The sequence below is a fragment of the Halichoerus grypus genome, chromosome 3, assembly GCF_964656455.1.
Source record: "Halichoerus grypus chromosome 3, mHalGry1.hap1.1, whole genome shotgun sequence".
Classification (NCBI taxonomy): domain Eukaryota; kingdom Metazoa; phylum Chordata; class Mammalia; order Carnivora; family Phocidae; genus Halichoerus; species Halichoerus grypus.
The window spans coordinates 159,833,715-159,940,897 of record NC_135714.1 but is presented as its reverse complement, the minus strand read 5'-3'; the positions used below and the strand labels follow the sequence as shown (position 1 = coordinate 159,940,897).

General features: G+C 47.2%; 1 protein-coding gene, 2 long non-coding RNA genes and 1 other non-coding gene across 10 annotated transcripts; 2 read left to right on the top strand and 2 right to left on the bottom strand.

Annotated features, from left to right (window-relative positions):
* Positions 1–12,993: 12,993 nt before the first annotated feature.
* On the top strand, positions 12,994–14,227 carry LOC118524786 (uncharacterized). 2 transcript variants are annotated; one of them, XR_004911832.2, is made up of 3 exons: positions 12,994–13,153; positions 13,306–13,429; positions 13,862–14,227. It is a non-coding gene; the product is annotated as an uncharacterized LOC118524786 (long non-coding RNA). The 2 variants fall into 2 exon arrangements; XR_013446195.1 differs by lacking the exon at positions 12,994–13,153 and having other exon boundaries at positions 13,162–13,429.
* Positions 14,228–26,856: 12,629 nt separating this feature from the next.
* On the bottom strand, positions 26,857–57,493 carry LOC118524785 (uncharacterized). 2 transcript variants are annotated; one of them, XR_013446595.1, is made up of 6 exons: positions 57,050–57,493; positions 53,986–54,445; positions 52,924–53,029; positions 48,049–48,143; positions 33,360–33,491; positions 26,857–26,954 (listed from the first exon to the last, which is right to left on the bottom strand). It is a non-coding gene; the product is annotated as an uncharacterized LOC118524785 (long non-coding RNA). The 2 variants fall into 2 exon arrangements; XR_004911831.2 differs by lacking the exon at positions 48,049–48,143.
* On the top strand, positions 56,340–96,312 carry SLC25A37 (solute carrier family 25 member 37). Of its 5 annotated transcripts, none has more exons than XM_036075087.2 (4): positions 56,340–56,665; positions 88,489–88,717; positions 90,710–90,766; positions 92,611–96,312. In XM_036075087.2, exons 1-4 carry the CDS (start codon positions 56,456–56,458, stop codon positions 93,129–93,131), a joined length of 1,017 nt encoding a protein of 338 aa, XP_035930980.1. In that variant the 5' UTR covers positions 56,340–56,455; the 3' UTR covers positions 93,132–96,312. The 5 variants fall into 5 exon arrangements, with proteins under 5 accessions (XP_035930980.1, XP_077925629.1, XP_035930981.1 ...); XM_078069503.1 differs by lacking the exon at positions 56,340–56,665 and adding an exon at positions 57,585–57,674; XM_036075088.2 differs by lacking the exon at positions 56,340–56,665 and adding an exon at positions 77,484–77,629.
* Positions 82,131–82,203, bottom strand: TRNAR-CCU (transfer RNA arginine (anticodon CCU)). Its single transcript has one exon. It is a non-coding gene; the product is annotated as a tRNA-Arg (tRNA).
* Positions 96,313–107,183: the final 10,871 nt, after the last annotated feature.

The following is a 107,183-nucleotide window of genomic DNA, read 5'->3' as shown; positions in this document are numbered from 1 at the left end:
CTATCCCTGTTTTTTTTTTTTTAAGGCTTTATTTAAATTCTAGTTAACATACAGTGTGGTATTAGTTTCAGATGTACAATTTAGTGATTGAACCATTAAAATCCCAGAAGAGGACACAGGCAGTAACGTCTTTGACGTCAGCCATAGCAACTTGTTACTAGATACGTCTCCTGAGACAAGGGAAACAAAAGCAAAAATGAACTATTTGGATTTCATCAAGATGAAAAGCTTCTGCACAGTGAGGAAACAATCAACAAAACTAAAAGGCAACCTATGGAATGGGAGAAGATATTTGCAATGGCATATCTGATAAAGGGCCAGTATCCAAAATATGTAAAGAACTTATAAAGCTCAACATCCAAAAACCGAATAATCCAATTAAGAAGGGGCAGAAGAAATGGATAGACATTCTTCCGGAGAAGACATACAGATGGCTAACAGACACGTGACAAGATGTTCAACATCACTCATCATCAGGGAAATACAAATCAAAACTACAATGAGATAGCACCTCACACCTGTCAGAATGACTAAAATCAACAATAGAAAAAACAACAGGTGTTGGCAAGGATGTAGGGAAAGGGGAACCCTCATGCACTGTTGGTGTGAATGCAAAGTGGTGCAACCACTCTGGAAAACAGTAAGGAGGTTTCTTAAAAACTTAAAAATAGAACTACCCTGATCCAGCAATTACACTACTACGTATTTACCCAAAGAATAAAAAAATATTAATTCGGAGGGATACACCCACCCCAATGTTTATAGCAACAATGTTTACAATAGCCAAACTATGGAAATAGCCCAAGTGAGTGGATAAAGAAGATGTGGTATATATATATGTATATATATATATACATATATATATATACATATATATATACGTATATATATATGTGTGTGTATATATATATATATATATATATATGATGGAATATTACTCAGCCATAAAAAAGAACAAAATCTTGCCACTTGCAACAAAGTGGATGGAGCTAGATAGTATTATGCTAAGCGAAATAAGTAGCTATCCCTGTTTTATAGATGGGGAAGCTTAGGCTCAAACCATCCAGTGACTCTATCAAGGTCCACATAATTAGTAAGAGCTAAGATTTCATCCTTGCCAAAAGCATGTTCTGGGGGAGACAGACTGCCCCCACACAATGGTTCTGAGAAGAAATAGTAGGGTGAACACCAGTTCCTGAGATTGACCTGATGACCTGGTACTTAGTTCAAGGCCACTCTCTCTCTAGCTTGACAAAAAACTGCCTTGAAGTCACAGCACTGGAAGAGACATTGAGAATCACAGCTTCCATCTCCTTTACCTCTTTTTCTACAGGTGAATACATTGTTATCCAAAGATAGGAAGTGACCAGCTAGCCTAGCCACTTTAATTTTTTTTTTTTTAAAATGAGAGCCCTGGAAATATCTACATTGTTACTTCCGTCAAGTAAAACAAACGTGGACAGAACTAGTAGTTACATATTTCAAGCAGAATCCTTCTTGGTCCAGCACCAGCCTGGATCATCTCCTTGGAGTAATGTTTCATCCCTGGATTCTGACACTGTTCGTGGAAGCAGGCTAGTAGTGAACAGAGAGCCTGGTAAATACCGTCTTGGGGCACCTGGGTGGCTCAGTCAGCTGAGCAGCTGACTCTTGATTTCAGCTCAGGTCATGATCTCAGGGTCTTGGGATTGAGCCCTGAGTCAGGCTCTGTGCTCAGCAGGGATTCTGCTTGGGATTCTCTCTCTCCTTCTCCCTCTGCCCCTCCTCCTGCTCTCTCTCTCTCTCAAATAAATAAATAAATCTTAAAAAATAAAGAAGTAAATACTATCCTTTTACTATTGCTCCACATTAGAATCATAAAGCCACAGAATGTTCAAGCCAGAGGGACTGTGGAAACTGTCTGGTCCAAACTACCTCCTTTTGCTGTTGAGGAACCTGGACCCAGAGAGGTTGAGTGACTTGCCCAAGATCCCTGGACACAAAGGGGAGAAGCTATACCAATGATTCTGACTCCTACGTCAGTGCCCTTTGGTGGCAATCTGTTTCTATTTTAAAAATGTCCAGTTTGGATAGCTTACATTAAGCACCTCTGTGATACTTAAGTCTAGTTTTTAGAAGCTGAAGTAGTTAGCTACCAACATGTTGTGATTTTAGGGCCAGTCTCCCTCAAAATGATGTGCCTTTCAAAGCCCTTACCATCTGAGATATTGGTTTGGACTATGGTGGTCTCTCTTAAGGAGGCCCCCACTAAAATGACAGACTAGTGTTATTATTCCATCAGCTTTCTTGGTAATTCATATGTAACAATTATCTGATAAAAGCTAGGAAAGAAAAGTATAAAGAAAGTATGAAAACAAATAACATGGTGTATTCATTTCCTAGAATTGCCCTAACAAATTACCCCAAACTAGGTGCTTAAAATGACAGCAATTTCTTCTTCCACAATTCGAGAGGCCAGAGGTCTGAAATCAAGGTGTTGGCAGGGCCATGATCTCTCTGAAGACTCTAGGGGAGGATCTTTCCCTGCCTCTTCTTAGTTCCTAGTAGTTCCCAGCATTTGGCATTTGGCATTTCTCAATTTGTAGATGCATCTCTCCAGTCTCTGTCTCTGTTGTTACGTGCTGTTCTCCTGTGTGTCTCTCTGTTTTCAGATTTCCCTCTTCTTATAAGGACACCAGTCATAATGGATTTAGGGCCCAACATAATCCCATATAATTTCTTAATGTAATTATGTCTGCAGAGACTTTATTCCCAAATAAGGTCACATTCACAGGTTCTGGGTGGATATGAACTTTTGAGGGACACTATTCAGCCAGCACATGAGAGGACCATCCCAGTCTAAGCTGTCAGGGAAGACCTCCTTGAGGAAGTGGTGTTTGAGGTCACACCCTCCAGATGAACTGGAATTAACTAGAAGAAGGGGGAAATCTGGGTCTATTTGAAGATGTAGTGTAGTAGAAACAGCAAAGATGCTCTGAAGGGGGAAGGAGCACAACCGTCAGAGTGATCCATCAATTTATTCTCACTTATTAACAAAAGAAACAAAAAACTAAGCTAACTGGAGATAACATTTACTGAGTATTTTATTTTAGGCAGTTCTAGAGCATTAGAAAACATTACAAATAGAATGATAACGAAAATGCATCAAAATTCATGGAATGCAGCTGAAGCAGCAGCCTGGGAGAAACGTATAGCTTGAAAAGCTTATTTTAGTAATGAAAAAATATTTTAAATCAATGATCTACGTTTCCATCTTAAGAAGTTAGGATAAGAGGGGTGCCTGGGTGGCTCAGTCAGTTAAGTGTCTGACTCTTGGTTTCGGCTCAGGTCATGATCTCAGGGTTGTGGGATCAGGCCCTGCAATGGGCTCCACGCTCAGTGGGGAGTCTGCCTGAGATTCTTTTCCACTCCCCCTTGCTCCTCCCCCAGTTCATACGTGCTCTCTCTTTCTCTCTAAAATAAATAAATAAATAAAATCTTAACAAAAGAGAGAAGTTAGGATAAGAAAAGCAAATTTATCAACCTTTTAAGAAAAGAATTATGCCAATCTTATATAAATTCAGAGAAATAGAAGAGGAGGGAATACTTCCTAACTCATAATATAAGGTCAAAATGATCCTGATACCAAGAAACAAAAAGGAAAGAAAATTATATATCAATATCCTTTATGAACACAGATGCAAAAATTCTAATAAAATATTGGCAAATCAAATTCAGCAATATCTAGAAAGAGTAAGATAGCTTAACCAAGTGGAATTTCTTCAGGAAATGCAAGGCTGGTTCAACCTTTTAAAACCAATCAATGTCATTCATTTCATAAACAGTGTAAAGTAGACAATTCATATGATTCACATGATCTCAGTCAATGTAGAAAAAACATTTGACAAAACTCAACACTCATTCATGATTTAAACCAAAAAGCTCTCATCAACTCTAAAGGGAATGATCTTCCTCAGTTTGATGGGAAGATCTACAGAACTATACATCTACAGAACTATAGCTAACATGGCTGCAAGAACAAAGTACCTCATTACCTGTTTGGTATTTTAAAAGTATTAAATAAAAGTCTGAAAAAGAATGTGACATCTGGATTGCAGAAGCCATCTTGCAACCATGAGGCAACAGTAATGTGGATAAGAAGGCAATACTAAATATGATGAAATAGAAAGGAAGAGTTGCTTGGGTCCATCATGGCATCATGAAACTACTGGACTAATGCTAGCTATTGGGTCTACCTCCTGACTTCCTATAATGGGAGGAAAATAAAGCCTTTATTTATATAAATTAATTTAAATTAGTTTTGGCTGGATAATCCATTACTTGCTGTTAGGTATTTAAAAATATTTGTGGACTGGTTGATTGGAAACTAGAAGGTCCCTCAAGAGGTCTTATTTCCCAGCTGCCTTTTTCTTTAGTTAGTGTACAGTCTATTTACATTTTATAGATGAGACAGCTGGGCTCTCAGAGGCAAAGCAGTTTGCACAAGCTCCTAAGACTAAGGGACGGGATCATTGAATGTAAAGAATACCAAACTGGGAGGTGGACACCTGAGCCCTAGCCCCTGCTGTGCTGTCAATTGATCATGTAAGCTCAGAAAATTTAGTTTACCTCATTGGTCCTCACCATCAATATGTTATTTTATAAAAGGGAAGGGGGGGGTGGCTAGGCTGACCTCTAAGGTTCTTTTCATATCTCAAATCCATAATTTCTAAGAGGCAAAAGAGAAGACTGGGAACAAGGTCTTCTTCTTCCTCCTCCTCCTCCTTATGTAATCAAACATAAGCTCTTTCCTTTTCTCATCAAACTCTGGATTGCTCTCGATTTATGTATATGGGAACATTGATGAATGGCTCAGTATTTAACCATCAGTATTTCAAACCCAAACAGGATTTCTTTTAAATTATCTTCTTGAAAAAAACCCCTCAACATGCCAATTGCTTGGCATCCCTCTGGCTTTGCTCTTTAAATGTTTTAACCCATCATTCCAGCGAGCCTAAGTTGGCTAAACTGTTCCTCCTGGCAGTGTGCATGTTCAGAGGAGGTAACCATAAGGCGTTGGATGTCACAGAAACAAAGGAATCAAGTGGCCCTTGGAAATGCTGAGTCATGTTGTTCTCCCTTGGTCTTGTTTGCCTTCTGATGCACTCATGCACAGACTAGTTTTTGAGCAACTTGGCTAATAATCCTATATACTTGTACAGAATTTGTCTTCAGGAGATCATAGCACTTGACAGACATGACCTCATTTATAAGCTCGGCATTCCTAAGGCAGGGAATGGGCCAAGAAAATTCTTATTTTATGGTGTTTTATTGTGGAGAGAAAGCGCTTGAGATCCAGAAAGAGCAAGTGACTTGTTTAAAGCAACATCAAAATTCAGGGTTTCCTTCAACTTTTTCTCATCACAGCATCATGATCAACTGTGTGTAAAGGGATCATGTGGGATATGGGTCATTACACACACACACACACAAACACACACACACAAGTAGGGAGTGAGTGGACATGGTTGCTGCTCAGGACCCACCCTTCTGTTTTTGGTAACAGTACCTCAAATTTCTGAAAGAATACACCTGTCTCATACTTGGTCCATTTGGGTCAGAACACATGACCGTGGCCTGATTAAGCAGAGTAATTTCGTCCCCAAACCGCTGTGATTGGCACATGCATCATGCTACTCTGATCAGTATAAGCCCCCTTCTTCGATATCAGCTTCATCTGCAGAAAGGATGAGATTTTGGTTTTCATATGGTTTTTGTTCCATTTCACAAACCAGTCAGACTTGGGCAGGAAACAGCTGGGTATTTATTGGATCCCTTGAACCTCACCACTTCTGTGTTCCTTCCTCATTCCAGCTAACATACCACTCCACATCCTTCATTCGTTCCCTATCACCTTGAGGTTAGAGTTGTGATTCGTAGCAAATCAGCTCTGGGAATCAGTGGGTGATTTGATGTTATTGGCAGGTTGGCCTCAGGCCTACCTCCTGAGCATGACACCCCAAGGTCATGACTGAGGCCCCTCCAACTTTTAAGCCCCAAGTCCTAACACTTCTCTCCATATCCCCTGGTTCTAACATGCTTAACTGCTTGCTTGCTCCCAGAGTGTTCCTTATTTCCATGCCTCTGTATCTTTACACATTTCCTATGACTGGAATAATTTCCTCTTTCTTGATTGCCTAGAAAAAAAAAATCTATTCATCCTTCAGCTTGCCCCTCTGCAGCTGTGTTATTGTCGAGCTGTTCTTAACCTCCCAGGCCAGAAAGTCTCTCTCTTTTATCGCTCAGCACCATCATTTGATATAACTGCTGTTGGTCTTTGCTACTATCTTATTCCTCTGTGTATCCCTAGCCCGGAGCAAATATGAATTCAATTCAACAAATGCATCTTGTGTGTCCATGATGTGTTCCTCCCATGCCCTGCGGAACTAAGGCTCTAGCTACCCTGCCTTCTGCAGCAGAAATAGATTTCACCCATCTCCTGCTGCAATGATCCTACTCTTGCCTGATCTCCAAATTCAGCCCTGTTTCAGATCCATGCCTTATATTTTAGGGTAGCTGCCCAATAATGTCTACTCGAACTGAGGTGGATATTTCACCTTGTTCAAGTCAAGCCAACTTCCATCTGTCAGAATCTTTGGAATTCATACATTGTTATCCTAATTGCTCCTTATCCTTCTTAGCTTGGAATCATACTTATTTGCATACATGTCTTAGTCCTCATATCCTCTCCCACTAGACTGTAACCCCTTGGAAGGCAGGTACTGCGTCTTCTACTTCATACCCTCCAGAGTGTTTCGTAGAGTGCCAGGCAGATAGGAAGTGCTCAAAACACGTTTGCTAAGTGATGAATGAATGAATGTATATATGGAAGAATGAATGAATGAATGATATTACTTTCCTTATAGACAGAGCTTGGCAAAACAGGTCACTTCTCTGCTTACCACCCTTCAAAGTCCCTGAGGTGAGGGGACAGAAAAGGGAGAGAAAGTAGTGGGTGATCCAGAGATAAGCTGGATTTCTTTCTTTTTCTTTCTTCCTTCCTTCCTTTCTTTCTTTCTTTCTCTTTCTTTCTTTTTCTCTTTCTCTCTCTTTCTTTCTTTCTTTCCTTCTTTCTTTGACAGAGAGAGAGAGAGAGAGACACAGAGAGAGAGGGAACACAAGCAGGGGGAGTGGGAGAGGGAGAAGCAGGCTTCCCACCGAGCAGGGAGCCCGATGCAGGACTCGATCCCAGGACCCCGGGATCATGACCTAAGCCGAAGGCAGACGCTTAACAACTGAGACACCCAGGCGCCCCAAGCTGGATATCTTTCTTCACCACATTCTGATCCTACTTGCCTTGTGTGCCTCGCACAAAATTCCTTCGAGTTTTTGGACTTGGATAGAAAATTTTCCACTTGAATGATGCAGGTTCAACCTTATTTTTATGCTGTCTCATCTTTTCAGCTGGAATGGGGGCCGAAGAGTTGGTTGTGTATTCTCACTGCAGCATCTTTCTGAGGCCTTCTCTGCCCTCCAGGTAAAATTGCAAGCTGTCACCCTTCGACCCCACACTCTTTGCCCATCCCTGCTTTCCTCTTTCTCTGTAGCCCATATCACCGTCTATTTTCTTATTTGTCCTACAAAACTGAAACTCTACACCCATTAAATAACAACTACCCCTCTACTTCCTGGTAACTTGCCCCAGCCCCTGTCAGCTACCCCTCTACTTCCTGGTTCTGTGAATTTGACTATACCAGAGACCTCATGTCAGTGGAATCGTATGGTATTTTTCTTTTGTGAGTGGTTTATTTCACTTAGCGTAATGTCCTCAGAGTTCATCCATGTTGTAGCCCGTGTCAGAATGTCCTTCCTTTTTCAGGCTGAGTAATAGCCCTTATATGGATGGACCACATTTTGTTTACCCATTCATCCGTCAATGGACACTTGGGATGCTACCACATTTTAGCTGTTGTGAATAATGTACAGATAATCGCTTTGAGACTCTGCTTTCAGTTCTTTTGGATATACACTCAGAAGTTGGATTGCTGGATCGTACGGCAATTCTACTGTTAATTTTTTGAGGACCCTCCCTACTGTTTTCCATAAGGGCTGCAGCAGTTTGCATTCCCACCAGCAGTGCACAAGCGTCCCATTTTCTCCACTTCCTCGCCAACACTTGTCATTCTCACTTTACTTAAAAGCACCTTCAGGCTCGATAGGAGAAGGTAAGTCAAAAGAGAAGCTGAGACCTCTATGAATGCCTTTCCTAACCACACCCTACCCTACACATCCCTGTTGTGCAATTAACATTCATCGCTAACAAGTCTCTCTTTCACTTTTGTCATGAGCTCTGCACTTGTTCAGTCATCTAAGTGGTCTTCCAACCTGCACCATCAGAAAAGCGTCTTCAGATTGTAAGCTCATGGTCAGGGCTGTGCCTACTTAGGATCCATCTTGTTTGGCCTAGAGCCCTGCACAGCTCCCACAGCTACAGCCTTTAGAAGGCACTTTAGAAATGAACAAGCCCTGACTTTCCTTGTTCACCCCGGGAAACTGAGGCAGGCCCAAGGTGGGTGGCCTACCATATACAGACAGTGGCATAGAAACGATGGGTATTGCAGCATCTGCTTTCACAGTTAACATCTCAGCCGCTGGGGAGACAGGTAGAGACAGGTGGTGACCCTCAGGGCCGTGCCTATTGTAGCGGAAGTTTCCCAAATCCATAGAACTGAGGGCGTCAGGTCAGACTCAGATGCAGCCTCCCAGAGCTGATCCCATTGGGAAGGACCTGTGTGTACAGCTAGATTCCTGCTCCCCTGGTGGGAAAGAGCCTGGCCTCCTGACCTGCCAGGTTGTTGTTTGTTGTTGTTGTTGTTGTTGTTGTTTTAAGATTTTGTTTATTTATTTGAGAGAGAGAGGAAGAGAGCACAAGCAGGGGGAGGGGCAGAGGGAGAGGGAGAAGCAGGCTCCCCTCTGAGCAGGAAGCCCGATGCGGGGCTCGATCCCAGGACCCTGGGGTCATGACCTGAGCTGAAGGCAGACGCTTACCCGACTGAGCCACTCAGGTGCCCCCGTTTGTTGTATTTTTAAACAGTGGATCAAGACCCCGCTTCATCCGTGAGGAGCCTGGTGCCACTCCTGCGGGACTTACGTCCAGTGGTTTACGTTTCTTCTGTCCTATCCTTTAATACAATGACTGTAACTGGAAAGATAACGAGAAGGTTAAGGAGGATTTTTACCATGCCCTAGCATAACACTTTGCTTCATTTTTTGGCACGTCTCCTTCCATGTGTATTCATCATTTTACATTTTTGCAATCATGGCATACCTCAGTGCACAAGGGCTGTGAGTATTATCTACTTTGATTCCACTTAATTGCTTGGCGCTTGGTACAATCCCTGATATATAGCGTGTGGCCAATAAGGGGTTATTGAATGAATACTATTTTATAAGATGTTGCTTCCATTTAACGTCATAAGAACGTTCCCTTGTGTTTCCATAGCATGACTAATTGCAATCTTTAATGCTTCCAAAATAGCATGGGATAGTAATTTGTTAAGGGTTTCCTTATGTTGGAATTTTGATGTTTCCTCTGTTGTCGTTGCTTTTACTCTTATAGATAATCTTATCATAAATTTTTAATGCACATTTTATTTAGCTTTTTTTGGAATCAGTTTTAAGTCAAAAAATTCCCAAGAATGGAATTACTGTGTGTTCAGGAGCCTTGGCCAACTTTATGATTCAATAAAGATTTCTTAAGCAGCCAGGGCTTTCTGGTAGAGACAATCCATTTATGCCTGCTCTCCAGTATATATTCACGTATCTATTTCTCGAGTGTGTCCAAGTCAATGATGAGGGGCGCAGAAGCTATCCCCAAGAGCCCCCTAATTCAGAGCTCTTTGACGAGTCTGAAGACATTTATTGGAGGCCCAGTAGGTGGGGCTGAGTAGATCTTTTGGTTTCTGAATAGCAAAATAGATTATTAACAGAAATGATCCCTTTCCCTCAGGTCCTGAAATAAAATCCCCAAACCATGGCCCCTATCAGAGCAAAGTCTCCAAGACACAGCATAGCTTCAGGCGGCTCTTGCTTTGATGCTGGATGAGACTCTGTGATCTCAAATCCCAAGGAGACCTGTGTTAGTTTGGCTCCTCTAACAAGTTACCACAAACGTAGCGTCTAACAACAATGCAAATTATCTTCCAGTTCTGCTGAAGTCTGACACGGTCTTGCTGGGCTAAGAGCAAGACGCCCACAGGGCTGCATTCCTTTCTGGAGGCTCTAGGGAAGGATCCATGTCCTTGCCTTTTCCAGGTTCTAGAGGCCGCCCACAATCTGTAGTTCATATATGGCCCTCTTTCTCTGCCTTCAAACACTGTGTGTCAAATCTCTCAGACTTATCTCCTGTTGTTCTCTTTCTCTCTGACCATAGTCAGAAAGGCTTTCTGCTTTTAAAGGGCTGATGTGATTAGATTGGACCCACCACGATAATCCAAGATAATCTCCCCATCTCAGGTCCTTAACCTTAATTACATATGCAAAGTCTCATTCGCCATGCAAAGTAATGTATTCGTATGGCCTGGGAATGAAGGTGTGAACATTTTTGGAGGGAGGGTTATTCTGCCTACCAGAAGACCTCAAACAGAAATATATTTTTAAATTAAAATATACGCATATCACATTATACATGAATGATTAAACTGGGTGAATCAGGTACAAAAGTCAGTATGAGCAGGAAGAACTCTTCCTAACCCAGGTGTATTCAAGAAAATCCTCTAGGATGCCATGTAGATTCTCCAGCACCTCTTACACCAAGGTCAAACCCACGGCTCTGGGCCATTGAAACCACCAGTCTCCCCTCCTGTCCAGGTCCAGGCTCTGCACGACGGCCTGCCCCGTGGACGGTGGGGCCAGAGCTGAAATGTGGCATACCAGGCAGAGAGAGAGGACAGGAGAATTGGAGGGAGGACCTGAGGTAGCCAGGAGCCAGGCCCTTAGAGCTGAGGAGGTTCCTGTTCGCTAGGTTCTGTTTATGGGGGTTCCTTTTGCAAGAACAGCATTTTCTTCTTTGGTGGTCTTCATCTATGGCCTTCCCATGCTGCTGATTTTTTCCCACCTGGATCTCCTGTTTAGGAAAAGTTCCCTTGGAGAGGCTTTCTGATGAATGACCCTGGGTGTGTGTGTGTGTGTGTGTGTGTGTGTGTGTAGCTGCAAGACGAGATTAACTGAGTCCTGTTTTTTCTCACCTGTCACTGACATGAATGGAAGTACAAAAGAGAGTATAGAAGGGCATTCAGGTTTCTTTCTGGAAAGACTGGAAGGTGAAGGTGTGGGCTGAGAGAGGCCACTGGGTGCAAGGATATAGATCTGATGGCAACATGGGCAGCCGATGAATTTCTTTGGGGATGCTATGATGGGCTCTGGGCCTGGGATTCAGGACTCAGCCAGTACAGCTGACTGAGTCCTAGCTCTTTGCCTATCCTGAAGGCATGTTGGCACCAGATCCTTTCTCAAGCCTGCAACGAGGTTCAGGCTCACCACTAGATGGCACCCGAGCCGCCGCTCTCCGCCCGCAGCGCTGCAAGGCAACCAGAAACTTGTTGGTGGCACCTCTGCGGAGCCGGGCCCATCACAGGACTGCACAGGGTCACTCACTGAGTTCTACTTGGTAAGACACACCCAAACCTGTCCCTGGTTTTGCTGAATTCCATTTGGTATCCACCAGGACCGAATGAGGCAGTTTTTGCTTCATTCTCGGGATCCAATCATAAGCTTAAAAAAAAAAAATCCTTTCATTCCTGGGGCTGCCAAAAGAAAGTGTGAAAACCGATGAAAACCGATTTGTTTTGTAACTGTATTTTGTTTTTTTGCTTATAGGCAACACGGAGCCAGACTGACTCGGGTTTGAACTTCGGCTCTCATTTTCTGGGCAGTCCTTTCTGGGCCTCAGTTTTCTTCTCAAAATGAATCATCCCTGCCTGATGGGGTTGGCAAAGAGGAAAATGCAAGAATGATGCAAGGTGTCCAGCTGGGTGCCTGGTGCTTGGTGGGTGCTTTTCTGTCTCACTTCTTCCCCAGAGGGAGCAGGGGCTCTGTCCCACTCACCCACATACCCTCTCAGCTATCCTGGTGCCTGGCACCTGATGAGGAACAAGAGGACTAATTTTGCAGCAGGGACGCTGTGTCTACAAGGCCGACCTGGGTGGGAATCCAGTAGACAGCATGAGAGCGTCAAGCTTCTAGGGATGGGATGAAGGTGCCTGGAGACAGAAAACAAGGAATAAAAAATAAATAAAAGGGAAGTGAGAGGATATTGAAGACAACATTTAGCCAAAGCACCATTTGGCTGATGATTTCTTCCTCTTTCTTAGAGTGAGTAAAGTCATAGAATTTAAATCTGGAAGCTACTTTAAAAGTGTTCTGGTTTGATCTCTTACCCAAAATAGAAGCCTTTACATAATATCTCTGACTAGAGGCATTCAAATCACTGCTTAAACACATTTAGGGACAGGGAACTCACCACCTCAGGAGAAAGCCCTCTTCTTTGTTAAACAGTTCTAATTGTAATTATTAGATCAAAACTTGCCCCTCACTTGTACACATTGGTGCCGATTCTAATTTGAGCCACTTATACTAAGTTTCCTCCCTCTTCCAGAGGTCAGTTCTTCAGATTGACAAGAGCTGCTGTAGATCACATCTTTCTCAACTTTTTCTCCCCCAACTTCCCCACTACTTTCAGACTTTTTCAAAGGACTCCTTGCTTCTGCTAGACCACAAACTATCTGGAGCAGAGCACGTGAACAATCACCGGGAGGCCATCTTGTGCCTTGGCTTCCCGGCTATGCCGTGTCGCACGGCTAGATGGCGCTATGGCCAAGGCCCCATTCTGGTGCTCTAGGACTACTATGAAGATTGCCCTCTTCCCCTAAAAGGTTATCAGTGCGGACCCCATCTTGCCTCACATCCGTTTTCCTCGGTGACCACCAGAGGTCCAAATCCCAGCCTCTGCAGTGATTCAGTATCACCCTGACTTTCATCCCCATCCTGCTCTGTATGTACCTGACATGGACATTCCATGTTCTGCCTGTCCAGTACCTGGCCCTCCTTCTCTTGATGACAGCATTGCTGTTTTCCTTTGAAGAACCATTTCCTTACTTACCAACATGTGGTTCTGGTGAGTGCTATCCACCATAAGTGGGCAGGGGATGCAGGTCTGGCCAATCAGAGATGCCTCCCCACTAACCCCAGTGGTTGGTTGGGTTGGGATTTCACTCGTGTGATAAGGGAAAAGGCAGTGGCTGAAGACCATGTCTACCTGTTGGGCAGCCATCCACTGCTCTGTGGGGAGAAGCTGCCTGAGAATGTAGCCAACGCAGAGGAAGCACCCCGAGCACATGTTTGGGTCCCTGATGCATCTGAGACTAAAGCTAGCTGTCCCACTGGACTTCAGGTTTGTGAGCAATTAACTTCTCTTTTCTTTTGCTTAACTAAGTTTGAGTTGAATCTCTGACATTTGAAACTAAAAAGTCCTAATATAATTCCTAACCTGACTCACCCTCCCACCCCTCCGCTTGGGGGGGACATTTCACTGCGCCCTCTTGGAAGACACGTTGAGAGCTTGCCAAGTGCCCCTGTATATTCTCACTTATTCCCTGAATGCGCCTCCCACCTCCGTTCAGTAAGTGAAATCTGGCGCCCCCTTCAGGACACTCGTTCCCCTGCAGCACTCTCAGAAGCCGGGGGTGGGGGGCGGGGGGGGGGGGCGGATTTTTCCCCCTTCAGCTTCAGGTACCTCGGGGCAGGAAGTGGGTAGGAGCTTTTCTTGTTCTCTATCGCCGCCGTTTAAAAACCAGTTCTTTTCCTTCTCCTCCAAACTCTCCAGCTTCATTCAAGCTCGGTGTCCACCTGTCCTTACTGCTCACTGAGGACTTCAGCTCTTGTCTCATTGACCTTCCCTCTGGCCCTCTCCCAGCCATTCTCAGCAACTTCAACAGACACGTGAATGATTCTTCCAACATGTGGGCCTTCATCACCTCCGCCACCCTAGACCTCCTTATCCGCATAACCACAACACGTCCAAAATCTCAAATTCATATCCCACTTCCTATCATCTTTTATCCTTACAGCTCACCTAACCAGCAGACCCCGGTGTAAAACTCTTTGACCTTAGGACTGCCAATTCACATGACCCCCATATTCTGGATCCTACAGTCCATCATTATAATCACTCCCCTGAAAAAATCCTAAATTGCTTGTCTATCTTTTCTTCGATTACACTCACCATGTTGTATTTTTTAATTAATGACTTATTTACACTGGGAGATGTTTCCCGGAATCCCTTTTGCTGAATGGTTCAGGGTTAGAGTTGGTCAAAAGTGAGGTTGTGCAAGATTTGGGAGGCAAGGTGAAATAGCAGCCGCCACGCACTGAAGGTTGTTGTTGGTAAGAGGTAGACACAGGAGTCCCAGAGTTCAGGTTGCACTTACTCTTCCCCGGTCTGGGTCTCTTTTCCCACCTGCTGGCATTGCTGACCAGGTGAAACGAGGCCCACTCCAGACACTTTGGTGTGAACTCACAGACACAGTAGCAGAGGAGAACCAACAATCATCCCTGGACTTCTCCACCAGCCCTCTTTGTGGTCCTCCTGCAGCAGCTAGATATGGCTAGCTTCCAGAATTCCTACAGATGCCCACTCATTCCCCAGTGTCAGGGCTGGTTCATGGCTTTTCTCAGATTCTTCAGCTCCAGATTTGGACTTTTACTTCCCTAGCTCTTCCCACGACTTTGTAAGGTCTAATTACTATAATAAGCTCCTTATTCCAGAAAGCTTACTTAGTTCAATCCCAATGACACATTTTCTTTGAGCTTGCCCCAGAGAAAAGTATTGCTGGAGAAATCACACAATCCTACTAACTAGTCATCGTTTAATTCATGACTACGTAGGAGTCATCTGATTTTGTCTGTCCAGAATCCTTTCCCTCTTCTTCAGGTAATAACTCCACAGTTTTGCTGGATGCAGTATCCCCCTCCCACTGAACAGAGTCTTGGTGAGACTTACAATAAAATCATTGTCCTTTGCCTCAATCTGGCCAATCAGATGCTCTCTCCTTGGAATCTGAATGTGGGGGGATGGAACCCCACTCATCCCAACAGCTGCTGTCCATGAGTTTTTGCTATGGAGTCCCTGGTACTCTGGTCCTTCAGCTTTTCCTATGACAACGTGAACTCTCTCCATTCTTCCAGTTGATTTGTTGCTTAACTTACCCAGAGTCAATATCCGAGGCTTGCATGAAACCTCACATGGGCGCTCCGTTCCTCCCAGCTCCTGCTATGCCTACCCCATCAGCTGCAAGGCACTCATTTCGTAACTTTCCCTACTTCTTATACCTGCATTCTGCTCCACCCAACTTCAGGCTCATTCTTCATTAAGAAAATGGAAGCGTTTAACATCTTCCTACCACTGAGCCTACAAACCTACTGGCAGCTGACTTTATATTTTCCATTTTGTTTCCAGTTACAGTGCTTCCCCTGTAAGCATTCTATCTCCCTGCTCCTATCAAAGGCTGACTCCTCCTCCTGTGTTCGGGACCCATCTCCACTTGCCATCTCAAAGACCACGTGCCTCTCCTCCCTCTCTCCTGACCGTCACTTGCCCTTCCTCTACTAGATCCTTCCCATCTGCACACAATTGTGTCCTCATACTTTCCATCTTTTCAAGTACATCCTTCCTTGACTCTACATCCCCCCAGTGGCTACATCCCATTCTCTGCTTCCCATCACAGCAAAACTTCTAGAAAATGTGGTTTCTACTTTCTCACTTCCCATTCTCTCTTCAACCCACTCCATCCGGGCTTCCATTCTCAATATCCCAGCCAAAGCTGCTCTGGGATTATGGCCACAAATGACTTCCATGTTGCCAAATTCTGTGGCTACTTCTCTGTTCTGCTCTTGTGTGCTCCCAGCAGCACTCAACCAATCAGCCCCTCCTTCATTTTCTGAGAGTCCTCCATCTCTCTGACACCCCAAACTCCATTGTCCTCTGCCTCACTAATTGCTCTAGAGATGATATCCAACTCCACCATTTTCCCTCCTTTATTTTTCTTTCATAGTATTTCTCATATTGTAATTATCTTGCTTATTGTTTTCATATACTAACTTATTTTTAGTCTCTCCCTATATTCACACCAGAATGTAAAATTTTGGGGGACAGGAATTTAGTTTGTTGTCTGTACTGGTCAACTGGCACATAGTAGGTACTCAATCAATGTCTTTTGAAAGATAAGCATGACATGTTTCTTAGACCTTTTATCATCAACTCTGAACTCCCTTCTCAATGAGGCCCTGACTCTTGGGCTCCTGTGTTTGTCTCTGCTTAGTCAAGTTTTAGCAAGAATTCTGGGTCAGTTGAGCAAAACTCCTACCCTTGATTTCTGGGCAAATTCCTTACCCCCCTTCTCCCTGCCCCCAATATCTTACCACTCTGGCCTGCCTTCAGCAATAATCCTGGCAAGTTGGTTTAGCCAGAATCCCCTCTATCCCTCATGTTTCATCTTAGTAACTTTCCATCCACTGCCTCTGCTCCTTGTCTATAAATCTTCACTTGTCCTTGTTGTATTTGGAGTTGAGCCCAAGCTCTCTCCCCTACTACAAAACTCCATTGTAGAAGTCCCCACTGAATAAAGTCTGACCTTATAGTCTTTAATAAGTATCATGAAAATTTCTTTAACAGCCCTGTAGTTCTGTTAAGACAGCCTAAATCCATTGCTGCTTTTTGGCAACCATATCCAAGGCCGCCTTGCTGAAGTACATGTAAATGGGGCCCCTTGGAGTTGTGCAACATGGTGGCTCCCCCAGTCCCTTGTTGGCCAGCACTAAGTGGGGGGAGTTAAATGCATTTTCAAACATTTTTTTTTTTTAAGAATTTATTTATTTATTTGACAATGAGAGGCACAGTGAGAGAGGGAACAGAAGCAGAGGGAGCGGGAGAGGGAGAAGCAGGCTTCCCGCTGAGCAGGGAGCCCGATGCGGGGCTCGATCCCAGGACCCTGGGATCATGACCTGATCCGAAGGCAGACGCTTAACGATGAGCCACCCAGGTGCCCCCATTTTCAAACATTTTTAATTTTTTTTTTTTTTAGATTTTATTTATTTATTTGAGAGAGAGAGAATGAGAGAGAGCACATGAGAGGGGGGAGGGTCAGAGGGAGAAGCAGACTCCCTGCCGAGCAGGGAGCCCGATGCGGGACTCGATCCCGGGACTCCAGGATCATGACCTGAGCCGAAGGCAGTCGCTTAACCAACTGAGCCACCCAGGCGCCCACCCATTTTCAAACATTTTTAATAGACATGCTATTAAGTTAGTTTTCCTCCTTTCCCTGTGTAGTTTCCTCTTCTCCATCCCCGCCCCCCTTGGATGGAAAAGAAATCTTTATACTTCTTCCTCATAGGAAGAGTTTGGGTCCATCCTTTGGGTCCACTGAGTTTGGAATCCTGCTCTTGTCGCTCAGCATCTTAGTTATAGGTTACCCAAAATTTGGATAAGTCTGCTTTCTCCATTTTCATTAAAATACTGAACAGGATAGGGCACCTGGGTGGCTCAGTCGGTTAAGCGTCTGCCTTCGGCTCAGGTCGTGATCCTGGAGTCCCGGGATCGAGCCCCACATCGGGCTCCCTGCTCAGTGGGGAGTCTGCTTCTCCCTCTCCTTCTGCCCCTCCACCTGCTTGTGCTCTGTCTCTCTCTCAAATAAATAAAATCTTTAAAAAATTGCTGAACAGGGTAAAGTCAAGGCTAGAGATCTGTGACACACCAGTAGAGACCTTCCCTCAGGCTGGTGTGAATAAAAGTCAATCCTCTTTAGACTTCCCTTAGCACGTTATCATCTTATGCACACCTTGCTCTCAAATTGCTCAAAAAACAAGAATGTTTCAGAATAATGAAAATAATCAAATTGATTCGTATATAGAAGGAGCACTGGAGCCAAAACATTAGGTTTCAATTCTCAACTCTGATGCTTCCCAGGTCTATGAACTTGTGCAGGCCACTCCAGTGCTCTGTGTGCAGTATCCTTCATCTGTCAAACGAGGATATCATGGTCTTGAATCCAGTTGCAGGGCGCTGGATGAGTGAATCTCTTGAAGTACATGAGTGCTTGAGATTGTAATTCTGTGACTCTCACCAGATAGGGTCCTTCTCATGAATGTAGTGGTCTTTTATCATCCACTTGAGTGTTACTTATAATAGTTAGACATTGGGAAGAAATCCTGTTAACCACCAATAGGATATAAATTATGATGTACATACATAAAGGGCCATTTTGTAGTAATTAAAAATTCATGAGGTAGACAGATTCTTAATGTGTCTCCCCAGATGATGTGGAGAAATAAATGAAAATAATTATTTTAGTTAAACAATGATCCCCGAGCAATGTGGAAGGAAGTATATGAAAGTGTCAAAAGTGGTTATTTTGGGGCAGTAGGATTATTTAGAAATTTTTCCATTTATTTTATTTAGCTCTATGTTTTAACATTTTTACACAAGTATATATAACATATACAGTTTTAAAAAACCGGAAAACATTTGGAGATACCTAAAACATTAAAAGCTTTATAAATGTTTATGCCTTTTAACTATATGAATGCTATTTTGAGGACTTAATCTAAGGGAATAATTCAAGTTACAGAATATGCTGCCTACAAAGATGTGAATGTGATGTTATTTATAAAAGTATAACATTGGAAACAGTCTAACAATGCAGGAGTGATTAGATAAAAACACATCATCTACTTAAAACCAAAGCAGACTTTTGAAATTGTGTATGGAAAATCTGTAATAACAAAAGCTTACGAAGTAATGTTAAGTGAGAAAGTAGAATAGAATTGTATTCTGAGGTGTTTTTTTAAACTCTTGTTTTTTTAAAAAGGCAAAAAATAAAGCACTAAATTGGGTGGCAAGGGTCAGGATCATTGTAAAATGTTACTTTTATTTTTCTACACTTTCCAAATACAAGCATTTGTGTAAATAGAAAAGAAATGTACAATTATTTAAAACTAAAAATTACCTGCTCTCTGGGAGGGAGACTGGTGGGTTTGAGCTTATCTCTTTCTGAGGAGCCTCCTTGTGGGGTTGTGCGGGCGACAGGACTAATAACTGCTGTCCTTGAATATTCAAGGGCCCCAGGGCTCCACCCCAGAGTGGGGGCTCCGGGGCCCCAGCCACTCACTCGTTGTCAGATGCAGCCTTCTCTGTCCCAGCCCCACATAGCCTGGGCCCCCAAGGTCCTGTGCACGATGTGGGTCTCTCCCACAGGTGCTTGAAACCCCCAGAGAGATAGGGAGGGGGCCTTCTATCCTCTCAGGCCTGCCCTGACCAGAAAAATCCCCTTGTTCGCTCACTGTCACCTTCTCGTAACTCCTTCCCCATGGGACACTTTTGATATCGAGGCTGATGAATGACAGTAGCTTACTGAGTTCCTAGAACATGCCGGTGATATTTAAGCGAATCGTCACCGTGAAGTCTGTATACCTTGAGAGAGATGCAGACTTATCTTCCTTTTACAGATCAGAAAGCTGAGATTTCCTCAAGATCCCACAGCTAGTAAGTGGTGGGTCTAATTGACTATCCCTGGTCCGCGCTCTGCACCATCTTGGTGCAGGGTGAATCCCCAGCCCAGGCTCTAAGCTATATTCTCTCCCACTCCTCCTGAAGGTACCACCCCATCACTTAAACTGGCTAGGGCTGTCTTTTCCCACATCATTCTCCAGTCATCCTTCTCCCCCCAACTCCTTGAGATCTGAGGCAGCAATTTCAGTGGCCTTTGTGTGTCCCCAGACACACACACACACACACACACACACACACACATACACACACACATACACACACATACACACCCCTATGGCATTTTCCCATTACCCCTCTGAATGGCATTTATGTGATAAAACTGAAGCTACACAGATAAATTCACACGGTTCCAGTGCGTCACCAAAATACAAACTCCAGAGTGTTCCATTTATTTGTCACTGTCTGTGTAGGTGTCCCGTCATGGGGCAGAATGTGCCTGACTTCTCTGTATCAGCCTACAGCACTTAGCACAGGGCCTGACACCTCATGTGGACTTAATACAAGATTTCTGTATATGAATGAGAGAAAGAACACAGGAATGTCTTAATGCTGTCACATATAGTCTCAGTTTCTTCATCTGTAAAATAGATATGATGTCAGCTGTCCTTCGAGTTGGGAGCTGCCGGAGGGCAGGGAACGGATTGCATTCATTGTGTATCTCTAGCACTCAGTGCATTGTCCGGAGACAGGATGGACCGTCAATAACCCTCAGTGGGCTAGAGTGAATTCCCCTGGGCTCCTGGTAGGGGTCTGAGAATGGGCGAAGCAAGGCCCGATGCGTGCCCTGCCTTGCACAGGTCTCAGAGAAGGACGTTCTGCTGTTAAGTTCCCGAAATGGATTGTGCTGTCTGCCTCCTTTGGGCAGAGGCCACGTGCAAAGTGTGTTCCTGAATCTCCAGGAGCGGTTCCCACCGAGAGTTGGTCCCAGGCTTCTGCATGGGGCTTCAAGGTTCTAAAACTTGCTCAGTCCCAGACCCAGCTTCCTTTGGAGAATTGAGGCAGGGAACCACCGTGGCCTTCCATCAGTGTTTGCTGAGCACCTACTAAGCGTCAGGCACCGGAATGGGCTGTAGCTGTTTTTCAGCAAGAGCCCTTTTAATTGCTTTGTACACAGGTTGGTGGTTAGGGAAACCCAGGAGGGTAAGATGACCCCACAGGAGAGGTTTCCCATGCAGGCCCTGACAGGATTTCTCTGGGGGAAGCCTCTCCTGCCTACCCACCTGCCCGGGAATGTACAGCTAAGAATATTCTAGCAAACAGCCTCCTTTTGGGCTCATTTTCCTTTCCCCCATTCTCATGTTCCCTGCCTCTCTTCCTGTCTTCCTTATCCACCACAGAACCTACATACAGTCAACTCTCAAACAGCATTTTTGAGTGGAGGACTGAATGAGCCTCGTCCTCCCGTTGCTTCGCTTGCCTGCCCTCTCTCGTGTCACCTGCCAGCACAGGACCCAACCATCAGAGGTGTCACCTCCCTGCCTTCTGAAAGGGGCCATTTTTAGCAGGCCTGCTCTGACTCAATGGAAAGGCTTCATTTCCATCAGGTTGGAGGATTTTAGATTTCAACCAAGCATATGACTGTTCAGTTAAGAAGGAGGGCACACCTACCTTCCAAAAGCAGCATGGCGGGTATGGGGGTGTCCCAAGCTCTATCATCTGAGGTACAGCTGAGAATCCCCTTCCCACCTTTAAAACTCCTTGAAACAAGCCGCAAGAGGGACGGTTGGCAGTCACACTCTACCACGAGTCGAGAGCCTTTAGAGTTTACCAAGTACCTTTACAGGCAGACATCGCACTTGAGCCTCACCACGACCATCGCGAACAAGAAAGATCGTTATTTCCATTTCACAGATGAGAAAACTGAGTCCCGGCAAAGAAGCACAGTTTGTACAAGGTACAGCTGGAACTCAAACCCAAGTCTTGTGGATTCCAGAGCCAATCTCCTTAGTCTTACTGGTTTCCCTTTCACTCTGCCCCCATTAAGATGGCAGATCCCTCTGGTTTGGCAATTATCTCAGTGCTGAATGAGCAGCTAACACGTCTGCAGTGATAAGCAGAGGTTCGATGAGGACATGACCACATTGTGATCGCCCACAGGATTGACATCTGGGAGAGGGTGTTGGAAGAACCCCACACATGCCAAACCCCTCTTGTCAGCCAGGGCCACTGCCAGAAATGAGCCAGCCTAGGCATGAGTACCTATGTTTTGCAGCGCCCCCCCAGGTGAGATTTCCTTAATTCCTTAGCAAGCCGTCTGTCTCTCTGCCACCATTTCTTCCAGGGTGACTGGGCAATTCTGCCCCCACAGAAGCCACGGCTTCCACGTGGCTGAGTGGCCCACCCAGCTGGAGCTTGGCCCGTCTTACTGCCACGTGCCCCGCACCGTCCCAAGCACTTTGCTGGAGGTGGCCGCGCATCCCACGCTGGCGAGCCCGAGGAGCCAGCTGCCAGGGGAGCATCCACGTCGCGGAGGAGAAGTCACATCAAGGGTGGGCCCTGCCCTGGATTATGCCCCTCTGTTCCCAGGTGAAGCCAGGTCCGCAGCAGCACTGGGCCCTGCATCAGAATTGTCTCAAAGGGGCCCCTACCACTGAGGCCCGAGCGCAAACAGGGAGGGGTGGCCCCACCCATTGTGGGGACCAGGTGCGGCTGGCTCCGGGCTGCTGACAGGAGCCGCAGGGCTACTGCTCACCAGGAACGAGAGTAGCTCCCTCTCCCGCCACTCCCCTCACCTCCAGCAGACTCAGCAGAACCTCTGGCAGCCCTGCAATGCTTCCCCACCTCAGGAGCAGAGGCAAGGGACTGCTTGCCTTGTGCTTTCCCGCATCTTGTCGTGACATTTTCACTGTTTCTCCACCTCCCCTAGGGACCCTGCCCTTGCTCCTGTGGTAATCACACAATAATGGGAACTCCGACAAAAACAAGCCAGCATCTACCGAGCCTAACAGGCTTAGGAAATCTTCGTAAATCTTCAAACCATGCGGAGTAGGTACTGCCGTCCCCAACTTACAGTTGAAGAAACGGAGACTTAGAGAAGTCAAGAACCTTGACCCAGGTCACCCAGCTGGTAAGTGGCTGCCGGAGCGCCCTACCCCCACCCCCTGCACTTGCCCACGTGGGCCTGCTCCACAGTCTGGATCACTCTTGACAGTTTCTCCCCAACCCGAATCCACCAATCCTGTGTTCCATCAACGAGGCCCCTCAATCAGTACATGTCTACTACACCCCCCACGCCGCCAACTATGGGCCTGGGCACCTGGAGGGATTCAAAAGGCAGGAAGCCATAGCCCCTGCCCCTGAGTTGCTGAGGAGTTGGCTAAGGAGACGTGACAAAGACCAGAAATTCACACCCAACTTCTTTGCCACCTCTGTCAAGTCACTTGCCCTCTCTGGGCCTCAGTTTCCTGATCTGCACAATGAGTGGGCTATCCTAGGAGATCGCAAGTACAGAATCCTACTTATCTGTGATCAACTGAGCACGACCCACCTGATGAGAAGGTGGGGATCCTGGGGCCCGGAGATTAGGACTGTCCCCGGACATAGCTGGAACCAAGCCAGAAAAGAAAACCACGAGATTTGACCCTTAGAAGAAAACTTGTTACTAAGAAGAGGACTAACACCTAAGAATGAACCCAGTGAGGCCCAGTGAGTGGGGAGGGGGCTCACTGCTTCCTCGTCCTTCTGTGGCCCACAAAGCCCAGAGAGCCTCCTGGTGTGGGCTTCCCCAGACTTCCTGGGAGCTGAGGGAAAAGTAAGCTGCTTGCTTCTGATCCTTTCCCTTCCAGCGTACAGCAGGGTGCCCTGAGAGCAGTAAGGCTCCAGAGGTGTCATTTCAAAGCCGTTTTGCTTCGAAATAAGACACGGGATTTGAGTTTAGAGGAGTAGGTACAGTGAGGCACCTGGAGGTCTAGAAATGAGGGATGGCCCCAGCTGACAGGCTGCCTTCCCTGCAAGGCATCTGGGCACAAATGCTCACAGCTCACTGCATGTCCTCAAGAAGACTGAGTGTTAGAGAAGGGAGGGGGTAGGGGGATGGGGTAACTGGTGACGGGTATTAAGGCGGGCACGTGTCGTGATGAGCACTGGGTGTTATATGCAACTAATGAACACTACATCAAAAACTAATAATGTACTATATGTTGGCTAACTGAACATAATACAAAAAAAGAAGGAAGTGTGGGCGTTGGTTCTGGAGGAAGGGAATGAGTGGCTTGTTGATGTATTTTGTTGCAAAGTTTTTTCTTAGGGCTGTTGCCTGTTTTGCCCATGCTGACACGGAAGGCACATGTTGAAATTGGGTGACAGTCATTGCCCCTCCTGACCCTGTCTTGTAACAATGGGCTATGAGGACGCCTCAGATTTGTGGAGCAAAATACCGTTTACACGACACTGCAGACACATTCTCTTGATTTGTATGTAAATTATTATTTGTATATAATTAGAGCGAGGTGGGATAGTCTTCATAACGTCCATTTTACAAGTGGCGACACAGAAATTCAAGGAGCTGATTAGTTTAAATCATCCAGCATGATATCCAGGGTGAGGTGAGCTCAAATGGTCCTTCTAATCTTCTAAAAGCCTGTGAGCTCACGTTCTCTCATATTTCTTTTCTTTCCTTCTTGTTCATCCTTTTGCTCCCTTTATTTTTTAAAAAGATTTTATTTATTTATTTGAGAGAGAGAGAGAGGAGAGAGAGCGTGCATGCAAGAGGAGGGTCAGAAGGAGAGGGGGAGAGAATCTTCAGGTGACTCTGCGTGGAGCGTTGAGCCCTGACGCGGGGCTCGATCCCACGACCCTGAGATCATGACCTGAGCCAGAATCAAGAGTCAGACATGTAACTGACTCGGCCTCCCCCATACCCCATCTTTGCTCCAAAGCTCTTTTGTATGTGGACTTCACCTACCCCTCCAGCGGATGCCATGGAGAACCACTGCTTTCTCTGCCCTCACCTGGGCTCTCAGTTGAGGAGAAAAATGACACGAGGGTGGGCCTAACTCACTTTGCCATTATAGTCATATGAATCTGTATTTGTGAGATGTTTTTAATTTTTAGAAATTAAAAAAAATCATAGGTATCTTTTCATCCCAGGGGTGGGGTGGGTAGGAAGGGCAAATGAGTTTAAAATTATTTCCTAAACACCTGCTCCGCCGGGTACCTTATATACAGTTACTCATTTCTTCCGGAGACAGCCCTGCCTGGGAGCCGTGGTTCCTCCCCAGATGGGTTACACAACTTGCCCAAGGTCACTCGGTTAATAAGTCAGATCCCGGATTTCCAAGCAGATCTGTCTGATCCCCAGCCACCCTTCTGTGGTGGTGGCAGAGTGATACTGAAACTCAGGTCTCCTCACTGACCATCCAGCACCGTCTTCCATTCCAGGGCGTGGGACTCAGATGTCATTATGGCTCGACGCTCTGAAGTTTATCCTTGGTCCATCTCACCGTAAATGCAGTGTACACAAGCCTCCCCCCCAACCCCCAAACTATCCAGGTCCTAATCTCTGGGACTTTATAAGGTGACAGGGACTGGTAGGTGTGATGAATGAAGGAAGCTGAGGTGGGGAGATTCGCCTGGGTTCTCCACATGGGCCCTTGTAATCACAAGGTCCTTAAAGGGGGAGGCAAGAAGGTAGAGGAGGAAGGAGGAGAGGTGAGGATGGAGGCAAGAGGGTGGAGTGGGAGGAAGGGGTCAGGAGACCAAGGAATGTGGGTCACCTGCAGAAGCTAGAAGAAGCAAGGACGCACCTCCCCGAAAGCCTCCAGAAGGACCCCTCCAGGGTGACACCTTGTCCAGTGAAATTGATTTCAGACTTCTGACCTCCAGGACTCCAGGAAGACAATAAGTGTTTGTTGTTTTAAGCTGCCAATTTGTGGTCATTTGTTAGAGCAGCCAGAGGAAACCGATACAAGTACTATTTACCTACTTAAGAGAAATCAATTAAAGCCTTTAAAAGGTGTCTTTTTATATGCAAGTGATCTACAGTGATTCGTTGTATGCAGAAGCCATGATTGCGTCTCTTGGTTGGCTCTTGGATATTTGAATTAAACATCATTTTAAATTAGCGGTTAAAAGACGAATCGTGAGAGACTATGGACTCTGAGAAACAAACTGAGGGTTCTAGGCGGAGGGGGTGGGAGGATGGGTTAGCCTGGTGATGGGTATTAAAGAGGGCACGTTCTGCATGGAGCACTGGGTGTTATACGCAAACAATGAATCATGGAACACTACATCAAAAACTAATGATGTAATGTATGGTGATTAACATAACATAATAAAATAAAATAAATAAATAAATTAGTGGTTAAAGCCAAAACTGTACTGGACCAGGCTTGACAAGGCCTGATTTTATAGTGGTGGTATGGAGCTTTCGTTTATGTATTTGAAAGTAAGTTTTCAGATCTCTGTATCAGACTTCTAATTCAGACTGACCTCCCCTCAGTGTATCCAGGAAGGAAGTATACTAAGTACACAGGACACAGAGACTGATATACTTGGCCAGGAGGAAAGAAGTAGCAAGTTAATTGCCCTTGCCTTTGTGTTCACTTTCATGTGGTGAAGAATTTTTTGTTCAGTTATATATTTCTGTCTGAAATAGAGGTGTCTACATAGATGCATCTTTTTGGCGGATGATGTAATTTATCAACGTCATATGCATAATATAAATAGTTTAGCATTCTAAATCTTGTAACAAGGCAAACATATTAACCATTAGCTTTGGAACCAGTGTGTAAATATAAAGAGAATTCACAGTTTGCTTATTACTCTCCTCCTAGAAGGAGCTAGCCTGCGGATCTCAGCCTTACATTTGTGGATGTGCTTGTGTTTTTGTGTAATTGTTATTCACCAAGATGATGTTTATCACACAGGTCTTGTGGAATTACCACCGACTATACAAATGACTATTTGTAATAATGACTGTTTTGATTGTAACCCTTTGGCTGATGAACTTGGGTTTGAAAAACATAACTCAAAAATCTAATTGGCATGGCTATGGTGTGAGTCCTGGTTATCCTTAGGTATCGATCCACCTGCTTTCCGAAGCAGCTAGGCAGATGTACACTGGGGTTCACTTGTAGTGGGTTAAACAGCAGAACAAGGACAAACACTAGATACTTAGAATGGTGTCTGCCATGATTTTCCTGGTGACAGAATTGTCGGCTTTGTGTAAGCACCACGGTGGGGCTCACAGAAGTGTTACCTGCTACCCCCTCTGGAACTGCAATAGAAACATAAATATGAAATACAGAATATAAATCATTCATGAACTAGTTTTATTTGAATAACGCTGACTTGGAATTGCAAGAGCAGCCGAAGACGTCATTGAGGAGGAGAAGATGTGAGGCTCAAACCGTACCTTTAAAAGAGAGAAATAGGAGTCAATTAAGAGATACACCCAGCCAGTGAAAGGTGGACCCGTGGGGTTTATCTAAGGCCTGCAGGTGGACCCTGCCATGAGCAGCTTGCGTGCTATTGAAGTCAATTTTGGGTCCCAGTAAATATCTTCTCTCCTCTATGTTATCCTCGGGGTAGGACAAACATGAACACTGTCGGATACATTTCTTAACAGCCTAGTTACTGTTGCGTGTAGATGGACATTCATGTACACTTGAAATGTCCACACATGGTGCTGAGTGGCCATCCGATAGCTCCTGCCTCCTAAGGCAGAGGACTACCCCTATAGCACCTTCACTGACAGCACGGGCTGGGAATAGCAGGGATACATTTTATGATTCTGTCTATATGTTTTGTTTGGGGTTAGTGTTAATTCAGAATGAGTGTGCTCATGGACCGTATCAATGTAATTCAGTTCGGAAACTGTTGTCTGATCCGCTCTAGTCAATAGCTTCCGGTGTGGCTTTTGTCACCCCCTCTGGAATGAAGTCACCAGGACCAAGTCTCATTCTTCTGTTATAGCCCCCTCCACTTCTCACTCAGGGCTAGAACCTGAGTCAAGCTGCAAAGCCATACACATGCCTGGGAGAGGGTTTGGTGGGATTTTAAGGGAAAACTTAGGATGCTAGGGAGTAAGGAAGAATGATTCTTTCCTACTATCCAAATTTCCAGTGTTGCTCTCTTCCATATATTCTTGCCTTGAAATCACCGCTAGAGTCTCCCCTTGTCCAAAGACAGGTAAGTAACTGGGGGCATTGCTAGAACTGCCAGAAACATACATGTCATTTTAATGATAATAGACTTGCTACTTTTTTTGCTTCCATTCCATCCAGGGGAAAAAAAAGTCCCCAAAGACTACTTTACTTTGAGGCCAATGGACAGAGAGGTGAATGTCCTCCTGGGCAGCGTGGGCCTGCTGGAGGGCCGCCATGGGCCACCGAGCCACTCAGAGCCGACTGCCCCCAAGACGGTCCAGGCCTGCTGCTGTCTCATACACCAGGCGAGGGGCTGCCAGCCCAAGCCCGAGCCTCCCAGTGTGGTATCGCCGAGATGGGGCTATTTCTTCACCTGCAGATCTGGAAGCCCGAGTCTGACAATGTCAGCAAGCTGCCCTGCCTATCAACTCCAAACAGGCATGTGCAGGAAGGCTGTGAACCAACCACCCTTCCTGTGGGTATTGGCGCAAACGTGCACTTGCAGCAACCCTTCCAGAAGCCAGGAACGTGTCTTACCCTTTAGTGACATTTGCCTCTTGCAGAAGAGGCACTGCCCCAGCGAGGAGACATGCTTTGGATCATATAGTTGTGGGAAGTGGGCACAAAAGAGCCCCCTGGTCTGTGACTTCTAGCCCACAGCTTTGCCCTTTGGGCCACCCCACCCTCCCTTCTCCCTGCTTCCCAGGTTACTAACAGATCCAACTGCTTTATCAGGAAAATACTTGTCTCTTGTCCTCCCATTCCGTCTTCTTTCCCCACCTTTACTTGTTTTTATTCCCATTTTATTTTGTCCTAGACACACACCCACAGTGGTTGGCCTGGGTGCGCAGCTATCAGGGACGAACACACCCGCTGGCAGGGCTCACTCCTCCCTGACACCTGGCGTCTGGAGCAGGGAGATGGCTGCTGCCGGAATCTGGAGGGGCACAGCTGCGGGCTGGCTTGCTGCCCCTACAGAGGGTCAGGCTGATGCCTCTGGGGTGCTGAGCACCCCCAGCCTCACCCCAAACACACACACGGCCCTGCAGCCCGTTTCTGCTGAGACGAGAGGCTTAAAGTCAGTCGTTCCGTGACCACCATAGCCTCGACCTTAAGTCACACGTCAGGAATGGACCCAAAAGGGGGACCTGCTCCAGTTCGGAGCCAGAGAGCCTTCCTGCCCACCTACGGTGCCTCAGTTTCCCTATCTGAACCACCAACCTAAAAACAACATCGTGCTCTCAGAATAAAAACTTTGGAAAAACCTGAAAAAGATAAAGAAAAAATTACCCACAAGTCTCCCATTAACATCTTGCCGTTTTTATATATCTTTTATGTAACTGAACCACTTTGCATATACAACGTATATGCAAGATACAACGTATCTTGTTTTTAAACAGTAACCTTTCCTTATTGTAAATGTAATAGGTGTTCATTATGTCACATTCAGAAATTTCAAACACAACCTATTATTATAAATCTATGCCATGAAGCAATGTGAATGCTACCAATATAATAAACAATGTTAATCTGTTTATTAGGGGTGCCTGGGTGGCTCAGGTCATGATCCCGTAGTCCTGGGATTGAGCCCCATGTCGGGCTCCCTGCTCAGCTGGGGAGCCTGCTTCTCCCTCTCTCTCTGCTCCTCCCCCTGCTCATTCTCTCTCTCTCTCACTCTCTCAAATAAAATAAATATTTTTTAAAAATCTGTTTATTAGAAAAAAGAAATTTCAAACACAAGAAAAGTGACTTTTTGTTGCTCCATTGAGAAATAATGTTAATATGTTGATGTGTATCTTTTCAGTCTTTTTAACAAGCATAACATACCAAAAGGGAAAAAAAAGCATAGTAGATTCATACTTTATATGCTTTTTTGTAACTTTCCTTTTCCACTTTATTCAGCATGAATCATTTTTATGTTATTAAATGCTCTTTTTCATTTATGATGATAGAACATAACAAATAGGCTCTATTTTATTTAACCAATTTTCTATTGTTAGCCCTTTGTTTTGGTTCTAATTTCTCCTCATCATGAACGGGGCAAATTGTAGCTGAATTTTTGCACTCCCCTGTTCTGCATTAACCCCTCCGAATTCCCAGCCCCATCAAAGATTATGGCAAGATTGTACCTGATAAAATGTATGAAAATGCTTTGAGAAATACGTATGTCGCTGTGCAGATGTGAAGGGTTATTGCTGTCATCAGTGAATTCAGGGAGTCGGTGGTGTTGGTGAAAATAGTGCATGTCTTAAACAAAGAATAAATAGTAAGAGCAAATACATGGTACTTTCTATGTGGGAGGTACTGTTCCAAGAGCTTCACAGTATTTATTTATTTATTTATTTATTTATTTATTTATTTTAAGATTTTATTTATTTGACAGAGAGAGAAAGAGAGCACAAGTAGGCAGAGCTGCAGGCAGAGGGAGAAGGAGACGCAGGCTCTCCGCTGCGCAGGGAGCCTGATGCGGGGCTCGATCCCAGGACCCCGGGATCATGACCCGAGCCGAAGGCAGCCGTTTAACCGACTGAGCCACCCAGGTGCCCCTTTTTTTATTTTTTAAAGATTTTATTTATTTATTTGAGAGAGAGGGAGGGAGAGAGAGAGAGAGAGAGGGAGCATGATCGGTGGGGCAAAGGGAGAGGGAGAAGCAGACTCCCTGCTGTGCAGGGAGCCCGATGCAGGGCTGATCCCAGGACTCTGTGATCATGACCTGAGCCGAAGGCAGATGCTTAACTAACTGAGCTACCCAGGTGCCCCAGCTTCACATTATTTTTAATATATTTAATCTTTACGGCTCTATGAGGTAGGTACTATTAATTGACTTAGCTTTTAGATGAGGAAGTTGAGGCACAGAAAGGTTAAGTATTTTGTCAAAGGTCACAGAGCTAGGAAATCGTGGAGCTGGGATTCTAAACCAGATTTGCTTCCAAGGCTACACATGTAAACCTCTCCTAAGAAGCCAGTCCTCCTGACAGCAGATGACTGGGGAAAGGGGGTGTGTGGCAGCGTGGACATAAAGGAAGATTTCCGTGTGCCTGTGGCATCCCACATGATAATAATAGAGGCCTGACAGAGGCTTATCATAAGGGGCTCATCAGCCTTCAGTCTCTGCCTCAAAGACCAGGGCACTTTGATGATAACACCAAAATGATTATTTAAAACAAAAGTTATCTTTTAGAGATATGCACTGTATACTTAGGAACAGAAGGACATGATGTGTTTTGTTTGTTTGATGTGTTTTGTTTATAATCCTGATTGGGGAGGGTACGTAATGAATGGACAGAATATAAGTGATATGAACTCAGTCATGAGTTGTATTTGTTAAGGCTGAGTGGTGGACTACGAGAACTCTCTTGTATTTGCTTGCAGTTTGCCATGAGATAACATTTTTTTTTAATCTTGTATCATTGGACCATTCATGAATGACCTTTGCAGGGATATTCCAACCCAGAGTGTAAAGATTCGGAGTAGAACATAAAAGATAAACTCAACTCTTTATTGCAGCTTTCTGAAAAGCTTCCCCAGTGTTGACCAGTCTGCGGAAACATCCCCTGAGGGCCCACTCCCCCTTGTGAACCAGGGGAGCGAGCAGTACAGGTTTCCTCATTCATTCAAGAGATGTTATTTTTCATCTCACTCCCAGAGATGAGCTGCGAGGGGCACAGCTGAGTTTGGGAGACATGACATATAAATGAAAAGCTCACAACACAAGCGAACAGTTCAGCAAATACCCCGAAAACCTTATAGGAGGCTAAATGGGTACAGGAGGAGGACATGCGTGGTATCCTTCTGCCCAGGGCTTAGAGTTCCCCAGGGAGGGAGGAAGGGGGTGCATGGAATGGGGAGCATGGAGGGGGCTCTTCGTCCCCAGTCACTCTCTTCAAGTCTAAGAGGCCCGGGGCTCAGGGCCGAGCCTGGGGCAGAGGGGGCATGCAGGATGCTGCCACCTTTTCTCTTTCCCCTCTATTTTATAACCACTGGCCCCGGGCTCCGCTGTACGCTTTGCAAAGCAAGACCTGCTTTCCAGCTGGCTGAACCCAAGAGAGAGAAAATACCTCTCCTTTAACACCTTCTCTCTGCCTTTTATGGTGGCAGAAGTTAAGACACACCAAGCTGCTTTGTACTTCCTCAGTGACTTAATTTGCCAGGAAGAATAGCAGTGTAAGGGGATATACGTACTCTACCCCCGAATGGATTTTACATTGTAAGAGACAGATTAATAAGCAAACAAAGACCCAGAAAGGTGAGGTAGCCCAGGCCCACTGACAATGAACTAGTTGAAGAAACTTCTGTGTGCTCGGAAAGATCCTGGTGCTCCTCAGATCACATGATCCTCTCCTACCAATGGAAGCGAAGTGAGCTTCCTCCCTCCCCCACCGTCCCCGTCCGGCCTCCTCCCTCCCTTGAAAGCCAGTGTTTAGTTCCTGACTTACTCACTAGGGTCTGTGCCAGGATTTAGGGTAACAGAAAACACAGATCCGTAGCTCTGTAATTAGACCTCCTCCTGGATTTCAGGCAGGGCCCATTTGTGAATATTTGATTTTTCCCATCTGGAGGCAACGGCAGAGGGACCGTCTGCGAAGCTAGAGTGGCTCCCAGTTTCCTGATCCGCCCCCCGCCCCGGGCACAGCTCAGTGGCAGAGTCACCGGCCTCCTGCCCACGCCCGCGAGCCCGCCCAGCGTGCTGATGGCATGGCCTGGAAAGGCCAGCGGGAGGTAGAGTGGTGAGAAGCTGCCAGGAGACCCGACAGGAGCTCGCCAGGACCCCGAGGGGACTAGATGCCCTAACTGGGGTCCTGAGTATTCGTTTCCATTTCGCACGGTCGGGCGCACACCCTGGCACAGACGAGATGGAAATGTAAGCCCTCACTGCTCCCAAGAGATCCTGAGAAACAGGGAGCCAGACCGAGACGTGGCGAATGCTCACTCATCTAATCCTCTGGCTGCCTGTGCAGAGGCGGGGGCCTGGAACAAGGCCCCCTACAGGTGACTCACCCGGGGGTGTCTTCACTGGCGGGCAGGCTCCCATCTCCCCTGGGCTCGGAAGCGTTCGCAGCACCCATAATTCTCCCACCTGGACTTCTCGGTTTTTCCATGGCAAGGCCTTTCCTTGCCTTATTCTTGGCTTTCTCACATTTCACTGAAGTCTGTTGGAGGTAATCTTCCCCCGTGAAATTGGTTCCCTTGCTGATGTGAAAAGGGCCCAAGCTATTTTCTTGATGACAAGGCCAAATAGCTAAAACTGGAGTCTGTTATCTTAGGCATGAATGTAACCTCAGGTGCATTCATTTAAAGAAAAAAAGCCAAGTAAGGAATGAGCTTCTCCCAATTTACTGCCCAAGTCAGATGAAATGTGCAGAATGTTGGTAGCTTCTACATTTCACCTTTGAAAGAAATGGTGGCTATTTTACATTTCCAGAGGAGAGACAAAGATTGAGAGATCTAGAACTATGTCCTAAAAGCACTAGTTGGAGTAATCAGGAAAGACCAGGCTGGGAAAGAGAAAACAGAAGGAGACACAAGAATCACCATCAAAGCAGCGAGGCCTCTGTCGACTCGAAAAGGCAGAACCAGGGGCCAAGGGGGAGGGAGAACCGGGAGGCAGGCTTGGACTTCATAGCAGCAAGAACCTTCTAATATTAGGCTTTTTAAACATGGGAAGAGCTCACCGAGGCACTGAGTCAGGGCCTGGTCAGGTGGTAGCCAAGCGGCGGCTGGACGGCCACTCCTGGCAGGTGCTGCAGGAGGATGCTGGCATTGGGCAGGACGTTCACTCAAAGATGCTGCAATTCCGTAGCTGTCTGAAATGCAAGTTCTAGGCCTCATAAATTCGATAAGGGGATATAGGAAACATTTTCTGTAGCTTCTTAGAAACATCTAGACGTTTTTTTCCTTTTCCCGAAATGAAAAATGAATGAAGCGGACAAATGGAAACCATGGATCATTTTTTTTTAGGTTGCTTTCAGCATTTTGGTTTCATGGGCCTTTGTGTTCTTCTTAATTTCAGATCCTGTTTCCTTTCTTTTACTTCTACCCCTATGTCATCATCACTTCTCTTTGGCTCCCTTTTACACAGAAGGTTTTCATTTATGCCATAAGTGGTAGGGCTCTGGGATGTGCTGGAGGAGTTTAAGGTCTGGTTCTTGTGAAATGATCAGGGCAAAAAATCTTTCATGTCTCACCTAGACTCGTGTCTAGGTGTTCCCTCTCTTTTCCAACCACATCTTCTGGTTATGACCTTGATTGAGTTTAAGAAAAATCAGTAACACTCTTCATACTACAAGTAAAGGGGAAAAGAAGTAGAATGGCTTTCTGGAGGAATATACACGCAAGTACAACCAAACGAATGTTGAAACAAAGAAAAGAAAGGAATGAGGAGTTTCCCTAATACTAGAAATGACATACACCATAATTACAATAATTAACATAATGCTGGCAAAAGCATACACATCAATTAAAACAGAAGAAAGTCCAGAAACAGACTCAATTCAGTATATAATTAAAATCCCATTTAAAATCAGGAAGAAAAAGATAACTTATTAATGAAATGATTAACTCTTTGGGGTAAAAAGGGAGTCCCATTTCAGTCTTCAGACTAGAAAAAAATTCCAAAAATAAAGCCAGGGAAGGATTGGGGGAAAATATAGGTGAATATTTACATAATTTGGGGGGAAAGATAAAAAAAAAAACAAACCCAAAGAATCTGAAGTAAAACATTAGTATATTTAACTAACAAGTATCTGTCAAAAAACACAAAAAATAAAATATAAAGGCAAATGACAGAGCAAAAAGGAAAGTGTTAACAACGTACATGAAAAGGAGTTAATATCATAAGAAAGAAGTTCTCAGTAACCAGTAAGGCAAAGGGGAATGTCTCGACGAGGACAGAGCAAGGCACATGAATAGTAAATCGACCCAGAAGAAACATAGTGTCTGACAGCCAAAAGGCAATTGAGCCTTGTGACCTATGACAAATTAAAGCTATAAGACCCCATTTCTTGTCTGCCCAATCAACAATTTTTTTAACGTAAATAGTGTTGGTTTCAGTTGGCGAAGGAGACTCTCCTATACTGATGTGTGGGTGAATCGATCGATGCAAGCTTTTTGGTGGTCTATTTGGCAATATATCTCAAAAGCCTTGAAAATAATCAGACTCTTTGGCCAAGGGAGTCGACTTATGGGATTTTTTTCCTAAAGACATAATTAAGGCCGTAGGCCAGGGGTGAGCTGTAAGAATGTGTGTTCTGGCATTGAGCAGAACTGGAAGCAATCTAAACATCTGACAATAGGTGATGGGTTAAGTCAATTTTGACATTTCCTACATAGCCACAAAAGATGTTATAGAAGAATATTTCCCCACATGGAAAATGTTCATAGGGTGGATTTCCATTGGTGAAAGAACTCCTGTTTATTCTGTTCCAGTTGGTTTGTTTTCTAAAATGGTATGAACTTTGAGAAAAAGAAGCAAGATTGAGCCTGGAAGCTTAAAGGACTAGAGCAGAACTGCAGCTCTAGGGTGCTTTGGTGTCTCAGACCGTCCTTCTGGACAAAACCCCAAAGCACTCAGCCTCTGGCCTGGAGAACCTGTCCCTGGAAAAATGGACTGATCCCTGCTGTGAGCAGCGGGCAGTGCTCCCGGGAACTCCTTGCTGTCGGGGTGGCTGCCGCGAGGTCTCCTCCCAGCCTGGAGCCCTGCAAGGCGTTGAACCACAGATCAAGTCCAATCCAGATGCCTCCTCAGCCAGGCCCGAGTGCCCCAAAGCCAGCCAGTGCAGGCACTGAAGAGCCAGAGGTCTTTTGGGAGAGACCCTTTGTTTCCTCTTCCCTCCCCTGCCCTTCCTTCCCCCTCTCCCTTCCCTACCCTACTCCATGGATAGGCTTAAAGCTAATACAATCTGGGAAAGGACAGCCTCTTTAGGAAAAAGAAAAGTACAAAATGATGAAACAGAATTTCAGTGTAGGATCTCACGAGGGTTCCATGTGAGTGAGGGGCTTAAGCTTCATAAGCTTGATGGTAGACCCACCTTTAATCTTGATTTTGGTTGCTATCATTCCCATGAATTTCCTTTTTGCTACATATGTATTCCTAAACGATATTAAGTGTTGTTTTACCTATTTTTAAGCTTTCTGTAAATGATATTCTCCGTGATATTTGTATGCAAATTTTTTTTTTAAAGATTTTATTTATTTATTTGAGAGAGAGAGAACACAAGCAGGGGGAGTGGCAGGCAGAGGGAGAAGCAGGCTCCCTGCGGAGCAAGGAGCCCGATGTGGGGCTCGATCCCAGGACCCTGGGATCATGACCTGAGCTGAAGGCAAACGCTGAACTGACTGAGCCACCCAGGCGTCCCTGTATTGAAACTTTATTTTTTTATTCAACATCACATTGGGGTAATGTATCCATGTTGATATGTATGGCTTTAGTTTCTATTAATTGCTATATAGTATTCCACTGTGTGATTATTAAAACTTACCCATTCTCTTGTTACAAATTTTTCAGCAAAAACAGCAGGTTGTAAAACAAAAGTAGATTGTGGAAAAAAAAAAAAGCAGGGTAAAACAAATACACACACACACTGCAGAGCAAGTAGATCGGTGTCATTTTTTTGTAAGACTAGAATAGAACAAGGTCAATAAAACATGATTTCGAGAGGAATCCAGAAACAATACTAGGAAACTGATATATGGTACATTTCAAATCAGTGGGGGAAAGTGGACTATTTAATAAATGGTATTGAGAGAATCAGTATTTTTTTTTTTCAGATTTTATTCATTCATTCATTTATTTATTTGAGAGAGAGAGCACTCACGAGCAGGGGGAGGAGCAGAGGGAGAGGGATAAGCAGGCTCCTCCTCACTCGGAGGCTCGATCCCACGACCGGAGATCATGACCTGAGCCAAAATCAGGTTAACAAACTGAGCCACCCAGGCACCCTGAGAGAATCAGTATTTATATATAGACAAAATAAATGAAAGCAAGTCTCTATCTTACGTGATACACAAAGTTATACTCTAGATGAATTAAAAACCTAAACCCTCAAAACAAAAATTTTTAAGTATTAGGGGGAAAAAAGTGTGGGGAAATATTATGATTCCAGGAAAAAGGAGACATTGAGTACATCATGGAATGCAAAACTCGAACAGTAAAAGTCCAAACAATTAAGTTCATGAATAAATGTTTTCTAAATTGTAAATAAGAAAAAGAGCTGTACAGTTGGCCCTTGAATAACATGGGTGTGAACTGCATGGGTCCCCTTATATGTGGATGTCTTACGGTACAGTGTAAGTGTATTTTCTTTTTCTTGTGATTTTCTTAACCTTTTCTTTCTTTTCTCTAGTTTCCTTTATTGTAAGAATATAGTATGTAACAATGTAACACATAAAATATGTGTTAATTGACCATTTATGTTATAGGTAAGACTTCTGGTCAACCACAGGCTATTAGTAGTTAGGTTTTGGGGAATTAAGATTATATGCAGATTTCCCACTGGGGATGGGGGAAGGCCATGCTCCTAAGCCCTGAGTCATTCAAAGCTCAACTACATAGCAAAATATACCCCAAACAATATTAAAGGCAAGCCAGAGACTGAAAAAATTTTGCAACACATGTAACAAAGAATGAGTGTAACAGATACATAAGGGAAAAAAAGTCCACCATTTACAAAAATGAGCAAAGGATATGAATACACAATTCACAGAAAGGGAAATACGAATGGCCACAAACCTATAAGAAGACAAACAGTTTTTATCAGGCAAATACTAATGAAAAGAATGAGGAGATAGCAGTTTACACCCACTACACTGGCCACATTGAAAGGTCTGGAAGGTACAGGGTCGTGGCAAGTGCCGGGAAGCAAGAAGGTTTGGCACAGCAACTTTAGAGGCACCTGGGGCACAGACTGGGACCCACAGTTTCCTCTTGTAGGAATTTAAAATAGAGAGACGTGGAAAAATAAGATATTTACTGTAACATTGTTTGAGGTAGAAAAATTGTTAACAATCCTAAGTGTCCACTAAAAGTGGAGAGGACAGATAAAATATGGCATATTCAATTGCTGAGTAGTTGAAAGAAATCAGTTTGGTCTGTATATTAACGTGATTAGAGTTCCAAAACATAGCTAAGTTGCAAAACCGTACTTACAGTATGATGCCTTTTATGTAAACAAAACCCACAAAATATGTTATATATAATTATAAAACTCTGGAAGGAAATACAACAAACTCCCAAAAGCTGTTGGTCACTTGGATAGAGGGAAGGGTGTGGGATTATGGGAGGTGGTCAATGGATAATTTGGTTTTATATATGATGTTCTGATTTTCTTTAAAAGGTGCATGTATCCCTTGTTCCATTAAAAATAAAAGATAAAAGATTGGAAGGATGCATGTTTGCCGTCCTAACTCTTAGAATGCACTTATAAGTGATTTTTACTTTTTTTTTCTTATCTACATTTTCTAAAATTTCCAAAATGTTGGTCCATCACATTTGTGATAAGAAGACAGTCATTTTTTTCTTTTTATAATTAAGAAAAAAAATTTTTTTTAAGTAATCTCTACAACCAACGTGGGGCTTGAACCCATGACCCCGAGATCAAGAGTCACACGCTTCACTGACTGAGCCAGTCAGGCACTCTGAACAGGGTTATTTGTCAAGGATTGATGAAAGTTTCAAAAATTCTGAAAAAGGTAGTTTTAGGTTACCTTTAAATATAACCTCCTCCCCCCCCACCCCAACTTAGATACACACCCAGCACTGAGTTTGGGAAGGGTGGCAGGTTTTATTACAAAACTAGGTAATTCCCCAAAGTTTGGAAATACAAAAGAAGGTTCCGGCATTCATTTAGCCAAAGCTGGGTCAAGAGGTTCTAGGTAAATGGCTCTTGCCCTCTGCTCACCAGCGTTCTATTACCCAGCACACCCCAAAGACGTGACTTACAACTACTGACAATAAATATTTAACACAGTTAACCGTAGCTACTTTCTGGGAACGAGTCTTCTCAGAGGGCTGAGGGTTTGCTTATCCTTTTAATGTCTTTTACATTTTTTTTTCATTGTAATGATTTGCAGTAGAACTATTTCTAGAATTTTTTTGTATCTGCTTCTCTGCCTTTTTAAACAGAGCACAGAATGCCTAGTTAAAGCTTTCCCAGCTTTGCCATGTGCAAAGGCTGCCCCAAGTTCACTGTCAGTTATCCATCTAGAGCACCCTCTTTCCTTCTAATCCACCAGGGGTTTAGAAGTTAACTTCTTGGAGGGGTTTGTAAAGTCCTCAGCTCACACTAGGAGGATTCCCTAAAATAAAAGAACACACAAACTTTATGATTTTATTTTTTACTTCCTTCTGGTTGTCAGTGGTGTTCTGAAGTGCCGGCTTCGATTCTGGAAGGTGGAACAGGGAGAGAGGAAAGAGGGCGTCATTTATTGCTAGTGCGATCTCTATCAAGGTCAAAGTTTTGGCTCTCGGCACAGGGTTCTTGCCTCAGAAATGAGATGCCAACAGATGACATGTCTGAATAGCCCTAAACTGAGACAGAAACTTGAGTCATACAGTATCTGCTACAAGATTTTGTGGTTTATACAAGAATTTCCCGAGATACAGCAAGTGATTATTAATGACATTTTTGTCAGAAACCACCTCATCCCACTGAGAAAACTGGGAGTGTTGGGGTTGTGCAGAGCCAGGCCTATAGTCTCAGGCCTCCTCTTGGCAACATCAGACGTGGGAAGGTAAGGGAGTATAAAACAGGGCCGCCATGCTCGAGTATCACAGATAAGGACTTTTCTTATTCGTATGTCACTGTTCGCTTTTCTTCACCCAAAGGGCTGGTGACTCACAACCAGATCCCAACCCTCTGAGTGCAGGAAGTTATGGCTCATTAGATGTTAACTGCAGTGGTGGTGAGCTGATCTAGTAAAAACAGGTAGGAGAAAGTGCCCCATGCCTTTCAGAAAGAGTGCTCACTTTGAAGAGGTCGGGGTTGTGCATGTCGCCAGCGACGCTCACAGAAATACTACCAAAAGGAGGTGGCCGGTTTATAAGTCTCATCCAGGGGCCGTGATGCTCATCTCCAGCCCATGCACCAGAAGTGTGATGAGGATGAAGACCCCAGGACAAAGCATGGGCGTCTGAGCTAGATGGGCTGCCAATGTCTCTTGGCTTCTTCCTCTCCCTGTGCCTCAGTCTTCCTTCCATCATTGGGGAGCTTCGCCCGTTGCCCCACCTAAAGTCTAGCCTTCCGGAAGGTGAAAATAAATCATGCCTGTGGAAGCCCTCAGAATTATGTGAGGAGGAAGGGGATTGTGTTAGAGGGAAGTATGCTGGGATCTCTCCTGAAAGGCCTAATCCTGAGTGGGGAGTTGGGACAAAGCTCTGTGGTTTATTAACCAGTCCTCTTTAGGGTAGAGCTCAGTCCGAGGGTGGGTTCCCATTCTAGGAAATTTGGAACACCCACAGCCTTGGAAGGCCTTTGTGAGTACGCCTAAACTTCTAGAATATTGGCCCCGGAAAGGGCCTGAAAGAGCAGGTCCCTTGTTCTATAGACAGAAATGAAGGCACAGAGAGGTGAAGGGACTTCTCCGAGGTCAGACAGCTACACCCAAATCCAGGCTTTCAATTTACAGGCCCAGGGTCCTTTTCACAGACTTTCTCCACGTGGGGTCCTCGGATATTTCTTGTCCAAATCACCCAGTGTGTAAATGAGGGCACAGGAGGGATGGGGGCTGTAGAGAGGAGAGTTGCTAAAATGCAGATTCCTGGGTCCTACCCCAGACCTCCTGAATTGGTATTTCTGGGAGTGGGACCTGGAAATCTGTATTTCAGCACCAAGCAATTCTTAGGCGGCCCTGCTTTGTTTTAACAACACCTTCAAGTGTTGCTTCTAAATGATCTCCGCAGAGTCGCTACCCTTATAAACTGCCTCCTAGAGAACATAAAAGTGACATATGCTACTAGTTGTCACTGGACAATGCTGTGTCCTCAGTTAGCTACAATGTATGACAGTTAGCTGTGTGTCCTGTAAGCCACAATCATACAGTTGAATGTTCTGAACAATCAAAGCAGCTCGGGAAACACACATCCCTCATTCGGCACCTTTAAGAGCCTTCCTTCTCCCGGGTCCTGGGATGGGTGTGCTCGCCTTGGCCCGTCACTCCCAGCTTATCTTAGCCTACCCACCACCGCTCGGAGACATCTCGCTTCTTACATGTGTCTCTGCACCAAGCACAGATGGTTTCTGATACAGGGCCCAACCCACCCCTCTCCTAATCAACCAAAAAGGACCTGGCAAGTCCATGGGAGATAAATACAGCTGAGGTCTCCTCCCTAGGAGCCCCTTGGAGGCTAGATATGGAATGTGAACAAGTGATGGACAGGCCAGCAGCTTCCACTTAGTGCCCATTAAGGGCCCTTTGTACAACTTCATAGCCGTGCCAACACTTCCAAACACAATTAAACAGAAAGATAGCGGGACCCAGCTGGATCCCTGGGTACTCTGTAATGGCTTGAACCTTACGGAGGATTTGTCTCTCGAGTGTCCACACATCTGATTGTCCCCCAACCCCGTGCCTCCCAGCAGTCCTCCTCTGACTCCAGACAGGCTTGGCTCTCTTCCCTGCTCACCTGTCCAGGTAGCACACAGGGACGATGGAGCCAGGTTTTAAGAAGGAGCCCATAACGGGAAACCACCCATTAAAAGACAAACTTCATGTCAGCAAAACCTGAGGGCGTGGTAGGACGGCCTACAGAAGTTTCCTTCAGTCTGCATTTATTTTATCTTTTTTTAAAAGTTAGTTTTTTGGCTTGAGAACGGTAGGAAAAGGCTGTTGTTTTCATTTCTCTGAAAGTTGCTGTAGAAACCACGCTGGAGGCTCCAAGAGAGCAGGGGCTTGGTGTCCCCAGCGCTCGGCTCATGTCTAGCACTAAGAAGGGGCTCAAAGATGATGTGTCAGGTGAATAAGGCACAGCCATTTCCCGTTGGGTGCTATTCATTAACGTGGTGGCAAATGACCACACTGTCCAGGGTGAGGGCCACGGACTTCCAGACTCAGAAACCCACATTTGTTGGCGCCCCAAGGGTACTCTGATTCCTCAGGCAGCTGTTTGTATTTATCAGACACACAAGATTAATAATATGTAGAACTAGGATGCCAGGTTACCCAGACATTTATCATGAGACATAAATGTGTGGGGGCCTTGGCCCACTCCTCCTCTGTAGGCAATCTTCGTGGAAACCAAAGGGTGACCCGAATGGTGACATGGTGAGCACAGAGCCAGAACCAGGGCATTTGGATGAATCAGACGTTTCTTGACATCCTAAGTATCAGGACTTTATGTAAACATCCAGCCAAAGGACGAAATCTTAACATGCCGTTGGCACTCACGCTCCGGTGTGTCCTGGTACCAGGGAGGCTGTCAAAGGATGGGACATTGAAGTTTGCCTCTTTCCTCATCCCTGCCCAGACCAGTGCTGCTGAGGTTTCTATCTGTGACTCTCCTCTTACTTCTAGACTTTAAAACCTTTTCTGATTAACCCGTTTTTCCTGCCCCCCCCCCCGAGCTTTATCGAGTTAAAATTGACTAGCAGCATTGTAAAAGTTTAGAGTGTATAGAGTAATGACTTGGCATACATATATTATGAAATGTTTACCATGATAAGTTAACATGGATCATTTCATACAGTTACAAAAAATTTTTGTTTTCCTTGTGATGAGAACTTTTAGGATTTACTCTACTAGCAACTTTCAAATATACCACACAGTGGTGTTCACTATGGTCATCACGTCCTATATTCCATCCTGGGTACTTATTTCTCTTAGAACTGAAAGTCTGTACCTTCAGACCATCTTCCTTCAATCCCTCCTCCCCCCACCCCTGGCCTCTGGTAACCACAAAGCTGATCTCTTTTTCTATGAATTCTGCCATAAGTGACATCACACAGGATTTGTCTTCCTCTGCCTGACTTACTTCACTTAGCTTAATGGCCTCAAGGTCCATTTTTTTTTCCTTTTACTGAAATATTGCTATTTTCAGCCAATTATCAGTCAGATTTTATGGACCTGGGCATCTTCTTCTCTCTTCCAAAAGACTGCATACATCCGATGTATTGTGTATAGATTTTCAAGTTTAGCACTTAGAAGAAAGCCAAATGTTCCTCATTGCCAAAGCCGTGAGAAGCACCGTCCTTTAGCCCCCATAATCAACATATAATCATGAATTCTATACTAAGCAAAACTCTCACCAGATCCAGCTCCCCTTAAAACATGCCTTTTTTCTCTTTCCTCTTCACCATCAAACTCCTTGAAAAGCAGAGACTAGACCTGCACTGTTCAACGGTCGTCACCAGCTCCATCTGCCTGGTAAGGATTTGAAAGGTGGCTAGTCTGAATCGAGATGTGCTCTGAGTATAAAATATGCACCGATTTCAAAGACAATATGAAAAAGAATGTAAAATATCTCATCAATAATTATTTTGGACCAACTGAGAGGAATAAAACATATTACTAACATTAATTTCACCTGTTTCTTTTTACAGTCTCTTAAAAAAAGATTTATTTATTTAACAGAGAGAGAGAGAGAGAGAGCATGCACGCCAGCAGGGGGAGGGGCAGAGGGAGAGAAAGAATCCCAAGCAGACTCCACGCTGAGTGTAGAGCCTAAGGCAGGGCTCAATCCCACGACCCTGAGATCATGACCTGAGCCGAAACTAAGAGTCAGACGCTCAACCAACTGAGCCACCCAGGTGCCCCTCTTTTACATTCTTAATGTGGCTACCAGAAAATTTAAAATTACATATGCGGCATGCGTTGTATTTTTATTGGGCCGTGCTGGTCCTGACTCTGCTTCAAAGCATTTAAAAACCATGGTGAATATAAAGCACAATGCTCATAAAATTAAAATAGGCTTTGAGTCTATGCAAGAGCTTTTGTTCTCAAACCATCATTTACAGTCCGCTTTTAAGTAAGGGAACACAGAAGTTGTGACGTGAGAAATTATGAGGGAAATAACAAGGAAACTTGCTTATTGCCCAGGAATCTTGACCCTGAAAGAGCAGTAATGGGACAGCCTGTGCTGGGCCAGGCTTTCTGTCTGTCATGAGACATCCTGGCCGTAGCAACTCCCTCAGAAGGTGTGTGAGGATGTGCCTTCCTGAGGGCAACTTAGCGCCTCTGTGACTGACCAGCAATGCCCATGTTGGGCATTTGATGCCCAGGGCTGAGCAGGAAAGAGCGGGAGGCAGCATGGAGTTCCTGGAGGAGGCCAAGAGAGCATGGGAAGACGTGAGCCCTGTTGTAAGCTTGGAATCACCCTGCTTGTGCTCATGTGCTCTCTCTCTCTCTCTGTCAAAGAAATAAATAAATCATAAAAAAAAAAACACCAGGAATTATCCTAAACTGAGCTGACCTGTACTCTATTCTGGGACTACAACCTCTCTTATCTCAACCCAGCCAAAGAAAGCATTGCCCTTCTTGGCAGCCATATTTCCTTGATTCATTTATTGAACAAGTTTTATTGGGTGCCTCGTAAAGGTGAGGCAATTCAGGGCAGTCATTTGGAGCTTGAGCTCCAGAGCCAGACTTTGCAGGCGAGATTCAGAGATCCATCCCTTACTGGATGCCACTGGGCACGTTTCTTCACTCCTCAGAGCCTCAGTTTCCTTATCCATAAAATAGGAGTAATAATAGAATGCACCTCATTGGGTTGTTGTGTGGATAAAACTAATTAGCACATGTAAAACATTAGAAGTGTGCCTGATACTCAATAAATGTGCTATTTCTCTGCTCAGGGCACCGTGCCCAGTGCTGGGGGCACAGTAGTGGGCCAGGCAGACCAGCTCTGGGCTTTTTGTGGTTTGCAGTCTAGTGAAATGGCCAGACAAGTAAACCATTACATGACAACTAGAATTTATTCATGGGCCAACGTATAATTAAAAGATATGTTTTTTTAAGTGGAAATAAACCCCAGTTGCCCCGCAGTGTATTAAGTCTTCTGATGAGAAAATTACAGGGTGATATGGGAGCCCAAAAGTGGGGCACCTAACTCACCTCTGTTCACACTCACTCATTTCTTTTTCTTTTTTTTTTCTTTTTCAGAGAGAGTGAAAGCTAGTGGTGGGAGAGGGGCAGAGGGAGAGGGACAGAGAGAATCCCAAGCAGACTCCCCCATGAGCACAGAGCCCAATGTGGGGCTCGATCCCATGACCCTGAGATCATGACTGGAGCTGAAATCAAGAGTCAGACGCCCAACCAATTGAGCCACCCAGGTACCCCAACACTCACTCATTTCTTAAAAATAAATACTTCCTAGGTTCCTGTGAGGTACAGTTGTAGACTCTGAGAATTATCAGTGGAACAAAACAAAGACCTCTCTCTTGTGAAGCTACGTGGTATTGGAGGAAGATAGACAAAAGCACAATGAATAAAACTATAAACAGTAAAAGTCATGTTATGCATTAATAAATGACAAATACAACTATCTTTTCTATTGGCAGGTAGGGCTGGCATGATTCTTGGTAGGTGGGGTGTTCTGTGTAAACACAATGAGGACTTTGGGATGACTCCAGGGTTTTTGGCCTGAGCAACCAGCTGTCAGGGTGTGGGATCAGGATGGCTTCCCAAAGGAGGGGACATGCAAATGGAGACTGGAAGGACAAAGGGTGGCTATCCAAGTGAAGAGAACCAGGAAAAATGCTCTAGAAGCTGGAGCTTGGGCCAAGCTTACAGGCAACTACAGTCATGTGAAGACTTAGCAGTCCTCAAGTGCTCTGGCCCATTCAGCATATCCATACTGTGTAGGATTTAAGCGTAAAATTTTCTGTTTTTAGAGATTTTAAAAACAACCTTGACTTTTAGCATTCCGGGAAGCTACTCCTCCTGGTATTGTGTCTTCTAAGAGGTTGATAAGTCTGTATTCCATGACTTTTCCTAGTAGCAGATTAAAAAAAAATAGTTGAACCGAACCTGGTCAAGGTCAGGGTCCTGTGTCACGCCTGCCTCTGTGCTGATACAAGTCCCATTAACCAACCCTCGGGGGCAACGACAGATGCACCCGACCATACGATAATATTACACAGCCTGCACTTCTCCATCTTACTCCCTAATAACAGAATCAAATTAGGTAAGACATGTAAACCGCTGGAAAGTTCTCCAGAGGGACACCAGTGGCCATTGTTTACTAGACTTGGCCGCCAGCTACTGGGAGTGGAGACACACAGGGGCTAAGGGAGCATGAAGCTGTGACACAGCAGATGAGAGAAGGATTCCTCCCTGCACAAATGTGCCACAGTAGGGCATCCCTTACTTGCACCAAGCTGATCAGTTTTGAGAGACTGCTATTGCTGTTGAAGTCCCGTTTGTGGATGTGAAATCAATGGTGAGAATCTGAATTGGTTTTGTTTATTATAACATCGAAATGAAGCCTATTAAATTGAGCAAGTTGTGTTCATGCCCTGATTTTATACACTTGCATTTATCAAAAACACTCTGATAAACATGTTATATACTTGCCTTTTTTGGGGGGATAAAGGAGACTACTTAAGAAGCAGAATTAACTGCTGCCGAAGAGAAAATCTTTGGGGAACATAAACATGCTATGCAATATGTCCATGGTTACAGTCAGAGATGACAAACTTTTGTCAAACATTAAGGGGGAATTGACATTTTTATTTTTATTTTTTATTTTTTTTAAAGATTTTTATTTATTTGTCAGAGAGAGAGAGAGAGCACAAGAAGGGGGAGCAGCAGAGGGAGAGGGAGAAGCAGGCTCCTCACTGAGCAAGGAGCCCCATGTGGGACTCGATCCCAGGACCCTGGGATCATGACCTGAGCCGAAGGCAGACGCTTAACGACTGAGCCACCCAGGCGTCCCGGAATTGACATTTTTAAATACACACCACACACACACACACACACACACACACACACACTGCTTTATAGAACTTCTTTTTAAATCCTATGATGTAGGAATTCCTGCGCTCCTTTTATAATTGAGAATCCAGACTCAGAGATGCTAAGTAAATTTTCCAAGGACATACAGCTAGGTAATAAATGGTAAGTCAGGACTTCTGACTACAAAGTTCACATTTTCTATTATGCTCTGTTTCCTCCTCAATGGATTGAGCACATGTTTATTGCTTTCCTGTTATGAGCAGGAGATTTGGAGCCTGCTGTGAGCTAGGTTCTGGGGATAGAAAGAAGTTTAAACCAGGAATTCTGCCTTCCAGGGATTTAATATCTACGAGGGAGACCAAGGCAGGTCCTGAAATGAACCATATTACAAAGTAGTGAATGATGAATGTCATGTGGGTGATGTAGCAAACAAATCCTAGAAAAGTTCAGTGGAGAGAGATGTGTGTGGGCTGTTGGGGTCAGGGAAGTCTTCCTGGAGGAAGTGACATTGCATTTATTCATTCGCATCTACTTAGTGATAGCTGGGTCTGTGCCAGTCGTATTTCCAGGCACTGGGGACACAGCTACGAAGATGTGACACCCATCGTCTGTTTTCTTGAAGCTTACAGTGTGTGTGTGTGTGTGTGTGTGAGAGAGAGAGAGAGAGAGAGATATGGGGGAGGGAGAGAGAGGATAAATAAACGAGATACTTGAGAGAGCAGTGGATTAAGAGTGATTTGGGGGGCAGGGTGCCTGGCTGGCTCAGTCAGAGCAGCGTGTTAATTTTGATCTTGGGGTCTTGAGTTCAAGCCCCATGTTGGATGGAGAGATAACTTAAATAAATAAACTTTATTTATTTATTTTATTTATTTTTTTAAAAGATTTTGTTAATTTAATTGACAGAGAGAGAGAGAGACAGAGAGAGAGGGAACACAAGCAGGGGGAGTGGGAGAGGGAGAAGCAGGCTTTCCTTGGAGCAGGGAGCCCGATGAGGGGCTCAATCCCAGGACTCCAGAATCATGACCTGAGCCGAAGGCAGATGCTTAACTGACTGAGTCACCCAGGTGCCCCGCAAAGTACATGCTTTCTATTTCTCCTATATTTCCTTAAAGAGCACCTCTTTTATGCTCAGTGGTTCTATTTGAGATGTTTGAAAATGGTCACTGTACTGTCTGAAGGATCACCATCTCTTATTCATGAGGCCCAGAGCTCAGTGTAAAACTCACGTATGGAATTTGGCAAATGTGGCCATGTGTTAATGTGCTGTGTCAGGTAAACCGGGCCAGAGTGGAGGATTGATGACTATTGATTTTTATGCAGCAGCCATCTGAGATATAACTAATGGCAGCAATAAAGGAGTCTTATCAGCCTCAGGGTATATTTCAAAGGTGTGGAGTGAAAGAGTAAGGAATGAGACACCTGGGTTTTGAACCCAGTTCTGCCATTAACCACTTTGTGTCCTTGGACAAGTTGCTTTACCTTTTGGATCTCTTTTGCGACATGTGAGATGAGACTTACAGACTGTATCACATTCTAGGTCTCTTCCAGTTCCTGGGCTTTGCAACTTCAAGTTCCTAAGAAAAGTAGCAACCTAAGTTAGCATTTGTGACATGTCCTTTGGAAGAAAAGAAAATGCCACTTTTTTCCCTTCTTCACAAACTATATTCAGAGCCCTGGGATCTAAAGTGCAACATGCTTTAATTTCCTGGAGATCATGAGTCTGCGATGTTTTAATGTTATGTAAGAATATGGAGCTCTTTTGAAAGAAACTCTTACTCCTTTAACAAATATTGATTGCTTACTCAGCTTACATCCTCAAGGAACTTAGAATGTAGTGGGAGAGCTAAGACATGGCTACTAGAACTGTAATGTAAAGTGAGAGGTAGCAAGAGCCCTGAAGGAAGCATGAAAGTGTGACAGGGTTCAGCTCACTTTTTCCGGGTGAGATAAGGCTTCATGAAAGCAAAGCCATCTGAACTGAGAAATGAGTACCATTTCAGCAAGTGGAGACACGGAGAGCCCTCCCTTAGAAGAGGATGTAAGGATGGGACAGGGCTACAGGTCGATGAAGGTTTGGGGATGGAAAGCAAGGGGTGGCTCTATGTAGGGTGACCATATGTCTGAGTTTTCCTAGGAAGGTCTCAGTTTATATTTTCTGTACTGGTGTAACTGTTAACAGCACCCCATTTACTCTCAAAAATAATCCCAATTTGGGGGCACCTGCGTGGCTCAGTTGGTTAAGTGTCTGCCTTAGGCTCAGGTCATGATCCCAGGGTCCTGGGATGGAGTCCTGCATTGGGCTCCCTGCTCAGTGGGGAGCCTGCTTCTTCCACTCCCCCTGCTTGTGCTCTCTCTCTCTGTCAAATAAATAAAAAAAAAATCTTAAAAAAAAATCAACCCATTTGGATGATAAACTATATAGTCACCATAGCTGTAAGTGATGCTCTCTAAGAGGCCAGATCTCCATATGGCTGACAGGATCTTCGAGGGAGAAAAGGAGAGGAGTGTTACTAAACAACAGTGGGTCAGTGAGGAACGCAAAGAAGAAATCAGAAAATACCTCGAGACGAATGAAAATGGAAACAGAACTTTCCAAAATCTTTGGGATGCAGCAAAAGCAGTTCTAAGAGGGAAATTCATGGTGATACATGCCTACTTCAAGAAGCAAAAACAATTCCAAATAAAGAGTCTAACTTTACACTTAAAGGAAGTAGAATAAGAAGAACAAACAAAACCCAAAGTTAAAAGGAAGGCAATAATAAAGATTAGAGAGGAAATATGAAATAGAGACTAAAAAAACCTGAAAAGATAAATGAAACTAAAAGCTGGTTCTTTGAAAAGATAAAAAGAAATTGATAAACCTTTAGCCAGACTCATCAAGAAACAAAGAGAGAGAGCCCAGATAAGTAAAATCAGAAATGAAAGAGAAGTTACAACTGATGCCACAGAAATACGAAAGATCATAAAAGACTACTATGAACCATGATATGCTAACTAATTAGAAAATCTAAAAAAAAATGGATAAATTCCTGGAAACATATAAACTTCCAATACTGACTCACAAAGAAATAGAAAATAGACTGATTACAAGTAATAAAATTGAATCAGGAACTTAAAAACTCCCCCAAACAAAAATCCGGAACCAGATGGCTTTATAGGTGAATTCTACCAAACATTTAAAAAAGAGTTGGTACATATCCTTCTCAAATTATTCCAAAAAATTAAAGAGGAGGGAATGCTTCCAAATCATTTTTCAAGGCAAGTATTACCCTGATACCAAAACCAAAGACAACACACAGAAAAGAAAATTACAGGCCAATATCCTTGATGGCCATAGATGCAAAAATCCTCAAAAAATATTAGCAAACTGAATTCAATAATGCATCAAAAGATCATAAACCATGATCAAGTGGGATTTATTCCAAGGATGCAAGGATGGTTCAGCATCTACAAATATGTGATATACCACATTAAGGAAACAAAGGATAAAAATCATATGATCATCTCAATAGAGGCAGAAAAAACATTTGACAAAATTCAACATCCTTTTATGATTACAAACTCTCAAAAAAGGGGATGGAGAAGGAATGTACCTCAACATAATAAAGGCCACTTACATGTGGAATTTAAAAAACAAAGCAAACAAAACCGAAACAGACTCAAAGATACAGGAAACAAACTGCTGGTTACCAGAGTGGGAAGGGGGTGGGGAGTAGGCAAAACAGGTGAAGGGATGAAGAGGTACAAACTTCCAGTTATAAAATAAATAAGTCATGGGGGTGTAATTTACAGCCTAAAGAATATACTCAATAATATTGTAATAACTTTGTATGGTGACTGATGGTAGCTAGACTTATTGTGGGGATCATTTCATAAAGTATAAAAATATCAATTCACTATAACATACATCTGACACTAATAGGATATTGTATGTTAATTAGACTTCAATTAAAACAAGGAGGAAAAAGAGAGGAGTCAGTAACGACTCTGTGCTTGCCATTTGGTTGCCTGTAAAATACAGATAAAAATGGCATTAGGAGTTGCCAATTAGAAGGAAAGATTATGAATTCAGTTTTTTTTTAAAGATTTTATTTATTTACTTGAGAGAGAGAGAATGAGAGAAAGCCAGGGGGAGGGGCAGAGGGAAAGGCAGAAGCAGACTCCCCACTGAGCAGGGAGCCTGACATGGGGCTCAATCCCAGGACCCTGGGATCATGACCTGAGCCAAAGGCAGACGCTTAACTGACTGAGCCACGCAGGTGCCCTACGAATTCAGTTTTTGATCAGAAAGATAGAGCTGGGGGGACCCTGCGCACCACTGACTCCAAACCCTCCTTTCATAGGTAAAGGAAATGGGGCCAAGCACATTAATCAGGACAGGAACCTAGGTCACCTGCCTCCCCGCCCCCCGCCCCTTTGCAGGTTTGCCTCTCTCCCTCACTGTACTGAATTGAATAGTGTCCATCCTAAATTCATGTCCGCTGAGAACCTGAGAATGTGACTTTATTTGGAAATAGGGTCTTTGCCAGATATAATCAAGTTAAGATGATGTCATACTGGCATAGTATGAGCCCCTAATTCAATATGACGGGTGTCCTTATAAGAAGAGGAAAATCTGGACAGTAGACATGGAGACACACAGGGAGAACGCTAGGTGAGAGTGGAGGCAGAGATTGGAGTGATACATCTACAAGCCAAAGAACGTCAAGCACAGCCAGGAGCCACCAGAAGCTAGGAAGAGACTAGGAGGGATCCTCGATTAGAGGCTCTGGAGGGAGCGTGGCTTTGCCAACATCTTGATTTGGGACTTGTCACCTCCAGAACCATGGGAGAGTATAGTTCTGTTATTTTAGGCCACGCAGTGTGTGGTATTCAGTGATGGCAGCCCTGGGACGCGGATGCGCCTTCTGAGCTTTTGGTTCAGGTGGAGTATTCAGATGGCACTGTCTGTGAGGCACAGGAACATGTGGGGCTCGAGTGCGGAGGAACGGTCAAATTAAAACAGAGCCAGGGTTGGTGATGGGAATGTGGGGACGGAAGAAAGGAGCAAAGGAAGGAAAAGAAAGGAGCTCCGAGGACAGGGTGAGGAGAGACAAGGTAGAGGAGGCAGAGGGCACTGCTGGAAGTGCAAGAAGAGACAGGAAGCGAGGAATTCCAGAAGAGGCAGAGGTCAAGAGGTCAGGACTGGACTGGGCTGATTTGGCACTGAGGTCCTTGGTGACCTTTCCCAGAGCTCCTTTAGAAAAGCACAGGGGTTAGAAACTGGCATGCAGAGGCTTCAGGAGTGAGTGCATTGTGAGTACAGAAAGATAAAGGGAGATTACTCTTTCAGGGACTTCAGGATGGAGGGAGAAACAGGGCGACAGCTTAAGGCGTGGAGCAGGGAAGAGGGATTTTTTTTAAGCCGTGGAGAATCGAGTATATTTGTGGAAAAAGGTGAGGAGAGGGAAAAATGACAGGTGTGAGCAGTTGTGGTGGGTGGCTACCGGATGGCCCCAGGTCCACCCATGCAAACACAGAGACGTGGCGCCTCTCACCCAGAATTTAGCTAATGCTTTGCCTCCACTGGGGCTTTAGTGCTCCTCTGCCACACCCCTGTCCAATTCTGGAGCCTTGAGCCGTTCACTAGGGGATGGGCTCTTGAGTGGAGTGGCCATGGCAGCAGCGCGGGGACAGTGTGGCCCCCGATGTGGGGAGGAGGCAGCTGACATCATTGAGTCTCATCAGTGAAAGTGCATGGGGCAGCTGGTAAGGCGGATGGCACAGGCATCCACAGAACAGGAGTCAGGGGACTGTCCCCCAGCAGGGGGTCCCAGCCACTTCACATGGACGATTACCAGTGGACTCAAGCAGTAGAGTCTGCAGACGTGTGAGCAGGTCAACACTCCACTCCCAGTCTGCTGATTAAACCCTCAGTTCTGACCCTTGCCCATCACCATCGTTTGAAAAGACAGTAAAGTGAATCAGCTCCGTGTTCTCCGGGCCTGATGGCTCGCACCCACTACTTCCTTATTTGACATGGGGATCTGGAGTAAGATTAGCTTTTGCCTTCATTTCTTCTTCTGTCTGTTTTATGGAGAGATTCATTCCAAAGTATGAATCACACAGCTTTTAGGAAACACAGTGCTGTCCTTGGGAAAGTGAGAGATTCTGGGAATACACGGCCAGATATATAAATGGGAGGGATCCTGCACATCTAGAGGTCCTCCCAGCCCTCCCAACAGATAAACCTGGCTTTAAATTAATGGCTATGTGGATGAGTGCACATTGAGAAAAACAAAGACAAAATGCCCCCCAGCCCCCACACCCCGCCCGGTACCACATCACATGGTTTTGTTCTAGGAGACATCATACCAGCTGCAGTTGCTCCAAGGCACAGAGCCTCCTCTCTGGCAGACAAGTGTGTCCCCGGTGGGCGCCACGGCATTGGTTGAAATCTGGGTAGGGTGTTAATACGTCTCTGTGTTGCATAGGTGGGCAGGCGGGTGCCAGGGTTGGAGCAATTATTGTGGAAAAAAAACAAGTAAGATTTTGGAGAAAGTCTGGACCGTTAACTCCTTTCCATTTTCTTTCCTCTCAATACTCCCAAATTATATATCCTTCACCACGAGATTTTTATTTTATCTTTTTCTGTGTTTCACTCACCATGTGTTAAGCATGAATGCCTACCAACAGATGAGGAAGCATGCCAACCAATGGGCAAGAGCCACATAGCTAGTAAATGGTGGAACCAGGGTTTGAACAGGTCCATGACTCCAAGTCGAGTGCTCTTCACCCTCTACCCTCTGTAACCTCCCCCCCCACCCCCGCTTTTGAAATGGAGGCTGGCTCCCAGTTGGGCTAGGGCAGTATGATGACATCTTCAAAACTTCAACATTCAGGAACTTTACATAAGACCCCAGTGGAACCAGCCGAGTCATTCTGAGTCTCCAGGTTCACCCTACAGGACAGGATCACTGCTCTGCTCCTGGCTCCCTATGCTCTCCCTCTGTGTTGACAGTGTGGCCAAAGCACTAGGTGATGGTACCTGGGATGTCAGCTCCCTCCAAACAGGCCTTGCACAGAGGTCTAGGACCAGGGCTGGTGGCTGTATTCTGATACCCAGGAATGGCTCCTTCATTATTATGCCCTCTTGCTACTATACACAATATTTTTAGAGCTGAAACCTAGGCTGGGCCTCCAGGAATAACTCTCAGATCCACATTGCCAAACTGGCCTTCCAAGGGATCCTCTGCCATGTCTTGAAAGGTGAGGAAGGCCACCTACTGAAGCTATGGTGCAGGGATCAGGAGGCTGCTACCATTCCTGCTGCCATTCCTACTGCCACATTGCTTCTTGACATCCATGAATCTGGTGACCAGACCCTGCAGAGCTGTTGCAATAGGAAAGCCATTGCCCACCCCAACTGCTCCTTACCCAAGTGTCTATGGCTTTGCTAGGCAGCAGAAAACATCAAAGCAGCAGGAAGGTGACCTCCGTCTCCTTACTGTCTCCCAGATCTCTCCAGTTCATCCAACTGGCAGAATATAATTCATGTGTAGACTAGCTGCAAGGATCTGATAAATGTGGTTTACAAATTTCTGGCCACTGCAGTACAAGAAAGAGTTTAAGACGGATGCTGAGTGCCAACCCACCATATCTACCTTATAAGATAAGAAAAAATACTGAATGCTTATAATCAATATTCCAAAGATTTTCTAAATGGCTCTGGCTTAACATTTATTTAATGAAATTTTAAAAAGTCTGATGTCTCTGAAGATTATGGGCCTGTTCACATATGCCAGGAGTCCCCTTAATCATCCAGAGGGTGGCTTCTCTTCAGCAATATCACCATTGCAAAGTTCAGAAGGCTTCTCATCCATTAGGCGATTATATCCTAAAAAAGAATTAAGTTATAGAAATAGTACATGTATTATTTCGGTCTGAAAAATATAGTAAAAATACCTTTAATCCTACATCACTATCACAATGACCACTTCCCTCTTCCTGCGTGCATAATATTTACATCTTTGTAAATGTCATGGAGTTTTGTGTTGTTTCTTCACCCAACATTGTATCATAATCATTTCTCATCTTATTGCATAACATAACCACAATTTTTAATGGCCCCATAATAGTTCACTAATATACATGTCATCATTTACTCAGCCATTACCTTCTAGTTGAACATTTCAGTTGTTTCCAATTATTTAGTACTATAAATAGTGCTTTGAAGAGGAGCTTATGCATATGTAGACTTTCGTGGCACATTTCCAGAAGTGGGACAACTGGTTAATAATATGTACTGGTTAAAAGGTATCCATTTTTAAATGAGTATCAGTGGCTTTCGATTAATGTTTCTTAAAAATCACCTATGGTAAAAGCAGGGAAAATTTTCTCTGCCAACACTAAACAGAGCTTGCCTCTACCTGTGACATCCTTACCACTTGCCTTGGGAGCTACTATTGGCAGCTACCGAAAATGGGGAATTGGTGCCCTCGGCCTGGAAGCCTTGATCAACAATGCTCACATCACTGTATCTCAAATCCCTGAGAGGTGCCTGGGTTGCTGTGACCTGATCCTTGGAACCAGGGTGAGGGTAGAGTGGGTGCAGCATCTTCAGGATCTCCCCCACCCTTTCATATCTCAAGGCCCAGCTCTCCTGACCAGAAGGCTTCCCTGGATAAGGTGTCTGGTATCTCAGAAGTGTCACGTCTTAAGCCCCAGAACATGCACATTTGTACAGATGCCATGCTTTCACAGAGACTTCCATAGACAGAGAGGTCATTCCCCTACTTTTCTGATTGCTCCTTCTTCCCGGAGATAGAGCAAGACAATATTGTTGAGGCTGAAATAAAGCAGCCTGGGTTACACTTTAAGAAGTCAGCTTGGGATGAGTTTAAGACCAGGAGACCAGAGTCTTAAAAGGAAGGTAGATGCAATGCTGCAAGATTTTACTCGGAACCACTTGGCACCTGACTGAGACATCAGCCTCTAAGGACCTCCCAGGCATATCAGTCCTGAGAAAAATGTGCTGAAGGTGCCTCAGAAAGGCTCCATTCTGATGACTACTCATGTCTTGATCAGTCGGGGGCAGGGTGGTTTTAAGCCTCTTTGTGAAAATAAGAAGAGGAACAAATTTAGCTCTATGTGCTTCCAGTGAGGGAAAAAAATTTCAACTAAATGAGTGTTCTCCCCAACCAAGCAGTCTAGCACAGGACCTTGACTCTGTCTCCTCCATGGTATATGCCCTGTGCTGCACAAAAGGTGATGCACCACTGATATCGCGCAGTGTCTCCAATTCTAGAACTCCACTCCACCCCCACGTGCGCCCTCACCCCCTATCCGGCTATCATAACTGCTCCATAAATGGCATTCGCAGCAACTGTCCCCTCTCCAGGCCTTAGGAATGCCAACGCTTGCTGAGCAACACTGTTTGCAAAACCCCGGTCTGGGAAAGGATTATCCGTTGTCCCTGATCTCCCTCCACCCCTGGCCATGTCCCCGCTGCGGGCCCGGACGACCCTCTCCAGTGACCACCAGACCCCCCGCCCCTCCGCCCAGCCTGCCCCAAGCGCGGCAGCAGCACCCTGGAGCTAGTACAACTTCCCGGGACACCCCAACGTCTCTTCTCGCCCCCGTCCGGTTGCTTGGAAATTTGCACTGGACAGTGACGTCACACAGGAAGGCGGGACCCCAGTGTCCCGCACACCAATGGTGGGGCCGCGGCGGGCCTCTTCTTTTCCAGCGATTGGTGTCTCGGGCCCCTTTGCTCCACCCCAGCCCGCCATGGCGTCAGGCGCCGCAAAACCGGGGAGGTGGTTCCCACTTTAAGAAGTGAAGTTTTTCGCCCCCTCCCCCTCCCTGCCCACCTCCTGCAGCCTCCCGCGCCCCGCGGAGCTGGCGGATGGAGCTGCGCTGCGGCGGCGTAGGGAGCCAGGCTGTGGGGCGCAGGATGGATGGGGACAGCCGAGATGGCGGCGGCGGCTGCAAGGACGCCGGGTCGGAGGACTATGAGAACCTGCCGACCAGCGCCTCTTTATCCACCCACATGACAGCCGGAGCGATGGCCGGGATCCTGGAGCACTCGGTCATGTACCCGGTAGACTCAGTGAAGGTGAGGCGCGAGGAGACTTTAGGGACGGAGCGAGCGGACAGGAGAGTACGCGCGCGTGCGTTTGCATCCCGCGCAAGAGCAGCCTGGGGGAGCGCCCCGAAACCACCGCTCCTCCCGGCTGCGGCGGGCGTGGGGCGCGGCACCCCCGCTCTCGCCTCGAGCGCGCCGAGCCTCTCCTTCCGCCGCGCGCCTGGGCCCCGGGGGCGCCCCTAGCCCACGAGGGTGCTCCGACCGGCGCCACGCACCGCCGCTCCCACTGCCTTCCCCACCCAGGCTGCTGGGGGCGCTGCGGCGGGGGAGAAGAATTGGCGAGCGCCCCCGGTCTCGGCGGTGGCGGCGGGGTGCCCGAGGGAGGGCGATCGGTGCCGCTTTGCACAGTCTTACCACGTCTGCCCACGCGATCCGAGGGCTTTGGGGTTCCAGCTCTTCGCGGCTCCCGCTGGCGCGCCCAGTGTCCGAGCCGCGGCGAGAGGCGTCCCCCGGTCCGTGCAGGGTGGCCACGGCTGCCCACACGTGCGCAGTTTCCGAGGGAGCTGGCGGCCGGGAAGCGCTAACCACGCTAGCGCCGAGAAACGTGGCCCCTGCTCGGCGGTGCGCGCTCCGGCCCGGGTGTGTGGCTTCGGCTCCCAGGGTCTCTGGGGAGGCGTAGGAGTGGCAGGGGTTCTCCTGGTTCTTGGCAGCTCTCTTGGGAATACCAGTTCAGCGACGCCCTACGTGATCCCCTTTTCTCAGGGTTTCTGCACCTCTTCCCCCAGAAGTTCGGGCGGCTGAGCAGCCTAGAGGCAGTGAGCCCTGCAGTGACATTTGCCTTCTCTTTTTGTTGCAGGGAGGAGGGCAGGCAAGGAGAGCATGTGCTATACAACTCTTACTGTGGGTTGTGTAATAGGCACTCGGTTTGCCTGTCACTTCCCCAGGTAGTTTTACGTGCATTTCTGCAAAGAGGCAGCGTCAGCCAGGCGGATTTTTCCTGTTAGCCTGAGAGCTGCCTTCTGCCCGCCTGTTCAGGAAGGTAATGCTGGTATTGCCATCTTGCACTTCTGTAGGCATAACTCGTCGAATTCATCCAGCAACCCAGGGATTAACAGATGAAGAAACCGAGGCAAAGAGCTATGAACTGCTTCACCTGCCTGGGCTCATACTCCACCTGTTTCCTCTGACTCCAGCCCAAGAGTGCTTTCTGAGATTTGGGACCTCTCTGGGTGGCAGTTATCTTGAAAGGCAGGGCCCACCGAGCTCCCCCACTGGCAGCTGAATCTTGTTGCTGATCCTGGCCCCACTTGCAAGGAGTGAAGACCGGAATGTCTAAGTCAGGGTTTTCCCTGCCCTGGGCAGCTCTCTGGGAGCTGGCAGTCAGTGGACAGACAGGAGTCCAGTGAGAGAAAGCATGGGCATTTGCAGTAAGGTGAGGCCCAAGCCTTTGATGCTGCTGCTGGGCCTGAGGTATCACCTCTTCGGACCCTCCAGCATCCCCAGGGGGAATTAAGGGAACGGCCCTTGCTGCCAGGGTTATGGAGGGCATGGGGGAGATCTTGCCTCGTAGGTTTTCACAGCTTCTCCAGGAAAGACCCTGGGCAGATACCAGGTGGCATTTGTATAGGAAGGAATCCGTCACATGTAATACAATTTCCCATATTCGAAGCTGTTGTCTCCAGTGCCTTGGACAGAGTATGGGGAAAGTTAGGGGCAGGGAGATGTTATTCGAGCAGGCACCGGACCCACAGGGTGGCAGAGATGAACGTTCCATTGAGGAACTAACTATGCCACATGTGAGGTTTTGCTGAGTGTGGTTCAGAGCATCACTACAGCTTATCTTTAGGATTAGATGTAATTAGTCATGCCTTTTCAACTCCCTATGTCCGTCTAAAGAGGCATTCGTCTTATATGTTTAAATTGTGTGTTCTGTGTTTAGTTTCTTCCCTGCCGCTCCTTCTGCCCCGTAGACGTCGTATGTTTTAATCCAGATGTCACTGTGTACTTAGTATTACTTTACATAGCAGTTTTCACCTGCGGATAGGTAACAGGGCTGTCCCAGACAAGTCACTCACCTTATGGGGCTTGACTGTAAAATGAAGGCCCTGGTCACTAGTAAGGGCTTCTTCTGTTTTTAAGCATGCAGGTTTGGTTTTAAAGCACCTCGTTTTTCACTACAACTTTCTCAGACGAGGGTAGCAAGGATTCTTCTTTTCATTTCTCAGCTGAGACAAAAGGCACAGAGAGAGTGTTAAGTGGTGTGAGCCCCGTTGCATGATCCCAGGGAGGCTGCAGCCGAGTGCCCAGGTCTGCCAAGATCAGCACAGTTGTCTGTGCCCAGCGTGACATATCAGGGACGCATCCATGCTTCAGTCATGGAAATGCTTCACTTGGGGAAACCTCGACTGTGTTCTTCTTAAATATTTTGGGTGATGGAGACCGTGAGTAAAGGAGTCAGGAGCCCTGGGTTGGGTTTCCAGCCCTGCCCCTAACTTGCTTCATGCCTCAGGCACTGTTCTGTGCCTTAGTGTTGTGTCTGTAAAGTGGGGGCTACGGGCCAGTTCAGTATTTCTCCCCATTCTTAACCTGTCCCCCTTTCTACTTACACAGAACCCCATTGTCCTCTTTTATGGTACTTGAAATTCCAAAGAATTATTACAGTCGAAGCCATGTCAATGTAAATTGTATGCTGGAAAAATTATCTCTGATTTTATAAGTTACACATTTTGAACTTCGAATATGTGAGGTTAAGTGGGAGTATCAGGTGGGCCCGCTTTTCCCAGTTTTTCTGTCCTAGATGGTGTAGACCATGGAAGTCAGTGCTGGTCACTTTGACCGCTGAGCCAGATGAGCTGCTTGCTGCTGTGGTCACGGGCAGAAAGCCAACCTTACTAATGCTTAAAATTATTATGTTAAATATGCTTTCCCATGAAGCCACATCCTACCCCCCCCAGTGTCACTTTAATTACCTGTGTTTTTCAAACTGTGGGTTGTGACCCATTAATGGCATCAACATTTTAAGAAAGATTAGTCTCTCTAATGGTCAGAGTACAAAATACAAGTGTGTGTGGCCTATAGTAAGAAGTGTTGCTTGGTGAAATTGTTTGGATTGTGTGTGTGTGTGTGTGTGTGTGTGTCCCGTGGATGGCTGTGTAAAATCCCCTTCTGACTCGGAGTTACGGCCAAAAAAGTATGAAGAACACTGAACCTAATGATCACTAATGTGTCTCAAGCTCCAGCAGTCTGTGATTATTAAAGGGTTATTTGGAAGACCTTCGGCAACTTTTCTGCTCCTTCCTGTGCCTTCTTCTCTCATTTAGTCCCTGGGGGTGGACTGTGAGTGCTTATGAATCCATACAGGGCCCGGCCACCCGGACTTCTTGTCAGTTCCCAGTAACTGTATGGTCTCCATGGTACCAAGGGAAGGAGCATGGGGGCCCCGCAGTGCTTTCGCCAACCGGTAGCAATTACCCCTTCCTTCCCAACTGGGGCTTTGCAGCAGGTTTTCCATGATTCTCTAGCTGGTGCTCCAGAGTGGCAAGTGGCGTGGTCACCTAGACCAGCACGTGGGGTGGCTGCGAGAAGCCCTGGTTGGGAGTGCTCAAGACCGTGGGGAGAATGCCAGGTGGGCGGAGGAGGAAATTCCAACCAGATTAGGCACACCATTCTAGACCACGCTGAATCCCGTGGTGGTGAAAGCGGGGGGCAAAAGGAAACAGGAAAGATTTGAAGAGAGGGAACTTCCGCTGACCCTTTCTCGGCCCTTCCCTTTGCTTCTCAGGGAAACGCTGCCTTTAACTGTGCCAGGTGAAGCCCTCCTTCCCAGCTGGGTGCCGTCCATGGAGAGGAGCGGGCAGCGAGGGGGTGAGGCTCAGCCTTCTCTCGAGGAGCTGGTGGGTGCTGAGCCAGTTGGAAAGCTCGGTTGGCCTCAGGGGCTTCTGTGGCTGGCCTTGCTGAGCTTTGAGCCGCAGTGAGCCAGGCAGGTGCCAGGACGGCTCAGCATTCCTCACCTTCTGAGTTTGCTCCTCAGGGTCCCAGCCATGCAGGCTGGCTGGTAGGCAGGGTGCTCAGCGGGAGGGTGAGGGTGGCAGCCAGAGTCCCCTCCCACCCACTGCAGTGTTTTCAAAACCAAGTACAGTTCAGTAGCTGCCATTCAGCTTCAAAAGGGCGTGAAATCCCAAATTGCTCTAGTTCTTGCAAGAAAATTATAGTGATTTTTCTGTCGCTCTTCTCCTGTCTTGTCTCCTTCAGGTTCCTCCCCTCCCTTTTTTTCTGTCCTTAAGTGGGTGATGCTTTTCTAAAAGGTGCATTTGGAAGGGGTATGGAGTCAAGAAAGGCGTACTCTGGAACTCGTGTCCTTTTCTTTGCTTCGTGCCCGCCGGTGCCGTTGCCCGGATCTGCACCTGGCAGGCCTGCCGCTGGAGGAGGGGGCAGACCTGACCCAGCCCCCTCCGCCCGGAAGTGGGGGAGGGGCAGTCTGGGCCAGGGCTTGAGGGGGCGCCCCTAGGATTCTAGTGGGCAGGGAAGGTGCCCTCACCTCTTCAGTAGGGAGAGGCAGTTGGGCCTGAATGGGGGATTTACCTGACTGTGTCTTTAAAGTGCCCAGAGGTGTGCACGTGTCACAGGGGAGAGGGCATTGCTCTGCGGAGTGTGTGTGTCCCGTATCTCTTCCTGGTTTTCTTTTGGGCATGTTTTAACTACCTTTGGCCATCTCATTCACGAGAGCTTTTGTCCCATCTGCTCTTCGGAGCAATGACCGACTGTAGTCCGCTCTCCCTATTTGATGGGCGTGGGTTTTTGACCCCCTTCCAACTTCAGGAGGGCTGCCTTTCCCCAGCCCACTGGATGAACTAGCTTCTGTGTTGAATGAAGCCTTTGGCAGTCTCTCTTAAACCCCAGAACATTCTGGCTTTCTTCATATTTCTCCTAGTACCCAACATTTCCTTCTCAGAGAATTTTCCTTTTCTTTTTTTAATCCTCAGTGAGCCCTCCGGCCTCCTCAGTGCTGGCTGCAGACGCATCTCTACAGTCCTGCTGTTTGCGCGAGCTCTTTGGAGGGCATTGTGAGCCCTGAACCTGCCCTTCCCCTCCCGGCCTCCACCTTGAATGTTCACGGCTGGCGTTTTCCATAGAGGGGATGTATCTAATCACTTTGTCTTTCCCTCTAGACCTCCCCTCAAGCTCTTTTGAGCCACGAGTCTCACCCTCAGAGAACTATCTTGGGGAGATTCAGATCCCTAGTCTTTGACTTATTGGTTGGGGCAGAGCCACTTCGCTTTTCTGAGTTGTAATTGCTTTGTCTGTAAAATGCAGATACTAATTTCCTCGCTGGTTTCTCTCTCCTGACCTAGCTTTCCGTTGCTTTCTTCTTTCTTTATTTTTCATCACACCCCGCGGAAGTGCCTTAGAACAAGCTCCCTTATATCTGCACCGAATGTTCCTTCCCGTCTCCCCGTCCTGATAGAAATCCAGCTCTTCTCCCGAGGCCTGTCCTTCCCGGAAGCCTCTCAAGTGTAAGATTCCCGTCAGCTCGAGCCCCGGCACCTCTGGGGCTCCTGCCGTCTCACCGTGACCGACCGGCCTCTTAGCCTCCCCTCTTCTTGGAGGCTCCGGTCCTTCCTCTTCTCTCTCTCTCTTTCATCTGCTCACCTCCGCCTCCAGCCTGACTTACGCTAAGAGGCAGGAGGCAGAGGCAGGAGGCGAGTGGTGAGGAGCAGGGGCCTTTGAGCCAGACCGCGTGGACTGGGTCCTGGCTCCGCTTAGTGTGACCTTGGGCAGGTCTCTCCTCCTGTCTTCTCTCTGTGCCCCATTTCCTGTCAGTGCAAAGGGGAGAGGGGCTGTGAGGCTTCAGTCCCTAGAGCACTGATGAGGGAGCCTGCTGGGCATTGAGTGCTCTCTGGGGCTCAGTGCTCACCTTCATCTCCGGCATCGTCAACAACATAGTTCTGCAGCTACTTTCCCCGTTCTCTCTGGACATTGCCCTGTTCTCTCTGGACATTGGTGTCTGGCTCACAGGCTGCTTCCACCGCGAATGAATCCCATCATCACTCTGAGGACGTCCCCTCCTGGGCGCCACCGGACTAACATCCAAATCTCTATGTTCTTTATGCCCCTCGGGTTGATGGCCTGTGACTCCACGGGGCCTCATCCTAACCCCGACGGTTTCCGCCTCTGAGATCTTGAATCCACATGTGTCAGCCTGGCCCCACTGCCTAGGCCTCAGCCTGGCCCCGTCTTCCTCATCCACACGGGAGCCTGTGGCCCGCCACTGCAGCCGTTCCAGGGACCTCTCTTTCCCTGCCTCACTGGTCTGCCCAGACCCTGGTCCTGGATGACCCAGCGCCCCGTTGGGCAGTCGAGCCCCTCTGGAGGAAAATCGCGTGTTTGCTGCCACTGGTGGTGCCCTGTGTGCGCGTGCCCCTGGGGCCCTCAGCCTGTCCTTCTGGGTGTCCTGGTCAGCCTATTTCCATCCTCCTCGGCAGCTCCTCAAACTCCCATCCCTCCGCCTTCTCAGCCCCTGCGTGGCATCTTGCTCCCTCGTTCAGAGAGAAAGCAGGACCCCGGTCCAGCTCACACCTTCCTGTCACTGTCCTTCCAACCAGCGTGCTGTTCCCCGCCTTCCTACTGTCCTCGGGAAGAGGCTCCCTCCTTCGTCAAAGGTGAATCAGCGGGCCTGGGGCAAGGCGGTGTGTGGGAACCAGCCACGGACACCTGCGTTCAGTTCTGCGTCTCCATCGGGGCGCGTGAGTGAGCCCTGTCAGCTCAGTGTCCTTGTCTGCCGAGCGGGGATGTTAATACCCGGACCTCCCTTCCAGGGCCGGTGAAAGAATTGAATGAGGCATCTCCCGAAAAGCTCTTGCTGCCGAGTCTGCTGTATAAATGTGCTATAAATGGTCATGCTGGTGGCTATTTTGGTCATCTCTCTCATGAGTAACTCGGTTTCAGTATCTTTTGCCTTCCCCCGACCAGTGATTCCTTCTTTAAAGCATTTATACAGTCCAAACTTGTCCCATCTTAAATAACAAACACCGGACGTCTCACCTTGACCCCAGGGGCCCCAGGGGTCTTTCTCCTTAAAATAACAAGTGTTAGGAAAGGATCATTGACACTTGGTCTCTGCTTCCTCACCTTGTCCGCCGCCCACCCCTCACCGGCCAGGCCTTTGGCTCTGTGCTCACCACTCTGCTGGAAACCTCCTGGAGGCTGCTATGATCTCCTTGCTTAGAAACTCAGTCATTGTTTTCCTGGCCTCTCTGATGAGGGGGCAGCTGCCTGGTCTTCCTTAGCAGCCGGCCTGCCACCCTCTCTTCTTCCCTTAGTTTCCACCTGGATCCCGGCCGCTCACGGATGGCACACTGGTGTCTCCGGTCCTGTCTTTCTGGGAGCTGGGCATCTCTTGCCTCACAGACATGTCGTAGACGTGGCTGCCTCGGTGTCCAGGATGTGCAGTGTAGACATCCCTGCCTCCCCTCCAGCCTGGGCCCCCTCCCTCAGGAACTTGGTGACCCTGTTCAGCCTTTCTCCCCCCTCTGCCCACTCTCCCCGCCATCCCCGACCCCCCCCGTATGTTTTTAAGACCCTTCCACTGGTACATCTATAGTAGCCCTTGCCTTTGTTCATCTCCCTCCCACGGCTGCCACCTTGGTTTCGGCGACTCACTGTCTCCTTTGCATTGATGGCGTCCCTGACCACCCGAGTCGCGACTGAGTACACCCTCCTTCCCCTGGCCCCCACTTCCCTGTTGCCTGGCCCTGCTGTTTTTCTCCACAGCCAGTGTGTTACCTTCTAACACACAGTGCCATTTACTTACATTTATTACTTATAGTCTTTGCATATTTTATTCACATTTAGACTATTATTTATGGTCTGTCTCCCCTTATTTGAATGTAAGCTCCCAGTGGGCAGGAATCTTGCTCTTTTGTTCTCTGGTATGTTCCCATGGCCAGAACCCATACCTGGCACATAGTACGTGCTCAGTTAAGGATTTGTTGACTGAATTCCTGTAAATCATTCATAGCTGGTCCTGTTTGCGCTCACCACGGAGCCCTGCAGCTTCCGTGCAGGCTGCAGCTTTGTCTTCTTAAATAGGGAAGAGTCGCAATCCCCACCTTTCAGGTCTAGTTACTACATCTAGAAAGAAAATGCAGCCAGGTTTTCAGTGAACTCTGTTTAAGCAGTGAACGTAATTTAAAAAGTATAAAGCTCTCTGCAGGTGCCAGGTCATGGTTTTATCAAACTGGGAACCTGTTAAAAGATAAGGTTAGCTGATTGCAATGGAAAATCCAGCCTGTTCTGCACATGAGCAGAGCCGATGCCAGGGGCTGAGAACCAGCCCCATCTTCTGCCTCTCATATCAGGTGGTCTCTCTGCCTCATATGCCCCTAGCTATCCCCGTTGCCTGCAGAATAAAGCCTGAACCTTGAGCAGTGTGCAGAGACCCAGACCAACTCCCCTCTGACTTGTCCACCAGAGTGAGACAGATAAAGAAAGGTATTCTGTGAATAGTGGTTGAATGAACGTAGGCACAGTTGTTTTAAAGAGATGTGGTGGTGGGCGCCTGGGTGGCTCATTTGGTTGGGTGGTCTGACTCTTGGTTTTCGGCTTGGGTGATGACCTCAGGGTTGTGGGACCAAGCTGCCCGTCAGGCTCCACACTCAGCAGGGATTCTGCTTGAGTTTCTCTCCCTCTGTCCCCACCGCACCCCCCTCGTGTGCACCCCCTCTTTCTAAAATAAATAAATAAATCTCTCCAAAAAAAAAAAAAGAAGAGATGTGGGGAAAAAAGTTCTTTGAAACATGCTATTAAACAAATGCTAGTTTTAATTTTTTGGTGTGTGTTGTTTTTGAATCCATGTGTACCTTGCCCATAGAAAGACTTTCTCAGCCCTTTTGTTTGTCCTTTTATTTTTTATTTTTTATTTTTTTTATTATTTTTTTTAAAGATTTTATTTATTTGACAGAGAGACACACAGCCAGAGAGGGAACACAAGCAGGGGGAGTGGGGGAGGGAGAAGCAGGCTTCCCGCTGAGCAGGGAGCCTAATGCGGGGCTCGATCCCAGGACCCCGGGATCATGACCTGAGCCGAAGGCAGATGCTTAATGACTGAGCCACCCAGGCGCCCCATTGTTTGTCCTTTTTTTGCAGTAGAATTCGCAAGCCACAATTCTATCCCGATGAGGCTGTTAATTCATCTGGCCACCCACTTCATTCCATGCTTACTGAGCGCCTTCCCTGCCAGTCTCTGTGCTAGACACCGGGCAGCAAAAATAAGTCCTGGCCCCTGTTCCCAGAGCATTGCTCCCTATAATTAGATCCTGAGCTAAGGTGGCAGGACTGGCTCCCTTGGAATGGCCCAACTTGGTATTTACTTTCAAAGGGGCACAAGGTCTTGGGTGTCCGGACTCTGGAGTGCTCAAGCTGCCATCTTGCAGGTCCGGAGGCCGCCCCGGGAGCATCATTCTGGGCTTCTTTGCTGTGCAGTCTTGAGTTGGCTCCTTCCCTGGTAGGAGACAGTGGCCCTCAGTTGTCCTCCCCACCCCCCACCCCCCGATCCTCTTCCTCACCCCTGAGGTTGTTAGTCATTCTGGAAGCTGAACTTGGCTCCCAGAAGGTGCCTCTGAAAACGTCCTCCACCCTACCAGTAACCCCAGACAGTCGGGAAGGGCCGTTGTCTGGTCACTAAGAGGTGTTACGGTTTCACATTCATGCTTTCTCTCTGAAGAGAAAACAAAACATGTTGAAATAGAAATCCCAGCGGCAGCTTGGCTGAAGCAAGAGTTGCATAACAGCTTTAAGAAACGTCTGGCCATTGTTGGGTCAAGTGGGGGGCTGCAGCTTCGTGTTGCTGAGAGGACTTCCTCTGGGGCCTCTGGATCTCACATCCAGCGAGAGACCCAGAAAGCAGTGGCACCCTGAGGTCTGGCTGGCAGAAGCCCCTGCCCCGGTTGCTCCTTGTGGTGACAACTTTGGTTCCCTGGCACGGCCATAAGGCTCCATTTGAGATGCTCCTGGGGGCAGGGGCTGGGGAGGGCTGTGTGTGCTGGCGTGGAAGCCTCTAGAAAGGGCACTGCCCCGGGGCCCAGTAGGCCCTGGGCTTGCCATGGACCAGTTTTGAAACCTTGGCCAAGTTACTTCTCTAGGCGAAGCTGGTGTCTCCTTGTCTCACAGACTAATACTAATCTTCTAGACTAACAGCATCTGCTCACCCACTTGACGGGGCTGTTGAGAAGCTCAGGCAGGATCGTGTTTGTGGGCGGCTTTCGTAAACCCGGACTTGCCCAGATAATGCCAGATCGTATCAGAGGCAATATGCTTAATGATTAAGAGAGGAGAGCGGTTCAGGTTCACAGCACAGGGTCTGGGGCCAGACTGCCCGGGGACGGTGCCTAGACAAGCTGCTGACATACTCTCTGTGCCTCATTTTCCTCATCTGTAGAACAGGGATAATCACAGTACCCACCTCAGACTGTTGCTATGACAATTAATTACAGTACACCTCGAGTGTTAAGAATAGCGTCAGGTACCTGGTAAGCATTTGGTTAATTTTAGCTCTTCTATCATTTCTAAAAGTGTTATTACTTGAACGCCTGTTTATGCTTGTATGTTGCTTTTGCACTTTATATTGCACTATTTTTGTACTGTTCTCACCTGCATTCTGTCATTGGATTCTCTTAGCTCTCCTTTGAAGGTGGGAAAAGGCATGTGCTGTTTCTCATTTCACAGATGAGAAAACCGAACTTCAGAAAAATAAGATGCTCTGGAAGTCGGGCATTTTCTGTTACTCCAGAGCTAAAGGGGGACAGTGAGGAAGGAAGCAGGTGGGAGCAAGCAAGTGAGGTGCCGGGGAGTAGACTCACATGTTAATGGCAGCAGAGCCCCTGAGCTGGGTTCTGAGACGAGATGATGCGGCCCCAGCTGCATTTTTGGGAGGGAGGAACTGGAGTTAAGGGAGCACCAGCAGCGACTCAGAGTCCAACATGGAACGCAGGGAAGAGGAGCAAAGACCACCCCGTCTTCCCTCCCTGTCCCGTCTGCTCACTGCCTCTAGGAAGAAAATAGAGCCAGGCTTGGAGCAGACAAACCTTCCTACTGTTTAAAAAGTATAAAGCTCTCTGCAGGTGCCAGGTCATGGTATTTATTATCAAATGGGGATCCTGTGAAAGGGGTAAGGTTAGCTCATCGGAATGGAAAATCCAGGCTCTATTTCCAGCCACTGTGGGATTCGCTGCATGGCCTCGGGCGCTTCACCTCTCTCCTTACACAGTGTCTCCCATCTGTTGAGTGAAGACCAGGGTGGCCCCTCTGCTCCCGCCTCGTTCGCTGGGTTATACTCAGAGCCTGCTCAGAAACACATTCAAAATTGATCCCGTAGGGCTGGTGTTGAGAGGAGCTGCGTGTGGCTACTGAGATGAAGAACCGTGAATGACAGGGCCTTGTGCAGGGAGGACAGCAGGGTGCCCCGGGGCAGTTAGGGCCCCGTTCATCTCTGGGGGTCAGCATTTTGTAGGCTCACTTTTACTTTTTAAGTGAGCCTGCCCCTCCAGTGCCAGGCAGATGAGGCTGGGGATTTTCCCACTGTGGTCCCTCCCGTCTCTGTTTTCCTTGTTTTTTCACAACTGCTGTCATAGAAAAGTAAGAGGGGAAGGAGGTAGGACACAGATGCCTTTGTCTTGAGGTCCTCCGGTCCTCGTTTCCGCATGCTGCCCGCTGTGAGGGTTTTGCTGGCCCCTTGCTTGCCCCGGGCCTGGCAGTAGGTGCGGAAGGTGGTGGGTGGACACGGGCAGCCCGCAGGAAGCTTGCCAGCCAGGCCTGCTCAGGACAGGAGCACGCCGGGCACTGCCTCTGACTTGCAGTGCCCCACTGCCCCCCTTCCCCGGAATAGGGGATGTCCCAAGGATGTCCTGGGGCTGTCATGAGCCTGGATTAAAGGAGCAGGGTGGTTAGCTGATGAGCAGCTCTGTAAAGAAGTCAGACCAGAGCAGGGAAGCCTTTCCAAAGGAAAGATGTTGGTGGTATATGTATACGTGTGTGTGACGGTGGAAGGGGCAGACCCAGGGCGTGTCTTAACTGAGGAACCAAGTCAGTCTCTTTTCTTAGTCACTGTCTCCATGCCTTATTTGCTAAATGTGGGCTTGTGTTAGCCTGATTCATAGAACCGTGGAAGAGTTGAAAGGCCTTTGCAACAGTGCAGCTTCATCCGCTGGACTTCACTGAATCAAAGTAAGGAGCGAGGACATACGGAGAGTGACTGCATGTGCTGGGTACCAGGGAGCCAAGGGCTTGACACCTCGGAGGTCTCTCCCCGCAGAAGTCCCCATCTGGCAGGGAGGACAGATAGATTGATGAATCTTTCCTGTAGTGGATGTTGAGCCTGTCCTCAGGGACCCTGCACCTCATCTGGAGGGGTCAGGAAAGGGCCCCTCCGGGAATTCTCTCAGTATATCTAGACCAAAGGGGTTGCAGATGTTAGAACAAAGCTGTGCCATTCTCTCTGTCCCCTAGGCTGTCACATCCTGTCCCCAAGGTGCCTCGCCATAATCAGGACACCTACGCCCCTCTGACACTTTGCTTTGGGGGTTCTGCTCGGAGCCTTCTGACTGCAGAATCCACGGAGACAGTTTTCGTGGTTCGAGGTCACCACACCGGGGCCTCCACGTGAGACCTGCCCCCTGTTCTGGAATTTTCTCGCCCCCCCCCCCCTTCTCTGCAGTTTCTTCTTTTTCTCCCTCATGTTCTGGGGTTTTAATTCCCTGTCCGGCTCCCAAGTGATGGCCAGGTGGCTTTCCCTCCCTGAGTGGGACCTTTTACCGCAGTGCTAAAGACCAGAGGAAGGCGGGAACAAGGAGGGAGGGACGAAAGCTGTCATACCGAAGGCATTTCTGCTCATAACTGGCTCATAATTAATGGGTGGCATTGGTGGCAAATGCCAGCTTCAGGAGCAGCCAGATAAGTGGCTAAAAATTAAATACCGTCACGTGACTTGTGGAGGGTCAGGGTTTGCCTGAGTGACCTTTACTAGCACAGGTCACGGTTTGTAGGGTTATCAGCGAGAGACCTGACAAACAATGTAGGTGACCAGTGTGCTTTCCCGAGGACAGAGACTGATCTGGAACCCCATAGCACCTGGACCTCTTCCTGACACTCCGATTCGAAGGTCATTCCTTTTCACTTTTTAAAGGCCACCGTGGAGCTGGACATTTTTCCCCGTCCTCTCCTCCCTTTTAGCCTATCTGGCTCCAGTAGAGCCTCCTACAAAATGCAGAGAGTACAGTTCCCGGGGCTTGTCCCATCTGCCTGTGGCAGTTTTGATAAAGAGCCTGAAACTGGACTCTTGAGGAATGTTCCCCCTGGTGTCTGCATTAGTCCAGGGTTTAGACAGAAGTTCTTGGAACTCGCAGCTTTTGGAGACCAAGTCCTGTTTCTCTAAAAGGCCAGTCCGGTGACATGGGCAAGAATTGGGTGACCCCAAGGCCAGCCCTTTCTCTCTGTGTCTGCGGATTCCCCTGGCACAGGAGGTCTTTGTTACCAAATCTGTTGGCTGAGTGTTTTGAAGGAGGACGTGTGTGGGCCTTTTCAGTGTCCTTAGACAATGCTGAGCTGTTAACCCAGAAGAAATGGTCAGGGGGGAAGCCAAGATTTGAGCTGGTTGAAGTTCTGCCATAGAAAGTGTCCTATCAGGACAAGGAGCTATCAGTGAAATGGCTAAAATCCTTCATAGTATGTGACACTTGGGAGCTCGCTTTTAATGTGATTGATTGTGTTTCATTTCTTTTCCCCCTTGAATCTTGGCTTCTCAGATAATAAACTGAATTAACATATACGTATTTACGCCGTCCAGGAAGGATGGCGTGGGAAGTGAGCTTTCTTCGCAAATTACTGCATATTTATTGTTCACAACTAGAGCTTTAAGAATGTCCGCTTCAGAAGAGGCTTTTCATCACAAAAGCAATGTAATAGCAATAAGGAATATATTGACAAGTTGGCAGGATGCGCAGCGCCTTCTGTGCTTCCAAAAGAATCTTTCGAGTTTCGGGAGGAGGTAGAGAAGCGGTTGGCACTGCCGTGTGTCATGATCAAGGGGTGCGTGCTGGGACAGGTCCAGGTGGAAGCACGTTCCGTTTCTCCCTGGACTCGGCACTGTTCCCCCACGGGCTTCTGACGCCGGCTGCGGGTGCTCTCCCTGACCTTGGGTAAGAAGTCTCGTTTTCAACTTCCCCCGAGTGTCTCTTTCAAGGGTCCTTTGTATTTTCTGATAATCCAGGCACAAGACAGTTTCTGAAATTCTCTTTCCGACCCTAAGAACCGAAAGTCACTACAAAGCTGGACTTTTACCAGAAACTGCTTTAAATTGGAAACAGATTTCTGATCTCTGAGCAGCCAGTTTAAGGGACAGGGAGAACCTTTGTCAACCCAGAACTTGAGCACAAAGGGCAGGGAACAAACTAAGGAAAAGTGAGGCAAAAGCGGATTCTTTCTGTACATCAGCATTCGCCTTTTATTATATATTTTTTAGCAGTTGCCTTTTTAGAGTGAATTGTAATTAGCTTAAGATGACCAGAGGCCCACCAACCGAGTGACTCTGAGAAAAGCACTTCACTTGTGCGAGTCTCAGTTTCTTCATCTGTAAAATGGCAAGATTGAACCCAAACTAAATGATCTCTTAGGAAGTTTCCAGTTCTAAAATTTCCACCCTTTATTTCCATGGGGCATTATAACTTTGGGACATCCTCTTCTAACTTTGAATGTATAGACTTGGAGACACTTCTCTTTAGAGGAGGACGCTGGAAGACCCCTTCCCCGGAATTTCTACCAGGGGGATAAGGAGCAGGGAGAGGAACCAGGTGCCAATATACCATTTGGGGTCCCTGCATCCTAGAGTGCCTGCTAGTCCTTACTAGACTACTAGAAATTATAGTCTGTTTAATTTCCTTGAAACTTCCAACTACAATGCTTAAAGACTGAAAACCATTCATTCAGGCAATTCCAGAAATGCTGAATGCCCACAGCCCCACCCTGGAATCAAGGGGAGCCATGTAGCAGATGCTTCTGGAAGGCCCTGTTTATAACTCTGACTCCGTCCTGCCGGGGCCCTTTTACAAGTTCACTACCAGGAAGCTGAGTCATCGAGGGGTCAGCTGGCATGGCCAAGGTCCGGCAGCGTTGCCAGCAGCACAGATGGGTTAGCCCAGACGACCCGAGCATTTGGGGGAGCGCTTTTGGGAGTGACAGAGTGGGGTGGGCTCCTCACTTGGGAGGCTCTCGGCGGTGTCCCCTCATGGTGACGGGAGCACCACTTCTCCCCATGGTTTGTGCTCCCGTTTAGATTCCACAGTGAGAAACGTTCTCCTGTGTCCTTTACCTCCTTTCTTCCCCGCCCCCCCCTTCCTCCTTCTCTCTTCCCACATCCAAGGCCGGAGGTCAGAGCCAGACAGACCGAAGGGTGAAATGATCCCCACCGCTGCCGTGGTTTTCAGGGCTTACTGTGGGCTCAGTTCCCGGTGCTGCCAGGGACACCAGCCTTCTCGGGGCCTCTGGCCCCCTCCCACCTGCCACTGCCCGTGCCCCAGGTAGCCCCTGTGCGCTGAGCTCCACTTGCCCGACTCCCCAGGCTTCAGAGGCCCTTCCGGGACCCCTCCCCACGTGTATGGGAGGCTCCCTGCCTTTGCTCTCCTTGCATCGTCCCCTTTACTCTGCTTCAGGACCCTTAGACTTTGTCATTTTTTTTTTTTATTTGCATGGTTTTTGGTTTACTATCGTTGTCCTTACTAAGACGACAGACCCCTTGAAGGCAAGGACTCAGCCCCAGCACCCCTGTGGGCACACTGATGATGTTTGTGCAGTGGGGAAAAAAACGCTGTAGTTTGACCACGCCAGGCTCCCGCTCTGCCTTCTGGAAACCCTTCTCATCAGACGGCTTCAGTTTAAATCCTTTAAAGCCCCGGTTTCCAGGACGAGGGTTTTAGTCAGCATGAAAGCTCACCCATGATTGCAGGTCCCTGCCATTGCCTTCGGCATCCAGGAAAACGTAAACATGACTCCCCCAAAAGCTTATGAAACAATTTGTCCATGCAGACATTTGTACGTGTAAGTGGATTCCGGAGGCTGGGAGGGGAATCTTCGGGATGTTTCCTTTGGTCTCTTTGCTCTGAGAGAGACCCGGAGAACATCAAGCGTGGTGTTTCTGGTATTTGGGGTTTCTTTCTCTGTCACTGGCTGGTGTGCAAGGTGTGTGAAGAAAGCAGGAGAATGTCCTCTCCAGCTGTGACCTGACCCCACCCACACACAGCATTATGGAGATAATTGGATCTTAGCATTTGTGGGGAATCTGGCTTCAGTAACATCTGGGAAATTTACCCTGAACCCCTGCTTAGACCTCTAGCATACACTGAACTCTGGAGCCCAGCTCTGATGGGGCTACTTCCCTGTGTGGGAGGCCCCAGAAAGGCGCGTCGTGCATGTGGGACTCAGCTAGTGTGTAACCCTTTGGGGGAGCAAGCAGCAAGGAGACAGCTGTTTGGCAAGGGGCGTGCGTGTGGGGTTTCAAGGGCCTACTTTGTGTGTGCCCGTGGGTGACATTTTGTGTCCCTCTGCGTCCTTGACCGTCGGTTATTGTGTCCGTTTTATAAAGCACGGTGCCAGGGCACTGAGATCGCAAATGCGTGAGGCCGTCCCCAGACTTTATTGGAAGACAGGCATGCAGACGCGTCACCTGATGATAATTATAAGTAGAGAAATGAGCAGGAGAAGGCTGGCGACAGGGCTGCTTTGAGAAGTCTTTTCCTCCTGTGGATAACAGGCTAATAGTGGGGCATGCTTTAGAAGGCGGGGCCTCCGTGAAGGGTGTGGAAGCTGGTGTTGCAGAAGCTGACAGGACCACACTTGACTTGAGAAGCGCGCGCAGGGCTTCGGAGGCGCCCGGCTCCCTGGGCCTGTCTGGGACGGATTCCAGGAGGGCCGTCGCCTCCGCTCCGTGGCTCTGATGGCCTGTCACCCGTGTCGGCACCCAGTCTGTCACATACAAACACGTGGCTGGCTTTTGACAGCTCCCTCCGTGCCTGAGCAGTTGGGGTACTGATCCCTGGGATGATATCTTTTGGGGTGGCCCAGGCCAGAGTGCCCTGGACAGGGAAGCGCTGTCTCATTGAGGCTGGGGGCCAGCCTACCGGAAAGGACGGAGAGTCAAACTGTGCATCTTAGCCATTTCTGCCTCCCGGGGAAGCTCTGCCTTCTTTCTGAGAGCCCCTGGGCTGATCTTCCAGGTGCTTCCTTCCAAGGCAGGCTCTGGAGCCAGGAATACTGTTGTGTCTGGGGGATTGCGCCGTGCATTCGAGACCCCTGGCTGCCTTCACCAAAAACAAACAAATAATAAAAAAAAAAGACTGCTATCTCAGGTGTTAGAGGGTCTAGGGAATTATTTGATTGTGACAGGATTTCAGATGTGGAATGAGCTATGGATTAGATTTAGGATTTTAAAAAGATTGCGGTAAAATACATATAAAATTTACCATCGTGACATTTTTTTCTTTTTTCTCATTTTCATGAAGTTTTTAATTTTAATTCCAGTATAGTTAACATACAGTGTTATATCAGTTTCAGGTGTACAGGACCATCTTAACTTTTTTTTAAGAGATTTTATTTATTTATTTTGAGAGAGAGAAGGAGAGCACAGAGGGAGAGGGAGAAGCAGGCTCCCCGCTGAGCAGGGAGCCCGATGCGGGACTCGATCCCCGGACCCTGAGCTCATGACCTGAGCCAAAGGCAGACACTGAACCGACTGAGCCACCCAGGCGCCCCCCTCTTAACATTTTTAAGTGTGTAGTTCAGTAGTGCTGAGTACATTCACATTGTACAGCCACTCTCCAGAACTTCTTCATCTTCTCAGAGTAAAACTGTCCTCACTAAACAATCACTCCCCCTTCCCCCCCAACCCCCTGCAGCCCCTGGCAACTCCCATTCCGCTTTCTGTCCCTGAATTTGGCTACTCTAGGTGCCTCATGGAAGTGAAATCATACAGTATTTGTCTCTTTGTGATGGGTTTATCACATCATGTTCATCCCCATCCATGTTGTAGCCTGTGTCACACCCTCCTTCCTTTGTAAGGCTGCATAATAATATGGTATGATAGACCACATTCTGTTTGTCCATTCACCCACGGATGGACACTTGGGTTACTTCCACCTCTTGGCTAGTGTGAATAATGCTGCTGTGAGCATGGGTGTGCAAATATCTCTTTGGGATCCTGCTTTCAATTTTTTTTGTTATAAATCAGAAGTGGGATTGCTGGATCATATGATAATTCTGTTTTTAAATATTTTTTGGTAACCACTGTTTCCATAGGGGCTGTACCATTTTACATTCCCAAGGACAGTACACAAGGCTTCCAGTATCTCCTGGATTCCCCTCCCCTCCCCTCTCCTTTTCTCTTCTTCCTCCCTCCCTCCCCCCCCCTTCCTTCCTTCCTTTTTAAATACAGGTGTTCTAAAGCTGCAAGTAGGCCTGATGTATAGTACATTCCCAAGGACAGTACACAAGGCTTCCAATATCTCCTGGATTCCCCTCCCCTCCCCCCCTCCCCTCCCCTCCTCTCCTCTCCTCTCCTCTCCTCTCCTCTCCTCTCCTCTCCTCTCCTCTCCCCTCCCTTCCCCTCCCCTCCCCTCTCTTCTCTTCTCTTCTCTTCTCTTCTCTTCTCTTCTCTTCTCTCTCCCTTCCTTCCTTCCTTTTAAATACAGGTGTTTTAAAGTTGCAAGTAGGCCTGATGTATAGTAATGTAGATATATAGATTTATCTCCCCCAAATAAGACACAACCCACACACATTTGTTTTTCAAAGGATTCTTTACTAGTTTTATAGGTTTAGACTGTATGAGGCCAAAAAGGACCTCCTTAGAGACATCAGTATTAACTCCATTGATCCATTTGACAGATACTTGCAATTGTAATAGATCGTGAACAAAACAGAAGAAATCTCCCATCTTTTCTGGTGTTTACCTGCTGGTGGAAACCCATGTTGATGCCCAGCTAGGCTAGATTGCTTCGAGGTCCTTAGAGATTTGAGGGCAGAGCTGGCTTGGAGTCTGGGTCTTCTCACTCTTGAAACAGGACTCTGTCCGTTTGATCATACTCACATTTAAGTGCACATTTTGGGGAGATTGCCCTGTTTGGGAAAGTGAGACACGCTTGGTGGAAACATCTGTGCCCTGCAGCGCCATGTGGCTCGATCCCCCAGAATCCAAGGGACCTGCGAGCCTGCCCATGCCCACGGCGAGGGCCCAGGTCCTGCAGGGTGACCGTGGAGCCCAAGCCAGGGGCAGAACCCACAGAAGACTCCCCGTGCCCCGTGCTGTAGCCCTTCTTGGCCCCATCTGGCTATTTCTGTACAGTTCAGAGAGGAGCCAGCCCTTGAGCACGGGGAGGGCCCTCTCCACGGTGGTGACCTCAAGGGAGTGGGCTGCAGTCAGCAGTGTCAGGGAACCTTGGGACTTCAGCAATGGTTAAAGGTTTCCAGAACCACCCTTGGCGCTGAGCAGCCAGGCCCGGTGAGCCAGCTTCCTGAGGCACTGTCATCTTGGACCCTCTGCGCCCGTGTAAACTGACACTGGTGATTTTCCCTCTACCTTTCAGGCTACCCAAGTTCCCTTTGTTACATAATCAGGATTAATGTAGGCAACCAGGTCCATTTGTTTAGAAATTGAGAGCCAAAAAAGGTGAATGCGGGAGTGGGGCCGGTGGAAGGGACAGAGGCCCCTGTGGGTGCTGTGGGCAAGTGCCCTGGCTTTTCTGGGCCTCAGTTTCTCTTCTGTTAATTGGCAGCAGAACTACAAGCTGCTTGGCCTGTGGTGAGGGTGACTCAGGTAATCTAGTCTCAGCGTGTGGTAATGGTGGGGGGTGGGGTGTTGCCCCCAACCAGGGCTGATCTCCTCCGAGGGAATGAGGGTTTTCTGAAGGAATTACAGTAAAAGTTACATCTTCCTAGGAATTTGCAGTTTATCCAACAAACAAACAAACAAAAACCCCACACATGCCAGACCCCAGGCAAAGGGCTTGTCGTTCATTATTTCCTTTAATCCTCACAGAGACGTTAGGAGGTAGGTGCTGTTATGATCCCCCGTTCACAGATAAGGGAACAGGCTCAGAGAGATTGAGTAACTTGCCAAAGGTGCAAAGGTGTGAGGAGGAAGCCGAAGAGTGGGGGGGGGTTTAGACTCAGGCGGAGCCCTCGAGCCTACGGTGCTAGCCGTTGTGGGTCTGGAATCCAGTGGAAATGAGAGGGCCACCTCACTTTGTCCAGCCTCTTTCTGATCAGAGGGGACGGTTGGGTTTCACTCCTCTCGCTACCTTGTGAGGTTATAGGAACTGGGGCATGGAGTCCTCAACACCAGGGCCCCCTGGCTGGCCGCTTCCTTCTGGGACCCTGGGGTCTATTGTGTGTGTGGTTTATGGCCTGTCCTACTCTGTAGTCTGATGTTCAGTTCAGACCTGTAAGGAGATCCTTTGTGCCAAACAGCCATTTGTCAGCAAGCAGGGGGAAAAGCCCCACACCTTCCCGGCAAGATTAAGCTAGTTTTGCTGGTGATTCTTAATGATATTTCAAAGCCTTTTTATTAACATAGGTGGTTCCCTAAACCACTTAGGGAACATGCTGGAGCCCTTACAAAAATAATGACAAAGATGATAAACATGTGTTGAGCACCTCCTATACTGTGCCAGGTGATCCATGTGCTGAGAAGTTTTCTTAAGGATCCATTGCAGGAAGCACGTGAGGGAGGGGTTTTCGCAGATGAGGGAACCGCCATTCAGAGAAGTTGAGTAACTTCCCTCAAGTGCATACAGCTGAAAAATAGAATAGGACTTCGATTGTGAGGTGGTTGAGGACACGGGACGTCTTTGTGTCCTTGGGTCCTAATCGCAGAGTCAGGCCTAGATTAGAAGCCCACCGTGTAATTTTTGATTGAATGAATGCAGTTCAAACCCCAGGGACCATCTGAGCGTCAGGCCGGTAGGTGGTTGAACAAGGTGTCTTTGAGATTCCACAGTTGGGATTTTCAGCAAAAGCTTGAAGGCTGGTCAGCAGGGCAGGGTCTGGGAGCTAGAGTGCTGGCCAGTCCTGGCGCAGTGGTGATCAGCTCTTGGAGCTATGGGCTCAGGTCACATAACTGTTTCCTCATTAGAGAAGACAAAGTGGAGGTTGGGGGGTGCTCGATGGGTGGCAGAAGTCTGAAGTCAAACAGAAGCCCATCGGGAGCCCCACCGTGCCAAACCATGACGGCACAGCCTTGAGGGCTGAAGGTAGAGGGCAGGGCCCGGAATGGTCATGTGGAGAGTCAGTGCCTGGATTCTGTTCTTCTGCACTCAGGTAATCCTGGTGCCTTGGGGTCGCGTCATGCGCTTCTAGGGTATTTCCATGTGGAGTCTTGCATTAAATTTGTTCTTTGATGTGGCGTTGCGATGCCTCACCGGGTTTACCAATGTGCAAGGAAAATAAAACACTTTTGAGAATGAGGTATTTCTTCAGTTCTGCCCCTGACATCTTGTCCTTACTTGTAGGTGGGGCGTTTTATAAGCCAATGACCTAGACAAGGCTGCTGAGTCAGGGAGGCCCTGGAGAGGCCAGGATCGCGCAGCGAATTAAACTCTTTCCCGAAAGCAGCCTGAACTTTGGAATATTCAGTCTTAGCCTTTGAATACTGTGGGAGTGCCAGGCTTTCATCCATCAACATGCCCCTCCTGCCCACGAGCTGGGCGGGAGAATGGCTCAAGCCCTTTTTGAGGAGAGAGAATGGGTTTGTACTGAACGAGCCACTATTACCCAGTTCCACTTGGGACCCGTGGCCAGGCTGATGGCCAGCAATGCGAAACAGCGAAGCTCTGTGACCTCCATGTGATTGGGCTCATGACTCTCTGTAAGTACCCTGCTTGCAGCCTGGACCCTCAGAAGCTTCGTGGTCTTAACCAGTGAGGATTTGGGGGACTTTGACGTAGATGGGGCCACTCCCTCTTCAAAAAGGTGGGGCACATACAGGGTGATGTCCATATCACTTAGCATGGTAGGAGAAGCAGAGCACATCAGAGACAGGAAGGAAGTTGGAGATCACCTGTGATCCCTAACTGTCCACCCCCTAGCGAGAGGTTGGGTGGCCTGCCCATTCAGAGTATGGCTCTGGAGCCAGTCTGTGTGTACTCTGTGACCTTGGGAGCTAGTTGCTTAGCCCTTCTGTGCCTCAGTTTCCTTGTTTGTAAGATGGGGATAACTAGTTGCTAGTATGACTCTTTTGTTATTATAATTATTTTGTGAGTGGCGGCATTGGGGCTCAGAGAAGCAAGCTGTCTTGCTTAAGGCCACACAGTCCTTAATACCAGATGTGGGACTAGAATGCAGGACCCTTGCTAGAGCCAGACGAGGTGGATAGGTGTGACTGGTGGTTCAGGCTTCCCCTCCAGCCTCACTTCCCATCTCCTGGTGGGGTCACCAATCCCATCCATGCACTCCGAGCCCTGTTACCTGGAACCTTGGGAACTTTCCCACCTGTAGGGCAGCAATAACTTAATCCTTTGGTCCGACCACAGACTGGATGTTCTAAGTATGTCCTGGGTACACTGGGTCGGAGCCAGGCACGGATCCTTTCATCCCTGCCTCCATCTGCCGGAGAATCTTCTAGAGAAGGGGAGGAGTGACCAGGCTTAGCTCCTAGGATAAAGGGCTGTGGGAAAGTGCTTTGAGCCATAGCAGGGCGGTGAGGGGCTACCCGTGGGTGTGGGGTGGTGGCACAGTGGCCTTGCTTGGGGCCACAGCTGCGGAGAGAGCAGAGCGTGGCCAGCCTGTAACGAGACCCGGCAGGGAGGGCTTCTGTTGCCTGGGCCTGAACCCTCCTCCCAGACGCTGGAGGCCCCATCCGTCTTGGTTACCGTGTGGCTCCTCATAGCTACCGTCATGTGCAGTATGTAACCATGGAAAACACTGGAATATAAAGTAAATTCCAAATGCCTGAGCAAGCTGTTCAGAGCCTCCCATAGTCCAGCCTCAACCTGCCTTTCTCTCAGCAAGCATTTATTGATTATCTAATGCTCAGCCACCCTCCTGAGCCCAGGACTACCTCTCCATCTGCACCTTACCTCTGCATTTCCCCTGAAGCATACCCTTCAGCCATACCTTCCTCTGGTTCCCAGACCCACCTGCACATTCACATTCCCCCTTGGCAGAATCGTTCACTTCCTCTCCCTGCCCGGTTGGCCTTTTTTTTTTTTTTTTCCCAATCAAAGTAACACGCGCACAAAGTCAAAAATCAAATCGGATGGAAGGAATCGTAAAGACAGCTCCATTTCTTACCAATTGTAATACTGTTCCTCCTTCGAGGGACAGCTCAAGTGGCCCCTCTTTCACCACCCTTTCTGGGTTGGATGTGATCTGGGGTCTGTCTGACTCTTCACGCTATGGCCTGTTCCCAGGAGAAGTTGTGTTTGGGGCCGTGGCTTCTCCCCTGGGAGGCCGAGACACGGTTTTGGTTGTCTTGGTGGGATTTGTATTTTCTACTGAATGCTTAGGCATTCTATCCTTTAGAAACAGTAGTGCCCTGAAGCACACCCCTAATGGGCCTGGAGGTTTCGGGACCCCGTCCGGAGAGGATGAGTGAGAGATGGCGCGAACGCTTCGCAGGCCCACATTTTAGAGGCAGCGGGTAGCTGGGAACATTGGAGCGTGGCTGGTCTGTTCACATGAAAATCGGGCCTCCTGTGGGACGTGAGTGGAGAGACAGAGCGGCCTTGCTGGTTTGCTCTCGCGTGTGGGAGCCCACTCCCTCCCATCCTCCCCTGAGCATCCAGGTGACGGGGAACGGAGGGGAGTCTGGCCCTTCTGCTAGGTGAGGCAGGGAAATCAGTGCCGACACGGTTTAGCTGGAAGTGTGTTCCCACCAGCTCTCATCTCTCTGTTTTGTCGTGGTGCAGCTCTTCCCACTGACGGTGCAGTGAACCGGCCCCTCTGCCTGCTCTAAAATAGGGGGGCTTTCAGAATGTATGTGCGCGGCGCTCCCCACGCACCACGCCACCACATGCTTTGTTCCCCTACCTCGTGCCCCCTTGATGGTGGAGGGAGAGGCAAGGACTTCTTTTAAGGGGTCCTTTTTCTCTTGTTGGTTCCTAAACTTGAAGAGGATCAAATTTTCCTTTTGATTAAAAAAAGAGAGACAGAGTAACATTCTCTTTATGTCTATACTTTTGCCAACTTGGGAGATTTAAGAAGACATGATTGGGAATTTTGAACTTGAGAATAAACTTCAATATGCCTCTGCTTGCCGTGAACAGTGTGGTTCTCCTTAAAGCATTTCCTGCGGTGCTCTGTTCCTGGTTAATGTGTGTGGGGGGTAGGTGGGGGGATGACCCCAGGCCTTTTCCTCATGCCTCGATTTTGATGATTTCTGCAAGTGTTTTCAAAGGGCAGGGTGTGATCATCCATCTTCCGTATCATACATAGTAAGGACGAGGTTCCAGGTTGGGACGCAGATTCTGAGTTGGAACCCTGGTAGTGTTGAACTCAAGAGAGCTGTAGGCTTTACTGTGTGTGCGTGGTTCTCCTTGATGTGGTTTGGGTTTCTCCTCTGCTGTGCGTGCCTCCTAAGGATCCTGGAGGGCGAGGATAGTACTTTCTAAGCCCTTGGTGAGGTCTGTAGCTTCATTCCAGAAGACAGTTCTTTCCTCACAAAACGCAGTGCCAAAAAAGCCTCTCTCCCGGCTGCCTGCAGGGATCTGCGCGCCCATGTCTCAGCCAGCGAGGCCTGCGTGGGAACAGGCTCCTCGGCTTGACGCTGTCTGCGCGGGGTGGGGGTGGATGGGAGCTGGAGTGTCACCGGCAGACCCCAGTGCCGGGGACACACAGTGCCATGGATGGGCTGTGGGTGCAAGTGGGAGAGCTCCGGGCACAGGGCTGAAGGAGGCTGTGCGCCCGTGGGTGGCTGGCTGTGGGCTTGGAAGATCGGGAGGGGCCTGGGGTTGGGACCTGCGGCCTGGCTTAGGCTGTGGTTCCATTTACTGACTGTCAGTGCCAGTTGGCAGACGGGATAGAATTAAACTTATCGATTTGACCGCTAATTCTGCAAGGGACACTGGGCGGCAGACACTGATATGATTTGGCATTTTCCTAGCACTCTGTGGGTGCCTGAACTGAATTTCCTTTCTCTGGGAGCAAGTCTGGAACAGCAGAGACTCCTTGGTAGCTTTTTGGGGCCCAGCCCTGGTCCCTCAGTGGGTGCGTGTTGTGCCCACCTGTTACGCTGTGATGTTTGTTCACATCATGACCCGGGAGCCCCGCATACACCCATTCCTGCCCTGTCTCCCCATTGCACCTGCCTCAAAGTAGGAGCATGGCAAATGCTTTTGAGTGGATGAATGGGTAGATTTCGCCTTATCTTCTCCTGGTCCTGATAGCGCATGTATTTTTGACACAGGAAGTTTTTCATATTATTATTTGTTCTTTCTTTACTTATTTATTTTTAAAGTAAACTCTGTGTCCAGTGTGGGGCTTGAACTCACGACCCTGAGATCAGGAGTCACATACTCTACCAACTCAGCCAGCCAGACACCCCACTTGTTCTTCGTTTTCTGAAAATACTGAGAAAGGAGGACTTGGAATCTGGGTCAGGTGGGAGGACGGTGACCCCATGATGCTGCAGGTCCTTGGGCTGGGCAGGATACGCAGGGAGGTCAGAGGTCTCCCCGCCAGGCTTGGCTTGCTCCCTTAGCTTTTTTTGCTGGGCACCAGTTTCCTGACTGAAAAGGCGGTTGCCGAGCTACGTGTGCCCTCTGCCCAGGGCCCTTGCAGCTCCTGTCCTACGATCCTGCGAGCTCACCTGAGGCAGAGGACGCATTTTCCACTCTCCATCCACCCTCTTCCCCTCAAGAAGAGAACAAGACAAGGTAGGCTCATCCTGATTTGTCTTCTTAGGGGAAAGTTTGCCCCTCACTCCATTCTGGCCTTGCTGGGAGCTTATGGAGCCCGTTTAATGCAAATACAGAGTTTGTATCATTGGCGTGGAGCCCTCCTATAGAATCACCCTTCTAGAGCTGGAGGAGACTTGCTCAGTCACACAGGGAGTGGCAGAACCAGGCCTGAGACCCAGGTCTCCTGATTCCTGGGCCAGAGTGCTTGGGTAACCCGCCCAGAGGCTCATGCTGCTTCCCGGCCGTGCTGCTTCTCGGGCCTGTCTTCCGGCTCCTGCCAGCCACACTGTGCCTGGGCTGCCCCCGGGGGTTCCTCCTGACACCCCGAGCTGTTCCCTGCGCTTCCTGCGTCCAGTCCTGCGTCCAGGGCCCATGCCGGCTACAGCTGTTTTCTCAAAGTGTGTTCAGCAAGGTGGAACTGGTTGTTCCGTGAGACAGGGTTTCTGTCGCCCAAGACAAACAGTAACAAGTGCCTTGTTAAACAAAATTCACCAGCGCTTTCCTGAAGGACTTCCCAGAGCCTTTAATATGCTAATGTGCATTCTCAATTTCCAAGAGTGGAGAATTAAAAGGCGGAGAATGGGAATTTATTATAAAGAAAGGGCCGGCGTGCAGTGCAGCTAGGCCTGAGCAGGAACTGAAACCCAGGACAGGAAAGGCGGTTTGTGAAATTCTCTGTCTCCGTCTTTTTGGTTGGTTTTGGTTGTGCTTTTTAATCTCTGCCCTTTCTCTGTTGTCTTTTTCCTTCTGTTTACCCTCACACCTGGGCTTTTAAAAAAACATTGTGGTAAAATGTACGTAACATCGAACTTGCCATCCTAGCCATGTTTAAGCGCCCAGTTCGGTGGCATTAAGTACATTCACGGAACTGTACGTCTTGCAAAAGTGAAAGTCAGGGTCCGGGAAACAACCCCGTTCCCCTCCCCCAGCCGCTGGCAACCACCATTCTACTTTCTGTTTCTATGGTTTTGGCAACTCCAGGTACCTCATGTTACGTGGAATCAAACAGCATTTGTGTGTGTGTGGCTGGCTGGCTGGCTTATTTCACTCAGCATCATGTCCTCCGGGTTCCCCCAAGCTGTAGCCTGTGCCCGAATGTCATTCCTTTTTAAGGCCAAATAAGATTCCGTTGTCTGTATGGATCCCTTTTTGTTTATTCATTCATCCATCGAGGGACAGGACGCTTGGGTGGTTTCCACTCAACCCCAAATTCTTCTTTGGTCCACAGGTCACTAAAAAATGCCTGGTCCTGAGTTGTACCTTCTGCAAGTAGAGTCACTGAAAAAGAAAGAGAGGCTAAACTGAGGGGTCTCCACCGCTCTGGTCACTCCTCCGGCCACTACGCGGCCACCTCGGCTTCTCTCAGCCCCTCCCGCGACCATGCTGGAGCAGATTGGCCACCCCTCTCTCCCCTCGGGGCACGCGGAGGGTCTGTGTCCTTCTCCCCTTATCTCCCACGTTCCTTGTTGTTTATTTCCCCAACGATTCTCCCTTCTGCCTCCTGGTGCCTGATTGAGGGTGGGTGCTCCCTGTGGGCAGGTTGAAGAAATGAAGGTCGCACTAAAGGGGCTCTGGCCCCGAGCTTGGCCATGGTGGGCTCAGAGGAGCCTCGACTGAGTCCTCCTCTGTGCTCAGGGGCCGCTTGCCTCTGTCCCAACCCTGTGTCATTAAATGTGGCCTCCTTTGAGCAGACCTCTGCCGCCCCCCCTCCCCGGGACAGAGAGATACCCAATCGTCCTTTTCTTGTCCACAGGGGGTGGGGCATTTTGGTTCAGTAAAATTTACTCCAGCTGCCTCACCCCTAATTTAAAAAGAGAGAGGTGAGAAATCAATCCCAAATTTCCCATGTAAGTCTGAGAGCTGGCCGATGTGAGCGGCTTTGTCAGGGAGAAGGCTTCCTGACGCTATAGAAAGGGGGTGGGTAGGAGAAGAGGTGGTCATCGTTGCCTCTCAGCTTCAGCCAGGCCTTTCCCATGGTCAACTCGCTCCGGCTGCCGACAGCTCTCTGGGAGCTCGCTGGGGGGGCATTATTCCATGGCCCGACATTGAGGAACCTGCTCAAGGTCCCAGCATTGGAATTCAGACCTACAAGGTTGGACTGGCTGGCTCTAAAGCTTCCTGCCTTGGCCCCCCTCTCTGCACACCGCCTCCCCAACCACCCCCTCCTCACTTAACCCAGGTGCCCCCCCTTTCTGCCAAGGCTGGATGCAGAATGTTACTAGAAAGTGCTAAGGCCGAGAGGGCCCTTTTTTTTAGGGGTTCTCCAAACTGAGTGATGATCAGAATCATCTGGGGAATTAAAAAAAAAAAAGAGTTTAGAATCAACATGTGTTGGAGTGGTGCTCAGAGGTACATTGTTAAACATTTCCCCATGATTCTGGTAACCAGCCACGGTTCCAGTCCTCTCCTTCATTTTCCAGTTGAGGACACTGAGGACCAGAGAGATGAGATGCCATAGCCAAGGCCACTGGCCCTGTTGGAGCTGGGGTCAGGTCCAGAATCCAGCCTCTCAGCTCCTCGTTCCAGGTCCTATGTGTCTTCTCACACTGCTTGTAAGGGGCTCCTTTGTTTCTACCCACTGAGACCCAAGGGAGGCCTTCACCACAGGCTGGTCTGGCCCAACGCCAGAAACTGGGGCCAAGTGGAGGGTGGAGAAGGCAGGAAGCTTCTCCAGTCCATCCCCAGGGTCTCTCCCCTGGGCACAGGACTGGCAGGAGCCACCCATTACCAACAGGTCCCAGGGACAGGCTGCCTCAGCTCTGCATGTGGCTCAGCAGATCACCCCTGGGCTTGAGAAATGCAGCAAAATTGGGACTTTTTTTTTTTTTTTAATCAATAGGGAAGGGGTGGTGGGAGGAACAGGTAATTCCAGGAAAGCTACTCATATCTTAGGGGGAGAATGCAATAAGAGACCTAGTACCACATCACCCCCGTTGGTACCATAAGTTGCATGCATTTGTTTGTTCACTCGTTCAGCAAATATTGATTGGGCCCCCCCGCCCCCGTGTGAGTTAGACACCGTAATAGGCGTCGTAGATATACTGTAAATAAGACAGACATAGCCCCCCGCCCCCATGGAGCTTAGACCTCTGCAGGGCTAGATAACTAGAACCACGTCCTTTATTGTCATTAACAGTAACGATGGTCATAGACATTTAATTTTCTCAACCATTCTGTCACAGGAGGAAACGAAAGCGGGGAGGGGGTAACCATCTAGCCCAGAGTCACAGCCTGAGTGATGGGACCTGGGTTCCATCCCTGTGCTCTGTGCCGCCTCCTGCCTGGTGCCCCTGCTTCTCATCAGGGGCAATTATAGGAAAAAGCTGGGGCGGGGGGTGGGGGGGACTACGGAGCTTTCTTTGCTGTAAAATGTGAGCGATTTCAAGTGTTGTTGAGGATTCAGTGCCCTGGGTAGCCTCAGCAGTCCTGAGGAAGCGGATGTGCCTCTTCCAGAGTGGACACTTTGCACTCCCATACTTGGTTCACTCTGGCCAGGAGCACCTGCTGAGCAGCGTCAGGTGCCCTCTAGGTTGACAAATTCCCTCCTTCTCCTTCCCTTGCTCTTGTTTGCTTATAATGTATCCTCCATTATGAAGCCACCTCGAATACTTTTGGAAACATGTTAGAATAGAAAATAGTTCAACAAAAGGCACAGGGACACTGACCCCATCCATTCCCACCTGGCATTCCCTGGAATGTGGGTCCAGATGTGGGGCAGCTGCCTCGGGCTGGGCCAGGGGGCATTTTCACCAGAAAACAAGGGGTAAAGTGGTGAGTTGTTTTGTTGTGGTTTTTTTGAGAGAGTGGGGGAGGGGCAGAGGGAGAGGGACAAGCAGGCTCCATGCCCAGCACGGAGCCCCGCTGGGCTCCATCTCATAACCCTGAGATCATGACCTGAGCAGAAATCGAGTCAAGACGCTTAACCGACTGAGCCACCCAGGTGCCCCAAGTAGGGAGTTTTTAATAAAGCTAAATTTAATTTAAAGAACAGCTTTATAATCAGAGATAGTCTTTGCTTTTTTTTTTTTTTGGCATTAAAAATGTCCTTTCATAGAAAATGGTCGTAATGGAGGGCAATGGTGATTGTTGCTCATGTTGTTACTGTTTTATGCCCTTTCTTGGCAAAATGACAAGTTGCCAGTGATGTGCCCATTTTCTTTGTGGTTTTTACTAGCTGGTGACGTCTGAAAATGACCATTAATTTTAAAAATTTATTTTTTTAAAACTCAAGTGTCGTTAACATGCAGTGTTGTATTAGTTTCGGGAGTAGAACATAGTGATTCAAGACTTTCATACATCACCCAGTGCTCGTCACAGTAAGTGGACTCTTAATCCCCATCACCTAATTCACCCATCCCCCACCCCCTCCCCTCTGGCAAACACCAGTTTGTTCTCTGTAAAGAGTCTTGTTTTGGGGTGCCTGGGTGGCTCAGTCGTTGAGTGTCTGCCTTCGGCTCAGGTCGTGGTCCCAGGGTCCTGGAATCGAGCCCTGCATCGGGCTCCCTGCTCCGCGGGAGGCCTGCTTCTCCCTCTCCCACTCCCCCCTGCTTGTGTTCCCTCTCTTTCGCTGTGTCTCTCTCTGTCAAATAAATAAATAAAATCTTTAAAAAAAAAAAAAGAGTCTTGTTTTGTTTGTTGTTTGTCTCTTTTTTTCTTTGTTTGTTCATTTGTTTCTTAAATCCCACATATGAGTGTTAATTTAGATCATTGGTTTCACACTGTTCCTCTGAGCCCTGGAGTTGCTGGTTGCTGGGGAGGGAGGGCGGCGTGTGTGTGTGGGGTGTCTGCCTCAGAGTGAGAAGAGAGTCCAGGGCCCTCCCCCCATTCTCAATTAGAGGAATTCTTCTTCCATTTTATATATTAGCTTTGGGTATGATTTTGTTTGGTGGTAAAAGGGTATCCCTGCTCACGGTTGGAGACCCTCCCCTCTAGCCTGCGTGTGTTGAGGGGAGTGGAGGGGCGCATGCTTGTTGCTTTTGCAGGACTGAGCCAGGGTGGGTCTTTCACCTGGCAGATATTACCTTCTGTACCAGTCAGGGTTCTCCAGAGAGACCAAGCCAGGAGAGAGAGAGAGAGAGAGTGTGTGTGTGTAGACCCACCATACCACACAGAGTAATCTGTTTCACTCAGGGTCTAATTTAATGATTTAAATGTTAATCTCATCTCAGAAATACCTCCATAGCAACAAACTAGTGTTTGGACATCGTTGGAGCCATTGTGGGTACCAGGGTCTTGATCTGTTGACCCCGAGATTAACTGTGTACCCACTTAAGTGCTCTGGTCATCTGACAGGGATAACAGATGGGGAAAGCTGAGCTTCTGCCTCAAGGAGGCAAGGCTCCACACAGGAAGAAATTAAGAACAGGACCATTTATGTGTAAGTGCTAACTTCTGAAGACAAAATGTAAAATGCATGTAGAGGAGCTGTGGGATGAGGTCTGGAGGACGCCTGGGAGATTCCTGGTGGGGGCTGAAAAGGAGCATTCAGAACATGGAGGTCTCAGATAAGTGAGGACACAGACTTTAGGACGAGAGGGGCAACCACAGGATAAGAATACTTCCAGTTGACTAGGCCTCTGAGTTTATTAAGGGTTTGTGACCATCGTGTTTTTTTAATTGGGGGGGTCCTGAGGTCCAGAGAGGTTAAGGGATTCCTCAGGGCTCACACAGCATGTGGGTACATCTTCCTATATCGTATCCTGCCCCCAACCATCCTTCCCCACTGCTGGCCACGATGGAATCCATGCGAATGTGCGTATGTGAGGCGGGGAGTACTCCAGGAAGGAGGGAATCTGTTTTCCTCACCGAGAAATCCCGTGAAACTGAAAATGGACAGTTAGCTCTCACTGTCTCCCTGGGTCTTTTTTTCCTCTTTACTATCCTTGTTAACTTCCACCGTTTCTGTTTTCTTGCCCCCGCCCCCAGACACGAATGCAGAGTTTGAATCCAGATCCCAAAGCGCAGTACACAAGTGTCTACGGAGCCCTTAAGAAAATCATTCGGACTGAAGGCTTCTGGAGGCCCCTGCGAGGCCTCAACGTGATGATGATGGGTGCAGGGCCGGCCCACGCCATGTATTTTGCCTGCTATGAAAACATGAAAAGGACTTTAAATGCCGTTTTCCACCACCAAGGAAACAGCCACCTAGCCAACGGTATTTTGAAAGCGTTTGTCTGGAGTTAGAGAGCTTTCTCCTTCAACAGACCCTTCCCCAGGGTTCTCCTCCCTGTGACCCAGCAGCCTGACGCCTCATCTCCGCCGCGCTTGCTTACGAATAAAGAACTCTAGTCGTGTGTGCACACACACCCAAACACACGCACACACACACACACACGCGCGCGCTTTTCTGTTCCCCCCGCTTTCTAAAACCTGGGGGAAGTCGGTGACAGAGGTGTTTCAGTTTGCATTGTTGCGTGGGTTTTTCATTTTTTTTTTTTTTAAGACATTGAAAAACAATTAATGATCAGATCTAGGAAAAAAAAAACAAACAAACCCTGAATAGAAACAAAACTTTTCAATGCTGGATTCAAAAAAAAAAAGTTATCTGGACAGCTTCTTTGAGACTATTTAAAAACTGGTTCAACAGGTCTCTGCAACGTCAAGATCTAACTAAGCTTTAAAAGGTCAAGAAGTTTTATGGCTGACAAAGGATTTGCTGCAGCGCAGGCCACCTTTCCCACCTTAAGCCTCTGGGGATCTGGGGGTTTCGCCCCCGTTCTCTTCCGTTGGTCTCGGTCGCCTCTCAGCGAGCAAGGGCTGGAATAGTTTTCCTTTGTTGTTTTGAGGGAGAGTGGCGGGAGGGGGCGTGGGTGGGTGGGGAGGGGGGCGGCTCCTACCCGCCCAGCGCAGTGGGCTCGGTGGGCTCAGTGGGCTCAGTGGTGGCTCCTTCCCCATCTCCTTTGGGTTTTGCTTTTGTTGGTTTTTGTTTGGACATGGAATAAGGGGTCCTTATTTTAACAAAACTAATTTTTCAACACGGAAGAGGGAGAGTGACCATCGACAGCTTTTCCCCCTTCTTTTTGTGCTGAGAGAACCCAAAAGCAACCCTTCCACCAGCAAACCCTGGTAATAATAACTACCTGGCTGGTGTGCAGACATTTATTTCTTTTTTTTTTTTAAATGGGCCCCTGGTTGCATTTATCAAGACAGTCCCCAAGGGTCACACTCTGATGCTGTCCCCTGAGTCCTTGGCCTCGGGGTTTGCCTCTTACTGAAACTGCCTTGTGTAATGGTTTAGTCCCTTGGTCACTGAACCCCTTGGAGGTGGTTGGACAGTTCTGCCCAGTGCCGTTACTGCTTCGCGACGATGTATGCTGTGGTTGCATTTTGACCTTTCTGGTGGTAATCGTAAGTGTGTGTGGGGGGGAAAGGGGGTTTATACGCATTTCTGAAGCATTATCCTGGTATTGCTCATTCCTCCCACCTTCCGGGGCTAATCTTAATAGCTGGGCAGTGTCACCTGCCTAGGGAGGAAACCCAAAGCCAAAAGCAAAATTCCAGGCCTTAATTAGACTTCAGAAGTTCCTGGTTCTTGAAGCCAGGCCAGATGAGAGCCTCAAGATGGGGTCTGCCATCTCCGAGACGAGTCATCGCTTTGCAAACCAACCCTGGAAATCTGCCATATGCAGAGCTTCCTGACGTCTGCTTCTCCTGCCTGTTTTCTTGAAAATGCCTGGATTTTATTAAGGATATTTCTTTTAAAACTTATTTTCTTTTTCTCCCCTCTTAGCTGTATATATAATATCATCCCCTTTGCTTGCCCCAGCTCAAGGACAGAGTAAGTTAGTCTGTGGACAAAGGTGAGGGACAGGAGACAATTAAAATCTGGACAGTTTTCCACTGGGAAAAGCCATGAAGTGTGGTTTCTGGGTACCATCAGCCGTCAGCAGGTCTAACCTTTCCCAGCATTGACTACACATCTGCAGGATGAAAATGTGGCCAATGGCGCCTATGTTATCATCCTCATTTTTCTCAACAATTCAATCATCACTTTACGTTTTGAAGAGTCAGTGCTCACCTGGGAGCAGCTGGGCATAGATTTTGCTTCTTAGAAAGCTCTGTGCAGGGTTCCATCTGATTTTACGTTCCAGGAACTTCCTCAGAACTCCCGGTCGCAGAGGGTAATTTTCTGGAGTTTGTTTTGCAGGGATAGCTGGGAGTATGGCCACCCTGCTCCACGATGCGGTAATGAATCCAGCAGAAGGTAATGCTTCATGGTCCCAGGGAATGGCAGGAGGGGATGTGCGAAGGGGCAGGAAAAACAGTGGGGGGCGGCTGGGCGGCGGGGAGACCGAAGGTTGGGCAAGGGGACTTCCGGCCCCCAGTCAGAATAAGCAGAATTCTTTACCACATTAGCAAAGGCCTCGAAAAGGGGCTGAGCATTTGAGCTTACGGTGTTCCTGTTCTCTTGAACAGAGAGTGGGACTGTGATCCTCGGACCAGCAGCATCAGCATCTCCTGGGAGCATGTTAGGAATGCTAATTCGAGTCCCACCCCAGACCTGCTAAATGGGAGTCTCTGGGGGGTAGAGACGGAGTCTGTTTTAACAAGCTTCCTTGAGTAGTCTTTGGCACTCCCGTAAAACCTGTGTGTACGTGTACCTGTGTGCACAGGGCACACACTCACACGCACAGGCCTTTGTTAACCTTTATCAATCCCAGACAGGTTTAGGGGGAAGCCGTCAAAGGCCATTCATTAGGGCTTAGGTTCAATTTGCTTTTTTAAAAGAGATCTGAAATCATTACGGACCATCTCAAACGTGCGCAGATGTGGAGAGGAGAGTGTTAGGAATGCCCATGTGCACCTCACTCTACTTGTGATTTAACTTTTGGCCATCTTGCCTTAGCCAGCCCCTCCCACGTTACCTTTTTTTTTTTAAATTATTATTTTGAATTTGGGGAGCACTGGAAAACAGTTGTCAGCCGTGCAGACGTGCGTCCTTAGCTGACTCAGGTCCGCCCAGCGAGGAGCTTTGGGGCCTGGTACTGGGCATCCTTGCAGCTGGGTTATTCTCGGTGTGACATGTAGGGCTCTCTCCACCTTTCTCCCCAACTAAAAATTGGTCCCTTGCCAGAAGCGAAAATGAAAGGTAAAACGTCAACATTTCAAGTCTTTTGTTATGAGTTTGTCTGTTTTTGTCTTTTAAGGTGAACATTTCTTATTTGCTCTCAGCTGCCTCCCAGCCCCTCGCAGACAGGGGGCTTGTTCTGACCTTCAGGAACTTGATGGGTCAGACTGGGAGAGGTGGGCTTTGTTTTTGCGTGTTTAAGGCAGTGCATCCAGGGACCTGGTCAGTGACCAGTTAATTAGCCCATGTCAACCAGGCAAGAATTTTGTTTCTACTTTTCAAAGAGAAACAAGTGAGGTTCAGCTCCCTCTCTTCTCTTTGACATTGATTTAAGGACTTCATTTCTCTAAAAGTAAAGCAAAGCACACTGCATGTGTTCATTTGGCAGTGCATGGGGGACTATTATGACTCAAGCCTGAGGCCCCCAGTTGCCTCATAGCCTTTGAACCAGCAGTTACTTCTGTATTTTAAGCCAGCGTCTTCATTGGGGTTTGTCACTGAATTTGTGCTCACATAATTCCAGTGTTTCTTCCAAGAGCGCTGTGACATACAGAAGCTAAAAATGCTGTGTACAGACCACATACAGAGAATAAAAGACGGGACACACATGTAGCTGGGACGGTGGAGGGCAGAGAGATGGGGGGGGCAGGATTTAGTTTTGCCGCAGGTGCGATGCTGGAGGCCTCCGGGATATGGGGGATCAGATCACTGAATCTAGTCTGAAGTGGCTGCCTGGTTCGGGGACCCCCTTATGCGGGCTGCAGGCAGGAGAAACTGAGCACCGGGTCCTGGGGCCACATCTGTAAACGGGAGAGCCCAGAGCTGGCGGGGCTGCGTGTGTGCTAGTTCTCTGGGACCTGTTACCAGTGTGTCTAAATTTGCTTGTTTCTCTTTATGGCTTGGCTGCCCATTTCACTCCGACCCGGGGTGGGGCCAAACCCAACCATCCACCCCCCGCCTGCTGGTGGCCCTGACCACAGTTGTGAAGCAGCGCATGCAGATGTACGACTCGCCGCACCGGTCAGCCCTCCGCTGCGTCTGGACGGTTTGGAGGACCGAGGGCTTGGGGGCCTTCTACCGGAGCTACACCACACAGCTGACCATGAACATTCCCTTCCAGTCCATCCACTTCATCACCTACGAGTTCCTGCAGGAGCAGGTCAACCCTCACCGGGGCTACAACCCACAGTCCCACATCATCTCGGGCGGGCTGGCCGGGGCCCTCGCCGCAGCCGCCACCACCCCACTGGACGTCTGTAAGACCCTCCTCAACACTCAGGAGAACATGGCCCTCAACCTGGCCAACATCAGCGGCCGGCTGTCGGGCATGGCCAATGCCTTCAGGATGGTGTACCAGCTCAATGGCCTACCCGGCTATTTCAAAGGCATGCAGGCCCGTGTCATCTACCAGATGCCCTCCACGGCCATTTCCTGGTCTGTCTATGAGTTCTTCAAGTACTTTCTCACCAAACACAAGCTGGAGAATCGGGCTCCGTACTAAAGGGACAGGCTGTGGGCAGTGATTCCAGAATCTTTTATTTTAAAAAGGCTTTTCCTGCCTGCTTCCATTCCCTTGTCCTCACACCGAGGTTATGTTGGCGGGGTGTTGGCAGGGTGGGCCCTCTGCTCCCTGACGCCTCAGAGAGTGGGGACAATGGGACAGCCGCTGACCGGAAGGCCGTCCACACGGATGTCTGAGGTGGTAGGTGGGGGAAGACTTTGGACGGGGAGCGAGGGATGGCTTTTGCTGTCCTTCCCCTGACAGGAATGTAGCTTTTCTGCCTTCCTGTAGCCGTCTCCTGCCCTACGATCGCAGCTCACAAGGGAGGGGAGAAAATGTACAGTGACTGAAAGCATTAAAGAAAAAAAGAAAATTCTGTATATAAAAGTTCTAGTACACAGTACAAAATAGATGGATAATGTTTATCCTTTATTTTTCTATGTAGAAGTTTTTGGGTGTGTGTGTGTGTGCGCATGTGCGTGCACACGCCAGTGCGTGTGTGCAAATAAGTGGTACAGCTGGGAATGTCAAGTTTTTTTTGTTTTTTTTTTTTAAAAGATAGAGGGCTGAATTCTTCCATTGGGTTAAGTGAAAAGGCACCAAAGTGATAAATTACTGAATGTGGCCTAAGATTGTGTGGAGCCCCCAGATGGAAGTTTCACTTGAATGTAAAATAATAAAGTTTATATTTTGAATTTATGTTGCAAACAAAATCAAAATAGTGATACATTACTCCTAGCTACTTTTTTTCTCCTTTTATTCAGTCAGTCACCTGCGTGTGCCTTTTGCTTTTGTCTTTACTGAAAATTCCAGGACCAAAGATCGGTCCTGGGGCATTTTCTCTAGCGGTAGGCACATACACATGCACACCTAACGGTGGCAGGATCGGTCACATTGGAGGACAGCGGCCGCCAGCAGGATTGGGATGACTAGTCTTATTCCTGCTGACACCATTCCCTTCCTCCTTGTGAGGGATGCGGATGTCTGCCTCCCTGGGCCAGCACGCAGCAGCTCTTGAAATGCCAAGGTTTTGTTACTTGTTGAGCAGGCAATTGGGATAAATTCTCCCTAGAACTTATTCCTGCTTCAGCCTTTAACTCTGGCACTTCAGATATTCTTGTGTGTTGACTAAATCTGTTTCCCTGGGCGGTTTCAGGGATTTTTAAAAAGCATAGCAAGTATGTCTGTGGCATGTGTCCATCCCTCTGTCCACCATTAGTTCACCTGGCACGGAGCCTCTCACCTTGCAGTGACAGAGGCCAGGCCCTCAGGCCAAGCCCAGCCGCTGAAGTGAGACCCGGGCCCTTGTGCACAAGTCAGGATGTCTCTCCAGAGCTATTGTCAGCGTCACTTATCTGCATCAGCTGAGAACTCGAGGCCTCACTGTCTTGTTTTCTGAAATGGTGCATCTGAGCCTGATTATCACTAAGAAAATGCAAGCTTGTTTCCCCTGGCCACACCCTTTGATTGGCTGCCAGGCATCTCCAAGGGAAGCCCAAATGGCTTCACGGTTTCCTTCTGGAGCCCTTTAAAAATGAGCAGGAAGCACATGTATGTTCAATCTGGTGGGCCTGGCCCTGACCTTTGGCCTTTGCCCTTTACCCCTGACCTGCCCCACGGTCAATGTAGTGCACCTCTCTGAGGCTCAGACCCAGGCTCCTTTGGAGGCTGTTCCTCCTGCCAAGAACTCCAGGTGGCACTGGGACAGGTTTCATCTTGGGACCCTGCACGCTGCCTTTGGGAGTCGTTTTGAGGTCAGACAGAAGGGTGCCATATCAGGAAGCTCCCATGTGTGCCCCATGAGCGGGACCTTGCTCCTGGTTCCTGCTGGCCTGTCCCACTTTAGAATGAACCTCTCCCCACCCTCTGCCAGTGGGAAACCAGTTGCAGCAAGCCTCTGTCCTACTTGGGGGTGCAAAAAGCCCATGGAGAGAGACCCTGGTGCTCTGGGAAGTATTTACATCCTCTACTAAAACATGCTGTGTATTACTGGTACATTCTGCAAAAGGAAGAAAACTAGAGAGAATTCTAAAATAATTATCCAACCACTCTTTCTCCTCCTCTTAAGATGTGCCACACTGCTGCAAAAAAACCCACAGGATTTTGTTTCCGATGGTATTCAGAAAAGAAACTGTTCACTTCTCTAGGAAAGCTCCTTTGGGTAAGGGATGCAAGAAGGAGAGGCGGGAAGGGGGTTTGAGAGCTCTGTGGACTGAGCTGGAAGGTCTGCCCATACTTTGCTCTCACCGTACAGATGGATTGGCCGGGAAATGGGGCGACGCCACCTGTCCTGCCTTCCCCCCGGACCTTCATGAGGCTGGATGAGCCATGTATCTGAGTGGGTTTTGAAAGTTGTGAAGCACTAAACAAATGTAAGTGGTCTTAATCTTGCGGGAATTGATATTCCCCCTTGCTCTGGGCTCCAAAGTTTGTGTCGTTGCTTTGTGCAGACTACAGTCCAGTTGTCAACTGTGACTTTGACATTGAGAAGTAACTAAATAGGAAAATGTTCTCGCCCCACCCCGGTGATGACCAGCTTAACATAATCATGGCACATGCTTGGTCTTTCATGTGTTTGGGGTGACCTCTGCCGTCAGGCACGCCCCTTGAGTACGGTGCTCGGTAACAGTGCGTGTGCACACCGGCGTGAACTCTTACGCCCAGACCATGATGTGAGATTCAGTCCCTTGTAGATCAGAGTTTTATTTTAGAATAGAAAATTGATTTTCCTCAGATGTGATACAGCTTCAATCCACGACTATTTTTTCCTAACTTTGTATTGAATCTAGCTGTTTACTGGCCTACATCCTTCTGTGTGTTTTCTATTTCTGTTTCTTTTCTTTAATGATGATGTCTTATTTCAAGCGCGGTCCTCCAAAGTCCCCCTAAAGCTGCATCTCCAACACACTGTTATGCCAATAAGGTTTTATTTAACTTTATTTAAGGATGATTGTGTCTGTTAAATGCCAATGTACTGCTGCTTCCTACCTGTAAGACGCACAATGTACAAGGGTGAGCAAGTGTTTCTTAATGGCCTGGGGCAAATAGCACAGTCGCTGCCTCCAGTTGCTGCCAGCTCTTTGGAACAGGGACAAATGTGTGTTTACGTGTGGGGATATCTCAGATTTGCTGCTACGGTTGTGACACTGGAGCTAGAGAAAATAAAGCCTTGGTCTTTGAAGCGTTGTGGGCTCTGTGGTGGGAATATTGAAAAAAAGAGGAGAGTGGATGGGGAGAAGGAGTCTAATCCGTGAGGCTGGTGCCTAGTCTAGCCTCGCTCATGAAGAACCAGATCCATGACTGCGGTAGAAAGTGCCACGTCAGCTCTCAGAGGTGGAAGCAGATCCCCATGTCGGGCAGCCCGGGGACGGTCACATTATCATGCCCGGGCAAGGGCCGAGAGCCGCCTCTGGCTTTGCTCTCCACGACAGGGAGGGTGGCAGTTTTCCTTCCTAGTGTGGGAGTGTGAGTGTGACAGGCTGCGAGTGTATGGTGTGCACGGCCCTGAGACCTGGGATGTGCCTGTTTCTCTCTCTCTCTCTCTTTCACACACACACACACAAACACACCCCTCTTTGCAGAGGTTCAATCAGGGCCCCTCTTTATGGAAGGCCCAAGAGTGACCAGAATCCTCACATAGTTCCTAGATAACTAAACCTTTTCTGGAGATAGGAGAGGGGTGGAGGGAGGTCTCAGACCCCTTTGAAAAGCCAGGGACAAGTCTCGACTCTTCACGTAGCGTGGAGGTCAGAGAACCTACCTGCCGCATCACCACCGAAGGCCTCAGTGAGGGCGGAGAGTCAAACTCGAGGCCAGGCCTGAGCACGAGCCATCGGCAAGGGTGGGGAAGAGGGATCAGAGAGTGCGGAAGGCTTGAGGTAAGCTCGCCGCGACGTCATTTTACCAAAGGCCAACCCTGCGCTGCGCAAAGCTGACCTGTGGCTTCTGGTGGCTTCCACTCCTCTGGGGTGGGTGGCAGGTATGCGAGGGCCTGTTTTCAGTGCATACACACCCTCCCTGCCCCGCAGGCTGGAGTGCATCCCGTGAGCAGAGCACTGTGCCTGGTGTGGGGTGGGGGGCTGCGGGGGGTGGGTAGACAGCCCGGTGTAAGCTGCGGTTCCCGCCCTGCCCGGCCTTTAACAGCCCACCAGGGGACTAGAAGAGAAGACGTGGAAGTAAAACAGTGACCTAATCCGTTAGACCAAACTCCACGACCATGACTGACTTGGCCCTCTTCCTCCCGGCCCCGGCCCCAGCCGCGGTATGCCGGAGCCGGCCCCGCGTCCCGCTCCCTGGAGCGGGCTGTGTGCATGGCTTCCCGGCTCCGTGTTCGGGACCGTCCTGTGGTGAGCTGGAAATCAGCAATGGCAGGAATCTTTATACCACGGAAACAGGCAACTGCTGCAAGTCAGGGCTCTGTCTTAACCAGCTTTTCAGCCCACCAGTGCCGACACACAGTCCGGGACTTGGTACGTGGCAGGTGTCCGGAACATGTGTACTGAGAGAAGGGGGCGAGAGAAACTGGTCGTCTTCAACCTGCGCCCCTTCAAGTGAGTGCTGGCCCTCCCAGTTCCTCCTCGGGCAGAGGCCGTCTTCATCACTGATGACCCTCTCCGGCACATCCACACTCAGATTCCAGCCCTAGGAAAGCCATGAAGCGCAGGGGCTCCCTTTCCTGCGGGGCCAAGCTCTCCTTTCTGTCTGAGTTCCCGGGAGGGACTTCAGTCCTGTCTCAAGAGCCGCCTTAAGGAACAGACATCTCAGAGAAAAATGTAACAAGCCCAGAGTTGGACAAGAGGGAGAGCCCAGCACTGGGAGGGAGTGCGGGTGGGCTAGTACAGCTCACAGGGGAGTAAAGCGTTGTCTTTGGTCTGAGGCGGAATGCAGGGGTGGGCCTAGGAGTAAGGAGTGCAACTAGGGAGAACAGCTCAGTTTGCAGCCGGCTGAGCTTTGTAGGAGGTGCCCCAGTGGTAAGCTGCAGATCAGAGCTTTGTCATCAGGAGGAGCGGGACCTTTAGTCAGTAGGTAGCGGGGAGCCATTAAGGGTCTTGGAGCAGAGGACACCCTGAACTCACTTTAGGAAGCGTCGTCTGGCAGAAGTGGACAGGATGGAGTGGAGAAGGAATACCGCGGGGGCAGGAGATGGTCGCTTTGGTGCCACATGAAACTGCCCGGAAGAGGGATAATGAGGGGGATGGGAAGGGTGGCCGGAACAGAGTGCATGCAGCTGATGAGAGTGTAACAGTGGCATCGACAGGGCTCGGGGGTGCATGACTGTAGGGCAAGATGAGAGCAGGGGCAGAGTCAAGGGGGAGACCCGGCTGGGAGAAATAGCAGCTGGCGGCAGAGGAGGTACCTTGTCTCTACATCCATCCATCCATCTAGTCCTGATTCTCCTTGGGCATGAACAACACCAGAGCTTTGAGCTCTTGGCTTAGAGCTGCCTCCTTAGCTCCCCTCTTTTGGCTTCCATTTCCCTGTCCTCCTCCAGGCTGCCCACCTTGACTACCATTCCTGGCTCCCCCCACCAGCTTCAGTTCCTTTCTGGGTCGCCTAGGGATGGCTGCTTGGGAAGCTTCTGCCTTTGGACCTCCTGTCTCTCCACCCCTTTTTGGTGCTGGTCGGCCTTCACAGCGTCAGTTGGCCTCTCTGGAAAGATGATTCCCAGATGTGGGATATAGCATCCCGACTTCTCTCCTGAGCTCCAGATCCACATGTCCAGGTGCCTGCTGGAGATCCCCCAGATCTTAATAACACTTGTCCCCTAGCCCCAAGAGACTCCTGCCCCCTGCTGCCAGAGGCCTACCATGCCACTCACTTGCTCAAAACTTTCAAGGGCTCCTCATTGCCAACTGAACTTAAGAATAGGCTCTCCTACATAGGCCAGTGCCCGATTTAGCTTCCTGTGTGAAGGAATAAAGGGAAACAGGAGAGGATAGCAGGATGGATGGATGAGATCCTAGGTCTCCATCTCCTAAACAGCAGTGCTGCCTTCTTTCCAGATCTTTGTTTAAAATTTTATTTTATTTAAATTCAATTAATTGACATATAGTATATTATTAGTTTCAGAGGTAGAATTTAGTGATTCATCAGTTGTATATAACACCCAGTGCTCATCACCTCACGTGCCCTCGTTAATGCCCATCACCCAGTTACCGCATCCCCCCGCCCCACTCCATCAACCCTCGGTTTGTTCCCTACAGTTAAGAGTCTCTTATGGTTTGTCTCCCTCTCTGATTTCATTTTTTTAAATTTTTCCCTCCATTACCCTATGATCCTCTGTTGTTTCTTAAATTTCACATATGAGTGAAATCATATGATAATTGTCTTTCTCTGATTGACTTATTTCGCTCAGCATAATACCCTCTAGTTCCATCCACATTGTTGCAAATGGTAAGATTTCATTTTTTGATGGCTGAGCAATATTCCATTGTGTATATATACCACATCTTCTTTATCCATTCATCTGTCGATGGACATCTGGGCTCTTTCCACAGTTTGGCTATCTGGATCTTCGTTCCCACTGGAATGTCCTCCTCTCTCTCCTGCCTCCTCCCCACCTCCCCTCTCTGCCCATCAGAGTCCTATCTTTAAGGTACCCTGAAGACAGCATATACTACTCCACTGCAAAGTTCTTCCTGACTCTCATGTTAAATGTGATCTCTCTCTCTCTCATCAGTACCTGGCCTAGAGCCACTGGAGCTCACCTCACTTTGCATTTTTGCTGCCATCTGTCCAGGATTTGTGTCCCATGGGAACAGAAACTGCTGTTCATTCACTCTTTTCTCCACAGCGCCCCCCGCCAACATTCCCTCATTCTGCATACGAGCAACAATCATTGTTAATTGTATTTAGCAAACTTCTGAAGTTCCCTTGAGTTTGGAATGCCTGTGGGACATCAGAGGTGGAGAGATCTACCCAGAAGGAATTACAGTATTGGTGATTGTTCATGAAAGCCAAAAGCTGGAAACAAACTGGGTATCTATCCAGAAATTGAATGATTTGTAGAACATCTCGGCTGTCCTGGTAGTTTAGTGGGAAGGGAGGAAATTTCATGAGGGGTCTCCAGCCAGACACCATATTTAAAATTCGGACTCCCCCATACATCTATACAATTTGAAAATACTTCCAAACTTACTCCTCTAGCGTTGCCTCCTAAAAGTAATATTATTTGGGGGAACCTGTGAGCTTTCTTTGGTGAATGTGTGGATACGAGAGGATACTTTCGAATTGCGGTTTTCTATTGATATGGCCTCGTTAGGAAGCTCTTTGCTTATGTTCTTATGTACCCATGGCGGCCATGATCTTTCATTTTCTACTGTAGGTGAGGCACCGGGGGAGAACCAATGGGGCTCTGCTGGGAGGACAAAGTGCCACCTTAAGAGGGACAGCCCAGTGCATGTTCACTGTTCTCTGAAACTCCTCTGTGGGAAGAAAAAATACAAATCCAGATGATACTGGCAATGTTTTTGTCTTTGACCCATGGCTGTTGAAGCCTGTCATTGCTTTAGAGTCCTCGTGAATTTCTGCTGTTGTGAAGGACTCACGGCCGACAGCTCTTACGAGAAAGCAGAACCCAATGGAAGCTTCGTGAAGCCCAGAGCGACAGAAGGAGGCAGGTGCATGTCTGCGTTCCCCATTATTGTCCCGCTGGCCCTTGTGGTGGCTGCCTTTAAGGAAGATGTAGCTTGAAATGAAGAAATGAAGAGTAGTACTGGGAACCTTTGCTCTCATTGGGTTGTGGACTTGTGGAAGTAGATTCTGGTTTTCTGCCGAATGATGAGAACATCCTCTTGGTGGATGCCTTTAGCTTGACAGGTGACAAATACATATCCCAAGAGTCATATTTTGAGCTTAGTGCAACCATGTGAATGAAATATTTTAGCAATTTTCTCCCTTTCCCTAATTGTATCCGTGTAAAGTTTGGAATAAAATAATGAGCAAACTTTAATGAAAAACCCATAATGCCCTTTTTCTGGAGCACTGGGCTTCATGAGGGTAATGGATAAGTACTTTCAATAATGAGAGTCCTAGGCAAAAAAAAAAAAATACCCGAAGATTCAAGGCAATGTCCAAATTTCAACTGCCTTGGGTCCAAGACTGAAAAAACATTAGTCTAGAAGCTGGTAAGACCCAAGTGCTAACAGCTTCCTTTGGTTCTTGCCTTATTTCCTAGCATTTCCAGGGATCTTATTCCTGGTTTAGTTTATGTCCATAATAGTGAAACTTTGTGGTCAGTTCACAGTCTTCAGGCAGGATCCTGGGTCTGACAGCCAAGTGTAGTGTACGACTCCCTTGCTTGCCTCCCCTCAAGCTCATGACATGACTGAAATCTGGGTAAATTATACAGAGGGTCATGGTTAATGGTACTGGCAATCATACTGAGAGGAGCAGCCAGGAAAAAGAAGGTTCTAGGTGGAAAGATGGTACCAGACCCTGAGCCCATTATTCATTGTGGTAGAAAAACTTCTTCACGCAGAACGGAACCTGAGGTTCTAAGCCTCATGGTGTTCCGGTGAGCTAGGGTTGCCAAGAGCACTCGTATGCAGATGTTCTTGGATTCTTACTGTCGTGCTTCATCTGAACCAGTTTCTTATTTTGAAGAGATTGTTCTTGTTGGTTTGACTTAAATCAAAATCTTTGTTTATTGATGCTACCTTGAATGTCCACCGTGGCCTCTGTAAGTCTTTTGTTTTTAAGCTCAGCAAGTTTCTAAAAACCAGATTTGAAAAGCATACAATTATCTTATAGTGAATACTAATACATGGATAATTTTATTTGTTGCTATAATGAAGTAATTTATTTGCTCTGGTCCATTTTAACCATTGAGCACATAGCAGGTGGGTCAGCATGTCCAAAGGCCTGGACTCTAGTCCTGGAGCTCATTAACTGGTTGGGAAATTTTGAGTGGCCTTGGGCATACCATATAATCTCTCATCTGCAGTGTCCCCATCTGCAAAATGAAAGGGGTGGGCCAGATGTCCTGTAATAGTTCCTTCAGCTGCATTAGCCTCTGCTCATATAGTATAGGCTCTACCCCCTCTCTACATCTATAATTATCGTATGATTACATGATTTTTATATGAGATTGGAAAGAGAATCTTTACAGACCTTTTAGCCCACCTGCCATCAAGAATCATTCATTATCACTTTTCTTTACTACTATTCTCTTCTCATTTCCTATATAATAAAATACAAAAATCCAGGAAATTGGTATAGGAAAATGATGGAGTTAAGTGCATTTCACATCCTTCTCTTTAATATGCTTTTAACTGCTGCATCTCCGTGCAACTGTAATTCAGTAATTGGTTGGCCTATATGACTATCTAAATTCTGAGTGCAGACTGTTCATCTGTGTTGAACTCTAGGCTCCCACAATGCCTGAAACAAAATAGCTCATAATGTATCAAGTGCCTGCAGCTTAGGGAATGTGATAGTAGTAATGCCCTTATTTTCAGCTAGTACATGACTATAGGAAGACACACTGTGGTTTTTCTGTGGCTTTTTTTTAATTATAGAGACTAGATGTTTGAACTTAAAATTATACATGCATATACATATATACACACACCCCCACATACATACATACACTTGATTTTTTAGAACAGTTTTAGGTCCACAGTAAAACTGTGAAGATTGGGGTGCCTGGGTGGCTCAGTCGTTAAGCATCTGCCTTCTGCTCAGGTCATGGTCCCAGGGTCCTGGGATCGAGCCTTGCATCGGGCTCCCTGGTCTGCGGGAAGCCTGCTTCTCCCTCTCCCACTCCCCCTGCTTGTGTTCCCTCTCTCACTATGTCCCTCTCTGTCAAATAAATAAATAAAAATCTTTAAAAAATAAAAAATAAAATTAAAGAAATAAAAATAAATATAATTGTGAAGAAGGTAGAAAGTTCCCATATACCTCCTTCTCCCACACATGCATAGCCCCCCTCATTATTTTTTTTAAAGATTTTATTTATTTATTTGAGAGAGTGAGTGAGAGAGAGAGCGAGTGCACAAGTGGGGGGAGGAGCAGAGGGAGAGGGAGAAGCAGACTCCCTGCTGAGCAGGGAGTCCGACACAGGGCTTGATCCTAAGACCCTGACAGTTAACTGGCTGAGCCACCCAGGTGCCCCAAGCATCCCTCATTATTAACATCCCACCAGAGTGGTACATTTGTTACAATTGATGAACCTACATTGACACATCAATATCTCCCAAAGACCATAGTTTACATTAGGGTTCATTCTTGGTGTACATTCTATGGGTTTGGACAGATGTATAATGACATGTGCCCATAATTATTAGTATCAGACAAGGTAGTTTCATTAGCCTAAAAATCCAATGTGCTCTGCCTATTTATCTTTCCCTCCCCCAACCCCGGGCAACTACGGATCTATTTACTTTTTCCATGGTTTGCCTTTTCTAGAATGTCCTGTACTTGGAATCATATATTATGTGATCTTTTCAGAGAGGCTTCTTTCACTTAGTTAATATATGTTTAAGGTTCCTCTATGTCTTTTCATGGCTTGTTGGCTCATTCTTTTTAGTGCTGGATAATATTCCATTGTCTGGATGTACCACAGTTTATTTATCCATTCACCTACTGAAGGACATCTTGTTTGCGTCCAAATTTTGGCAACTAGGATAAAGCTGCTATAATCCATATGCCGGTTTTTGCACTGAAAGTTTTTAAGGCCTTTGGCTTGAAAGAACACAATTGCTGGATTGTTTGGTAAGAGTGTGTTTCTTTTTGTAAGAAACTGCTAAACTGTCTTCCAAGGTGGCTGTACCATTTTGCATTCCCACCAATGAAGGAGAGTTGCTGCTGCTTTACATCCTTGTCAGTGTTCTGGATTTTGGCCATTTTAATAGGTGAGTATTTGTATCTCATCATGGTTTTAATTTGCATTTCTATAATGACATGATATGGAGCATCTCTTCATATGCTTATTTGCCATCTGTATATCTTTTTTGGTGAGGTATCTGTTAAGGTCTTTGACCTGTTTTTTAATTGGGTTGTTTGTTTTTTTATTGTTGAGTTTAAGAGTTCTTTGTATATTTTAAATAACAGTCCTTTATCAGATGTCTTTTGAAATATTTTCTGCCAGTCAATGACTAGTCTTTTCATTCTCATGACAGCATCCTTTGCAGAGCAGAAAATTTTAATTTTAATAAAGCCCAGCTTATCAGTTATTTCTTTCATGGATCATGCCTTTGGTATCATATCTAAAAAGTCATCATCAAACCCAAGGTCATGTATGTTTTCTTCTGCATATTATGTTTAGGCCTGTGATCTATTTTGAGTTAATTTTTGTGAAGGGTGTAGAGTCTGTGTCTAGATTAATTTTTTTTTGGCATATGGATGTCCAGTTGTTCTAGTACCATTGTGGAAAAGACTATCTTTTTTTCATTGTGTTGTCTTTGCTCTTTTGTCAAAGATCAGTTGACTATATTTATGTGGGTCTATTTCTGGGCTCTCTATTCCATTCCATTGATCTATTTGTCTTTCTTTCATCAATTCCACACTGTCTTGATTACTGTAGCTTTATAGTAAATCTTGAGGTCAAGTAGTGTCAGTCATTTCACTTTGTTCTTTCTTCTCCTTCAATATTGAATTGATTATTCTGGGTTTTTGCCTCTCCATATAAACTTTAGAATCAGTTTGTTGATATCACAAAATAACTTCTTGGGATTTTGATTGAAATTGCATTGAATCTATAGAGCAAGTTGGGAAGAGCTGGCATCTTGACAGTATTGAATCGTCCTATCCATGAACATAGAATACCCTTCCATTTATTCAGTTCTTCTCTGATTTCTTTCATTAGAGTTTTGCAGTTTTCCTATATAGATCTTGTACATATTTTGTTAGATTTAGACCTAAGTATTTCATTTTTGGGGTTGCTAATGTAAATGATGTTGTATTTTGAATTTCAAATTCCATTTGTTCATTTGCTGGTATATAGAAAGGTGATTGACTTTTGTATATTAACCATGTATGTTGCAACCTTGCTATCACTTAGTTCCAGGAATTTTAAAAAATCAATTATTTCAGATTTATTGCAAAGACAATAATGTCATCTGTGAACAGAGACAGTTTTATTCCTTCCTTCCCCATCAGTGTAGTTTTTATTTCTTTTTCTTGTCTTATTGCATTAGCTAGGACTACCAGCACAATGTTGAAAAAGAGTGGTGGTAGGGGACATCTTTGCCTTGATCCTTATCTTATTGGGAAAGCTTCAAATTTCTCACCATAAATTATGTTAGCTGTAGGGTTTTTTTGTAGATATTCTTTATCAAGTGGAGGAAGTTCCCCTCTATTCCTTGTTTACTGAGAGTTTTTATTATTAATGGGTATTAGATTTTGTCAAATGCTTTTTCTGCATCTATTGATATGATCATGTGATTTTTCTTTTTTAGTGTGGTGATGTGATGCATTACATTAATTGATTTTCAAATGTTGAACCAGCTTTGCATACCTGGGATAAATCCCATTTGGTCATAGTTTATAATTGTTTTTATACATCGTTGGATTTTATTTGCTAATCTTTTGTTGAGGATTTTGCATCTATATTCATGAGATACATTAGTCTGTAGTTCTCCTTTTCTTGTGATGTCTTTGTCTGGTTTTAGTATTAGGGTAATGCTGGCCTCATAGAATGAATTAGGAAGAATTCCCTCTGCTTCTATCTTCTAGGAGAGATTGTAGAGAACTGGTATAATTTCTCCTTAAATGTTTGGTAGAATTCACTGGTAAACCCATCTGGATCTGGTGTTTTCTGTTTTGGAAGGTTATTAATTACTTATTTAATTTCTTTGGTAGATATAGACCTATTCAAATTGTCTATTTCTTCTTACGTGAGTTTTGGCAGATTGTGTTTTTCAAGGAAATGGTTCATTTTATCTAGGTTATCAAATTTATGGATGTTAGTTTTTCATAGTAATGCTTTATTATTCTTTTAATGTCCATGGGATCTGTAGTGATGTCCCCTCTTTCATTTATGATATTAGTAATTTATGTCCTCTCTCTTTTTCTTAGTTGGCCTGGTTAGAGACTTAACAATTTCCAAAAAACTAGCTTTTAGTTTGATTTTTATCTATTGATTTGTTTTCAATTTTATTGACTTCTGCTCTAATTTTTATTATTTCTTTTCTTTTGCTTACTTTGGATTTAATTTGCTCTTGTTTTTCTAGTTTCCTAAGGTAGGAACTTAGGTGATTGATTTTAGATTTTTCTTCATTTCTAATAGATGCATTCAGTGCTATAAATTTCCCTCTAAACACTGCTTTTGCTGCATCCCATTAGTTTTTTTTTTTACCTTAAATATGTACAATTTTTATTTGCCAAATATACCTCAATAAAGCTGGAAAAATAGAGGAAAATGTGATGCAATGGGAAATTAGAAGTTTCACTTTGACCACTTATTAAGCATTCAGTAATGATTTCATGTTATCAGAGACTCAGTTTGGTATAAAATTGCCAACTGGTTGTGATGAGAACTTTTTTTTTTTTTAAGATTTTATTTATTTATTTGACAGAGAGAGACACAGCGAGAGAGGGAACACAGCAGGGGGAGTGGGACGGGGAGAAGCAGGCTTCCCACAGAGCAGGGAGCCCGATGCGGGGCTCGATCCCAGGATACTGGGACCATGACCTGAGCCAAAGGCAGACGCTTAATGACTGAGCCACCCAGGTGCCCCTATCAGTTGTCTTATAATAAGATTTCTTATAATGCCATCTCACAAATTTTAATAAATTTTGTTTTAATTTTCATTTAGCTCAAAATATTTTAAAATTACTCTTGGATTTCTTCTTTGGCCCATATGTTATTTAGAAGTGTGTGTCTAACCTCCAGGTATTTTCCAGCTATCTCTGTCATTGATTTCTAGTGTAATTCCACTGTGGTCTGAAAGCAGGCATTGTATGATTTCTATTCTTACAATTCTGTGAAAGTGTACTTTTTGGCCCAGAATGTGTTCTACCTTAGGTAAATGTTCTATGTGAGCTTGAGGCGAATGTGCCTTCTGTTGTTGTTGGATGAAGTAGTCTATAGATGTCCATTATATCCAGTTG

Bases quoted from the DNA above. Each gene is read 5' to 3' on its own strand.
- SLC25A37 (XM_036075087.2), top strand. From the start codon at position 56,456: ATGGAGCTGCGCTGCGGCGGCGTAGGGAGCCAGGCTGTGGGGCGCAGG. The intron at 56,666-88,488 runs GTGAGGCGCGAG...CCCCGCCCCCAG, and splicing joins ACCCGGTAGACTCAGTGAAG to ACACGAATGCAGAGTTTGAA. The intron at 90,767-92,610 runs GTAATGCTTCAT...CCCTGACCACAG, and splicing joins GGTAATGAATCCAGCAGAAG to TTGTGAAGCAGCGCATGCAG.